Source organism: Indicator indicator, chromosome 17 (genome assembly GCF_027791375.1).
Source record: "Indicator indicator isolate 239-I01 chromosome 17, UM_Iind_1.1, whole genome shotgun sequence".
NCBI lineage: Eukaryota > Metazoa > Chordata > Aves > Piciformes > Indicatoridae > Indicator > Indicator indicator.
In genome coordinates, this window is record NC_072026.1 from 11,420,740 (window position 1) to 11,564,918 (window position 144,179).

At 40.3% G+C, this 144,179-nt stretch overlaps 2 protein-coding genes across 5 annotated transcripts; both read left to right on the plus strand.

Annotated features, from left to right (window-relative positions):
* The first annotated feature begins 1,527 nt into the window (after positions 1-1,527).
* Positions 1,528-75,810, plus strand: STAG2 (stromal antigen 2). 4 transcript variants are annotated; one of them, XM_054388468.1, is made up of 34 exons: positions 1,528-1,606; positions 37,662-37,806; positions 39,755-39,833; positions 40,972-41,133; positions 43,930-44,026; positions 45,282-45,358; positions 46,812-47,016; positions 48,226-48,377; positions 50,279-50,352; positions 50,461-50,584; positions 51,652-51,750; positions 51,848-51,927; positions 52,432-52,539; positions 53,334-53,445; positions 54,011-54,128; positions 55,118-55,221; positions 56,104-56,196; positions 56,363-56,452; positions 56,881-57,084; positions 58,598-58,668; positions 59,020-59,107; positions 59,214-59,294; positions 62,198-62,290; positions 64,042-64,216; positions 64,650-64,789; positions 65,810-65,911; positions 67,353-67,501; positions 68,042-68,170; positions 68,488-68,693; positions 69,128-69,317; positions 69,401-69,514; positions 71,487-71,613; positions 71,951-72,028; positions 74,958-75,810. In XM_054388468.1, exons 2-34 carry the CDS (start codon positions 37,763-37,765, stop codon positions 74,979-74,981), a joined length of 3,789 nt encoding a protein of 1,262 aa, XP_054244443.1. In that variant the 5' UTR covers positions 1,528-1,606; positions 37,662-37,762; the 3' UTR covers positions 74,982-75,810. The 4 variants fall into 4 exon arrangements, with proteins under 4 accessions (XP_054244443.1, XP_054244445.1, XP_054244444.1 ...); XM_054388470.1 differs by having other exon boundaries at positions 69,431-69,514; XM_054388469.1 differs by lacking the exon at positions 74,958-75,810 and adding an exon at positions 72,593-72,916.
* Positions 75,811-124,550: 48,740 nt separating this feature from the next.
* Positions 124,551-140,876, plus strand: SH2D1A (SH2 domain containing 1A). The gene is made up of 4 exons (XM_054388751.1): positions 124,551-124,687; positions 137,983-138,046; positions 140,342-140,477; positions 140,839-140,876. Exons 1-4 carry the CDS (start codon positions 124,551-124,553, stop codon positions 140,874-140,876), a joined length of 375 nt encoding a protein of 124 aa, XP_054244726.1.
* The last annotated feature ends 3,303 nt before the right edge of the window (positions 140,877-144,179 follow it).

Consider the following 144,179-nt stretch of genomic DNA (forward strand, 5'->3'; position numbering starts at 1 on the left):
TCCTTTTGAAGACTGGATGTTATGCGATGAACACATAAAGTATGTCCTGAAGTGTCCTGCCTGTGTTAGGCAGGTGGACAGAGTGCTTAGCTTGGTGCCTGCTTAGTTATGCTAACCCTCTCCTCAAAAGCAGACAAGCAGAAGAGGACAATTAGAGACTAATTACCAGGACAAAAGTATTCTTGTGATTACTGATGTAACCATAAGCTGTTGCCCGAGTACTTCGCTCAGCATTACACAATAGAGGGGAAAAAAGCCCCAAAACAACAAAACCCACTAAAAGAACAACAATAAAACAAACCACCAACCTAACCCTCCCACCCCCCCAAAAAATACACATGGAATCGAAGAATTTTGTGTTTCGAAAAATAAGCATCGCAAATATAATATCTGGTTACTTTCATGTGTAATATTGCTTATATGTAATCATTTCACATATAAGGGTCATATGAATCTTCATGAAAGGAGAAAAAAAGAATTGCACTGAGAGTTCAGCAGCAAATGCAAATTTAAACGGGGGTAGCAGTTTGTTATAAGCAGAAGCAGAACACATTTCAGAATGTTCCTAACCACCAGCAAACATCGTTTCTGCTCGTGTCGCCACGCAAGCCTGGCGTTCTCCAGATAAGGCACTCTGCATCCCCGCAGGCAGCTCTGAATTTATCTCCAAAACCGCTGTGTCCCCCGCACACGACTTTAATTCTTGAACGCAAAACGAGTAACATAAAAGAGATGAGCTGCGGTTGGCTCTAAAAAGACAGCGCTGGCTCGGCGCGGGCGAGGAGGCTGCCCAGGAGCCGGCAGCCCGGGCGCCCATGCCTTCCGCGCCTTCCAGCAACGGCAGCTCACGCACCCGGCTGGAGAGAAAAGGCGGCAAGCGGTGAACAGGTTACTGCTGGAAGACTGAACTGGGCCTCAGGAGAACAATTATTTCCTACTTCCTAGGGGAATGCAGTGCGAAATGCCACCAAGCCCCGCGTCCGTGTGTGCCGCTGCAAGGCCAGCCGCATCCCCCCGACTCCTCTCGGGCCGTGCCGAAGCTCGTATTTAGCCTGTCCCCGCATTTCGGTTACCCGATCCTGCCCCGGGAATGCAGCCGGTAGCTGGGCCTCCTCCGCCAGGCGGGCCCACATCGCCTGTCTCGTCCCCGGCAGCACCCGCCGCCGCCTCAGGCACTCCCCGTGCCCCGCCCCGGGCCGGGCCGCAGCAGACGAGCACCCGCGCTCGCGAGCCGACTTGGGAGAAGCCCAGCGACGTGTGCATGCGCGGCACCTTGTTTACCCGGCGCGGCGCGGCCCTGCCGCGACCGGACGGCAGGTGTCGCCCCACGCCCAGGAGAGCGGGCCTCGTTGGGTGGCCGCCAGGTGGCGCCTGCGTCCTCCATTCGCTAGCTAGCCGCCGAGCAGCGAACACCCCAAACAATCCCCAGCGCCGCCGCCAAATTAAATAACCTGCACGCGCCCCGCGCCCTCCCCAAAGTCCCCCCTCCGCCGCCAAGTCTCCGGGCCGGGCTGGGCCGGGCGCGCAACCGACAGCCGGGCCGGGGATATAGGAGCGGAGCTACGAGCCTTGGGCCTCCTCGCTGCCTACGCCGACACTAGGCAAGGTAAGTTAGAAAATGGCGGCGAAGCTTCTGGAAGTTTGGAGGGGGGACTCGGGATCGCGGTGCGTGGCTGCTGAGAGAAGCCGGGACAGGGACCGCGATCCCCAGGCCTGCGAAGAGGGCGCGGGTCGCTAGGCCGGTTGGCCACAGGGACTCCGTGCAGCCAAGATGGAGGACGGCGGGGCCGAGCCGCGAAAACACTCCAGCCCCCCGCTTCCCCACCCCCCTCTTCCAGCGCGCCTCCGCGGGGAGGGGGGACGCGAGCAGCAGTGCGAGTGAGGGAGCGAGAGGGCGCCGAAAGCAGACCCTGCTGCCCGTCCGGAGCCCAGTTCCTTCTCTTCACAGCCGGCCGCGGGCAGGCTGGGCCCAGTGCTCGGGCGAGCTAAAATGGAGAACCACCTTCTTCTCCTCCCCCCGTCTCCCGAGCCGAGCAGGGGCTGCTGGCAAGATGGAGGACTCGGGCATTGTGTGTGTGTGGGCAAACCGGGCCGGGTCGCTTAGGGGTGGGGAGAGAGGAGAAAGGGGGTCGGAGCCGCTGCGGACAGAGCGGGCCGCGCTCCGGGCGTCTGGGGGGGGAGGAGGGGGGGCGGCGCGGCGCGGAGAGCGCTGGGCCGCGCGGCGCGCAGGAGAAAATGGTGGGGCGGCTGTCGGTGCCCCGGGGTGGAGTGTCGGAGGAGCACGGGGAGAGGGGACTCCCACCCCTGACAGCGCTCCCTCTCCTTCCCGCCGCCCAGCAGCTGAGTTCTTACTGCCAGCCTGCTGCCGGCGGCTTCCCCGTGGAGGGAAGCGCCCAGGGATCGGGGTTTCTCTTCTGCGTCTTTCTCCACTGACTCGGCCGAGCTGGGGCAACTCTGGCCGCCTTTTCCTGAGTGACTGAGCTGGAGGACTGGCGAAAGCGAGGTCCCTCGGCCCAAGTGAGGATTGACCTGCGCCTTCTCTCCCCCCCACCCCCCCGCCACCATTCGCTGCCTCCTCCGAAAGAGCTGACGACCCCCTTTCCCCCCGCCCAGCTCGGGGAAGGCCTTTGTGGGGCGAGTTTTCCCCTCTGAGTGACTTTGGGCAAGCTCTTCGGCGGCTGCCCGCTAAGAGGAAGAGTTGTGTCAGTTTCCGTTCATCTTGCTTTCTTTTTTTTTTCTTTTTCCCCAAAAAAAGGGCGCTTGCCAACTTGTGCTGGGGCCGCCCGATGCCCGGAGCCGCGTGTTGCAGGAACCCCGCTGGGCTCTCGCAGGCACTGGTGGGGGAGGGGGGGAGGAGGAGGAGGAGGAAGAAGAATGCTTCTTACTGGGGGGTTTTGGCGCCACTTTTGTTTTAGATAGTGCTCTTCTGCCCCCTCCTCCTCGGCACGTACTGAACTGAGCTGAACCCTGCCCAGGTAGGAAGCAAGAGCTTTCCTGGTGTTTTCTCTTTTTTTTGAGTGCTTATTTTCTCGATATGGATTTTTACATATAGACAGATGCAGCTGTTGCCGTGGTTTGAGACTTGGAGGGGTGGGATAGGGGAGCGAGGAGTGAGCCGCAGAGGAGAGCAGATGGCTGGGCGGCCTTGTTTTTCGGGTGTTCCTCTCACCCTGCCCGTATTCTCGGTGCCGGGGTGAGCTGTTTTCGGGTGTCTGCAACCGATGTTCCTCTATGCCTTCCTCCATCGCAGTAGCGTTGTATAATCGGTCTGTCCTGTGCAAATCTGGGACCGACCGACCTCGATTAATTATTTTTTCCGCCCTCATCTGAGAACGGGCAGTGAAGGCCCTCGGCTCCGACTTTGGCCACTTTTATTTATTGTACAGCTCCGGCTCGACTCGTGCTCTTGTCTTCCCACAGGATGCGGTGCCCAGAGTTAACACAAACTTTCAATACGCGTGGAGGTCCGGTGCTGTTGTAGCTGTGGGTGTTGGGGGAGGGGAGGGGGCATGTTTGGCTGGTGGTGGTTCTATTTTGTATGTTTTTGTTTTTGAATTACTTTTTGGCAGTGCGGCTAACGCTGCCGCGTTTTCTCCAGCCGCGCTTGGTAAGTGCTCTCTTCCTGTGTACTCCACGGAGCCACACCCTGGCGTGTCCGGTCTCAGGCGCCTTACCCACCGGTGTGACCCCGGGTTCTCCCTCCCGTCGCCTCGCCTCCCCGGGAGGAGCGGGCGTCCTGGGCGGTTGCAGCGGGGAGCGTCCGGAGGTAACCCGGGGCGGCCGAGGCTCCGCTGCGGCCTGCTGCTGTCTCTTAGTGGGGCGAGGAGGGGCCATGTCAGCGCGGCGGTTCGTGCCGGGGGCGGAGAGTCGGGTTACCGAAGTGCGTCACACGCGGCCCCGCCGCGGCCTGCTCCGCTGCCGCTCCGGGCCGGCGCTGCCTCTCCCTCCCGCCTGCCTCTGCCTGTCGTCCATTGGCCAGCGCCCGGGCGGGAGGCGGTGGCTTCCTCCCGCACCGGGCCCCCGCCGCCGGACCCTGGCCGCTACGCTCTCGTCGAGGGGCGTGGGGTTGGGGACTCTAAATCTACCGCCAGAGAGCCGCTTCCGCGGCTGCCGCTGCCCGGGGTGTGTTCGGAGCGCAGTTGTTTCGGAAAGGTGGCGGCAGCGCAAAGGTCACCTCGTGTGAATCGCGTTAACGCCTGTTGAAGTTCTGTTAGGTTTAGTTGAAAGAGAAGGAAAAACGCTTTTTGGAGCGCTTTCCTCGAAGCCGTTGTACGGTCGTTTTTATGCTGCCTGGGAGTTTTGTTCAATCCTGGTTTAAATGACCAGAAACGATAGAGTTCACAGCGTTTTCTTCAGTGAGATATTCTCCAACTAGAGGTCTCACTGTTAACTCTTTGCAGTTCAGTCTTGATCAGTGATAGATCGCTTCTTAATAGTTTGTAATGCTTGGCCATTTAAACAACTTTTTCCCGTTTTCATGTTTCATTTCCCCTACATCCACTTATTTTTTCTTGTTCATATTATTATTATTATTGAAGTGTCTGTGTAGTATTGATCTCTGCAGGACTTACAAGGTGTGCCGGCTGGCTGGTTATCTGCTGATAAATAAATACCACGAGTGATGATGCAATTGCCATACACCAGTCTCTGTTTTGGTATTACCTGTTGTCCTCAACTCTTAATTTTGTGGTGGAATCTTAGTTGCGATCAATTGCAGAATCAGGATGCCACAGATCTTTCAGGGGCTTTCTGCCGGGTTACACTGTTTCTTTTCCCTTACGACCGTTCCATTCCATAATGAAACAGTCACCATGCTGTTAGCGTGAACCTTCATCTTGTGGCTGTCAGCACTAGAACGGAATGGGGTGGTGTTTAATTATACCCATACCATTTGGGTTAATGAAAACAAAATTAAGAAAGCCTCAAAATCGTGCAAAGAAAGAAAATGACTACTTTTTTTCCTACCTATAAGAGATAGATCTTCCTCCTTAACTTACAGGGATCTTATGAGTCGTTTGTGAAACCAATGATGTCTTATGGTGTCATCTTCAGGTGTGTTTTATGCATCTTGTGAGAGAAAAGTGAATTTCTGTTGTTACTGTTTGTATTAACTATGGTAAAATTAACGTTGGATGTTGTCTAAGCTTAAATGCAAGCAAAGAAAAGCCAAAGAAATACGGGCATGGAAACTGGGGGATGGGAGAAACTCTATACTTTCCCTTTGAAACTTCCTAGAGCTGTCTCCCAAGTGGTATACTTGGCCCAGAGTTATGCTTCTGGAGCTTTTAAATCTTTTTACACTTTTAGGAAGATAATACTGAATAAAGTCAATAAGCAATGTAGGGGCTTGTTAAACTTGCTCTTAAGAAGACAAAACTTTGTGAAGAGACACTTTTTTCCCCCTTCGTTTTTTAGATGCAAAGTCTTAATGTTTTGCCCCCAAAAGCTGAAATTCTTGATATGTTCAAATTAATGATGCTGTGATACTTTAATATATATCTTTTTAAAAAAATAATTCTATGAAATAACTAAAAGTGGTAGGTTCATAGTTTATTAAAATGTTTGGTTTAAAAAGGTGTTGCACTCCTTGAGCGTTCCATTTCAAAAAGAGAAGTATTCAGTTAGTTGGCTGTTAATCTGTCTCAAATTCCACAAACGTATCACATTCTAGCTTTACAAGTGTAAGTCTTTAAAGGCATAAATGTGTGGAATGGAATAATTTCCACTTGGAAGAAGTGTAAATAGAATCGTCAGTTAAATGTTGTCTTTAGTTTTATTTCAGTATAACATACCAACAGTAATTGAATGGTTTTCAAAAGACATAACATAGCTAGCTTCTCTTGAATATTTCATGCTGCTGCTGTCTCCTGTAGAAGATAGCTGAAGGCATCAAACCACTTGAAAGTGCATGCTCTTGGTGGTGGGAGCAACTTTGTTAGACCTAGATCATGAAATGATGTTGTCACACCCAGAGCATTATGAACTTTTTACAACTAGATTTTTCTTTGTCATTTGTGGTTCAAATTTAGAATGATTTGAGAGTCCTCATTTGTCACTTTCATTCGTGGTGCTCTCCTGTTTCCTGTTGTTTTGCTGCAACTACTGTCTCCAGTTGCTTTACTGCAAACAAACATCATAGGAAAGATTAAAGTGTTCTGTAACTTGTGTGCCAGCATAAACAAGTATGTTTTACAGAAACCTTAAATGTTTTGGATGCTTATTTTCACCAAATGAATCCCAAAAACTAAGGAAATGTTTCTGCTGGTTACTTAACGCTTCTTGGTTGTGTTACTGGAATGCTGTTTTGTCAAATGAGATGAAGTTTTGAACTCAGTGTGATCTCTGGCAATAGTGTGACCGTTTCTTCAATTCATTTGTAAATGTAGAGTTTTGTAGCTGTAAATTTCCCAAATCGTACTGTTGATTTTTGGTGCTAGGTTTCATTGTTTGGTTTGGGTTTTTTAATTTAGTTTTGTGTGAGTGAGGAATTAAGAAAACATACTGGAAAAGGAATGTGGTGTAGATTTTATCTCTGTAAGCTAGATGCTAGCATTTCCAAGAGCTTCATCTGCTTCAGTAATTGTCTTGTAATGGAAAGAAGTGATTGATAACAGCCATCAGTTTAATATTCTCAGATAAGCTCTGGTTGCTTTCTCAGTATCACTTAAAACATTCACATTCTGAAAACTTCAGCTTGTCTGTATGAGGATCATTGACAAAGAAGAGAGAATGAAGTGATAGCTTAGTCCTTGGGAAACTGGAGTGGGCTGGGAGTTGGAGTTTTATGTTGGAAAATAGGAAGTTTATGCCATGAATCTGTGGAGGGGTGGAACGAGCTCTTGTCCACATGCATCAAAAAACCTTACATGGTGACATGAAGGCTTACTGCAGTGGTTTAGATTCAATGCTGTGTAACTGTTTTAGATCACCACCACCGTTAAAGTGAAACAGTATGTAAAAATGGGAAATCTTTATGGTCCTGTAGCTCTTCTGTCACTGGCCCTGGCAGTCATGTGATTTCATCTGCTCTGGTCCTCTTTGTGCCTCCTGACCCTTCTGTCCTTTTGGGTGTGGACAGAGGTGCAAGCTAAATGGGACTACAGGCAGATCAAACATCCTTGTTCAAATACTGGGGAACTTCCTGACACAAAGGTGTTTACAGTATGATGAGTTGCTTGCTGCAGTGTGTTCAGGTTTGGGCTCATTCTGGAGCAAGATCTGGGACAACGCATTGGTGGCAGTATGACATGGCCTCAGATCATCCTGTGACATGGCCCTGGTCACTGTGCTGCAGTGGCTGTCCCTGCTCCCAAGGGGGCACTGCAGAATCTGGGGTGGGGGTGGTGTCTGGGGGAGAGCCAGGTCTGGGGTGGCTGTAAGTAACATAGGAGATCTTGGGGTTTTGTTTTGCTCAAGGAAGTTTGGGGTAAGGAGCCTTTTGTTAACCTGGACAGGAGTAAACTAGTTAAACTATTCCACCATTCTGTGAAAATTTCATATTTGAAGATTAGCCTGGTCATGTCAGTTAGCCTTTTATATTGGGGAAAAACAGAATTGATTTCAAAAGATTGTTAAAAGTCAGATGACATTTAAATGTTTTTCCTTAAACCACAAAAACACACAAAGTCAAGAGATTTACTAATGAGCGATACCGTGAAAACTTCTGTTTTGAGAGTTGGAGACTAAAAATGTACTTTTAATATGTTGTTTAATTAGAATTTTTGTTTACGTTTTCTCATGCTGCAGTTCATAGAAGTGATGAAGTCTTTTTGTGTGGTGGGTTTTGGTTTTTTTTTCCTCTCATTTGTTTGGGTTTTTTTTGACAGTAAATACGAAGTGATCACCACAGGGAAATGTAGGGCTAATGCTGCCTCATTCAAGTTGGGAGGCTTGAGGGGTTGTTGTCTGACTAGCTTGTGTCTTGAAGAAGATATTTCGCTGTCCAGGTATCAACCCCAAAACTGTTATTTTTCTTGAACCTCTCAATTTGGTAGCTGAGATCACTAAGACTAGACCCAGCGTCCTTAAATTTGATGGGTTATGCCATTGCAATAGTAGTGGACAGTGTAATGTATCCCTTTACAGTATCTCTGTGTCCAAGTGTTGCAGTAATAAAGTAACAGATTTCTGAGATCTTGAGTAAAGAAGAAAGGAAGGTGAGATGTTTCTTCCATCTTGCACACAATTTCTCTCAACTTGTCAGATCTGTGGAGAGATCTGGCACACAATTTTGGAGATAGGAATGTGAGAAAATTTGGCCCCTTAAGGTATCCCTTTGGCTTTCATGTGACAGCTTTTTCTAGCCTTTAATGGCCACAGAGTTGCATGGAAGAACATAGGCACAGTCTCTTTTTAAAAATTCTTTATCCTAATTTGAGTCAAGAAAGGACTTAATAGGGCTGCATTTGTATGCAATTACCTGGAGTGTTTGTGACTGGGGAGGGAAGTTAAGTTAGTTGTCAGGTACAGACTTTATGTCCAGGTGTGTACTTGATTGTGTATTTTCTGGGTTTTTTTGACTGTGTAAGCAACTGTAACTTACCCCTCCAGAGTGCTTCTTTTTGTAGAAGAGTGCAATCAGTAGGGTGAGTAGATATAAGAAGATTGGCATACAGTGGAGGGGAGATTGTGTTCTACAATTGAGAAATTAATCACAATATTCACCCAAACCCAGTTGTCTAGACATGAGTATGTTGGTTGTTGATTTTGCTGGGGTTTTGGGTGTTTTTGTTGGTTTTTTTTTTACGTAGATATGTTTTATTTTCTTACAGTTCTGAATATGAGGAGTTATTTGTCCTGCTCATACATGATCATTTGTGGAGTTTTATGTTTTTTAGGCTTTTAATTCAGTAGAGGTTGGTCATGGATTAGAGAGAGGGAATATGTGTGGCACTGGAAGTCAGTGGAAGAATATTTTTCTACAGCAATATTAGTGTGTGCTTCTGTGTGGCTCTTGGAGAAGAAAGTCGTCTTTATCTCTTCCCATTGTTTTAGTGTTGATTGGGAAAGCTAATGATTTTTGCTTGTATTTTGAAGAAGGTCTCAAATGTTGCCTGTTGCCATGTAATACAGATGTCTGCCGTGGTCTAGCTTGTTAAGAAGAAGTATCGTTGGAGTCTAAATTTCTCTCTCTTTTTTTTTTCCCTCAGCAAAATAATGAAAAGAAATAAAATATACTGACGTTTCAGAAAGTACAAATCATGTCCAAAACTACAGACTCCTTAAGAAACAACAAACCTTAGGAACGTGTGTTTTGTTTCCTTGGGATTGCGTTCCAAAATTGAGTTATTGCTAAGATTTGCTCAGCTTCTGGCCAGTGAGTGAGCTATGGGTGGGTGAGCTGCAGGAAGACTTACCTTTAGACTTCCCCAGAGTAGTACCCAAGTCCCACTGACTGACCGAATAATTCAGTGTATGTTTGTCAAGTGTATGCTTCCTGGGAAGATGTCATGATGTAGTACATGTAGCAAAGAGGACTTATGCAGATGTTTTGCTATCGCTTAGTACATGTGATCTGTCTAGAAGAGATGAACAATTTTGATTTGGAGGTAATGTTGCTATTCTTGGTTATGGCTGAGTTGCATTTTTTTTCTTAACACAGGATTGGATTTCAGCCTAAGTTTTATTAAATAATATGATGCTTGCAGCATCTCATCTGGGGAAAAAAGATGGCCTTTTACTTAGTTTGCAAATAAATATAAGCTGTTCAAGATAGCCTGTTATTTCTATAGATTAAGTCCCAGTTCATCCCTTAAGTATCTACTCGGGCAATTTGGACCATATCAAGTTTTAATAAGCAGATAATATACAAGTAATGTATTCAGCTCATAGGTAACTGAAGTTACTAAAAAACCCAGTGTAAGTAGTAAATGTCAGGAATGCAGTTTTGTAGTTCATGGAGTCTGCATTTGAAATGGCTTGCTTTTAATTTGAAGCTGATTTTATGTTACATGAATCCTGGAATAATTTTTAGTGGGTGGCCTTTTTTTGTTTTTGTAGTTAAGGGGTGTAATGGCTAACTAATGTAATTTGATTATTAATAAGGTGCATCGTAGCTGCTAGCAATATTTACAATTTCTGATCTTAACAGAGAACTGAATAATTAAACCCACCCACCATCCCCTGAAGAAAAAGGTATTTTTAAATTTTTTTGTTGTTGTTGTTTTCCACTGTGGGAACGACCACTGGCTGCAGTCTACATATGGCAGTGCTGTGCTTGTGGCAGACAAAGTAGAATTTAAATGGACTATTGTACATTGATTTAGGGTAAAGAACACAATTCAAATGTAATTGAAAAGTAAAGACTGCGTTGTTTGGTAACTTAAGATAAATGAATATTAAAAAAAAAAAGTTATTTTGTGCACTATTTTGGATTGGGAATTACATTCGTACATCCTTGGGTGTGCTGGCATACATTTCTATCGTTGTTTTACATACTTATTTGAAAACTATATCCAAAATACTTTTTTTTTTTTTTCCCACTCCACCTAAAATAAAACTTTGCATAGTGTCTGGGAAGTTGCTTCCTAGAACTGATGCCACAATGAAAAAAATGTGTTCTAGGTCACAGAATTGTGTGGGAGGCAAAGGCTGTCTGAAGGTCTAGTCTAACCTGCTTTTAAAACTTACTAGTTAGACCAAGTTGTTCCAGAATTTGTCTAGTCAGGTTTTGAATATTTCATGGCATTGGATGGCATTTCCACGATCACTGTGGCAGCCTATCATGCAGTTCTTACTGGAAGGTCCTTTTTTATTTTAGGTCTTAATGACTTTTTGGTGCTTTCTTTCCTATTCCTGCACTTAGTGCTTTTGTTCTTCTCTTGTTGTCCATGCTCAAACTTCACTACTGTGTCTATGACAATGTCCTGCAACTAATACTTTGTTTCCTAAGTATTTACCTGTTTGCCTGTCATTCATACACCAATCAAAAGAGTTCTTCCTGCAGTTTTCATATTTAAACAGTGATATTTTTATTCCTTCTCATAAGTATTAGTTCTAGAAATCTACAGTTCATTTGAAACTATGGTAACCGGAACGGGAAGCTGCAGAAATCTCTCTCTTCAATCTGTGTTGTGAGTCTGTCATTACTTGCCTAATAAATGATTGGCCAAAAAAAAAGAGGTGAAACTGGCTTTTGCATATTGGTTTCCCAAAATAAAAATGGTTTATTGAGGTAAATATTTCAAATGGAAAAATGTTTGTGCCTTTTTTTTTTTTTTTTTTTTTAAATTCACCCTTGTGTGCTGCTGGATTGTTTTTCTCTTCAATATTCCATGTTCAAGCTGCTCTTGTTTAATTAAGTGGGCTTCCATTCAACTTACTTTGATTAGCTGTATTTTTAAAACTGCTGTGTTTATGTTGGTATTTGTTTTATTTTTAAAATGTTTGAATTGCTGATGTAGCAATGTGTGTGTATGCCCTATTACTACTGTACTGTGAAATGGAGCAGATTTTTGTGAAATAGAAGACGTGTGGCTTGACAGTTGAAAAATAATCAGAAAAATCAGCCTTTAGGCATTTTATTTCTCTTGCTACATTGCATTTTCTTTCTGGTTATACTGCTCAATTTTTCTTCAGCAATGCAATGGTTTTATGAGAGTTGTGTGCTTAGAGGAGAATATTTGTACCTCAGAGCAGTAGCTGCTGCTGAGCAAAAATTTTCAAAGATGGCAAGACACAGGTTGTGTACATCAGTGTGATGTAAAAATGTCAAAAACATTTTCAGAAACTTTCAGTTCAATAACACTGTGGATATAAGAAAATAAAGCAAGTATCGTCTGCATCTACAGTAGGTCAGGCATTAGGATTCTCCATATGCACTCACAAATGCACTAACAATCTGTAAACCTGAATTCTTTTTTTTTTTTTTTTTTTCTTCTTTTTGTGCCAAGGGGATCTAAATTTTGAGGTGTACCTTGCATTCAAAACTGGTTAGGGATGCTCTGTTTACAGAGAGGATATATGCATTCTTGCATAATCCTACAAATGGTCTCCTGCTGTCATTGCTACTTTTTTACCTGATCTTACTCTTAAAAACCCTTTGGGGGCTATGCCAGTTCCAAAAGTAATCCTCGAATCTTTGCACTTTATCTGGTTGTGTTTTTTTTAAATGTTACATATCCTGTCATAGATCAATTAGAGCTCTGCAAGGAAATTCAGGCTACTGTTGATTTGCATTAATTTATATAGGCAGGAGAATCATGTACGTTTTATTGAGTTTCAGTCTATGCACTGGTTAGAAGTTGTGCAGGTGTTACTTTGAATGAGTCTGAAGGGGTAAGAGGAGATTTAGGAATGGTTATAGAAGAGTTTCCGCCCCTCAAGATTTTCTTGTAGCATTAACATGGTTAATCAGATGATGTTGTCAAAACCCTGCTAGACCTCCTCCTTAAGTTGGATGCTTACCAGCCAGTTGTGGTTAGATCTTATTATGAGCCCTTGCACTCTCAAGATTTCCATGGTTTATGGAAGCTGCAGTGCTAGTTGTATACGTGAAGTGTGTCTTCACCCTTTTAATGGCATGTGGACCATCATATGCAATGGTCTTGAGCCCCACCCCTCCCAACTTCCTCCTAGCTTCTGAGCTTTTTGGGGAATATTGAGGCTACAGGTCTCATCTGTGGGAGTATCTGATAATTAAACCAGGCATACCCTTTTTGAATCTTGTAAAATATTAATAGTGTTCTTCAGAGATACTGAGAAATCACCTAATAATGCCTGCACACATTGCCAGACCTCACTTCAGGCTCAGTTCATTTTGTTTTCTGCACTCTTTAAAGAAAACTTGCAGAGTGTTTTTTAAAACTTTTTTTTTTTTTTTTTTTTTTAAACTGGGCAAGAAGATGCCAACTTTAGGTGTTTGGGAAGAGCTTTATTGTTTATTGATGGAAACTCTTGCATAATAATTCTTTGCTCAATTTCTCACCATTTTAGAGTGGAGATCTAGGAAGAGTGGTCTGCTCTAGGCAGAAGCTATGACTTGTTGAAAATAAGCTTCTGTGTGAACTGACAGCTACACTGTAGGCTCTGATTTTGCTTTGTTAAATTGTAGTCTGGTGAGAAATATTAGACAACGGGAAAGCTACATGTACAGAATCTGGTGAGTTTTATAGATCTAGTTCTAGAGAGGATTGTAGAGATTCGGGTTGTTCAGTGTCAGTTTATATAACCGTTGTTGGAACAGGAGTTACTTTTTGGTGTTGAATTTGTAGAAGACAGTGAGCATGGGTAGTGGACATTGGTTCTCAGTTTTTCAGGTGCTCCTTAGAAGGACTGTTGTGAATGTAGCTGTAAGTGCCTGAGTGCTCTCAGTTTCTCTGTACCTCCTGTTGAAATGTTTCTGTGGGACTTCCCTGCTTGGAGGCATGCCAAAATGAGTGTGTGGGAAGACTTAATACTTGCTACTTACATAGCATTTTGTATGTTCAAATTCTTCTGCAAATATTAACTAATCGTTATTTAACATTCGAGCCCAATTTCTGTCAGTATAAATCAGTAACAGCCAGTTTTGACCCCTACTTTTTTTGATGTGAAAAGAAAGAAGTGCTGTAAACGAGTGTAGTTAAGAATAATCTTTGTCATCTTAGTAACATACCGTTTTTGTCACTCCACCCTTCAAGCTAAGTGTGATGTAGAAAGAAAGTTATGAATAGAGTATAGTACTGCTCTTCAGGAGGTCCGTGTGTTGTAGGATGCTGACTGCTGGAAAGAATAGCACTTTGTTCATTTTATGTGTGGTATTTCAAGCTTTTCTGTGCTTGCTAGTTTTTGTTTCTGCTATATTAAGGTTTATTTCTCTCCAGCCTGGGGAGCTGTAGCATATTCATAACAAATAATGCTGCAAAAATAACGTCCAGCTTCCTAAGAGCTGTCTGTCATTCTTAAGACACAGTCTTGAAAATTATTTTAATTGCTTACTATGTACCTGTACTAAAAGATTAGGAAGGTTTTCTTTCTGTGTTATGGCATTATAAATGGTAATTTTCAGTTAACTGTTATTTATCAAATAAAGCTGGGATGACTAATTTATTATGCTGTTAGCGTTTTGATTACAATTAAGTTCTCACAACACAAAACCAGAAGTAGCTGTGTATATTTTTACTAGGATCCCATACTCTACTTTGAAAGTTACTACCATGTCGGGTTTTGTCGGTGCTGGTGATCTGCTGCAAGTGACTAGTGTGTTGTATGGAAGTATTTTGCTGCCACAGTGTCTGAGAAATCAACGTGGATTTAAACCAAACATTTAAAATTTATAGGAATGTCCCTTTGGAGTAGCAGTTTTTACATGAAGTTACGTGGTTGTATGTTTTAGCATGTATTAACCAGATTTTCTACTGCTTGTTATTTCTTCTGAAGAGATTCTAAAGTATTCCTTTCTTCAGGTAATTGTAATACACATGAATTTATAAATGTCTTTGGAAGTTGGATTGGATGTGTTTTCATGGTAAGCATCCTTTTAAAGAGAAGCTACAGCAGTTCTGTCTTCAGATTTTGTCATTCCATTTTTTCTCAGTAGAGTTAACCATAAAAATTTTCAAGAACAGGCCTATACAGTAAATTACGTGCTGGAAATGGTGCAGACTAGTAGCAAGAAATATTGATAACAGGGCCATCTTAGTATAGGGTGGGGTACTGTGCTGAAGCAGCCCTCTTTGTTTTCTGCACCAGGATTGGCCTGGATACTTTTTGTGGCATTGCATCTTGGAGACACTTACAGAATACTAAGGAAAATGAAGTGTTAGATAAGGGTGTATTGGTCTTAAACTTGGAGCAGAGAGTTGAAATTTCCTAAATGAATGTAAAAAATTTGGTCTGACAGTAATGTGTATTCTCTGGCAATATAGTTTGCAGAGTTTTTCAGAACAAAATTCAATTAAGTCTGTAAGCATGTTTGATTTGTAATTTCTAATGCGTTAAAAGCTGAATGTAAATTTCAGAGAGAAAACATCTATAGAAGAAGGCCTAGTGTTTTACTTTCTGTTACGGTTTGTCTTTGGACAAACTATTCACTGGTTTTAAAATGGCTGATATGCATTAATTTGCTGTTTAGTTTCAGTAAAGGAGGGCTTTTTCTTTATGAAGTTCAGTAGCTTCAGGAATAAATGTCTCTGAGATGTCTTTCACTGTCTAAAATGTAGCTAGCTTTTAAAGAAAATTGGTGGTGTACAAAAATAAATAGCATGTATGAGTATCCTCTATGCAGGCCTGCTGCTGTTCTAATAAGTCTTCTGATCTTAGTTAAATGGCAGTCAAAACAAGAACACAGTAACACAAGTCATTTTTTGTTTGTTTTCTGGTAACAGCATGCTTTTTAGAAGCTACACGGATCAACGAAGAAAATCATTAGAAATAGAACTTGGTCTCATTACGTACTCTTACAGTATTAGACTGCTCAGTGGTGAGTGCTGTCTATGAGTAAAGCTAGTCTTGGTTTTAGAGAAAGTAGTGGCAGATTCTAATCATGTCTGATATACTGAAGAAACATAGTAATAGTAGTAGATTACAGAACCTAAATGTACTTGTAAAATGAGCTAGTGGTTCTTTGTTAGACAGCGGCTGAGGGAACTGAGGCCGTTTAATCTGAAGAAGAGTTGCTCTCTGCAACTACCTGAAAGGTTCTGTACTAAGAATCATAGAATGTTCTGGGTTAGAAGGGACCTCTGAAGGTCATCTAGTCCAATCCCCTGTGCAGTATGCAGGGGCATCCTCCATTAGATCAGGCTGCCTAGAGCCCTGTTGAGCCTCACTTTGAATATCTCCAGGGACGGGGCCCAAATCACCTTCCCAGACAACCTGTTCCAGTGTTCTACTGCCCTCACGGTAAAGAACTTGTTTCTGACATCCGATCTAAATCTGCTCTTCTGTAGTCTGTAGCCATTGCCCCTCATTCTACCGCTACAGGCCTTTGTTAACGGTCTCTCTCCATCTGTCTTGTAGGCCCCCTTTAGGTACTGGATGGCTGCTATTAGGTCTCCGCAGAGCTTCCTCTTTTCCAGGCTGAACAAACCCAACTCCCTCAGCCTGTTATTGTAGCAGAGGTGCTCCAACTCCCTAATCATTTTTGGGACCGTCCTCTGGACCCACTCCATCAGGTCCATGTCTTTCCTATGTTGAGGGCTCCAGACCTGGATGCAGTGCTCTAGGTGAGGTCTCACCAGAGCAAAGTGGGAGAACCATCCTCTCTGGATCTGCTGGCAACACATCTTTTGATGCAGCCCAGGATGTGTTTGGCCTTCAGGGCTGCAAGTGCACACTGTCTGCTCATGACCAGCTTCTTGTCGATCAGCACCCCCAAGTCCTTTTCCTCAGGGCTGCTTTCTATCCTCTCATCCCCTAGTCTATATTGATTAGTGAGGATTGTTCCACCCAGGTGCAGAACCCTGCAGTTGCTCTCGGTGAACCTCATGAGGTTCACCTCTTCAGCTTGTCCAGGTCCGTCTGGATGGCATTGCGTCCCTCTGGATGACATCGTGTCCCTCTGGCGTATTGACAGCACCATTAAGCCTGGTGTCATCTGCAGACTTGCTGATGGTGCATTCAACACTACACGTCCCAGTATAGACCCCTGAAGGACACCAGTTTCACTGCTCTGCCATCTGGACTTCAAGCCATTGAGCACTACCCTCTGGATGTGACTATCCTTGTCTACTGGACAGTCTACTCATCAAATCCATCTCTCTCCAACTTGATGAGTAGGATGTTATGGGGGACCAGGTCAAAGGCCTTGCAGAAGGCCAGATCACATCCATATGTCGTCCCTTATCCACTGAAATAGTCACTTTATCATGGAAAGCCACTAGTCAGGCAGGGTCCTTTTGCCCAACGTTATTTATCTTCAAGTCTTGAGAAAGCAATGCTAAATAGTATCTGTGTGGATATACTAAGGTAAAAAGGAGAGGAAAATAAGCTGTTTAGTATGAGAAAAATATGACAGTATATCAATATATAAATATAAATTCCCAGGAAAAATGGTAAGAAAATACTAGATAATTTATATGATACAATATAATGGCAAGTCAGCATTGGAGGATAAGCAAGCTTAAGGTAGTGAGGAGATTTTTTAAGGAAAATGCAGGATTTTGGTTAGTTTATATTGGTTTTACTGGACAAACAATATGTTTGTACTTACAGAGATACTCTGTTCTGCTATGTAAGTTAGGCTTTTTTTTTTTTTTAATAATGTTGGATTTTAACTAATATTTAGCTGCAAAGGTCACTGTTACACTATGTGCTTTGCACCTTATTTTGCATCTCTCTCCCTCCCCGTTTTTCCCCTTCTTGGTTTCCTCCTCCACTGTATAGGTGTTCTTTTAAAGACAATGCTAATTCAACCAGTGCTTGATAAACTAAGAGCTTTCGTTGTCTCTAATACTAGTACTTATAATTAACAAAACAATCTGATGGCGGCTCTCTTTAAGTGTCAGTGAATCAAAAATGGCACAGTTACATGTTAGGATGGTGCTAACTTACTCTGCCTATTTGTAAAACCAACCTATAATTCTCAGTGAGGTTTAATGATAGATCACACATCTTCTCCTTCTCTCCAGGACAGATCTGGCATTGCGTTCATGCAAAATTACCAGAGATGCAGTTGCATGCCTCCACCTAATATATGTTGAGTTGATGACCTGGTAATCTGGTACTGATTTGCTCAAGTGCTAAGAACTTTGGTGTTACTGTCAAAGGACTCTTGGAGTGTACTGCTATGTCCTGTTGGTGCAGAAGACAGAAGTTTGTGCGGAAACCTAAAAGATGTAGCAGCATGGTTACTTAGTATAGGCTGGGTTATTCTTCCCCTAAGCATTGTTCCTTGTGGATCGTGTATGATGACAGTATAGGTGAATGTTCCTGTTAGTTTGTGGTTTCTACCAGTGTAGCTTTATGGGGTACGAAATGAGATGCTGAAGTTTCTAAAAACTGTAAATTACTACCGGAATATTAAACTTTTCTTCATTGAGAGCCTAATTAAAATAAAGGCACAAGATAGTACAGAGAAATCAGTGCTGCTAATTTTGCTTAATAAAGACTAAATTATATGGTAGATAAATACTGTCCATTTCATTATGGCTGAATATCATTTCTCTTACTCTAATTTGGTAGCAGTTACTTTTCTAAAGTGATTCTTTATCCATGCCATTTTCATTTGTTTCCTCCTCCTTCATTCCTGCTCCCACGTATTTAGATTTATGATTAGCATCTGTCTTTTGACACTGGTAACGCTGTCTTTTGCAATTCTCTGAAAGACGTGGTAATGCTGCCCTATTTAATTACATTAAAAAGAAAATAAATCTTTTCATTGCATTGATGTTTGCTAATTCTTCTTGTGAGGTAAATGGTCTTCTGTGGAGCAAGTAGAGACAGGGGAGCCATCAGTAATGGAGATGGAGGCTAATGAACATTAACAACTACCCCTGACAAGGCATAGGAAACCATCAGGGCCTTTTAAAAAAGAACCTGCTAAGCTGGATAAAGGCCTGGGGGACACCGGGTTTTAGAGACCCATTCCTATCTGTGAGAGTGGTGTTGATCACTTGGTACCAGATAGGACAAAAGGCTGGAGGAAAGGGAGAAAGAACACGTTTTCCCTATTTTTTCTGTCACTCACTGTTACTTGGTTGGATATGCAATTTCCTGTGAAGCATTAGAAAGGTGGGCGGGGCGGTTTGTTTTTTTTTTTTTTTAAGTGTTAAAATATGTTGTTAGGCTTCTAAAGATTTCCCTGCCCATAGGAATGTGAAAGCCCAAAATCAGCTTCATGTTCATAAAGCAGTTAGCAATTCTTAGACTAAAATTCCATTTTGCTCTTGCATGTCTTGATGGAGAGTGTAAAAGCCATGCATGCGTTTGTCATCTTAGGACAGGTTTTTACATGAGACCCGTCAATTTTAAATGATCAATTACCTTTGACTAAGAAGTACAACGTGTTCTTGAGTAAATGTTTCTAAGAAAGTTTCTGTAATACAATTCTCCCTTTTTTAAAAATGTGCTTATAATCTAACTTTGACATGCAATAATGCACGCTTCAGAGTTGGTGCTATGAAAGCTCAGGCTTAGGAAAGTGATGGAAGGCCACAGACAAATTGGCGAGCAGGTGTGTTGCTGAGCCATTGAGGGAAGAGGGTTTTGTTAGGGTTAAGTTAGATGAGCACCGTCAGAGGAATTTTAAAAGAATGTGTTTGGTTTATGTAATTCTAGTGAGGGAAGCTTAAAACTGGGATGTGCTACAAAGTTTCAATTCTTTAGAGTAGCCAAAACCATCTTGGTCGGTTGACTAGTGGTTGATGAGTTACTGTGTAGATTTGTACTTTGACTGCCTGTACTCCATATGCTTGTAAGATTTTTAGTTATTATTGAAGAATTGCAGAAGCCTTCCAGTTCCAAGCAGTTGTCACAGGTTAAAGTGAGACTCAAAATGTTTAGTAAAAGTGCATGATTTCCTCCTGATCCTACTGTAAGGGATCACAGAAAATGCAGGGAGCCTGTGCTGACGGGGCAAATAGATGGATTTTTAGAGATGCAAATGAGTGCTGTCTGTATGGTAATATTCGAGAAGGTTTGGAGAACTAGGCATCATCTGTTACAATGCATTACCCTTTTTCTTTCTTCTCGGGTATGAAAGTCCAGGTGGCCTGGAGCAGACATAGCAGAAATTTTGCCTACAGTAAAATAGCTGGGGAAGCAAGGAACATAAAATGCTTTTTATTCCAGCTATGTAGTTTTCTTTGGGTTCTTGGGTGTTCATTATTCTTTTGGTTTCAGGCTGGGTTATTGGAAAACAGGTAACCTATACCCAATGCCAAAAACTTTCTCATGTATAAAAGTTTGCGAAAGGGTAAATTATTATATTAAATTACACTATTTTAAAGGTTTCTTAAAATAGCGCTCTTCATGAGTTATATTATGCTTGTATTACAAATACCCAAATAGCGGTATTTCCTGTGAAAAGGTGGAAATTCTGCTAATTGTGGCTGAATGAATGGTTTTATTAGTAAGTTCTCTTGAATCTTGACAAAATGCGTGTTCATCCCATGTTTCATGTGACTGAGGGGTCTAGAATACTGCAGTGTTGCTGATTGGAGTTTTGCTGGCTTTTAACTGCTAAGGTTAACACAAGTCATGAGGCCTTTGACTTTTTACCCCTCTGTCAGTAGTAGCGTGGGGCGATTGTTACCTGCTTGTGTGCGTAGCTAGATAGGTTATTGATGTTGCTTTAACCAACCATGAGCAGTTTCTACAGAGTATCTTGAAGACATAGTGTTTCCTTGGGGGTTTATTGCATTTGCAACATCATACCTCTGATCCTTCTGCTTATGGAATATGATTATCTGCCATTAGTATTGAATACTTAAATATGGTCACTACATGGTGTTCCCTTCTTCATGCTGCTTGTTATTATGGTGCTCTCTCTACTGTGTTTAGTTTTGCTGACCGTTTTCACACATAATTTTTTTCTTTATTTGTCATTACAGTAGAAGTTCTGTATAGTTGTTAGTCTTGCTGACAGAATTGTTGGTGGATTTTTGGACAATGAATGATTTGACAAAATGTGTTTTCTTCATTTCCTCAGGGAAGATAGAAGTTCTATCCTTACAACAATCAGTCCATTTTTAAAAAAAGTTACTTAATACAGGTGCTTTCTGTTGTTTGTTCCCCCTCTTGTCTTGTGTGCTCCTGAAAATGGAACAGAATTTTTGGGTTTCGCCTTCATATTTCTTACATGAGAACTATTAACAAGTAGCAGGTCATAGTGCCCATTACAGGCCATGTGATACAGGAGAACATTAAATGGTGTTTCATCCCCGGTGGTTTAAATCTTTAGTGTTGTCATGCTTATGACAATAATTATTGTCATACTCTACTACTGTGCTGGAGATGGACATTATATGAAACGAAGTTGTGATTTATTTTTACATCTTAATAAATAGTATTTTTTCAGTCTGCTATTTTAATATAAATTTTGGGAATCATATTTATTAACACTTAAAATTTGTTCTTTTTGTCGTGGGATAGGAAATCGTTGTTGTGTGTAGACTTTGTGTTAATCGATCAGAGATTTTGTCACTTCCCTTTTGTCCCTTGACAAACACTATCTTCCATTTTGAACAGGAATATTGTTTTGGTAAAGGAGAACCATTTAGTGGCATCGTTTTATGGTGGTGCTTGAGGGTTGTAAATATCAATCTGGCAAATACCTGGAGATTTCTTGAGCTGGAAATTGCTGCCTGTGTTGCTCCAAGAAGTCACCTCATATGTAAAGTGAATCGCTTGATGAGTACTTCACTTTCTTGAAGGTTATTGGAGGAAGTGAAAATATCATGGTGTGTACTTCTGGAAATAATGCTGGAGAATTGTATTTTTCCCTGCAAAATGATATTTTTTCCCCCCTCTATTTAAACTTAAGAAAATTGATTCTTGGGGAAGTAAAGTGAAGATACCTTCTTATCATTTCAAATTCTCAATTTATACTATTACAGGTTTTCAGCTATCATCATTTTCTCCCTGATCTGTTCTTTTGGGGTGTGCGAGGAGAGCAACTGTGATTGCAGTTCTGAAATATGTATACTCGATTGGGTTGTAGTACAGAATTAAATACAGAAATACTGTCATGTAAAAAATGATAAAACCTTTGTTGCTATAGAATGTAACTTGTAGTCGGTCATTATATGGTTTGCTAGAGAATGGCATACAACTATTTTGCTTGAGAAGACGAGATTATTTGTATAATGCTACAGAGAAATTTGATGACGTTCTGTTAGGCCTAAACTCCTAAGGTGTCCTTTGTGGATTGGTGTTTTTGTAGTCGGGTAAAATGACACAATAACTTCCTTAACTGTGTCCTAGGTGTTGAATTTTTTTCAGCTTTTCCGAGAAAGCTGTGTGAACAACAGTTTTGATGGAGTACTTTCTGCTTTCTTGTGTTACTGCTTACTAGGATTAAAAGGCTTCTTTAGAGCTTGTCACTGGTAGTAAGTGTTTACTGTGTGTAAATTTAGTGCTAAGGCTTGATGTCTAGTTTTTAATGCTAACTATGCTTTCTTTTTTTTTTATTGATACACATGGATCGTAATAGGAGTTAATTCAAAACTGCGGAGTTTTGTAAATTCAGTGATACCCTGGTCCTTGTTATTTATTTTGTAAATTTCTCTGATGTATTTCTCTGTTGCTGTTTGTGTGCTTTAGGCCTTCAAATGATCTGTGCTTTTAGACCTTACCCTACGATGTAAGTTAAGTTGGCAAGTAACTAATTACTACTTGTTCTGTGGTCCATCATCGGTCTTCTCTGACCTTTGTAAAGGTTTGTTTTTTTTTTTTCTTTTTGCTGTCTGGCTTCTTCTCTGCTGGTCTGCTGTTCTTACCTTTGTTCCTTCCCTGCAGCTGAGACTTGCACAATAGGAATTTTACTAATTTGTGGCCTAGCAAGTGTATCTTGCTATGATCACCTGCAAGAAGTGCTTACGTATCTTTCTGGTTTTCTTCCTTCTGCCTTGTTTATAGTGGTCTGTGTATTATTCTGTGGTTCTCCAGTAGTTTTTACACTTGGTATATAAAGTCTAAAGTTAATTCACACAGTAATAAACTGGCTGTTCTGCATTTATTTTTTTTGGCTGGCATCTGTTTCACAGTAATGAATTAGTAGCAGTTCCTAAAATATCTGTTGACTGTCTAGAGAATTGTAGAAAGTTGGCATTTAAAAATGTTCCTCATAATGAAAAGTGGGCAGTTTTAATTTAATCCATCATGTCTCAGAAGAACTGAACAAACTTCCAGATGAACTGAATGTACATAGATGTTAATATAAAATAAATTTTAAAAAAAATTGTTGACCTCTTGCCTTTGTGTAATCTCAAACCCACCCTCATATTATTTTTGTAATATTTTCCTATTACAAAATATTTTTGGGGTTTTTTTTGTAATATTTTCATATTACAAAAAAAAACCAAAAACACCAAAAAAATCCCCAAACCCCCACCTCTTCACGCCCTTCAAAAAAACCAATCACCACCACCCCAAGAAAAGCAAAGAAACCCACCCCACAAACAACACAAAGCAGCTAACCAGCAAAAAACACCATACAACAAAATAAACAAAAAAAAACCCTTACCTGCTATGGTGCTATCTGTTACTTCTATTGTCTCTTCAAGTCCTAACAGCGGTTGAAAAATGTGGCTCTGATTGCAGGTTCATTTTAAGTTGCTTGCAAGACTATTTAATGATCTAGGATTTTCATACCCTAGGGCAAGATTATAGTAAGTGGAGGTCAAGCTGAACAACCTCCAGACCTAATTTACACTGAGATAAAAATGTTCTTGTCTAATAATTAGATTGAATGTTATTACCTCTTTCCCTAACTTTTGCTAAAATTTGGTTAATAGTATTTCAAGACCAAGGCAGTCTTATACCAAAAAAGCATCCTCTGAACAGGAATATTGGCCTCACCGGTCAAGTATATGAAATAGCACAAGATCAAGTATACATAGTAATGGCCCCTGTCATGCTTGTGTGGAAGAAATAGGAGACTTACTCCAAATAGGCTATATTCTCAATACATAAACTTTTTAGTATTGTGTCCACAAGAAAGCAACAGTTGATGCTGAAACAGCAAAGGAAAGGATCTTGGAAAGATGTAACCCCTCTGTTTATTTACATATAGTCTTCCAAGACAGGTGTGTTAAGTGTTTCAGTAGGATTATTATAATTACTTCCTCAGATCAGTTCATTAATAACCTGTATTTTGCAACTACATTGTAGATCATATCCGAAATAGTGAGAGGTTTGTCGTGTAGGTTAGGTGAGGAATTAAACCTTACCCTGACATACTACAACAAACTACACTTAGTTGTATATGGGCAAACAAAAGTGGAGATGGTAAATACATTTCTGTCAAAGCATTATGTTATTGTAGCTGAATGTGTAGCTATTTTATCAGGTGATGTTAACTTCTAGTGGCATTCCTGTATAGGAATTCCATTAAAATTTTAGAAAATACTGACTACAAACTTACTCAAAAGCAGGTATTACCCTTGTAATTCTGATTAGCAGGGCAGCAGCATGAGAATTCTATACTGCTGATTTGTTATACAAGCAATTCTAAACATAAAGTGGCTATTTGAGTAAGAAGAACACAAAATTGGCAGTTTGCATAGTAATGTAAAGAGATTAATATAATATAGCTCATTACTGATCCACTGTTCTTATGAAATCAGTGTCTGGGGCATTAAAATCACAATTTGAAGACGTTTACTACTTGATGATACTGAAGCATACTAGGAATTTTTATTGTGTAAAGGTATTCTAAACATAAAAGTATCCAAACCCAGTTACGTAATTTTTCGTCTCTTCCCACAGACAGCCCTGTGATAACAAATGATCTGTAATAGTTTCTTTTTTTTAATCTGTTTTTTAACTAGACCTTCATTTCAAGAGCTGAACTCGATGTAAGTAGTAAATTAATATTCCAGAATCTTACCAGATGGATATCTTCTAATTTACCATTAGATGTTATGATCTGATGTTAAAATCTCAGTCATCTCAAACAATTGGTAAAAATAATTAGCTAACAAAATCTGTTGACCGTAAGAGCAGTCTGCTGAGTTCAACACAGGAGCAATAAATAATTATGTAATTGATGACTAACCAATTAAGTCAAAGAAACACTGTTCTTGAATAAGCAGCTGAGACAGCTCAGTAACTTAATATGGGATATTTGACTAGATATACCTTTTTTCCCAGAAATTTAGATGTGTTATAAAGAAAGTATATTGATTTATTTCAGCATTGCATCATTGTGCAATGTAAAATGGAGTAGAAAGATCAAAGCAATCTGAAAGTGGTATTGCCTGTTTGAAATAATCCCTTTTCTGTTCCATTTTAAAATAGGTGGAATTATTATTTACTAAGAAAACTTAGACAAACCTAAGTAGGACTGAAAAAGCTCTAAACACTTAGCAGTATGTTGTGTTCTCAACTGCTGAGTTACCCATTTCTGATTTGAGTGTGGGGAAATGCAGGATATTTGTTTGGTACAAAACAGAGGAAGGGAAGCCTGTGCTAGGAATGCAGTTAACTATGAAGCCACAGTAATTGTTGGGGAAGATGCAGTGGCAGATACAGCCCTTTTCAATCTCTGAATTCTCATTTTAGTAATTTGAGGTAATTTCAGTCTGATAAATCAAAGACAATCATGAACTGAAAACCACCAGATGACGACAGTTTACAGTATCACAGCATATCAGAGATTGGAAGGGACCTCAAGAGATCATTGGGTCCAACCCTCCCTGCTAAAGCACAATCACTTAGGGTAGTCTGCACAGGAATGCATCCAGGGTGGGTTTTGAAAGTCTCCAGAGAAGGAGACTCCACAACCTCTCTGGGCAGCCTGTTCCAGGGCTCATCACCTTCACTGTGAGGAAGTTTCTCCTCGTGTTGAGGTGAAGTCTTCTATGGTTAAGTTTGAACCTGTTGTTCCTTGTCTTACTACTGTGCACCACCGAAAAGAGCCTGGCCCCATCCACTTGACACCCACCCCTCAGATATTTATAGGCATTCATCAGATCCCCTCTCACGTCTTCTCTTCTCCAGACTAAATAGCCCCAGGGCTCTCAGTCTCTCTTACAGGGGAGATGCTTAAGTCCCCTAATCATCTTTGTGGTCTCTCTTGGATTCTCTCCAGCAGTTCTCTGTCTTTCTTGAATTGGGGAGGCCAAAACTGGACACAGTATTCCAGGTGTGGTCTCACCAGGGCAGAGTAAAAGAGGAGAAGAACCTCCCTAGACCTGCTGGACACACCCTTGTTGGTGCACCCCAGAATACCATTGGCTCTCTTGGCTTCAAGGGCACATTGTTGTTCCATGGAGAACGTGCTGTCCACCAGCACTCCAAGGTCTTTCTGTGTGGAGCTGCTTTCCAGCAGGGCAGCCCCTAACCTGTACTGGTGCCTGTTGTTATTTCTCCCCAGCTGCAGGACCCTGCCCTTACACTTCATGAGGTTGGTCTGCACCCAGCTCTCCAGCCTGTCCAGGTCCTGTTAGATGGCTGCACAGCCTGACCCCCCCAGTTTTGTATCATCAGCGAACTTGCTGAGAGTCCTCTCAATCTCCTCATCCAGGTTGTTGATAAAAATATTGAGCAAAACTGGACCCAGTACCGATCCCTGCGGTACACCACTGACCACAAGCCTCCAAATAGACTCTATGCCACTCATGATGACTCTCTGAACTCTGTTGTCCAGCCAATTTCCAATCTACCTCACTGACCAGCCATCTGTGCCACATCTCCTGAGCTTGTCCATGAGGATGTTATGGGAGACAGTATCAAAAGCTTTACTGAAGTCAAGATACATGACATCCACTGCTCTTCTCTCATCTACCCATTTGGTCATAATTTCATAGAGGGCTATCTGATTAGTCAGGCAGGATCTCCCCTCGGTAAAGTCATGTTGGCTACTCCTGATAACCTTCTTGTCTTCCATGTGGTTAGAGATGACCTGCAGGATGAGCTACTCTATCATCTTTCCAGGGATGGAAGTGAGGCTGACTGGTCTGTAGTTGACTAGTTCAGATAATTCATTAAAAGCTGAAAGTACAGTCAGCGACTGAAGCATTTTTCCACGTAATTTTTGGACACCTACAGGTTTTGGTAGTTGTCCTCTGGTGACTTCTGCTGTGTCAGCTGTTTTCCATTTCTGCGTTTGAGGTTACCACTCACTTAATGAAAGTCAGCAAAATTTGATTTGTCAGTTCTTGTAGTCCTCCGTATTTGCAGTTCAGAATGTTAACCTTAATTGCCTGTGGAGATGAGCTGTCATTAATAGATCTGACTGTGAACCAGAGCATATGAAATGTGAGAACTTCTCTGTTGGGAGTTTCTATTTTTTTGCTCAGTTGCTGTTGTTTTTTCTAATGGAATGATAATACTTGATCTAGTTATGTTCCCCCCGCCTTGTAACAGGTTCAAAGAAATGGTTGTTCAGCAGTGAATATGTCAGCCACACAAAATCACAAGTATTAAATTCCTGCTGTGTATAGTATAGCTGCTGTAAACATTCAGTGCTGCAGTGAAATGGTATTTAACATCTTACTTGCCAAGTAAATTTTAGCTGAGAAAAACATGGGGTTTTAGTACACTTTGTATTAAAGGAGATAATAAAATACAATTACAGAAAGGAGGTTCTTTCTGTGTTTAAGATGTGGTAAAAACAATAGCTTAAATTCTTCACATATACCCAAGATTGCATTTTTGTCTCAGCTCTCATTTAGCATGTGAGACTTGTTTCATCTGCTGGAGATGAGGGTTAGTAGTAAGCGATTGGTACCTTCAGGCTCTAGAAAGATGCTGTGTTTCATGTGATTCCACGAGAAGGGGGCAGTTCTCTGAATTCAGAGATGCTGATGCTATAGGGTACACCCTGTTCCAGAATGCCTCTCTTGGAGTGGGGGAAGGGGAAGGAATCATAGCACATGTAGCTTGTTTAAGAGACATCTGCCACTACTGCTGCCTTTTTTTTTTTCCTTCTTCGAAAAAGAAAATACAGGAAAAAGAGGGTGGAAGTAACTACCTATCTCCACAGCTTCTACTGTGTTGCTGAACTACTAAGTGTGATAGTTATAGAAATATTATTTTATGCGTTGAATGTTGCATTGAAAATTTACTACAAATTATGGTACTTGTATGATGCAACCAGTAAATTTTCAACAAAATACAAATTTAGCTGAAGGCTGTAATTGCTTATAAAGGAAGGAGGGATCTGCTAGCTTTATTTCATTATCAATTTGCTCAAGAATAGATGCATAACAGTTTTTTAATGTTCAATTTTATTTTGTTAGATTAAATGGAGAAACCAAAGGTTTCATTTTTCTTGACTTAACATTTTGTATTTTAGATGAGTGTGAAATAAATGTTCCTGTATCCCTATGGTGCCTAATGCACAGCATTTGAGAGACTTACAGAGAAAGATACTTTCAAAGGGACATATCTCACTAACCTTTGCTTCAGAATATTTTATACACATCAAGAGTTTCTCAGCCTACTTCATATGATGATTTTGGTCTCTAAAAAAGCGGGTTTCATACCTTATATTCATGTTAAATTTCATAAAAAAAAAAAAAAAAGCATAATGTGCTATAGCTCTCCCAGTTGACACAGTTTGTTGCCTGCCACAAGTATAAGCAATTAGAGTTGAAAGAACTTATTGATTTGAATAATGCCAATATTTTTGCAGTGTTCTCAGGATGTATACAAGTGACCACACTGGTTTCCTTTGCATGTTTAATGAACATCAATATCTAACTGGTAGCGTTCCATACATGGGTCTTCAGCACCAGTCATCTCTCCCACAAAATTCTTCTTTTAGGATGAATAGGGAGGATGATTTTTAGACCTGGTGCTGATAATTTTTTATTTTTCATCAGCTATTGAATTGTTAGCAGATTATTAGCATCCTGCATTGTGGATATATTTGGTTCTGTAAACTGTATGGAAGAAAGCCATGCACATCACAACTGCCATTTCATGTAAAATTTAGTATTCAGTGCTGCAAATCTCTCAACACACCAGTTGGGATTTTAGCCTAAATGTTATGAGGGAGAACAAGAACAAAATGTTGGGTATTAAAAATCTTTAAGTTGCGACTGAGGATGTATGGAGCACAGATGTTCCGAGGTTGGCAGAATTGCAGAGATTACTTTTTAATGAAAGATAACAACGTTTTTATCTTTATTTCTTCTGTTTTAGAGGTGAAGCCAACTTTTGCATGCATGAGTAGTTGTTTGAATTTTATTCTGTAAGGATGGTTATTTTGATTGATTGTTGAAAGAGCCATAATCCAATTATGAAAGGCTTACACTGCTTGGTTTGGATGTGGTACAGTATTTATTTCTTTTTACTGAAATGCTCATTTTTCTTTCTGATGGCACCGATTTTCATTTGAGACAGGGAAGAATGGTCAGCTGCTCTTTATTGTTTACACAGACAGCAAGGTAAGGCAGTTTTTGGAGCTTCACTACAAGAAGGCTTCTGCAACTGCTGTTGTGAGTTACCTCACTGAGGGTGACAGGAGAGGTCAGCGTGCTGGGGTGCAGAGCAGGTGCGTTCCTGAAGGTGGCCCTGAGGGAACTGGATAAAGCGATGAAGTGATGCCGTATCTGTAACCTTGGCCTGCCGAGAGCAAAGTTGGGATGGTGCCGGGGAAGAAGGCAGGATGGAATGGGGTCAGGAAGTACTGTCACACATCAGCCACCTCCCCGCTCCCCTTAAAAAAAAAAAAAAAATTCCGATTAAGACTAAGGCAGTTTGACTCGTGCTTATGTTCTTTTCTGTTTGTTTCTGTGTTGGTCTTGGTCTCTTTAGTTAATGTCTGGAAGCAATTCAACCGTTCTTACGTAGTGTGAAGCTTCAGCTACAACTCCGGTGGATCTCAGCTAATAACAGAACCGAATTGGTTATACCTTTTCTCATCCTGGAAAGCTTGAGACCACAGTGAGGAGGAGTACAGTGGGATCTTCAGAGGCCTATAAAAAGTGCACTATGCCCTGGGCTGATAGAAGCAGTCAGGGAGATGTGCTTGAGAGATTTTACTTTCCACTCTTCGATAGTTTTGTTATATGGAGATTTTCCTTATTTCAATCATCTAATAGTGATTGTGTCTTACACTAGTATCTGATGCTGTTGCAGTGTATATTGTGCAGTCCCACCTCCAGAATTTGCAGTTAAATTCAGCCGTTCTCAGAAATGCCCAAGCAAAGTTTTGGGCACAAAGCCCTAGTGATCTGGACTTTTCAAAGGGGAAAATCTCTTTGGTAGGAGGGGAAGCTGAGGCTCCTACATAGTGGGCAAACTCACCGGCTAACATTGATCAGTGAAAGAACAAAAGCCAGGACTTGACAGATGGGATACCTTGTCAGTTGGATAACCCTGCCTGTACTGTCTCTGATTTGTCACTGTTGGCTGTGATATGAACAGTGATAATTCTGTTCTGGGCTTCTACTGTGTAGCTGGTTACCTGCTTGCTGTGGGTAGTGCCTGTGCATCTTTGGACCTAACTTTTACAAGAACCAGCGTTTAGAGGAGATATGCAGAGGACTATGCTTTTGAAAATCCTTGTGTGAAGGGACATACTGATCTGTTCTGTAGATTAGCTTAGAAATTTAGGGCATTTAGGCAGCTAGGAGGTGTGCTTGCCTTGTATCTTAGGTGAACTAGTACCTCTCTTTTGTAATGTTGAAGTAGGCACGTGTGGCAGTGGTGTTTCTTTTTTCTTTTTTTTTTTTAAATCTTGGTTGTCATCTGACTTGGTTTCTATTCTTCCTAAGAGCCTCATTTTCTGTGCAGTCAGACTGTAACATCTGGAAACCATCCCTTCATTGGCAGGGAAAGATGTGACCGACACAATGAGGTGTAACTTCTACTTTTGCTATCTTACCTTTTGCTTTTTTAAAAAGCATCCAAAACTAAACCATTGAAAAGATGTACAGGAACTTCAGGTGCATTTTAGCAAAGCTTAAGAATGCTGTTGGGCAAAATCATTAGAGTAATACAGATATTTTTTTCCCCTTAACAAGGGTAGTAGTTGCATTTACTATATAGTTTATTAATTTTTTTCAGTGTTTTGAAATGCTTAGATCAAGTGTTTTAAAAGTACAGTATTGTTAAACAGTGTGAGTTACTAAATACCAATACAAAAATCTCGTGATTCAAACCGTAACAGTATATTTATTTTTCAAAATAGTATTTAACTTACTGCATTAAACATATTGATGTTACTAATGATACTTCAATGAATAATCTAATGACTATCACTGTAGTAGGATCATTTCCTTCCATAATAGCTGTTCCACATATTCATTGGATAAAACCAGCAACCCTCTCTTTTACTGCGAGAGGGACTATTGGATGGTAAGTTGAGGTTGGCAGACTTTCTTGTATGTTACTTGCTTTTCAAGTCTCTAAACTTGGAGTGAAGTCTAAACCACCACTTCAGGTTTTAACCTGATTTTTTTCATATGCGTTATCTTTGACCTGTGGTTTCTATGTACGTGGCTGTTCCTGGCTATTCTGGGGTTCTCCATTGAAGGTTGGTAAGAATCAACTGGTTCTGTCTGTATGTGTGCAATAAGTGATAGAATGAAAACACAGGAAATGCATGTGAAAAAGGAGTAAGGAGAATGTTCTGAGGAGGAGGGAGCCAAGACTGGGCAGGTGTCTGGTGAATGTATAGGTAGAACCTGTGTGGGTCACAGCTGTGGTACTTCCCTGCAGGATGACTCTCTCCTCAGCAGGTAGTCAGCCAGATGTGTGAGTGGGAGCCCAGTGTGGGATCTGGGCCTCGCTGCTGGCTTTGACCAACTGGAGCCACGGAAAAACAGTTTGGGCTGTGGCTCTTCCAGTGGGAAGGGCTGGAATATTAGTAGTAGCTACATGAGGGTTCCAGTTGGCCACTTCTCTCCAATGCACCTGGTCTTGCTTTACAGCAGGGCAGTCATTGGCAAAGCTCATTGTTGGATTCGTTGTAAAAGGGTTGAGTTCAGGTGCCTTGGATACTTCATCTAGTGACTGCAGGTGGGGTTGATTCAATTGGCTTATCCAGTGAAGAGCTAATCTTAAGAGGAGGAAATGGTTTTGTTTTCATAATTTGCTGCTTGTTCATCTCAATGCTAGAAGTGAGCAGAAACTTTCCTGTGTGTTTGAGTGTCAGAAAAGTGTGTATTCTGAGATAGCTCTTCTCACTTAATCAGAAGGCTTGCTGCATGCACTAGAGAGCAAATACTATAAAAATTGAATAGAGAGCAGACCAGGGAATTAAAATAGTAGTGTGGTGGTATAATATGAACAGCCTCTACAGCATTGCTTTTTCAGTTTTGAGAGATAAATAGAAAAATGTGTAGACAGAAGTGGTAAAGGGGGTGTGAGAGCTGGAAGTTTAGAAAAATAAAATTCTGAAGAAAGAGGCTTAAGAAACAATGCATGTATAAATTAGGGCATTTAGGTTCTCTGGAGTGCTAACTATTAAGTGACATTGGCACTGTGGACTGTTACTGTGTACAGAGACCATGTCTGTTGGAAAGCATGGAAGAGCGTAGATTGATGTCTAGTTCAGGTCTTGTTGTAAAGGAATTAAAAGACTGATTTATTAAGCAAAAAACACAAAAATAACCACCAGTCTAAAGGTATTGATTGCATTATTGTTCACTTTAGTCTTGATTATGCTATCCTAATATGATCAAAACTGCTGATACAGTTATAACTAAATCATGTTAAAGTACAGTTGTTACAAGACAGAATGCTACTTGAAGTATGTTTTCTGTATTTTATTCCAGTTACAGAATTGATTTAAAGCTGACTGGCAGTTGAAATATCAGGCTGTGTAGTATTAGTAGAAATAACAGGTGGAGAATTAACACTCTTTCAGAGCTGCAGGGAATATCCGCAGTTGCTCAAAATCTTGTTTAATGATTCCCTTATGAAGGATGAATGCAAGAATAATATGAAGAAAAACACAAACAACCAAACCTCATTTTATAAAACCAAAGTTTAGACATAGCCTGGTCACTTAGAAATGGAGTGAGGGATGTAATGTAGTTGATAACATCATTCTCTTTGAAAGTAGCTAAGGGAAGATACTGGATGTACTTCTGATCCTTTATTTAATTTTTTTTTCCACTTAGCATTTTAACTGTTGCTGAATAATCAGTTCTGAAGCATAAGCATCTCTCATTCTTGGATAAATAATTCAAGGATGAACTCTAGCCACACACTTCGTTACAATTTTAGAAGTTCTGATTTTCTGAATTATGAAAGTGAGGTACTTGATTTAACAGGTGATTAACTGAATTACAGAGAAAAAAAAAATCAATACAGATCCTAACAGCTATCCTGAATTTCCAAAACTTTTGTCCTGGCTCTGTAGCCATTTTTAAACTTTGCATCTGTGCCTTCTCAGAAAAAATAACAAACTTTACCGATTTTGCTTTATAAAACTTTCAGAGGATAGATGCCAAGAAACAGCAACAAAAAAGGAGCATGTGTAGGGAACACATTCCAAAACAAACCCCATGTACCTGAAAAATCTTTGCTGTGAGCTTGTTAAGTAATACTCTAATCACTGCCCTTACACAGGTGTATGAAATAGGAGCTTCTAGGACAGATCTTGTGTGATTCTTTGTCGGTTTTGTGTTTGTATGTGTATATATGTGCATATTCTTTTCACAAAGGCTACTCCTGAATTATATTCGTTTGTTCAGCCTCTTTTTATAGGTAATAGACATTGTGAGAGGACAGGTAGCACTCAGCAGCTGCTGAACATGTGTTATTGTGTGAATTTTGCTGTTGAATTTTGTCATTTTTTGCCAGATCCCATTATTTGGCCAGTACATTTCAGTTAATCACAGCGATACTTCAATTAATTCTTCACGTATTAGGGGAAAATAACCTTCTAAAATTCAGACTTGTTTTCTTGCAAAGACATATTCTGAGTTCTTTGTAGTGTTTCACGCTTAGCTTTTGCTTTTGTCAGACTATCAGACTTTTTTTTTTTTTTTTTTTTTTTTTTTTTTTTTTTTTTTTTTTTTTTTTTTTTGGGTGGGTATAAACTCGTCTTAGAGTGGGCAACGTTGTGTATGATTAGTGTTCCTGGACTACTTCTGTTGTTCCACTGGTTTTTTAGGTTAACATTTTGGTAGCACTTGTTTAAATGGCAAGATGCAATAAAGAGCTACATTATTTCTGCTACTAAAATGTATTTTAAAATTCTTTTGCTTGCTTTTCAAAACTAAATCCTGAGACTAGTCATAGTATGTCAACTACATGTATTTCTGTTTTTGCAAGTGTCATTGAATCAAACTTTCATATGCATTTATTTCAGAAAAGACACAGGCATCTTTTAGTGACTGTGTGCAATCTAAATATAAATCTAAGGAACTGCACTATAATATTATTGCAGTTTTAGCTATCTATTACAAAGTTTATTGCACAGAAATAACTAGGTCAACCTCTGGATGACCTGTCTTTTGGAGTTTCTTCAGTTAGCTTTAGGCTAGAGCTCCACCTTGTGATCTTTCAGCAGGATACATTTTCTTTTTATAGCTAATAATTTAATTGTGATCTCACAAAGTTGAATGACTTCAGAAAGTTTTCACAGACTTGAGAGATTTCAACATCTACTTGGGAAAATTTAAGTTGGAATTCTGTGAACATGCTAAAAAAATGAAGAGCTGCTTTTTATAATGCACTTCAGTTTAGACTGAACTTCATCTGTTTACTAGACCACTCTTCCCAGATAATGTAGGCTTTCAGTGTTTGGAATGGCACCTGCAAGAATTTCCGTTTCTTCTTTTCAGACTGCACTATGATGAAGTCAGTGTGTTTTAAAAGTTTTGACACCATGATTATTTGGACAGTTTCCCTTTCTCATTGACTTCCCAAATTGAGTGCTGTAAATGAGTCATCAAGCATGAAGACTATGTGATTAGCAGTAGACTTGAATTTCCAGAAGTTATTTACTGAGATTAAGGATAATGGGGAATGACCAATGCCAGTCTTTTCCCAAACCAAACAAGAGAACATCAAATAAAATTGGCAAGTCATAAATTCAGAACATGCCTCTTGGTAGCATGGGAGTTCTTGGCTATGGGAGTTCTTGTGTGGAATACTATCACTGTTGAATATTGGTTCAGTCAGTAACTGGAAGTATTAAAGAAAAATATATTGATAAAGGATTATAAAATAGTCTCTCTGTCTGAAAAAATCCAAGTTACTTCTGGATGCCAGGAAGGTATGCAGGGGAAACACTGCTAATAAGAACAAAGCAAGTATGTTTGTATTTGGGGAGCTTCTGTTGCTGAATGATTTTGATTCTCCTGGTTGAGTCGTACTCTGGATGCACTTAACTATTTTAAAAGGATGCTTTACTGGGACAAATGCAAGGACTTTCCTGGATCATTGCTGAAGTTTGAGCTTAACACTAGAGATCCTTACAGTCTTACCTAGTATATTCTTACAAGACATTACTTTGTAGCTACTGTTTTCCATAATAGCAATTGCACTCATGAGGACCAGGTTGCTTCTTCCTTCAAGAAAAACAGTTCTTGTAACATAAATCTTAGTAGCTTATGAGGTGATTCTGACCAAATGATGCCATGTTTTCTTTCATGTTTTGTTTGTACTAAGTGTTCTTACAAGAAGTATAAACTGCAGCCAGCTACTTTTGTCAAGTAATTTGACTTGGTGTAGAGAATATGTACATTAATATATATTTGTCCATTGTTTTTCATAGTTTTGTAATTATTTTTTCTTTAAAATACTTCTGTGTTTGTAAGAAATTTTATTGAGAATTTTTGTAGAATGTGATTGAGCAATAGATCTGCTTTTCGTAAAAGGAGCAAAAAACATATTAATTCTGTGAACAAGTGGTTAACTTGCCTTGTTTATCAGTACTCAAATTCTATGGAATAGGTGATTTTACAATTGTAAATAGGTAGTATTAATAAGCTATAACGCAAAGTTTTCATCTAAGCAACCTGATTGTCACTTCAGTACATGTTGCTGCTTTAACACTGAATAAAGTGAACTAGAAAAAGTCACATAGTGGCCTGTTGATGGACAGATTGAACTTGAAACTGAACAATGAGGTTTTTGAAGTTTGCTGCTTCACTTTGCACTGTGACTAAATCACTAGAAGGCTCCCAAAAAGACTTGTGTGGCTGGAAATTATGTCTTTTCTGTTTCTTGTTGCTACCCTTTGCTACCTCCCTCCTACCCCACCTTGCCTTTTACTGAGGTTCTCAGCAGCTGCGACCAAGGTACTGAAGCATGTAGTGGTGTTTTTCCAAATCCAAGTTGCTGATAGGAATTGGAGCAAATCTTAAAAATATATAAATATTTAAATATAATCCCAAGTATAGAACATTTTGTTATGTCACCAACTGAGCATGTATTTTTACAGGCTCCTTGACACCAACGAAGGGAGTTTTACTCTTCCCTCCCATGCTCATGACTGAACAGTCTTGGTGTTTCCTATGCATTGGCTCCTGATACCTGCTGTTGAACCAGTTTAACTCGATAATACAAGGAAAAAGAAAAATTCTTCAGATATGTTTTGCCTGTTTTATAGGAGATTTGAGCCAGGTGATACAGAATGGCAGAACCTACAAAGATAAATGGCTGGGGAGGGGATGTTGCCCTAACTGTGAATGGTTGGTTGCTGGAGTGTGTAAATGGAGCAGGAAAGGATGAACCACCCTGGTCATGTGCCTGCATGATTTTAGAGAAAGGAGAAGTGGGGTAACAAAGGTTACTGCCATTCTACTGTAGCAATGTTTTTGAAGGTTTTTATCTTCTACTCTTATGCTTTAATAGTTGCAGATTATCTTGAGAATGACCAGCCCATCTCAGATCTCTGCTCTTTTTGCCACTATTTCTTTCCACTCTCATTGTCTGCTTTTATATGATTGTTTGCAATGTGAAGGAAGAGAACATTTTAAGTTCAGGGTTTATGGTTTCTCACAGCTGTTTAAATTCTGGAAGCTACAGTGGCCCCTAGCATCCAAAATAAGCACTTGCAGGATAAAAATGTTCAGCCTCTTTATCTACATGCTCGATTGAAATGCAGTCTCTGAAGCATAGCTACCAGACATTAAGCAACGTGTGCTTAGCATGCCAAAATTAAATCTTTCCCTCAAATACATAATGACTCCAGCAAGCTGTAGTCTGCAGATGTTGACTCTGAAGGTTTTTATTCCTCCTTGCTATTGTATCTTCCAAATACTTTAACAACGTGTTTTCCTAATTTAACTGTATAAAAGTTAGCTTGGGGCAGACAAAACTTCAGCCTGCATAATTAAATGTTGCATTTGTATTATCTATTGAGGCTTTCCCCATGCCTTAAATACAAAAAAATGAGATGAATAAGAAAGTTTATAAAGAAATGGCAGTATTAAGTTGAAAAGGAAGTATTCTACAATCTGAGGTTTTCTTGATAAAATGCTATGCCGTTTCTAATTATTATTTTTTTTTTATAATGGGGATAGTATGATCTTAATTGATAGTCTTCTTAAATGCTTTAAATGTTACAATTGTTTTAAGCCTGGTTTATCAACTCTGGAAGACAGGGAGTTGTGAAATGGCTGGTTGTCACAACTTGGTATAAGAGCGTGTCTGTGCAAAATGTCATGGGAGTTTAGAAACCAGAGGTACAAAGTTTGTATACTTACTGTTCCTAAGTGTACACATACTGTGCTTTAAATTTAGCATCAAATCTGGGTTTGGTTTGGTTAGCTGGAAGTATCCTTGTGCTGTTAAGTCTGTCCTCTGCAGTGCTTGTCATTACAGTTCAAACTTAAAGCTACTATAGATTTAGAAATGAAAGCTGAAAGTTGTTCTTGCAAGATGTTAATGGAAACCATTACAGTTTGAGTTTGCTCATCCTACTCAGAAATAATTTTTTCCCCCTTCCCCTGAATTGTTTCTGTTTTATATTACTCTGATGCTTTTAACATTTGTTAAGGTACTTTGTAGTAAGATCATGGGAGGAACCAAAAATAGAAAGTCTTTAAACAGGAGAAAGCTTGGTTAGAAACAGGGAATGGTGTGATGTCAATTTTCTGTTTCCAAGTGTTGTACCTCTTCATATGTGGAAAATTTACATTGTATTTATTTTTATTTTCTTACAGAAGTTGTCCACTACAAAGGAAGAAAGAAAAGTAAGCTTGTACTTCAGACCATTTTTTAAATATCTTTCTAATACAGTGGTGTTCCAGAAGATGATAAAGAAATGATAGCAGCTCCAGAAATACCAACTGATTTTACTCTCCTTCAGTAAGTGTTTCATTTCTAAATATACTTGTTCTTCTTAGTGTTAATACACATAATTTTTTTTCTCTTGGCAACAAAATGAGGCAATAGGATTGTAGATTTCTTGTTATTTAGATTTTGGAAAGGTTTTGTTTGAATTCTTTATCAAGTATTGAGCACTAAATAAAATAAGTATTTTAGAAGTGCTTGATTATTTTAAACTTGTTTTTAAACTTTGTTAATAGGAAACTGTTGTGGCACGCTCTTCTGTTCATGTGATGTACTTCTCAGGACTTTTTTCCTGAAAATTAAATGTGTGATTAAGAAAGCCTTTCATTAGGAATACCACAATAAGATTCCTTTTATTAAAGCCTCTTTATATAGAGAGAGAAAGTAGTTGAGGTGTTTTCCCTGAATAACTGGAGCAGGTCACCATTTATTTAAAATATCTAATGCCAAATTCTTTGCTTGAAGCCAAAGTCTTCGCTTCCCCCCAGGATCAGCTACTTGATGTTTTAGACATAATTTTATGCACTATCTAGTCTTCCTGCAATTTATAAGGAACAAATATTAGAATTTCCAAGATTTAAGATCAGATATAAGTTAAATTTTAAATATGTTTATTGTAAGCAGAGCAGAAGAATACAGTTCCTCACCTTTTGAATTGTCAAGAAATGGGCAACCATTGCAAGAGTGTTGAAATGGATTAAATTAGTATAAAATCTCAAATGATACAAAGATGTAGTTTTATATCAATAAGTCTGTTTCCTTTTACTAGAAATAAAGGTACATTCATATGGTTTTGTATGAAGTACTGTTTTTACAGCTGCTCATGGGGGTTTTACTCTGTTGGTATAAGTTCATTGCCTAGTGAAATATTTGGAATTTGTGTTCTATTCTTTCCCGTGAAAATAAGAACACCAAAGTAGTTTTTGTAAGAAGGAATGTTTCTCTCGATTTTTTTCCCCTTTTGTTCTTTCAGTCTCTCTCCTCTCATAGTCAACAAATGCAGAAATAGCAAAATACAGTTAAAAGGCAAAGAGCTCTTTCCAGACCTTGAGAGACCTTGAGTTTCTGGGTTGGTTTAGAATCTTATAAATACATACGAATGGGTCTCCCATGCCCCCTGGTTATCTTTATGACTGCACTGCTAATTGAATCAGGAAATGTGTATCAGAAATGTGTGTCAGCAGCTGGGATTCATCATATTGCATGTATATGTTAAAACACAATCTAGTAGCATCGTTTAGTTCTATTCTACAGGAAGTGTAAAAATAGAGGATATATAAGCTAAGCATTCTCTACTAATAATACAGGTGGCTTTACGCCCCCCTATACCTTCAGTGTTGTTAAATAAATTTGATTATCGATGCAGCATATTTTAATCATGTAGGAGATTAAACAAATGAAAACTAATTGTACATTGTTTAACATTTTTTTACCTTAGAAGCCTCAAAAGAACTACAGGTGATCTTGTTGATGGAGAAATCTCACTTAAATTTTTTTTTGTTTTCAGCATAAATGCATACCTCTTTACTTAGTTTCTAGTAGCATGAAGAGAAATGCTGAGGCACTTCTGTTGTAAGGAGAGGTGATAGATTCTTTGTGCTGTTTGGTTTTTTCCCTTTTTTGTTGAAGTTTTTGTGGCAGATATTTGTAATGCTCTTTGCTTTTGAGATGATGTAATGTTTGTCACGTGCCGAAAGCAAGGTGCTGCTACTATGCACATTCACATCTTTTAACATTACTATATGGCTTTCTTCACAGGTAAATTGTTTTGAGGAGGCAGGGTACGATGTGACTGTGAAGAGATGCTCTGATTTGTCACTTGACAGTAGTTTTAAACAGAAGAAAAAAGCAGTTTCACTGTTGAGTTGACTTACTGGACTGAAAGCATAATGTGACTTTATGTAGTATATATGTGAGTATTTCTGATGAAGAGTGTAAATTGTTTGTCCCTTTATTTTTGCAGGGAGTCTGAAACACACTTCTCTTCCGATACAGACTTTGAGGATATTGAAGGAAAAAACCAAAAACAAGGCAAAGGAAAAGTATGTTCAGTTTATAGGGGTACTGAAATGCTTCTGCTATTATGAATTGAAGAGTTTGGCACTTGCAATGAAGCAGAATGAGCTAGGAATATTTTCTGAGAATGCAGCTGTTCTGTGAAAACAGTTCATATTTGTATGTGCATTGATATTTCCGTATTACTATGAAGGCATAAGGGATGTGGGGAAGAACAAGCTTTGATTTGATTAGACTTTCTTCAATTTTTCTATCCTACACTTGAAATTTGGTGCTAATACAAACAGTTTTGGATGTTGTCATTAATTTTGGCTGTCTTTTAATTAAAAAAATTGAACAGAAGCTAACAATTCAATCAAAAAATTATTTTGCTTCATTAGGTCTCAGACCTCTAACTGAGGGGGTTACACTACCTGAATGAGGAGGTCTAAACCTAGTTACAGCCCTTTGCTCCCTTCACTGGGCAGGCGTCAACCCACCTGGATGGCTTCTGCCCTCTTATTGGTGTGGCATCAGCCATATGTGTCTACTTCCCAGCCAGGGCACCAGCTGGCCTTCACTGTGGCTGCCTGTCAGGCACCTAATATACCATTACAGAGTACCCAGTTTTTAAGAGGTGGTGGTAAATAGTTTTATACAAGTCATTTAATTTATGTTTATTTTTTTTTCCTTTCTTGTTTCTGTATGTCATACTTGATTTGAGGAATCAAGTACAGACAGCTGTCTGCTCTTCCTCACCCCCATTTGCCAAAGTGTGCTCAAATGGAAAAAAAATAGGTTATGGAATTGCAGAGGAGACTGTGTGATGTGTAAAGGCAAGGCCTTAGCTGTTTTGAATAAAATCTGTATAATCTGTTTTACAGTTTAAACAGGAGAAAGATCTGTGCATCATATACTGTCACTAATAGCAGTTCAGTTGCTAGAAGATTTTAAATGAAGGAAGAAAGAAACGGAATCTGTAGAATTCTTCTTGGTCTTTGTATCACCCAGGAGCAGCTGTTATTGTCAACTCTGGATTTTAAATCTGGTTGCTGAAAACAAAAGGCCTTATGTGTAGTTGTCATGCTATGGATAGCGATTTTTTATATATATTGATTTTTTTTTTTTTTAATTAAACTGCTATATAATACCCAATTACAACTCCTTGTGTGTGTGTGATTACAGACCTGTAAAAAAGGGAAAAAAGGGCCAGCAGAGAAGGGGAAAAGTGGAAACGGAGGAGGGAAACCTGGTGGTCCGAATCGGATGAATGGACATCACCAACAGAATGGTGTGGAAAACATGATGTTGTTTGAGGTAGTTAAAATGGGCAAGAGTGCTATGCAGGTAAGACTTGAGATCTCTCTATGGGTTGGATGAATATACAATTTAAATATAACAATGTTTTCATACAAATTAATAAAAATAAGCCTAAAGTAATTATTTTTTTTCGTAAATTTTTAGTCACAAATTAAGATACTTTTTTTTTTTTAAAAGTAGTTTTGCATTGTTAAGGCTCGAATGTGAACAAACCGATTTTCATTCATAAATGTCAGGTATGAATAATCACATATATATAATGAAGAAAGTGAAGCTGTGATTCAAAGTGAATTTTCAGTATCCTGAATGAAGAAAGGTTGTTCTAAATTATATGATTTTGAAGTCCTTTTTGTGTGACTTTAAATCCAATTGTGGCTTATGTCTATAGGTGTCATAGAAGTCAACAAGAAATCTTTAATTTGCAAATGTTCTTAGAGCTCAGATAATCTTAAATAATTCTCTTGTCTTCCAAAGTATAATCACTAGCTACAACTTAGGGGAAATTTGGAATACTCCTTAAGTTGATATGGCTGATGTGTATTGCAACACTAACTGGGTGGAATTTGGGTCAGGAAATTTTAACCTGTATCTACGTTAGGCCCTGTCTCCAGTGCATTTACTAATAGGAATGAAATCAGTTTATGAAGAAATTTGGCACTTTTATTTATTTATTTCCCCCTCCCCCCTGCAAAAGAGAAAAAAAATCAGTTAAAACAGTAAAGTGTTATTTGCTTGACTGTGTATCTTTCAGTGGAGAGGGGGTTAAAGTCTAAGCCTGTCAGCCATGAAGCCTTCCTGCTGACTCACTCATGTGACTTCTTGGCAGCCTCGAGGAAAGACTATCTTTGGGATTGAAATCTAGAGTTTACAGCTTCTGTAGTAGGCATGCAGGAAGCTGGACCTATATGCAGTCCTCTCTAGATTTGTAGGCTCCTGCATTAGAAGCCTGAATGCCTTTGGAGAAATTTAGTTGAGACTTAAAAAAGAACAGACTATTTCACAGTATTTGTACAGAGAAATCTGGTATTTCTGTCATTTGTTTTGTTCTGCTAGATTTTGAAGTGGGTAGGAAAACTATACTTCTCTTAATTTGCTGTGTGTGCTACATTTTCAGCCCATTATCAGTGATGGTATCTAAATGACCACTTTTAGAAACTATATAGTCAAGAAATCTTCTACTTTTCAAGAGAGAAATAGATGTTTGCCAGGCCTGAGTACTTTGAGTTTGAAAAATCAATACTTTGGTAATAGCGAATCTTATTTAATATATTTTGTCAAACTCAGGAAGAAAAGAATTCTAAGATTATTTAAAAAATCCACTTTAACACTATGTGTGAAAAGTTCTCAGTGGCCCTCAGCACTTGCTTACCTGAGAAATCTTCAATAATTTGTATTTTATATTAAATTCTGTTTCATACTTTCTTCTGAGTTTAGTGTCTGTTCTCTGGCAAAAACAGATGTTTCATCCACTGAGAAAAAATGTTGGAGAAACTATTGTTTTGCTAGAGGTTATTTAAAATAAATTGTGGAGAAAAGGATGCCCAGCTGAAATACCTTCCGTGTTCCTAGCATTATCTTCTTGCACAGTGACCTTTTAGAAGTTTTCTAGATTATTTTCTCCTTCCCCACAGGTCAATCAAATGAGTACTACTTTGTGGGTTCTGTTCCTACTGGGAAGACTGACAGTATCAGTTTGAGTTTTTCATTCTTTTTGTCTTGCTGATGAAAGTTGTGTATTATGCCATAAAGAGTTTTAAATTTAAAGAGGAGGGATTTATATATATATCTCTGTTTAGCATTTTTTCTGTGTGGCACCACATTTGGTTTGTCCTTGCTTGTGAAAGTAAGCAGTTGAATATACAGACAAGAAGCAATAGAAATGCTACGTAGTCCAGTTGTCTTTTGGAAGTTCTGAACTATTCCATCATCTACCTCTATTTAGAATGACTCCAGATTTTAGAGCAGCCTGTTACCATAGTAAGAGCTCAATGCTAGAGTCTCTTGTGCCTGTGTTAATCAATTCTGTGATGTTCGTCTTTATGATGTTTGCAGTAGACAGTTTGTACTATACATGTGGATGTTTTAAACATAATTCCATGTAAATTCTGTGTTCTTGCAAGTGCTATCACAGGTCTTCTATTAATTTGCTTCCTTTTGAGGGTTTTAGTAAAATGCTCTTGTGGAAAGTGTCCCTGCCCCATGGAACGGGGTTGGAACTAGATGATCCTTGAAGTCACTTCCAACCCTGACAGTTCTATGATTCTGTGATTCTCTTGTTCCTGTTTGGTTTAGTGATACAGAGTAATAAATGTCCATGCAGTGTAGGGCAGTGCTGTTCGTTCTGTTATGGCCTGTGTAGCACAGCTCATCAAAAAGACAACATTTTGAAACAGTGTTGGAAGTTACAGCAGTTTGAACTGAACACCTAAATAGTATGTTTAGAGAAGTGAACTGCTTTGAAAAAGGAGAGAAAAAAAAAAGAGAATGCCTGTTGCCTGCTTCTGTAAAACATACCAAATATTTCTGCATTCTTCCTCAAAAAAAAGTTACTGTAGGACTGTGTGGTATTCCTGTGCTTTATTTAGGTGTCAGTTTTGTACTTGTATATATTTATGGAATAAACTTGACCTATTTTCTTAAAAACTGCTTTTATGGCAGTAAAGGATCATTCAAACTTTTTTTTTCCTGTATTAATCACACCCACAGAGTTAAAGTTTTTTATGGAAGGAACAAGAATCACTTACTGGAAAGCGGTTAAATAACACTGACCGTGTTCAATTTATGAAAACCTAAAAAAACGCTTTTATATTTGTTTCTTTTCAGTCTGTGGTGGATGACTGGATAGAGTCATACAAACATGACAGAGATATAGCACTTCTTGATCTCATTAACTTCTTTATTCAGTGTTCAGGCTGCAAAGGTAAGATACTGAAATGTTTGCTCATCTGTTTAAGTAATGTCACAATATAATTCTTCTGCTTTGCTTTTACACAACATATGCTATAGAACAGCTCCATCCCTGCAGCTGGTTTACATTGTAAAGTTCTGTAGTTGAGCTGGTATTTCTGAAGGTGACAGCAGAAGGTTTAGAAATATTATGCTATATGTAAAAAATACAGATTAAGCCTTTTGTATTTATACCAGAAACTGTAGTACTGGTATTTAACACTTCATCTTCCTCTGCTCCTGCTATTTCAGAAAACCATCTCTATCTTTTAAGCATTGATAGTTTGTTCAGTCTTGGAATTCTAGTTTGTATTTATCTGCTTCTTACCATTGAGTGTTTTAAGATTGTTTCATATTATTTATAGAGATGCTTCATTTAAAAATGAAGTACGGACAGCTTCTTAGTAGCCTGCCTACAAATAAGACAGTATTTCCAGATTTTATTTTCCTCGTTTCCATGTCCCTCCATTCTTTTTCCTCTCACTTCTTTATGAAGAGAAGGTAACTTGCCCTGCAGTGTCACTGTTTTTGGCAGAGTAGGATGGCATGTAAATTGTTGTCTTGAAGTGTTTCTCTGTCCCCATAAACTTATAATGTGCATAGATCTCCAGAAAATGAACAGCATTTCTCAGAGGAGGGTATCCATCCTTTCAAGAGCAGTGACCTTTTGATTGTTGTTACCAGATAAAACTAGAGGATCTTTAATGCTTTCTGAGCTGATCCTTATCATGAATTTTGCCAGCATAGTTGCAGTAAACTTCAGGCAATATGTTTGGTTTTTATATCACTGTTTCCATTCAAACAATTTCAGGCTAAGACAGAAAATATGTGCAATCACTGTGTTTATTACAGTGCAGAAGATAATAAATAGCAATAGAATTCTTCAAAATTGTTTTACATAATTTAGACTAGTGAGTCCTGAAAGGTCACTCTCCACTTACGAAAAAGGTCTGGCTAGATAATGAGTAAATTCTGGATGCATGTGTGCACCTTATAAACACACTTTTTTTAAAAAGGAATAATAATACAAAGTGTCAATGTATGCAGAAACTGTTGGTACTAAGCACTTGTTACAAGCTCAAATAAAAAAAAGTGTAGCTTCTGAAAAATACACGTCATCTGTAGGTTAGCTTAAAGTTAGTAATTCCTGCATTGTAGCAGGAAGTATTTAATCTGACATCTACCATTTTCATATTAAAAGTTCTAATATTCTAATATCTAAATTGTAGGAGTTGTTACAGCAGAGATGTTCCGACATATGCAGAATTCTGAAATAATCCGAAAAATGACTGAAGAGTTTGATGAGGTAATTTAACAAAGTGCTGATAATGTATTGATATTCCTCTTTTTTGATTGTACCAGTCCTAATCTTACTGGATCATGTTGCTACAGGTTCTTTCAAGGGTAAGGTCAGTTGCAAAAATGACAATGAAAATCTTGAACTCTTGAACTTGTAAGACTAGGAAGTAAAGCTCTGTATAACTTGTTTATTAATGGTTTAAGAAATCAATATGACATTCAGTTTGTGAATAGTGGGAACTCCTGCTACTGTGGGTTCTTGTGGGGTTCCTACTGGTTCCTGCTGTGCATCCTTTAAGAGGACTTTTAACTTTTAGAATGGTTGCTAAATTTATTTCTGTGCATTTGTTAATCTACAATCAAGGGGATTTGAATTTGATTATTCTCCAGTTGAAGAGCAATGGCTTGCTGTTAACAGGAATTGTAACTTTTTTGGATGCATTGGGATTTTTGGTGTAGGATTTTTGTGAGTTTATTTTTCAGTGGTATTCCTTTTACCCTATATTTCCAAGACTGTAAAAGTATCAAGAATGTAAAAGTATCTTTTTAATCTTCCCTCAAAAGTTATCTAATAGGGAAATAATTCCTCCCCCCTGAAGTAAAATTTGAAAAACATTGGCAGCTTAGAGAGGGAAAATGTAATTTGCTTTTATTTAAAAGGATCTCAGTATTCCTTAGAAATATCTCAATGCATACATTTGTTTATTATAAGGCAATATTGTATGAAATATGTAAAGCTTCAGCTGGGACTGTTTGTAAAGGGCTGGGGTTTTTTATTTTAAATGTTAGGTTTTGCTCATTTTCTCTTGTAATAGAATTCTAATGGATAACTTCAAGATTTCTAAGCCCTTTTCCACGGTTGTAATTTTCAGCTTGTAATGTTATCCTCTTAAAGAAGCTGATCACAGAAGCAGTGATACAAAGGATTTGTTTATATACCTACTTATTTAGTTGTTTTCTCTTCCACCCTCTCCGCTTTCACTTTACCATTACTTGTAAAGGTTCTTAGATCAGGAGAAGAACACGCATTTGTTATATCCAAGGTGTTGTAGTAGATCGTTTTATGACTTATGAATTTTCAGTCTGATGTGAATTTTATGTTCGAGTGTTCCTAAACATGTCAGCTAATTCTTCATGTCCTAGTTCTAGTGTAACCTGAAGCAGATTTGTAAGGAGTGTGAAATTTAAAATTAAAAAAAAAACAACTTTTTTTTTTAAGGTAGTAGGCAGAAAGAAATTAGTGGTTATTTCAATATATGCAATTACGCAGGTTTTGTAGTAGGACTTCTAGAATGTTGCCTCTGCCATAACAAGCCCAAGCTGCAAAGTAGATGCATACCGCAGATTTTTATTTCAAAGTTGTACTTCTCTCATTTTAATCTTTATTTAATAAAGTAACTTCTAAGATGTTTGAAAGTTTCCTGTTTGCCTTATTTATTTATTTATATTTTAAAAAATAGGACAGTGGGGATTATCCGCTAACTATGGCTGGTCCTCAGTGGAAAAAGTTCAAATCCAGTTTTTGTGAGTTCATTGGAGTACTCGTCCGACAATGTCAATATAGCATCATATATGATGAGTATATGATGGATACTGTCATTTCACTGCTTACGGGGCTGTCAGACTCTCAAGTCAGAGCATTTCGGCACACTAGCACACTGGCAGGTCAGTAAATTATGTTTTTTTCTGTATTGGTTCCATGCGCAGGGAAGAATTGTTCTGATTCAACTTCTTGATGCCAGACATTCCGATCGTTTCATTTTTCATTTGATAACACTTTTTGTCTAAAATGCCAAGGCATTCATTGCACAAAGAGAAACAAACCTTTTTATTTCAGGATAATATACCAGTTCTGCTGTATCATCAATTTGATTGTTGTACCACATGACTGACACAAATTTGAGTTCTTAAAAACCCAAGTTGTAACTCTTGCTTTTGAGTTGTGCCTGAGTGTAAGTTGCAAAAGTTGTGCTGTGGCATGTTAATTTCTATCAGACAAAATAATTAATACGTATGTGTTCATTTGTTCACATCAGAAATTGTTGATTTTTCAGTAATTTCTTTGACATTTCATACAAGATTATAGTTTGTATTCTTGAAGATTGTTTTATATGGGATAGAAGCAGCCTACAAAATAGTTGTATCCATAGTTACGATTATTTGCAGCAGTTTTGGCTTCTATAGCTGATCTTGGATATGATCTTCAGATGGCCCTTCCAACCCCTACCATTCTACGATTCTATGATTGGCTCAGACTTGTTCTATTCGTCTTGCTCTCCTTTGAGATCAGTCTGTGATGATATTTTGATTTATTTGCATGTCTTTATGCCTTACTCATGAACTTTATGCTAGTGATACATGCTTCGTAACATTCTGTGCTCTGCCAATGCAAGCCCTTTCATGTCTTGTTAGAAAAGTTCATAACAAAAGTAAGTATGCTGTTGACCACCTCCTGGTTTCTGGAATAGGCATATTTGTGCCCTTTTTATAAAAGGGTTGATTCAGAAATAAAGGCACACCAAAGCATCCAGCCAAGTATATCTTACATTTTGGTCAGTTCTGTGGCTTCTAATTGGCTACTATAATTTCTCTGCTTCTGTAAATAAAGGATATTGAAAGAAAATTACTTCTCAGTGAAACTAAATTGAGGAGAAAAGAGTGGTGCAATGTGGTGGCGTTGTCTAGGACATTTCTTTTGAAGAGAGAAACTTTTTCTATGTTTGACTTTGAATTAGTAGTATCAGTCTACTAGATGATTCTAATAAAGGAGTCCTTTTAATGTTTCCTGGGCTCTGTCTATAACTCCTTTGTTATTGTTTTCCTTAGGTCAGGTAACCTGTTAAATATTCTTTATTCTTCTCATATTCTTTGTAGCCATGAAGCTGATGACTGCTTTAGTGAATGTGGCATTAAATCTTAGTATTAACATGGACAATACACAACGGCAGTATGAAGCAGAACGAAATAAAATAATTGGGAAACGGGCTAACGACAGGCTGGAACTCTTACTACAGAAGAGGAAGGAGGTTAGTGCAACTGCTTGCAGCTGGTGTGAGCAGGATGAGTGTTGATAAGTGACAATTATTGATTGTGTGTAATTTGTTGTTTTGTAAATGCAGTTATTAGTCCCTCTGTTTCATTCTTTAAGTTGTTGATATTTAAGATTTGAAAAACTTTGAAAGGTGCTTCTTACCATGTACATTTCTGTAAAAAGAGGTAATCAAGAATTTTAAGATAGTGCCATCTTAGTAAAGGTAGCGAATGAGACTGCAATCAGCAATAGATAATTTCTGTGTTGTATTTCTTTAGTTTCCTAAACTAAGTTCAAATATGTAACAAAAATTACCATATGATCACTGAAACCCATGATCTTGGGGCAAAATAGTGCTTTTATGATGTCACTACTAATCTCAGCAGAAAGTGTCTTTAAAGGATGCAGATAAGTGTTTGTTTTGGTTTTTTTCTTCTACAGAAAACACTGTCAAAATTGAAAATGCAATTTGTTGATTCGTTGTTGATACTGCTGTCTTGTTGAAAATTCTAATTCAGTGAGGTTTAAGCTTCTGGATCTTTTTTTTTTGGGAATAGATGCTTTATTTTGAGGGTTTGGTTTTGGTTTGTTTTAGACATTAACAAATAACCTTATGATCAAATGCAGGATCTCACCTTTACTTTCAGCTTTTGTGCTGTTACCTGTTAACTTTTTGTACTTAACACATCCACATTAACAGCTTTTTCTTCTGTTCATCTCACAAAAATCTTACAGTTTGAGACTGATGAATTAAACACCCATTAAATGTAGATGTATAAGGTGCATGCAGGACCAGACCTAGTATAAGTAATATATTTACACTGAATAAGCATTGATGTAAGAATTGAGACTTTCCCAATCTCAAGTAGACTAAGCTATTGGCTTTTAAGATTTCTTAACAGCTGTTCTAGTTTAAGTTTTGATTTTCTGTTTTTCTTAATACTAAATGAAAGTACCCAGTACTAAAATTCACTTCACTGATTGACTATTTTTGCATGCCTTTTGATTTAGTGTTTTGATCTGTGCTTGTCTGCTAACAATATTTAATTACTATGAAATATTTTCACTGATTTTCTTGCACTTTCAAATCAAATAAAATTTCCTGTGTTTTGAAGCACTTTTTAGCACTTTTTCACTCATTTACATGTTGTGCTCTATTACTTTTCAGTTCCATATTCTTACAGTAATTTTTTTCTACAACACCTTACTCGTTTTCTGAATTTTTTTTTCTCTAAGTAATGGATGACGAGAGGTATTCAACATGGAGTATATGCTGCTCCTGTAGCCATTTATGAAGTTATTCATCTGTATCTTGTGTATTTAGATTCCTTAGCACACAGAAAGGAGTCCTTGTAAAGCAGGTCACACAATTTCGTTATTGTTTTAATAATAGATGTCCATTGGGTTAAAAGAATTGCTAGAAAATTAAGTCAAGTTTTCTTACAACTTAGAAGGAGCTTGCAGAAACCTATAATGTCTTCATGAAGAACAGTTTTCCAGTGGTCAGTACTATGTACTGTGAAGCAGATTTGTGAATATGTGCTTGAAAATGTTAACTTCTGTATCTTGTGTATTTAGATTCCTTAGCACACAGAAAGGAGTCCTTGTAAAGCAGGTCACACAATTTCGTTATTGTTTTAATAATAGATGTCCATTGGGTTAAAAGAATTGCTAGAAAATTAAGTCAAGTTTTCTTACAACTTAGAAGGAGCTTGCAGAAACCTATAATGTCTTCATGAAGAACAGTTTTCCAGGGGTCAGTACTATGTACTGTGAAGCAGATTTGTGAATATGTGCTTGAAAATGTTAACTTAATTCCCTTAATTCTGCAATCAGCACCATCCAGTCAGACTGTAAAAATGCTGCTCACTTTCTGTACTCTGCTCATTCTTCCAGCTTCAGGAAAACCAAGATGAAATAGAAAACATGATGAATGCAATATTTAAAGGTGTTTTTGTGCATAGATACCGGTAAGTTTATCCTAGTAAATAATTTGTAGCTTCATTAATTTATTTTAGAAGCTGGTGCAAGGTGTTTCTACTTATTCATCTGTTTGATCCTCTTGCCCCACTTCACAGAGATGCAATTGCTGAAATAAGAGCCATCTGTATTGAAGAGATTGGAATATGGATGAAGATGTACAGTGATGCCTTTCTCAATGACAGCTATTTAAAATATGTAGGGTGGACTATGCATGACAAGGTAAGTTACATTGAGGAAAAGGAAGAGAATCATGAAGCATAAAGCCAAGGTTTTGGGTTGATCTTGTTGGACTCTAGGTTCTGATCTCTTAATCAGGCACTGCATTACTTAAAATTAATTTCAACATGTATGTGTGTATGTATATATATGTATATATAAGCTTGTAATAAGTTATTTGTAAGGAAATAGCTTATTCTGTTTATTTATTGCTTATACAAACTTCTATAATAACTTCTATAACTTATAATACTTAACTACTTAAAATTAATGCCTTTCATATGGATTAATCCAGTCATATGGCTTCACATTTTCTGTTTTGTTAAGACACTTTTTAGCCTTCTCAGCTAGCTGTAAAAAGCACAGGAAAAGCCCCCTTTTGTGCTGATGAGTGCATCAAGCTGTTACTTTACCAGCTACCAGACAGAGATTATTCTCTGCTTGGTGTAGTCAAAAGATACAGTTTACAAATAATTCTTGATTCATTGTTGAGTCAGCACACAGTCTCAGTTTCTGCATTGGAGACCTGAAGCTATTGTATTTGACAAACGAGGGATGCTCACTCATGCTAAGCTGTTGTGGGTTTGGTATCAAAAAACAACCTCTGGTAGTGGGGTGATAAGAAACTGTGAACTCAATTGTCCTGGATTTTTGAAAAGTATTGCTGTATCTGTACTTTAAAAAACTTAAATCTTGTTCTTCAGGAGTCGTATTTCTCTTTGCAGATACTTGGTAATTCTGATCTAACAAGAGATGACTAATGTAGATGTTGCTGATTTTAAAAAGTTGTTCTTAGAAATATCTTGATCATTTAGATTACATTTGTAAAGAATGAAACAAGTGTACTTTCACTTAAAGATGCTGACTACAGTAAGACCTTGGGGGTTTTTTGTTGGTTTTGGTTTGTTTTTTTGGGTTGTTACAAGCAAGGACATATTCTTAAGTCATGAACATGATTATTGATAATATATTTGTCTTTGAATTAATTTAGACTGCAAAAGAAACTTGATTTGAAAATTGCATCTGTATCCTATATTTGACTTTTAATCCAGTACTTAATTTTATTTTAGCAAGGGGAAGTAAGACTCAAATGCCTAACTGCATTGCAAGGGCTTTACTACAATAAAGAGCTTAATTCCAAATTGGAACTCTTCACCAGCCGTTTCAAGGTTAGTGTAACTTCATATTTTTAAGTGCCTTTTCTTTTTTTTTTTTTGTGGTATCACACTTTTCCTCTCTCTGAAAATACTTTTTTTGTGTTCTTAGGATAGAATTGTGTCTATGACTCTTGACAAAGAATATGATGTTGCAGTCCAAGCAATAAAATTACTCACTCTTGTTTTACAGTAAGTACATGTGTATCTCCTTATCTCACCTGCAACAGATATTAAAAATTATTAAGTATTTCTCATCCCTGTGGGTGAGGAAAGCAGCTGGATAAAAATCAGGTAATTGAAAGTCTACAGAAATGTCTATGTATCTTACACTCAAATTGGGATTTCAACAGTAATCTGGCTAGCATAGTGCTGCTGCTTAACTACTGCAGTTAAGTAGGTGCGAAGTTTAGAAACTTAGATTTCACTCTCCCTAATTTGAACCTATTTTGGAGCATTACAAAGTGGTTGAAATTTAGAACTTAACACTATACTAAATGGTTATATCTTAACCAGCATTTTTATTTGGGAGTACTTTGTAACTAAACTATCTTGTTTTGGGTTTTATTATGATAAATGGAAGGAAAATACTCATATTTTCCTTCATTATTGTTTCCCTCCTTAGATTTCTTACTTTGAGTCCATTATAGCGATTTGGTGTGTTTTTTTTCCCCTTCTTCCCATCCCCACCCCTAGGAGTAGTGAAGAAGTTCTGACTGCAGAAGACTGTGAAAATGTCTACCATCTGGTTTATTCAGCTCATCGGCCAGTAGCAGTTGCCGCAGGGGAATTTCTTTATAAAAAGTAAGATAGAGGAATTGTTCCTAAAGATTTTAGTGTACATTAATACTATGATTCTCATTAGTTTTAATTGAGAAGGAAAATCTGAATGATGAAACGGCCTTAAGTAGTAACTTACAGAAAATGTAATACTTACTATAGTTTTTGTTGGTCATTTTTCTGAATGGGGAGTAGTAATTTTGAAGGCTGTGCTTTGAAAGCTTGTACCTATAGGGAATATAATGACATTTCTTTGTTCTTCTCCTTTTCTGTCCCTGCTGTGTTCTTTGAAATATCTTCAAGCATTCAGAGTTTCATACCTAAAACTTGTGCTTGCATCCTGCTGAGAATTCTAACATTTGCAGTTCATGTCCCTGCCCCCCAAGTTGGGTTATCTAACTATTCTGTTTAAAAAAAAAAAAAGAGAATTTCAAAACATATCAGGTGTTAAGAGGAACAAAATAGTTTCCATCAATACTTTTTAGGCCTTTTTCCAGTACTTCTTTGCTGCTTGAACATGGAATCTTAAGCACCAGCAATTATCATTGATGTTTGTAAAGTATTATATTTGCACATTCAACTAGAAACAGTCAGTGAACCGCTCAGCACAAAGGAAGTTATTCAAATTATGCTTGTCCCAAATTACTTCCTTTCAAAGCAAAATGTCGAGCCATGCAGCAAGGTATTGTGTATCTGTAAAAAAAAAAAACAAAAAACAGCCCCCCCCCCCCCCCCCCCAACCCAGTATCTTGATATTAATTTACTATAGCAAAGGTAGCAAAGAAGAAACTTATCCTGAAATAATTTTCCCTTTTTAGGCTTTTCAGCCGCAGAGATCCTGAAGATGATGGAATACTTAAAAGAAGGGGAAGACAAAGTCCGAATGCTAATCTTGTGAAGACATTAGTATTCTTCTTCTTGGAAAGTGAAGTAAGTTGAGTTTCAGGGATATCCTTGTGATTTTGTTTTGAATCTTTTTTGTTGGTGGTTTGTTTTTTTTTTTTATTTCATTGTTTATTTTCTTTTTCCCACTCATTGGTTTCATAACCATGAATCTCTCCTGGTTTTTCTTTCATTGGAGCAGCAAGGAGGTTGAAAGACTGTCGTGTTTTATTTGAAGGATCTGTCCAGTACACAGTGTTGAGACAGGCTGTTAGCTCTACTCTGGCAAATATTCTTCTGGCATTCCTCATACTAATATATAGGTGGAAAGAAATTGTGATTAAGTGATTTATAAGGGGGGAGGGGCAAAACCCCCAAAACTCCACAACTATCCCTCTGACAGCTGTCTCCCAAGTTCTGAAGATCTTGTGGCATATTCTTTGTAACTTGATTGGGGAAGAGAGGCTTCAGTTGAACTAAACAGTGCACAAAATTTTCTGTTTTAATTTACCGCAGACAAGAGCCAAGCAGGAAAAATAACGCTGTATTATAGCAAGGTCTGTAATGAATTTTGTTACCAATAAAAAAAATACTTAATCTGTTCTCATTTTAGTTGCATGAACATGCTGCTTATCTTGTGGACAGTATGTGGGACTGTGCAACAGACCTCTTGAAGGACTGGGAATGTATGAACAGTCTTCTGTTGGAGGAGCCTCTTAATGGAGAAGAACGTAAGAGATTTTCATAGATGTTTCTTTATACTGCTATGCAGTGTTTGTTAGCCTTAATTTATAAGGAAATAAGATGTTTACATTTATGAGTCCCCATACATTCTCTCTTTTTGCATGACTATAATAAATCACTGATACTACTTACAGAATGTGATGAACGGTAGCAAGAGATCACTTCTGGTCTGGAAGTGAGATACAGAACAATGGTGGGGAGAGGGAATAATTATGCAGTGTCCGGTTGCCCTATTTATTGTTTAACAAGTTCAGGTTGCACGGCTGGCATTAGAAACTTGAGTTTCTTGTGAAACTAGTTCATTTGTTGAGTGTTAAAACTACTCTATGGAAAAATACTGTGATTTCTGTAATGACAGTAAGACCAAAGCCCCTGGCATAATTCTGTAATCCATTGTTCTAGTAAATGGACCTCTGAAAAATGAAAAGGAGCTATAAAATGATTTTAAAGCTTGGTACATGTTTCATCCTGTCCTATGACTCATCCAGTGATATTAGCTTGTTTTAAAGTATCTTCTTGTCATACTTTATAAGGTTCTTATATTCTCTATTCCCTATGACACCTTCCTTCCCACCCCTCTAGATACGGGCTATTGCCCTAAATGCTTTTATAATTTTTTTCTTTCTTTAAAAAAAAAAACATGTTTTGATCTGTAGGTACTAATACAGTCTCAAGTTGTGCCAGGGGAGATACAGGCTGGATATTAGGAGGAAATTCTTCACAGAGAGGGTGATTGCCCATTGGAATGGGCTGCCCAGGGAGGTGGTGGAGTTGCCATCGCTGGAGACGTTCAAGAGAAGACTGGATGAGGCACTTAGTGCCATGGTCTAGTTGATTGGATAGGGCTGGGTGATCAGTTGGACTGGATGATCTTGGAGGTCTCTTCCAACCTGGTTGATTCTATGATTCTAATATGTGTGGAAAATGAAAGAAAAAGCAACAAGCTATATATTAACGTCTTTTTCTTACATTTCAGCTTTAACAGACAGGCAGGAAAGCGCACTGATTGAAATAATGCTTTGTACAATTCGGCAAGCAGCTGAATGTCATCCTCCTGTGGGAAGAGGAACAGGAAAAAGGGTAGGAAGCAAAAAATGACTTGTGTAGACATGTGTAGGAGTGGCTATGTGGGGGACAGTGTGGGAGGATGGAGAAGCTTGTAGGCTTTTTCTGCTGAAGGGACTGCATTTGGAAATTCAGTTTCAGCCCCTACAGCCTCCAGTACCTGACCACTCTGGTTCATTCACCTTCTCAACACTTTGACATGTGCTTAAAAGCATTTGAACTACTACATTTGTTTTCATTATAAAATGAAAATGGTTTTGAAAGAAGTATTGGCTGCAAAGGAGAACAAAAATCAATGTTTAGGAAAGCTAAGACTATTTTCAACTTGAAATAGCAAAGTGAGGGAGGGGAGTATACTTTGTAGTCTCTTTGGAAGGAGGATAGTCCCATCAATTGCTTTTTTCTGACTATGTAGAGGTTAGGCAGCTTTGTTTTACTGGGGCATGAAGCAGAGAAGAGAACTGCTTTCAAGAGTGATGCAGCTTTTGGGAAGAAGCCTATTTATTTAAGTATAGATTGAAATCTTTGTATGTAGATCAGATAGAAATATGAATTGAGTAAATAGCATTAAAAATTTGAAGTAAGCTGAAAGGTTTTCTGCTCTTCCATTGCCAAGAAAAGCATTCTGATCATGGTATTCTGGTGAAGGCAAGATAAACCTTTTGATCTAGATTGTCACTTCTGTTTTCAAGATAATGTTAGGTGTAACTTTTAATTGCATTTTTCAAGTGCTGGGGTTTTTTTTATTGGCTGCTTTTTTCTTTTTTTTTTCTTTTTTTTTGAACATCGATATTTTACAGGGATACTAGATGGTACCTAATTGTCATTTAATTATTTATAATGAAACTTTGCACCAGAATTTTAAGTTACAAAACCCTCACAATACCGATATTTCAGGTGCTGACAGCAAAAGAGAAGAAAACCCAGCTGGATGACAGGACAAAAATTACTGAACTTTTTGCAGTGGCACTTCCTCAGTTGCTAGCAAAGGTAGGCTTAATTCCATTGTTGAAATGTGAACTGGTTTCTCTAATTAACTGTTTGGCTTCTACCACTTTTCGTTTTTTATCTTGCTTATCTTTATTATTATTTGATAGCTGTATAACGAATTGTGTTGTACAATAACTCCTCATCTTCTTCCTTGTGAATTTTACAGTATTCTGTAGATGCAGAAAAAGTCACCAACTTACTGCAGTTGCCACAGTACTTTGATTTGGAAATTTACACAACAGGGCGATTAGAAAAGGTAAGGAAACATTTGGTAACACTTAACGCAAAAGGTGAAAACCCAGAATTTAGACTTAGTCACCAGAATTTCAGTCACCGTTGTAGGTGTGAGGTTTTTTGTGTGAGACTTTATTTATCATAACCCTTTATTATTCAGTTGACATTCCAAATTCAAGTGTTGGATAAAACCATTCTGACAGTTGCAAATTTTTAATGACTGCTAAAAAAATGCATTGAGTCTTTAGCCTTTCCGAAGTTGCTACTTAGCTTTTGCCGAACGGATTTTTAAATTACTCAGTAGCTTTCTAGAAGTGTTCTTTGTTGCATTTCATAGTTACCAAAGTAATATACAGAGTAAATATGTCACTGAAAATGTGTATGCGTGTATATATGTGCATATAAACGTAAAAATTTTTTTTTTCCATTCACGCTTTATCTTTCTTGTAGCATTTGGATGCATTACTGCGACAAATCCGGGATATTGTGGAGAAGCACACAGATATAGATGTTTTGGAAGCCTGTTCGAAAACATACCATGCTCTCTGTAATGAAGAATTCACAATCTTTAACAGGGTTGACATTGCAAGAAGTCAGTTAATAGATGAGTTGGCAGACAAGTTTAATCGACTTCTTGAAGACTTCCTGCAAGAGGTATTTTAATATACAAGATCAACTTTTCCTACTCATTTCCAGTATGTTTTTCTGCCTTCTTATGAAAGGCAGTGAGTTAGGGGTGGGAACTTCCCTTTTTACCTTCAAAACTGTTAAGTCAAGCACAATACTATAACCTTATCATTGCTGTGATTGTGTGAACTCAGATGATTCTTTCATGTTAGGACAATGAGTCTTTGATTTTAATCTTCTTTTGACAAGTGTCTTTAGGGAATTTGACGTAAGTTTCAGATAAACTATTAAATTACATAAACTTTTCACCTTAATTTCTGAGAATCCCCTAGGATTCTACTCAGATGTAGTAGTGTTGCTGGTCTTGCTTGTAATTGCATGTTACTGCTGTTAAATATCATAATCTCTAGAAAACATTTCCCCTCTCTTCCTGAATACACACAGGTGCAGTTAATAGCATAAAAAACACTTAGTTCCCACACCTTGCTAACCTGAAGAGTGAGAATTTTCTCATACACTATTTAACTTCACTGTGTGGGATCTCTGATACTCGGACTAAACTTTTCTCCTCCTCACCTCTGATATGGAGCATGGGAAGTTTTCTTTTGATGATTTCATTCTGCACACTTCTGAGATGCAGAGTTACCAAGCTTTACTCCTTCCTTACTGACGTGAACTAGGACTCTACTTTAGAAACCCTAGGCCCATGCGTGATTAAGAAATGAACCTGCTAATTCACTTACTTACCCCTTTGTAAGGAAAAGAAAGAATGAGAGGTAAAGCAAGGAAATCCAATGTCAGGCAGTTGGTTTGCAGGAAAATGGCAGTATTCTGGTAGAAGTGTTGAAATCCATAATGCTTTGATAAGATTGTGCAACTACTGAACATCAAACACGCTGGACTTGCAGTATCTTGGATAAACAGAGGAGGAGTTTCTCTGGCCTTAGACAGTTTATCCTATGTATTTAAATAGATAATTTTTGGACCCTTTTCTTAACTCCTTTCTCCAAAAGCATATATATGTCAGAATTTATGGGGAAAATTTGAAGAAAACACTTCCCTTACCTCTCTCAAAGACTTTTTTCTGTGATTAAAGCAAGATTGAGGTACTGACCTGTGGCCCATGTAGTTCAGTATCTATTGTCTGACAGTGGCCTCTGCTGGATTCTTCAGAGAAAATTGAAGCACCTGCGTAACACATTCTGTTCTGCTAGCCTAGACTTTCTTCTTTTTTTTTTTTTTTTTTTTTTTTTTTTCCATTTCATCTTCTCCTCCCCATCTCCCTCTCTGATTTCTCCTTGTGCTGCAGGCTATTTGTAAACATGAGCTGGTACCTTGTCTCTGAAACTCTTTAACTCTTCCAAAACCAAATATCATTAATAAATAATTTATATGCAGTTCTCTCTTGGTTGTTGGTTGGAGTGGGGGAGTTGTTTTGGAGTTCAGTGTTGGGTTTTATGTTTCATTTAAACCTTCTTAAGTTCCCTAGTTTGTTTGACATTTGTTGTTTGGGATATCTTACGATATGATTATTAAATAGGGGGAGGAACCTGATGAAGATGATGCATATCAAGTCTTGTCAACATTGAAGAGAATCACAGCTTTTCACAAGTAAGTAGGCTTCTGCAAACGTCTGTCAGGGTTTGTGGTACATGGGGGCTGTTTTTGTTTTCAATTCACTGCTTGGAGGGCTTTTTTGTTTAGTGTGAATGATTGATAGTTGTGCAGAACATGGCGTATTTTGACTCAGTCATGAAATCTTCTGTATCTTTCTAGCTTGGTATTTTTTTGGTGGTGTTGGGGAGGGGGTCTTTCTGCTGTATTTATTTTAAAGACAGGCTAAGTAGTTATTAGTATCAGTAGTACTAAGTAGTAAAGACAGGCTTTTAGTGGTTATTAGTATCAAAATGCAGAAAGCATGTTGGTTAAATTGCATCTTTTCTTAATTTCTAATACTTGCAGTGCTCATGATCTGTCACGATGGGACTTGTTTGGCTGCAACTACAAATTACTGAAAACTGGCATTGAAAATGGAGACATGCCAGAACAGGTCTGTAGTTAAACCAGGTTATTTAGGTACAACAATAAATAACTTCTGTTACTGTCTTTTGTTGGCCTTTGTCATCTAATGGATTTTTTTTGCCTTTTGATTTCAGATTGTAATTCATGCACTGCAGTGTACTCATTATGTAATCCTTTGGCAGCTAGCAAAAGTTACTGAAAGCAGTTCCACAAAGGTATGCCTTGTTCCACTTGTATTAGTAAATGCTTGCTATAGGCCTGCGGTGACATCAAGTGGGAACTGTGATGGAATTAAGACTAAAAATGTATTTATTTTCTTTTTAATATGCAAACACCTGCCTACATCTGCCCTTTTAGTGAGTTCTTAAGAATTCATAGTTTTAGTAGTGGAATGCATGAGTTTTAAACCTAATATATTTTCTAAATTGTAATATTTTTGTTATTTAAATGTCAATAGTATGTTGAATTTGTCTGAATTTTAAAGTAACTGTCATAAATAAATGCATACTTTTCAGCCTGCCATGGTAAGAATGCTGGAGAGGGGAAAATACCAATTAGAAAACACAGCATAGTCAATCTTACTACCACTTAAGTACTAGAATTGCTTTTTTTTAAACTGAAGTATCAGTGACAAGTCAGTGAGACAGAAGAATTTGCATGCTGTCATAGTACTGTTCAGTATATTGCCATCATATTTTGCTCTTCATCAGTATTTTAAATGTCTTTAAATAAAGACATGAAAAGATTAAGGTAAATTTCAGACTTTCCCAGGAAAGAAGAGGAGGGCCTGTCCTGGTTCTATGTATAGTAGACTTTGAAGGACAAAGCTCTGATGTCATCTTTCTAATTTCACTACTGGGAAACTCCTGGAGGAAGGATTAAGGTTTCTTGTATCCAGTGGTCATCACTGCTTTCAAGACGGTGATTAGGTAGTTAGCGGTGTGAAATAACAAAAGATGGTTTTAGAAAGGTCAGACAGTTTAGAATGGAGTCTGAAACATTTTCATGATTTCTTTAACTTAGAGTGGTTACAATCAAACTAATTTTTCTGGGCGCCTTCTACAGTCACATCATCATAGAACGATTTGGGTTGGAAGGGACTTTTAAAGGTCATCCTGCCCTGTAGGAAGGGTACATTTTGTGCTCTGGAAGTTTATTCTACAGTTGCACTTCATTTTTTGGGTTACTATTAACACATCCTTTATTTATGTCATTTTTTAAAAAATATTTTGACTGCCATTCTTATAATTAAGAAAAAAGAAGCTGTAGACATCTGTCATAATTTACTAGGGTGAAAACAGACAGAAGTCACAACGTCGTTAATTCATGCATAATCAATGCATTGTAATTTGTAACTAATCCAATTAGTCCAGTGAATAATTGCAGCCTTACTGACTCAGGAGTTATACTCTTGAAGAAGTGTTCTTCCACTCCGGCTGGCTAGCTAGTTTACTGTCTAGGTTTTAGCAGCTTTTAAGAGTTCCAAAACAAAAAAATACAAATATGAGGTGGATACAGATTGTTGAGAACCACTGATGTGAACAAAGGATTTGTAGGCTTTGATAGCTTATTCTTTAAAGTGTGTAGAGCAGTCTGAGGCTTTTATAATAGGGATGAAAGCTTTATCAAAAGCCTGATGGCAGAAGCCAAGCTAAATACTGAAAAGTTAGGTTAGAAATGAAGATTAACTTAGCTGTTTTGCAGTAAAATGTCATATGTAATACTTCCAGCAAGAATGAAAATAACTAATTTGAAAGAGGTCTTTTATTGGGACTGTTTTCTGCTCCTTGTAATAAAAACTGTTAAATTAACAGTTTTTTTCCTAGGTTTAACTTCTGAAAGCTATTTTATTACATTTAACTGCTGGACTGCTGTCAAATACCAAATACATACAGAAGTTCTATTGATTTCAGTTCAATGCCAATAGAACGTAGCAGCAAAGAAGTGGAAGCACAGAACTAGAAGTGACGGCAGTGTACTCTGCCTAAAGACTTTTGTTGTTTGTTTGCTTTTTGTTTGGTTGGCTTTTTTCTGTAATAAAATCAACTGCTAACTGCATGCTATTTGGAACAGATTGACTAAGTATGGGAATTAGCTTCATAATATAGGGTGCTAAGATAAAAGACTTTATAAATGGTTCAATTTTTATTAGAATTTAAATAACTGTATAAAGGAAATAAAATGTTAGAGAAAAAGTTCAAGGTAGTGAAGGTGTTTTAAAATTTTCCTATACTTCAACTCTTAGTCAAGAAGCAGCTGTTGCTTTTGTCATTTCTTTTGAGGCTAAATGATGCGTTGTACCAGTGTGTGACCTGCTTCCTTGGAGAGAATTGTTTTGGTTTAGATTGAGTGGAGAGGTTATCAACGTATCCAAGGGGTATTTTTTTTTCCTTTCCTGGACCAATGGTTATACAGTTGGCCTTTTGTAATACGACTTTCCCACTTCTACGTGGGCTGAAATCTTTACATGATTGAGTAGTACCAATGATGTCACAGGTGTGAATGCTTTATTAACTCAGTGCATTTTAACTCAATGCTTTATCTACTCGATAACCTACTTCTCTGGAAATTACAGCAATACTTAAAAAGGCACTATTTTATTTTTAATTTTATTTTCCAGGGGAAGGTGGGGAAGAAAACCCCACTTCTGATCTGACATTTTACTATATCCCCAATCAGTGAGCTGAAAAAAAAAGAAGAAAAAAAAAGAATAATTCTATGTAGCTGTGTCTGTCTGAGTTGTAAATAGCTACCTAAAATCTATCCTCTAGGTTGAGAATACAGATACTTTACAGAGAAAATGCTTTATGCTCTGGATTGTGGTGTTTTTGAGGGGGTGGAATGTTGTTGAAGGTTTTTTAGGTTTGGTTTTGTTACCAATTTTAAAAATAAACTTCACTATTTTCATCCCAACTTCCATTTCTATTTGTGATGCACAGGATGACAAAATTGAAGCAAGTGCTGCTTGCTATTTTTGTTTGTAATAGTGATTTTTAAATAATGCAGTGAATGTTACAACAACATACAGGGCTGTGGTGGATTGCTCTGTGAAAATACTCTAAATGTGGCTGTACAATTAAAAAAGCAAAACTCTTATGTGAAATCCTTCTCTTTAAAGGAGGATCTTCTGCGTCTAAAGAAGCAGATGAGAGTGTTTTGTCAAATCTGTCAACACTACCTGACCAATGTAAACACTGCTGTTAAGGAACAGGTTAGTGACTGTTGTTTATCCTTGTAGTCTTTAAAAAGTTCCTCTTGCTAACATTTTTAGTGCTTATGTGGTAATGTGGTGCGTCTGGGGTGTTTAGGTCAAATTCCCTTCGAGTGTGAACACATATTGTACTTGTATGCCTGCATCCCTTTAGGCAATTTAGGTAGGATTTCAGAATCAATGTAAAATTAATTCTTTGTAATAATTTTAGGTAGCATAAACTTTTATCCGAAGGATTTTAAGTATTTTTTTTTCTTTCTATTTAAAACTATGACTGGATAGGTGTCTTCTGGTTTGTAATTTAAGTGGGACAGTTCCTTTTCAAAGCTCTTGCTTATTACCATGTGATCTTGGCACGTCTTTAGTGGATCTGATTGTGGATTCATAGACTCAAAGCTGAAAGACCTAGGAGAGCTATATAGAAGAGAGAAAAATGAGTCATCCTATTGGGAAATACTTGTCTTGAGTTCTGAGGCTAACAAGGTCAAAGGAAAAGGCTAAACTGTAGGTGTTGAGTCCCTTTCAATTTGTGGTCAAATAGTTCTCTAGCCGGGACAGTTACAGGAATTTCGGGTTCCAGTGAAGAGCACAGGATACTGATAACAGAATTAATTGTAACTAAACAACAACTTTTAGAATGCTAAAATGAAACAAAGTATCTTCTGGGTATACCTTTTAATTACACAAATAGAATGCTGGGAGCCCTTTTGCTGCTAAACGTAGTAACAACTTGGTTGAGCTTAAAGTTGAGAATCTGGTCCACTGAGTTGCACAAGTGCAGCTTTTAAAACTCTTGCTGTAACAAGAATATTCCTGGAACTGGGTAGACATGTTCTATGTTGGAGAGTTATCTAGTGTCAAAATCACTAGTTGTAGGGTGTGAAGGTGGCAGTAAAAAAAAAAAAAATCACTGAAACTGTAGTAGATCTCTTTAAAAGGCTGTGTAATGCTCAGACTTGGGTGAATGAGCTTGGAACTAGAACTGTGTAAGTCACATGGAGTACAATAGCCATGGTTCTGCTTTCCTTCTGTAATGTTATGAAAGGGCGCAGAGGAGCATATATATTTTTGTGACCAGGAAATTAGTTATATATGCCTTGAGGAGTTAGAGAACAAATCTCTTTGTTAAAATGGAAGTATTTAAAAGATTAGTCAGAGATGAGGTGCAGCACTAAGCAGTGTGTTGCCTTGATTTGTTAGTTTCAAGAATGTCAGTCTAGGTGTTGATATATTGAATTTTCTGAGGAAGTGAAGTATAGGCACTTTAATGTAAGATGTACAAATTAGCCAGTGAATGAACAGGTGGTTGCTTTCTTTGGAAGCATGCTTCATTAGCATTTAAAGGAATTTCATGACCTCAGCTGTTTAGACGTTTGTTCTACAAACGTGATCTTAACAATTAACTGGAACAAAACCCCCCAAGTCTGTACTATGGCTGATGTCCACAAAGTTTTCTGGTGATCTAATTGTAGTATCAGACAGGCAGAACTGGGGAGTTTCAGGCTCCTCATGTTTTTAATCTCACATTTTGGTATTTTGTTGGCTTCTTCTGTGCAGTATTTTTGTTTGGAGATCCAGCCTTCATACAGCAACTTCCTGTAAGAAGCTCTACACATTTTGATTTCCAGTTGGCCTGTGTCATTGTTGAGGACTTAAGTGGACTGTGTACACTGTTGGGCTCTTAAGTGTTTTGTGAAGTGAAAATACATTACTCTAAAATGCAAATGTTTACTAAGGTTTCTTTTTAATAGGCTTTCACAATTTTGTGTGATGTGTTGATGATCTTCAGTCATCAGATTATGACAGGAGGACGTGACATGTTGGAGCCACTTGTTTACACTCCTGATTCTTCCTTGCAGTCTGAACTACTCAGTTTCATTTTAGATCATGTCTTCATTGATCAGGATGATGATAATAATAGTGCAGGTACAACATTTATATTTCCTTTGTATTATTTGCCTTCTAAGCAATATATTTGTGCTTGTGCTGCTTTTGTGGTGTGTGTTTGTTTGTTTGGCTTTTTATTTGTTTGTGGGGTTTTGTTGTTGTTTGTTACTTTTTGTTTTGATTTGTTTCCTGGCGTTAAGAGGTGTGCATGGGCACAGAGGTGGGTTTCTTTTCAATGTCAGCACCAAGTTAAAACATGTTATGTTTTGGGCATGTGTAGGATAATTGTGGTAAAGGTTTGGTTTAATTAACACCCATATATATGTCCCTGTATCAGGAAAAGAGGCTTATAAGTGGGCAGTGAATAAATATGCTGTCAGAATCCTGACCATTAGCCCATTTACTTTATATGTAAATGGATAAACATGAACCGTTTAGATCTGACACTTTTCATGTTCTGAACTCTTTCTAGATGGACAGCAGGATGATGAAGCTAGCAAAATTGAAGCATTGCACAAAAGAAGAAATCTACTTGCAGCTTTCTGTAAACTCATTGTATATACTGTGGTGGAAATGAATACAGCTGCAGACATTTTCAAGCAATATATGAAGGTAAATCTGAGGCCTAGCCATGATAGTTCATAATGAATTGCTAGAATACAGTGGATGTGGAATTTTATCTTACAAGATAACATTGAAAATGTGAAGAATTAAAAACTCCATAGTTGTAGTTTGTAGCCCTTCAAAAGTTCTTTTTTCATAAGAAGGGAAAAAATGACTGAGATTAGTTTTTGCAGTTCTAGTATGTGGGGAATGGAGAAGGAAACCTGATAGCTATTTCTATGTTGTTTTTAAGTAGGTGATGCCTAGTCACATCAAATAACTTCAGCTTAAATTTTCTATAAAGGAGAAAAAACAAAAAAAGTTTTGTGAGCCCCCTTTTTTGCCCCAGCCCCGATTTTTATATCTATCTTACTTAAAAACAAAACAAAACAGCTTCTTGGCCCCTGGGATTCACAGCCACACAATAATATGAGTTCTCATTTTGTGAACATGATAAAGCTTTATTCCTAGGTGATTGAAAAAATTTTAACATTCAGGCAGCCTGCTTTTGTCTGAGTGCCCTACATATATTTTGAATCTCTAAATAATTAATTGGGTCTTTATTAAACCTGAAATACTTAAATGAACAGGCAGCTGTCTTCACTGGAAAAGTCATGGCTATGACACTATCCGTAAGAGCTTCCTTTCAGCAATGAAAATAGAAGACTCCCCACCAGAGTTACAGGAGTTACTTAAAAGATTAGATTCTAATCTTGTACCCTGAAGGGGTAGACATGTGTCATTAACAAATGTGTCATGGCCATGAAGATAAATAGGTCATTCTGCCTCTAAAGTAATATGACAAGAATGAAATGGAGTGGGTATACCCTTTCTGATTTGAGTGTTTTTATCATTTGGGAAGTGTTTCAGGATATAATTTTGATTGATGTAATCATGAACATGTTAGTTTTTTTCCTTTTGTCAATATTCAATTATTTAAAAATCTAGATGTTTTCTGAAGGATTAAGTAGTGGTACTGTTTTCAACGAAAATTAAAATTTAATCTTTTTTAAAAATTATTTTTCCTAGTATTACAATGACTATGGTGATATTATTAAAGAAACGATGAGTAAAACAAGACAGATAGACAAAATCCAGTGTGCGAAAACGCTTATTCTTAGCTTGCAGCAGGTAAGAATGATTTACAATATTTTCATGCATGAAATTCCATACTGCAGATCATGTCTTGTTATTTAATAGCTAGTGTGCTATTAATGAAGAAATTCTTACAGAAGGTAGAGATAAGTAGGTCTAAAATGAAATACATTTTCTGAAACTATCTGAAAAACTGCCAGAAGTCGTTTCTGTACTTACGCCTTTTGTAGCACAGTGTTTGGTATGTGAGAGACTGACAAACACAAAACAAATGTGATACCTTCTTAACTCTAAAATGGCAGTCTGAATCACATAATTAGAATTGTGTTGTGAAAATTCTAGTTTTCTTATTCATGAACAGATAAACAAGGGAAAACACTTCCTGCCTATGTGGGTGGGTGGGTGTTGTGTGTTTGTTTTGACTTTTTTTTTTTTTTTGGTTGGTTGTTTTTGTTCATTTGTTTGTTTTAAATTTCTGAGAAGTAATGGGAAGCTTTAGTAATTGATTATTTGTTAATGTTTGGTAGGGGCTTCACCCATATTTGAAATTAAAACATGGTTCAATGCTCTCTTCAGTAAATGAGCTTGTTTGTGTGGAGACCTGATGATTTCAGTTGAGGTCAGAGTTGGATTCATCTGTTCACATGAACCATCTGTATGAATCATATTTACAAGATTAGAGCAATAAAGCCATATCTCTGCAAACAACTGTAATCCACCATGGATCTCTGCCATCATTGAAAAGAAAAATTGTACCCAAATTTACTCTCTCACCACACCATTCATTTTTGACTGGAGGTCATAGAGCCACATAGTGGATATGGATTTAGATACTGATCTTGGCTGAGAACTAACCAGAAAGAGTCCTTAATGAAGCCCTTAAGGTGGTTTATGTGTGTGGATATTGCCAGTTCAAGAGAGGATGAGGTCTTTCCTTCTGATTGTGAAGTTCAGTGTTCAGCTTTGCCACCTATTGATGAATAGTTAAAAGTCTGATCCTCAGTGGCAAAGTTTCTGATGTCTTTGGCAACTTCCCTGAAGATATGTTTCCATTTTAGAATTTCTTAGTTATACTTATATTTTGAAAAGATACCCAAAAAATTTACTTAGAAAGTGGACCAGGTGAGAATACACCCCATTTTATTTCTTCTCTTTCAGTGTACATTTCAGAGAATCCTACCAATTTTTAGTATTCTTAACTCTAGAACACCTCATTCAGGGAAGTGAAATCTGTCATGCAACATATTTACAGTTTGATGCATACTTGGACAGTGTGCATTTCAAGGATTAACTCTGAAGTGCATACTCTTCAAAAGTCGCCTTCATTTGACTTCACTAAACCTCCATGTTTAACTTTTGGGATCAAAAGGGTTATAAAACACTTTTTTTTAAAACCGAAACTTAACTTTTATGTTAATTGATCCAAAGTTTGGCATCATCTTTTAACAAATGAAATCTCTCTTTTCATTTCATACAGCTTTTCAATGAAATGATTCAAGAAAATGGTTACAATTTTGACAGATCATCACCGACATTCAGTGGCATAAAGGAACTTGCTCGACGTTTTGCTTTAACATTTGGACTGGATCAGCTGAAAACAAGAGAAGCCATTGCTATGTTACACAAGTAATTGTGTGCTTTGTATTACTTACACTTCTTGACTTAAAATATCTTTTCAGTCTTTCAAAATCAATTTTAACAGAACTGATTAGCACTACAGATGGTACAACCCATTTATAAATTAGGAAATGACTGTAGTTTTGTCCCTGAACTAAACCCAAATGTTAAATAATGTTGATGTTCTTCAGCATCATTGTGTAAGCCTGTAAGTGATAGAAGTGTTGATTCTATCATGGGTACTATTTGTAATGTCTTATCAGTGACAGTAAGAACTGATTTGCTTTGTTGTCAGTGGTGGTGATGTTGGCCTCATGCTGAAAAATTGAAATGCAAGTTAGAAACATGACACGGAAAGAGTGTGTCCATATTCAAATTGTGAATAATGTTGACTTTTTTTTTTTTTTTTTTTTTTTTAGTCAGAATATGGAAACATCCGACTATTACTTTCTTGACTTAGAGGAAAGGTGTTCAGTTTTGGTAGTTCCCAGTGCTTAAAATTATTTTTTTTGTTTGTACTTTATAATGTAATTTTAACCTTTTTCTTAGGGATGGCATAGAATTTGCTTTTAAGGAGCCTAATCCACAAGGTGAGAGCCATCCACCATTAAACTTGGCATTTCTTGATATTCTGAGTGAGTTCTCCTCCAAACTTCTCAGACAAGACAAAAGAACAGTGTAAGTATTTCCTTAATATTCTTAATATTTGTAATGATAACCATAGAAGACATAGAATCATATATTGCATTTTTCTAAGGTGAACTCCTCGGTACATCAACATTAATTTTACACTAATGCAGTCAAGTACGACCACAAAGGGTAAAATTGTGTTCTTGTTTTATGCTGGATAAAGAGAAATCATATTTGGGATTTACTACTGTCAGGCCTTTTTGTTAACAAGCATTGAGTGTTCATGTCAGTAGTTACTTATCTTGACATGTTAACATGTTGTTACAAGTCTTTTGCATCTTTGTAATTATTTTTTCCATTTAAAGGTATGTTTACTTGGAGAAGTTTATGACCTTTCAGATGTCTCTACGAAGAGAAGATGTGTGGCTGCCTCTCATGTCCTACAGAAACTCATTATTAGCTGGTGGGGATGATGATACTATGTCAGTGATTAGTGGAATTAGTAGTCGAGGATCTACAGTAAGAAATAAGAAAACAAAGCCAGCAACAGGGAAACGGAAAGTACCTGAAGGTAGAACCTTTCTCATCTTTAAAATTTACAAGAGTATATATTCATATAAACTAACATATAATCCCTATTTCTTAGTCTGACTGATTTTTTTTTTTTTTTTTTGCTTTATTGTATTTTCTACAACCAGTATAGTTTCTGTGCATGTGTATGTCTTAGCAGGAAAACCCTTCATTTGAAGAGTCTGAATAACATCACACTGATACACAAAAGGAAATAAAAGCATTACTCTGCATTAAGCCACAGAATATAAATGTATTTTAAATACCTTAGCCAGAGGTTATAAATCCAGGCCTTTTGGAGAATGTGTAAGAATTTGTGGCAAAAAGTTAAAGAAATTGATTCTCACTAAGTAGAAACTAAATGCAGTTAATTTTAAACATTAAAACTTTAGACAAGTTGGAAAAAATGTACTGATGTTCTGTGTTTTCTTTCAGCTGAAGAAAGCAGCAGTAGTGACAGTATGTGGCTGAACAGGGAGCAGACAATGCACACGCCAGTCATGATGCAGACACCTCAGCTTACTTCCACAATAATGAGGGAGCCCAAGAGATTGCGACCTGAAGAAAGTTACATGGGTGTCTATCCTATGCAGCCTGAACACCACCAAGCTCCACTCGATTACAAGTACGTAGATGAGTAGGTCTGCTTTGTTAGTGTTCATACACAAAACCAGTTCATGTTTAAAATAGAATGATGGTCTTTTTAAGCACGCAAGTAACGTGGATGTTGGCTCAAAGGCAACAGGAAGAAGCCGCGCGACAACAACAGGAGAGGGCAGCGATGAACTACGTGAAGCTGAGAACCAACTTGCAACATGCTATGTGAGTAAGAGTGAAGTTCAGTGGGTTGGGGAGGGGAGGGTTTATTAAATGCAGTGTCTCTTAAGAGCTATACATATTCTAGTTCTCCAGTCATGCTTTTCCATGTCTTAAAATGTTAAATTTTCTTAGAAAAGCAGGGGTAAAAGTGCATGGTGATGGGTTTAGCAGAATAGATCTGTTAGCTTTGTTGCTTATTTTTGAACTTAAATTTAAGAAAAGTTAAATAGTAGTTAGCTTTATAATAAAGGGAACTGGTTTGGAGTACTGTGTCCAGTTCTGGAACCCTTACTAATAAGAAAGATATGGACATGCTGCAACATGTCCAGAGAAGGGCCACAGGGATGATCAGAGGGCTGGAACACCTCTCCTGTGAGGACAGGCTGAGAGAGCTGGGATTGTTCAGTTTGGAGAAGAGAAGGCTCTGAGGAGACCTTATTGCAGCCCTCCAATATCTGAAGGGGGCCTACAAGAAAGCTGGTGAAGGACTTTTTAGGGTGTCAGTGATAGGACTAGGAGGAATGGATCCAGGCTAGAGGAGGGTAGATTTAGGTTAGACATGAGGAAGAGGTTCTTCACCATAAGGGTGGTGAGACACTGGAACAGGTTGCTCAGGAGGTGGTGGAAGCCCCGTGCCTGGATGTTTCTAAGGCCAGGCTGGATGTGGCTCTGGACAGCCTGATCTAGTGGAGGGTGTCCTTGCCCATGGCAGGGGGTTGGAACTAGATGATCCTTGAGGTCCCTTCCAACCCTGACAGTTCTGTGATTCTCTGGTAATCAAGACATGTGAAACATCTTCTTTATGTGTTTGTAACTGCAGAATAATTTTTAGAAATAGTACGTTCAAAATGAGTCTTAAACAGGTGTTCACTGTGTGAAGCAGAAAGTCTCTGCTCGGTTTAATTGTATTGTCTTCTCCTTTGACTTCTGAGTTGTAAGTTTAGAGCTCAGCAGCTTTTTTTATTTAAAAAAATTCTTTTTAAAGAAACTACTGTCTTCAGCATTTCTGTGATCGATACAGATTTTGTCTGACCTAAACTGACCCTAAAGTTGAGAAGAATCTTGTACTAGTTTTTGTAGAACTTCCCAACCCAAACACATGAAGACCTTGTGAAGTTCTCTGTTTTGTGAATGAAGATGAAGACAGTCTGTTGTTTCTTAAACGAATGTTGTGCTTCAGAGGTCATACATTCTTACTGTAATGTCTTCATTGTGATTCCTTGTGCATGCCTTTTGATGTGCATGTTAGTGAAATGATGTTGCAGAGCTAATTTAGCTGAGGAGGTGAAAGCTAGTTTTAGAAGTTCTCCACTTAAGACCATGGTTCTGCAGAAGAAAAGTACAAGTTGTAACTATAACTATGGACCATATGTACTGAGAAGCTTTACATTTTTTCCCTTGATATTCTTAATTCTGTAATAGGAGTACTTCATATAACATAGTTTAAGTGTGGATTTTTTTTTTGTTTAAATATAGTGACACATTAGAATGAGTCCTTACTTCTAAAGCCTGTTGTTGCATGTAGAAGTTGCAAGGAAAGAGGACTCTGGGATTTTATGAAAATGGATCTATACATCCACTTTATTGCAAAGATGTTGGTCCTGGCCTTGTTATAAGGCAGGAACAGGTCAGGTTTAGGTAGCAATAGAATCATCAGTACTTAGGTTCTTTCTCACTTGAGTATAATACCTGCATGGAAATTCCCATAGCCCCTCAGAATATCCGTTGGAGATGTGCCACAAAGTTCTGTAAGCTGGTCTTCGTTAGTCACTTTCCCTCACTCTCTTAGTATTTCCCGTCTGGTTAAATACCAGCTTTCTTTAATAATAGTTAGGCATTTATTTAATAATTTATTTTCTATCTAATGGAATTGTTATTTGTTGGCAGTTCTTTACCAAACATTTAGCTTTTTCAATATTCAGATAATACATCACTAGATTTAGTGTTAAACAGTATGCTTTGCTTCTCATTTCAGTCGACGTGGTACAAGTCTAATGGAAGATGATGAAGAGCCAATTGTTGAAGATGTGATGATGTCATCGGAAGGGCGGATTGAAGATCTCAATGAAGGCATGGATTTTGACACCATGGACATAGACCTAGTAAGAAATCTGCTTGTCTTTTTTCTGGATTTGGGGTTGGTATTTCTCCTTTTCAAGTAGCATATTTGAACTAAATTTTCCTTCTGGTGAAAGAGAAAACCCATTATTTATCTCTGTATTCTTACACGGCTGTGCACTATCTGAATGCAAGCACCTCTTCAAATTGCTGTACAGAAAGCACCAGTACTGACTGTACTAATCATGTGAGAGAAATGAACATTTATGCCCTATAAATTCTTACCTCCTGCGAGATTAGTTTCATTTATTACCGTTTAAAAACTCTTGTGTTGTTTTCCTACCATTGCAATTAACATGTTTATTTGCTTACTTTCTAAAGCCCCCATCGAAGAACAGGAGAGAAAGAACGGAACTAAAACCAGATTTCTTTGACCCTGCTTCAATCATGGATGAATCGGTAGGTTGACTTACGTAAGAGGGAAGTAATATAAAAACAGTCTTAAGGCTACAGTACTCTTTTACTTCACATTTTAAATGGAAAGAATGCAATCTTTAGGTTGTCTGCATTACTTTATTTTGGCAGACTGCTAAAGTCAGTAAAATACTTAATGCTGTAATTCAGCTTCATAAATTCCAAGGCAGTCAATGTTCTTTGCAAGTTTATGGAATTTTTGTTCTGTATATATAGCTATATAAATACTGAAAAGCCTTTGAAAATGAGGAAAAAAAACCGTATTTGATATGAGAAGGACCCTTCTAGAGGTCAGTAGCAAAGAACATTTAAAAATAAATAAATTGTGCATACACAATATTAAAGTCAAGCTTTCTGTTGTGATATGTTGAGCTTAGTTGAGTGACTGATTTCATTGTCAGTTGTCAGCATTGGATGGTTTGCATTTTTTCTTTTATTTTTTTAATTGGCATATTAACTTTTGTGCTTAAGTAAGATAATGAAGAAAATACAAATAATACAGATAATCTGTTTATAGAGATGAGAGGTATTTTTTCTTTCCATATAAAGTTTTAGGTCCAAAACATCCGAAGTCTGTAGTTTCCGCTTGCAGTTTCCCTTTTTTCCGACTTGATAAATCTGCAGTCTCTATTCTCTTTTAAAAATCTGCATGAGGGATTCCTTCTGTCTTGAACCACTTGTAATGTATGCAGCCAATTTTGACCTTGTGTAGCTGGTACAAATTTACACTGGAAATAACAAGCTGCAGCAAGCCAGCAGAGGACAGTACAACAAGGCTTCCTGGGAACCTTGGACAGCTTGTGGAATTTGGAAGACGATTATGTATTTTTTTACAGTATTGTTGCAGTGTGAACCTGGCCTTGTTATGGGAGAAAGAAGTCTTAAATGCTGTTTCAAATACAGATCCATATATTTTGTACCAGTAAGCCTTTGCTTTACTAGTAATGAATCAAATTAGGTTGTGCATCTAGCTGTTGTGTGTTCTGTTCTTGAAGTAACACCAGGAAACAATATCACCTGTTTTCTGACCTTCTGTTTTAAAACAGTTCTTCCTCTCTCCTTGATTTTTAGTTGATTGATCTGTGAAATACCAGTCAATTTTTATTCTGACAATGCTAAAGATTTTGTCCTATGCAAGTGTAGTTCATTGATTTCAGAAACCTTTCAATTTTTCAGTTTCTAAAACTAACTAAGAATAGTCTCAATAGGTTTACTGTTAGATTTCTTCCAGTTAGTGTATTTCTCGTTCACCATCCCACGGGCGCTCGGGATTTGCTGGGCTCTCCTTAGTTGCACTGTGGGACTGTCACCACATGATGGCAGCCGGTGTCAATCACATTGCTCTGCAAGCTGCTGAGCCCAGCGGTGGTCCCGCTCAGTGTGCCAGCAGAACAACCTGTGCCCTGTTCCTCTGCAAGGAGGGAGCAGAGGTGCACTGGAATGAGCTGGTACGGCCAAGAGGGCACCAGCTAGCAAACTTTTCTCCCAGTCAGGACGCAGCAAGGGTAGCAATCCTGGAGGCAGGACTGCAGAAAACAGCTGCATCGCAGCATACAACTGCTCTTTAGCATATATCCCACCTAAATGAATTTAACTGCCTAAATGAAGAGCTCTGATAATTGCATATGAGACAACATGAATTTGTATTAAATCAGAGCTGAATTTATCAGTCAGTAGCTTAAATGTAAAACCCCAATTTCATAAATGCAAAAAACCCTTATCTGAATAAAGTTAATTTGCTTTATTAATATAATTTATTTCAGAGGTCCATTATTCTTGGAATTGCTTCACTTGTTTTTAATAGACCTATACATAATAAAGCTGTTTAATTTATTCAGATGTGTGATTTATGATCATAATTTTAGTCTATCTTTTAATTTTTTGATGTGTCCAGTTATTGGCACCAAAGGCAGTTGTCTTTTAGTGTGCTATGTTGTTTGATTCATCTAAAGTGAATTTTATACCAATAGCAGTAAAAACTGGCTTCTAAACAGATAAATGTGAACAGCAGTGTTAAAATTCAGGAACATTAAGTCTCATGGTTCGTTCTTATTTATAAAACCCTAAAAAAGCTAGGACAGTCATAAGATCTGGATCTTCTGGGTGCTTGGTGTGGTTTGGTTGTTGTTGGTTTTGTTTCATGGGCGGGGTTATTTTGTTGGGCTTTTTTGGTTGGTTGGTTGGTTTTCGTTTTGTTTGGGTTGGGTTTGGTTTTTTGGCCGTATCAGTGGTGATACCTACTTTCATTGGTATAGAAAACCATATGGCTTGTTCCCACATGGGAAGTAGAATCTGATTTTTTTTGTTTGTTTCAGGAAACCTTTTTCTTCACTTAATCACAAAGTCTCCTGAAAGATAGTTTTTCATTTTTACCTGATTATTGTTTGAGTTTTCACTGTCTTCCTGTCAGAGTTGTTGTTATTTAATAGGATGTACTAAGTTTGTGTCCTGGCCAGCTGCTGTGAGATGATCTGTTTTTATGAACACAGGCACACAGCAGCAGCCAGTGTATAGAGTGTTTTGTCCCGGGCTTAGTTGCTGGAAACTAGACATTTGATTTCAAGTTAAGGACTATAGAATGCTATTACCAGAGAAGCCTGGTAACTAACTAAACTAACTAAAAATTATTTGACAATTACTAACTAAAATAATTAAAGCACATTTTTATCACATTCCTACTGGATCTAGTTAATTTCAAGTATGGGAAAGCTATTTTCTGATGAATGAGGTTGGGTTTTTTTCATATTATTACATAAATCAGAAGTGTGGTCAATCTGGTTTGGAAGAAAAATAAACTCATAATGCCTTAACATATCTTGGGAGTGTCTTAATCTTAAATCATATACTAATTGCTTTGTTTTTCTTAAATGTGTGGTAGACTACAAATTGACACCATTTCTAACTTTTTTTTTAGGTTCTTGGGGTGTCAATGTTTTAATACCAGAACAGCAAATAAATCAGTGGTGAAGTCATTTTCTAAGTGGAAGAGGAAGTTTTTCAATACAAAATTGTGGTAGATACAGTGAAATTCTGAACAGATTTTTCTCTAAGGAGAATGACATGCTTTCAAGATCAAGTGCATTGAAGGGGCAGTTTTGTTTGCCTGAAAAAAAAGAAATGTAAAGGACAAGTAAACAATTTGAGGATAAGCTACACTTTTTATTGAGGAAAAATAATCAATATTTTATTTATGTGCTATCAGTTTATTTCTGGATCATAAGAATTATTCCCTCTGAGTTTTAATCTAACAGTCTGAGAGGTGTTTGGTACAGATTTGAGCCCCTCTCTATATATGTTTGCTGGCTATACTAAATAATCACAAGCTCTGCTGGATTGCTGTTTACATCCATGATTTGAAATAATAAATGAATTGGTTTTCCTACAGTGATAGAACCAGAAGAGTGTCAGTATTTTAAATTACATGCAAACTTCAGCAACAGAAGGTTTGTGTTAATTAATCATGGAAAAAGTACATAAAGCAGAATTTTAACAGCTTTTTAATCTAAACCACACTTTTATTCCAAAAGCTTCATGCTAGTGTTTTCAGAAAGGTCCATAAACTACGAACAACCAGAAGGTAACAGATCTCAGTCATGCTTGCCCATTACCAACCCTGAAAGTTTGCTTGTCCTTTAAGAAAAATGTAATGTTGTGAAATTCCTTCCAGTAGTGCCACTGTATTTTGTCTCCAAATAAAAGAAGCTTATTGTAGTATGTTTGCAGAAAAATTCTAAACAAAAATTATACAGCTTATTAGAGTGTGGGAATAGGGATCTAAATTTTAAATAAAAATATATATATATATAAATTGGTGCTGATTTTATAATTGCGCAGTTTGTTTAGTTTTTTCTTACTTTTAAATTCCAACTTAAAATTATGAGGTTTCAGAAATATATTGAAAGTTTAACAATGTTTAAAAATAGAAGAGCATGAGAATTCATGCTTTAAAAATGATTTTTAAATTTGTATTTTATATTGTTTTATCTATCTGTCTTTGCAAGCAGTCTTCAGGTTAAAGATACTTCTAACAGGTTACAGTACATTTCCTCTGTATGTAAATTAGATTGGATAATAGAAATTCACAAACAACCCATAATATTCTTTGAAAGCTAAGCTTTAAACTTCATTTTGTGTCCATTCACAAATAAATTAAATTTGGTCTAAAACAGAAAGTGGATTTATGCCATTTTGACATCGACTCATTTTGCAAGGCTTAGGCAGCTAGACATCATTTTAAAGGAAATATTAACTTATATTACATATGTATATTTTTTGTCAGTTTTCTCTCAGTTCTTGAGGTATGTTATTTTAATCATTCCATGCCTTAATATGCTTGCAATACAAGAATCTCCCCACATGGGTGAATACAAAAAGGCTTCCTGTTTTTAGACTCAGAAATAAAACATTCGGCTGTGGTAGCCAAAAACCATAGATTATCTAAAGGATCATGATAAAATATCATTATTTTACTAAGTCATGGGGTAACAACAAACTCAAAACTAGATCTGCCTAACTCATTTTGCATAAATAAATACTCATGTCTAAAAGTACTGCCTATATTGTTTTTCACACCACTGCATTTAATAGAACTGCTGAGAGGACTGTATATATGATTTTAAACTTAAGTTGATTTTTCTTACTCTTGAAGGAGTGTTTCTTTGTGAAAGCAGTTCTTACAGCTTTGTTTTCAACCAGCTAAAAATGTTTTATATATTTACCTTAACCTGTTGTCCTCCACATTCTATTGTCCTAATTGTACTGTTTTCTGATTTGTATTTATGTCTTGAGACAGTAACTTTTTGAATAAAAATAAACCTACAGTATGTTGTATGTTTGATCTTTTTAAAACGGGGTTAGGGGAGGACAGTGAAGAAAGGGGTATGAGTAATGCAAATGTTATGTTTATAGAAATCAAAATCTTTTTCCATGTCTTTTAAGTGTTTGTCTCAGAGTTGGGATAATGTATGAAAAACTGCACTGTTTTATATTTGTAATAAAATGTACAAGTTTTTAAAATGTGAATAAAGCACTAATTGGGTAATAATTTAAAGTAGAAAAGTTAATGCAATCATGATTGTTTTAAATATGCTTTAATTTGAGATAAACTTGTTAAAAGAATTAGTGTAAATACAGAGTGAGCTTTTCAAGAGGTTAGTACCTGCAAATAAAATTTTTAAAATTTGTATAGAACTTTTACATGCCAAGAAATCAATGGTTAATTATTTGCGTGTTACGTTTTTTAAAGGTGTACCAAGAGCCTTTCTGTTGGTTTCTTTTTCTTACTAACTTTTATCTGACGCTGTTAAAAATGCTTTTGATTCAGATGTTGAGATATTGTACATAGTCCAGTTGAAACACCACTAAAAGCATATGTTACTCCCAATTTCTTGTATTTATCATATACCTGATAAACATTCTAAGCTTAAGTGGCAAAGACAGCAAGGAAATCAGGGGAGAACCATAAACATCTCTGCCCTTCACCTCAGCTGCTGAGCAGCTCTGGCTGTGTTGAAATCTTTCTGTCAGAAGGCTTTTTAAAGGAGTCACTAAAAAATCTTAGATATAATACTTCTAATCCATGGTAATGTGACTTTGGTTGTTAGGGTTTTTTAAAATATTATTATTATTACAAATGTTTATTCCTGTCTAAATCCTGCTGTAAATTCAATAGTATATTGTGGAAAATGGTTTTAGTAAGTTCTAAGTTTATAACACAAGAAACATACATTCGTTATACAATGTAAAGTCTGTTCTAGTTACACACTTTGGTACAAAAACCTGTAAATGAAAGAAATTTGAGATTTGAAGAGATATGTAAAAATACTGTAGAAAACAAAAAAAAATTCAGAGAAAGTAAAAGTTTGTCCTCTAGTTTACTGAAGAGGCCACAGGGGGTTTTAACACAGAATGAAATGCCAAGGAATAGTCTTCACATTCTGTAAAAAGTATTTCTTGATATTAAACAACCAAAGACAATATGTAAGATGTTAGTGATGCTGTTGTTTGTTTTTTTCCTTTGGATGGTGTGGTGCTGATTTGCTGCAGCTTGCTCAAGCTAGTAAATCCCCATCCTCTCAGTATGTCTAAATAATTGCCTCTTTAAAATTGACTCTTGTGCTTCCCTGATAGTTGACACACACACTTGTCCTAAGATGGAGTTTAAGGATACCAATACTATTATCTTCTTACCCATAAAAGGTCCACTGAGTTTTTTGAGATGCTTTGATTCACAATGTTTTGCTGCTTTGCAACCAAGAGCTACCTTACTATCTTATGGGTTTTTTTAATATCCTGATGAATATAACAGGCTTATTCCCTCTTCTGAAGCATTTGTCAAAATTGTCAATATCTGCTTCAGAATTCTTTGAAAAAAACCACAAAATGGTTCATTTAAAAGTATACTAATTTCTTCTTAACTACTTTATAATTTAATCAATTCGTGATACTGATATGCAGCTGATGCCATTTGCTTATTTTTTTAATAATCCTAAGAAATCTCTAGTACTGAGATTGTGATTAATTTCTGATATTTGTTGACATCCAAAAAGGATCATATCTTTGATGGAGGTGAGTGGTGACACATACTTGGAAAACAGGTAACATAGGACAGTGCTATTCTATTAAAAAGAAAACAGTTCAATGTCAGTTGTGCCTGTCACTTTCCCCAGCTGCATTTGTCTCCTTCTTCATGTCACTGAGCTTTCTTGAATATGTTTCCTTGATTAAATCTTAATCGTCATTTTTTTAAAAGTTCGTAACAGCTAGATTTCAAGTGATTATAAATTCTGTAACTGAATGCCTTCCAAGTACAGATTCAGTTTGCTTTTGTTTGTTGTGTTTTGGTAGCTACTCTCAGATTTTGTAGATGTAAATGATAGTGAGAGGCTATAACGATGCCCAGAAAAATGCTCCAAATCATGTTAAAATGATGGAATGGGTGGTTGACATAACCCCATGTGAAAACTTCCCTGCTCTTCTACAGAATATATGTAGTTCTTTGTAATGTAATGCTTCCCAAAACTGGCTGGGGAATTTCTGCTCATCTGTTCTGTCTGTTGGTGGTTTTGAAAGTGAAATTGTGTTAAGCTGATAACAACTTGAATTCTGCACTTTGAGAAAAGATAGTTAAAAAAAAACAAACACAAAACAAAACAAACGAAACCCCAGTAAACTGTAAGGCAGGAAGATAAAACCTATAGGAGTCTTAGAACATCGCAAAATAGGAGTGGGATGTGAATTTGGTAGTTCATGAAAGCATTCAAATGATGCAACAAGATTTTGGAAAAGCTGAATAATTTGACAGTTTCCTGATAAGTTGAAGTGGGTAACAACAGGTCAGTCCAATGCAGACAGCAGCAATTTTTCAGATTTTGTGGGCCGTGGACACACCTAGAATGCTTTAGGGTAAGGGACCAACATCTTCTGTGGCCCCCTCACACTTTTTTTTTTTTCCCATGGATACCAATATTGTTATGATTTGGTTCTCAGAATTCTAGCAGGAATGCTGTCCTTGAACTTATTATTTAGCCTTTCTCTAGACTCATTCAATATATTTGACCTTAAATTAAATCTTTTTCTGTGTACCTTTCTCTCAAAATGGCCTGTAACATCTGTCAGCAGCCATTGTAAAACAGAGGCTCCTTGGGAATTGATAGGGGCACTGTGCCATAGCTAATACCCATAGTTAATAGCTGGGTTGGGTAGGCTCAAAGCTGTGGTTTGTATGACAGGGCTTCGTCTCAACCTTCTAATCTTGTGCTGTTCAGCCAGAGTATTTATCTCATAGAGTGCTTCAGCTTTTGAGTACTGTGTTGGCAGCTCCATGTGAAACTTGGTGTTTACCACACCATATGGCCATTCCAGGAAGCCATGCAATTTGCCTAAATAGCAGTTAAACCACAGTCCTTGAGTGACAAACACACACATCTCTAATTATTTCAACAGGCTCTCTTCACAGGTTTTTGTTCTGTTTTCTTCATTTTAAACTGCTAAACTCTACCAAAAGCAAAAAAGCAAACCACAACCACTTGTTTTTCATATCATGCACAAAAGCACTTAAAGATGTGGTATATCTTATATTTAGCCTGCTCTCTCTATTTTTCATCCTAAAATACTGAGCTGTCTTTTGCCCAGCTCTTCTTGCGTATCAACTGACAAAACCTGTCTTTTCGTTATTTCTGTTCCTGGCTTATAATCTTTTGAATCTTGAAGAGCACGTTTTTTGAGGCATTTTTTAACTCAAGTCTTCCGTTACGGCTGAGAATTGAAGTGCTCTTTGAAACCTAGCATGGATTAGGGAAGTGGCTTTGTCAGTGAAATCACTATCTTGTCATTTCCATCCTGTTTGAGGGTACTGATGGTGTTGCAGCTTAAAGGCATATTGTAATAGGTAGCCTACATATTGGACTATCAGTAGTTTTCCTTGTTTTAGGAACTGTTGTTTTTGTTCTTGTTCATATCAATACCTTGTACTTGGTGAAAGCAGCTTGGTTGTAGTGCCACAAAGCTAAAAGGAACAGATGTTCTATTTAAAGTTGCTTTCATTACAAATTCCCTTTTTTTTTTTTTTTTCCTTTCTTTAACCTTGCAACATTTCATCTTCTACTTCAGAATGACTTTTAACTTGCATGGTTCTTTAGCTCACCTGGGTGGATTTGTAGATCTGACAGGAAGACTTGACACCCTGTGAACAGAGAGACTGCCAAGGACATGATTTCAGCTGCAATTTCCTTTCCTTTTCCTTGTGTTTAGTTAACCCAAGAGAACTTGCAAGGAAAGTCAGATTATCTTACTTTTAGGTTTGGTTTGCTCTTTATTTGTTATTCATTTACCAGAAATGAGGAACGTGTAGAATGGTCCATAGGGCCAAACCACACCACTCAGTGGTGTATAATCAAAAATGTAGTAACTTGGTAGGATGGGTCTCGTGGGTCCACGAGAACTCCTGTTCTACGGAATACACAGGCATGCACAAATCACAGCATCCGATCTGCTTTGCACCAGTATGACAAGGATCTGGAGAGCAAGATGCTCTCACAAGTCAGCATGTTGGGCTGACAGCTTGGGCACAACGTGATTCCTTCTTGGGCTCTGTCTTCTAGGTGGTGTCACACGTGCAGTGTCCATCTCCTGTTTGAGGGGCAACTAATTATTCCTACACTAGATTGTTGCCAAGCTGCCAGTGGCATTGCCAGTCCTCTAACCCTGGGTCAGCTACTTTCTAACTTGCCAAAAAAAGTTACCCTTGCCATCCAGTTAATTTAAAATTGATTAGTCTGTGATCAGCTTGAGCCAGGCAAATGCAGTCAGGTCTCACCTGCCTGTGGAATGAGAGAATTCATTTTTATCAGAAAAATGCTAGAGAAATTAAGCAGCTTGGGTTTGGACCAAGGCTTTCAGACTCTTATATTCTAGGAATAAAATCACAGATTTGATTCATCATCACGATGAAGTGGGAGGATGAAGTCCCTTATAGGACCTGCTGGGAAGAGGAGTGGGGACATTTTTTACTGCTAATGTCTTAACATGTTTTCCAAAAAACCTCAGAAGATTAGAGGTAGTCCTAACTCATTTTTGCTTAGTTCTTGAAGAAGTCAGTCTGAAATGATGACCGAAAATGTTACTTCTCTTATTCTTCTCTCTCAGCCCGAATTGAAAAGACCTGTCTTACTCCACTTTAACAGGTCAAGAGAGCGATTCAAGTCTGTCATTGTCTGCATCCTCAGATGCTGCTATGGGTAGTGGAAAGTGGGCATCAGGGATTGCAATGGCAGATGCTGAGATACTCTCCTTCACTTGCATACACTGACGGGGTGATTATTTTCAGAGCAGTGATTCTTTCAAGGCAGATACATATCATTAAGTAAGCTGATGTTCATGGTACAGCTGATTACAAAGAATTCTGCTTTCAAAGGATGATGCCAGCAATTACACAAAGGAAAGCTCAGCTTAGTAATACCATGCAGCTCAGTGGAATTTTCCAAGTGATGCCTTGCCGCTTTTGCAGCAGTCAGATTAAAGTATTAATTCTGTTTTCATCCTAGGGCCATAGCATATAGAGGTGAGATTTCCCTGAATTTGTATAAGAACCAGATCTGGAGAGATAGTTTCTGGTAACTTACTCATTGAATTTGACTTCTGATTTGTTCAAACATTGGATGTTTTTTTCAGTTATTTCTGATTCATTGTCCCTGGCTGAGATTCACCTATTTTTTCCTCACCCTTCTGAAATACAGAGAGTGCTTCCAGTTATCTTTAAGTCCTTATTGTCTTTAAAACAAAAAAAAAAAAAAGTACTTGAAGAACCAAGGCTTTTTAAAGCTGTTTCTGTGTAGCTCTTCATACTTAACACACCACTGCATGAGGATAACCTTCATATTAACAGCCAATTTGAAACTTCTGTTGACAACCAGATTGATGAAAAGTTGCCAGTATTTGTGACATTCAAAATGTTGTTAAAGCAAGAAAATACTTGTTACAGCATCCAACCTGCTTATAATTTTTAATAAGATGGTAGCATCATAGAAATACTGATTGGAAAGTATCTGTAGAGATCATTTAACCCAGCATTCCTCTCAAAATTTGTCAGCCAACTGAAAACAGCCTAAACATTTTTTTTTTCATAGCTGAGTCTTAAACGTTCTGAAGGATGCACGGATGCACTAGTCTGCTGCAGTGCTGCACTACCCTCCTGGCTTAGAAGTGTTGTGCATGTCCCAGCTGAGCACCTCAAGCTCTTGCCGTGTCTGTGTCACTTGCCCCTACCAGGAGAAACTTGGCCCCATAGTGTTGGTGACTGCTGGGTACTGGCCCCATTTGCCAGCCCTCACAGCTTGATTCTTTACCCTCTCCAAAGCAGGTTGTGTGCCCTTTGCCATGACCCTCTCATAGCCTCTGCTGGGCTTTGCCAGTTTCTCACACTCCTCTTGAACTGGAGGCCCAGCAGCTGACACACTATTCCAGTTGTGGCCTTGCCAGAGTAGAGGACCATAACCTCTGAATCTGCTGGCCAGACAGACTACTGTGAACACATGGAAGATAATCTTCAATCTGCTGGAGCCTGGATCAACTTCTGTGTTCAGCTGTCAGCAGGCATTTCCAGAATTGCAAGGTAAATAATTTAACTGTATGTTGTATTGACATATCGTTACTTGAGGCGGTATTTAACATTCCATGATGCCTCTTCGGTTGCTCAATCTGCATGGGCAGAGATTTATTCCTACCAGAGAGGTGCTAGTCCTCCCCAGCCCAGCAGCCTGCCTGCTCCAGCCAGCACATTGCTTTCCATCAGACTTCAATGATTAAAATTATTTCTTTTCTTTCAAATATGTCCAGTTAGTGCTGATACCTCACCTCACAATAACAGTGTCAAAGGTGTGGTGTGATATGACCCCTTCTGCAGGGCCCGTCCATCCTCATAGACACAGCCTGGATGTATCCTTGGGCTAAAAGTGATCTTGTTCCCCTGGGATAAGGTCTCTAGGTTGGTTTGAGTTTCTTTCCTAATCACACCCCCCCCCCCCCCCTTTTTTTTTCTTTTTTTTTTTCCCCCACCCCTTTTCCTGTCACTTTGTACCTGCAGACCTTCACAAAACTGTAAATCTCTTCAGGGTTTGTGTTGAGGTGTCTCCCCCATCTCTTAACAAACTCTGTGTTGGGGACTTTGCCCTGTGTCACTTGAGCCCTGGGAGCTGTTGGAGGGCACTGGAAGTGGAGGGGCTGAGTGTGGTTTTGGTACAAAGCAACTTGGTGTTCTGCTCTCCCAAGAGCAGTTCTGCTTCATGTTCCAGCAGTCTTCACCTTTGCAGAGGCTTTCACCTTTCAGCAGACAGAGGATTACATCTGTCTTAATGGCAAGTACTTCTGGACCTGAAAGGAATTAATTGCTAGATTAAAATGATCTGAGTTCTCTGTCTTAGGAAAATATTAATATGTTAAGAAAATATTAAATTACAGGTGCCTCTAATAGAAATAAAGGAGCTAGCCGAGTAGAATGGTAGAACAGGAGATGTTTACATGGTTTTAGTAGCTGAGAAATTTGAGAACAGATTGTACTTTTCACTCCTGTCAGGATGTGATTTACAGATATTTGAGCTTAGGTGTGTAATGGAAAATACATTTTAAGTGCTGGAGCATCACTGCGGAGAAGACTGCTGTACTTCCCACTGGAGAAAAGGTCAGGTAAGTGTGTTTGGCTCCTGGGGAGAGGACTTCACTGTGCTTTCATCTGACCAGAAATCTGGGGAGAAGAATACCCTTTGTTCAGGATTAAGTGCAATGTAAATATAGCTGAATTTATTCCAGGACCCAAAATAGCCCAGAAGCATAAGTGGTGGTGCATTACGCTGTGCAGATACTCTTCATCTCCCCTTATAGATCCTCCAGTCACCTGATAGATGCCTGCACTTCCACAGCATAAAATTATCTGGTTCAGTCAGGTGGTCATCTTGCTGGTTTTCAAGAGATGTATGGACATCAGAAGGGCCACTCCACTGTAATGGAGTGGTCTCTAGTTGAGGCTTTGGGAAAAGATTCTGAATTGTGACGGGGGGAAAAAAAGGAGATGCGCATCAGTCTCTCTTGGACTCTGTTTCCTCTACTAGCATCTCTTACTGCCCTCTCAGTGGCTTTCTGCCTAGAAAGAAAAATAAATTTAAAGGTCTGAGCATGTCCAGCAGGAATTTGGGATGTGAGTTCCACAGAAGCCAGTTATCCATCTTCTCATATTTTCTGAAAATTTCCTTTTTCTATGACTCTCTAGTCTGAATGAACTTGTCATGACTCTGAAACCTTTCAGCCTTGAAAATACTGATTTTTAAAGTTTTGGGTTGTTTTGTTTTGTTTTGTTTTTCCTTCCCTTCCCCTTGTGTGGTTGCCTGACTCATCTGTGGGTATTTTCCTTGCAATGGGGTGTTGGAAAGCACCCACCCTTGCTGCCAGCACCCATTTCCTTGGCCCCAGCAGTGGCGCCTCAAAGCAGCAGGCACCGTGAGGTGGATACCAGTAAAGCATAAAAGGAGTAACATGAGAAACTATATGGCTGCTGCCACACATTAGATGGTGATGTAAGAAATGCAGGTATTTAATTAATAGCAGTTAACCTAATAAGCTCTTTTCAGCCTTGAGTATGAGCTTGTCAGCCTGCCTGAAGTGCTGTCCTTGACTCTTTTACTGCCATACTTCAACCTTTCTTCTCCCAAAACTGTTAGTTTCTTAACTCATTAGACATTTGCACAATTAGTTGTCAAACATATTGGCATAGTGAAAGGGGGAGGAAAAAAAAAAGATATAAACCTCATCATTTTTATTTTAAAATTCAATAGTTTTAAACTGGAATTTATTTGATTCCACATTTGGCTCCTGAGCTGGTGTCAGAACCTGGATAATGCCAGTTCCTGCACCAATTAGAACTAATCAGTGTCATTTAAAAAGCAATTTAGAATCTATCAAATTTTATACAATTTCCACTAAATAATGAATGTTTCTGTCTCCACCCTCTCAGCTGAAGTCTCCTTGGTGCAGTAGATGGATTTGTTTTAAGCAAGGCTAAAACTCTGCAGGTTTTTCTTCTGATCAGCCAAGCATTGCTGCAGCAGTAAAAAGAAGTGTTAGAGAAAGTAGGACTAAAGCCCTCTTCTTTCTTGAGGAATCATCTTAAAACCGTGGGGTTTTTGCCTCCATTTTATACTTCATGTAGTTGTAGCTATCTCCATAAGCCCCATTTATGTTCTACAGCATCTCTCCAGTGCTGCTGGCGAGTGGAGCACTGTGGACATAGAAGCTGAGCTAGTGGCTCAGCATCTGTGTGCTCCCTGGGACCAGTGCTGAGAAGGAGGGTCTGGGCTGGAGAGTCATGGAGGAGTGACAAGCGGTTTACTGGAGATGAACCAGGTATGGCTGGTGGCAGTGGCAGCACAGACATGGGTATCCTCTTCATCTGTGAGGGAACTGGGCCCCAGAGCGCCTCTGCTATGCTGCAGAGAAGACAGCTCTGCGAGTGGGTCCTCCCTCTGGGGGTGGTTGGAGGATTTCCAAACTACTCCTCGTTGCCCTCTTTGAAAGGATGCGCAAGACAAGTGGTAGTGCTCTAGGAAGGGCTTGTGTGCGAAGCTTTCTGTATAGATGAATTCTCACCACCTCATTACATGAAATTCAGAGGTGGAGAGGCTTCTGTTTGTTTGACGAGATGCCATATGTTAGGCTGGGCAGTTTCCCACAGCAGGACATTAAAAGTTCTGCAGTGCTCAGGTACAGCAGAGATGGAATGATGAGAGGTGAGGGTCTGAACTTCTCCAGAGAGTGATTTCACAGGCTGTCTTGGTGGGAACACAGGTCTGGTGCTGCCCTGTCTTACATCTGGGTAGTGTGTTTCTGCATGGGAACTGCTAATTTGGATGATCAGAGACTCCTAAGAAGAGAGGGTTGAGCACTTGCTCAGCAGGTGATGTCAGCTGCTCAATATGCTCCAAAGTGGAATTTTAGCAAAAATGGGATCCTCTGTCACTGCAACTGCCCAACAGAAGGCTGAACTGCAGGAACCACTGAGCAGGTGTCTGACTTACAGACATCTTCTCCAGTGCCAGAACAATGTCTAAGCCATGGAACAAATGTGCTGGAATTGTTACTCTATCTTGCAGTAGTGGTGAAGTTGGCGATTCTCTGCAAGGCTGATAGAAGCCACACAGAGCCTCTCACCTGAATGCTCATATCCTGAAAATCTCTTCCAGTGTATCATAAAAGATTGCCTTCTGAGACTTTTAAAAGTTGATGTGCAAATTAAACCCACCATTTCTCTTCAGCAAGTGCTGCACATCTAAACAGCACATCTCACAGCTGAGCAGAGCACAGACCTTCTAAATCTGGGGTTTATTTCCCAACATCCAGGCACATCCACTAAAGCAGCATCACACCATGGTACTGAGTGTTCTGCATGGAGAGGAGGAGATGCTACAGCCCCCTGCTCGTGCCTTCCTGACCTCTGGGAGCACACCCAGCCCAGAGACAGTAATGTGCCATAACTGCACAATCTTAGGACAGGTGCACAAGAAATAAAGGATGAGAGAAGAAGGACAGCAGCAGATTCACCTGATTCATTTAAGAGTCTTTGGGCTTTATTTTGATGGTTTTCTGCAGCATATTGAAGCTCTGTTTTTGTCTCACATCCATAAATTAAGATAGGGGAACTCTATAGGTTGCACAGAGCATCCACCTAAACAGCCAGTGCGATAGGAGAGTGAGACCAGTGAGGTGAGCTGTGAACTAGGATGTGCAGTTGCAGTGAGCTGGAGTCTCTTGTGTCTGTGGGATGGATGTGGGAGTGGAGAAAGGAGGGATGGGAACCATATGTGATAAAGGTTAGGAAAAAAATACTGCATTGCAAGGGGTGAGGGAAATGAGGGACATTTGTTGATACCAGTTGAGCTGGTAATCTGGCAATTAGGTGGATTTGTATGTGTGTCCCAGGAGAAGCAGCCATTAAGGAAAATGGACCTGCTAGTAAGTGACTAAGAAGGAAACTGCTGGTACTGCTCTATAAAATCTGGACTTTGAAGGAAACTTTAGTGTTGGGTGGAAAATCTGAAGTCACTAAAATGGAAAGGAAAAGGAAGTTGCAGAGCGACACAGAAGACAAAAAGCTACGCAGAAACGCTATCAGTGCTGCTGAGACAGAAGGAGTCCTGCTCAGGTAGGTAAAGGCAGGAAAGGTAGCTCCTGCCTGCATGGGAATGGGTCCCTTTGACTGGGAAGACAGTGCATCTCATCACAGTTGGTCTCTTGCAGCTTTTGGAAGCTCTTCCATCACAAAATCCTATGTGTTTTAGATGGATGAGAGGGCAAATAGTATTCCAGACACCACTGGGCAAAAAGAAAATCTTGTCCACTGATCACTCTGGGCTTTGACTCCACTCCAGGCTTGCAACTCTAGAGTGCTTTGTGATCCCACAGATGAATGCTCAGCCCTTCTCCAAGCATGAAATACATTCAGTGGTGTTGCAGGGTCCATGGGCACAGCCCCTCCTGCAAGCAAACACAGCTGATTTCATAGAATCATAACATCAACAAGGTTAGAAAAGACCTCAGAGATCATCAAGTCCAACCTATCACTCAGCACCTCATGACTAACTAAACCATGGCACCAAGTGCCACGTCCAATCCTTTTTTGAACACCTCCAGGGACAGTGACTCTACCACATCCCTGGGCAGCACATTCCAGTGGCAGGTCACTCTTTCTGTGAAGAACTTTCTCCTCACCTCAAGCCTAAACTTCCCCTGGCGCAGCTTGAGACTGTGTCCTCTTGTTCTGGTGCTGGTTGCCTGGGAGAAGAGACCAACCCCCTCCTGGCTACAACCTCCCCTCAGGTAGTTGTAGACAGCAATGAGGTCTCCCCTGAGCCTCCTCTTCTCCAGGCTAAACAGTCCCAGCTCCCTCAGCCTCTCCTCATAGGGCTTGTGCTCAAGGCCTCTCCCCAGCCTCGTTGCCCTTCTCTGGACATGTTCAAGTATCTCAGTATCCTTAAATTGAGGAGCCCAGAACCGCACACAGTACTCAAGCTGTGACTTAACCAGAGCTGAATACAGGGGCAGAATGACTTCCCTGCTGCTGGCCACACTATTTCTGATACAGGCCAGGATGCCATTGGTCTTCTTGGCTACCTGGGCACACTGCTGGCTCATGTTCAGGGGGCTGTCAACCAGAGCCTGCCCACACGATTCTGGGAAGTCCCTGGACACTGGTGTGGTGGGACTGCGGGTGGTGGCTGTAGATGGCCCCAGTCCCAGAACCAGGCAACTGTGGACAGGCAGCTGAGACCTGGGTGGAAACCAGAGCTCACAGATTTCCAGTGTTCAGGGCTTGCAGCAGGAGGGGCTGTGATGCTGCTTTGTCAGGTCTCTTGGCTCCTGCTCATTTTCTTTGCTCTTCCATGCAGGCACAGACAGTCCCTGTGCTGCCCTGAGAGCTGTAATGAGCTCTGCAGACTGCCAGGAGCCTTTCTTTAGAAGAAAATGAGGTGATTTAAAACCTGGCTTAGTGGACCACCTCCATTTCAGCAGTTAGGTCTCTTTCTGGAGGAGGGGAGCAGTGTTTCTTCTCCCTGACAGTATCCCATTGTGCCTGTAGGCTGTGCTGTGTTTCCCACAGTGCTGAGGGCTGTCCCGAATGGGTGAGTGCCTGGGAACACCATCACAGTCACCCCAGGACTGTGTACTGGGGTGCACAGAATCATATAATCATAGAATGGTTTTGGCTGGAAAAGGCCTAAGACCATTGATTCCAACCATCAACCCATCACCACCACAGCCATTTAACCATGTCCTGAAGTGCCAGGTTTGCACAGTGTTTGAACACCTCCAGAAATGGTGACTCCTCTACCTCCCTAAGCAGCCTGTTTCAAAGCCTGGCCACTCTTCCATAAAGAAATTTTTCATAATATCCAATCTAAACCTTCCCTAGTGTTAGTTCCTTTCTCTTCTATCACTCGATACTAGTTATCAAGCACCTTTCAAGTAGTTGCAAAGAGCAAGAAGGTCTCCCTTCAGCCTCCTCCTCTCCAGCCTCAGTTTCCTCAGATGCTCCTCATAGGATTTGTTCTCCAAACCCTTCAACAGCTTTGTTGCCCTTCTCTGGACACACTCCAGCAACTTGATGTCCTTCTTGTGGTGAAAGGCCCAACATTCAGCACAGTATTTCAGCATGGTGAATGGAACTCAGCCAGTAGCTCTCTATTTCCAGCATGCCCCATGAAAGTCCAGATAAAGGATTTGAGTCTGTCCTGAGAAACAGGCTTCAGGCTGGTGGAAGAAATGCTTCTGCTAGGGAGGGCTGGAAGGCACTGTCCCTGGGGCTCAGTATTTAGTGGGGATGGCAGATCGGTCTCCATCACCTGCCTCCTGTGACTGCCAGGCTGAGCTCTGTCCTATAGGTGTCCATCTGTCCATCCCATGTGGTCCACTGCAGACATCTCTCCTGCTTTTTGTGCCCTGGAGCCTAGGTGTGAATGCTCCCACCATCGCAGTACAGGACGCTGTCAGCTGTGTTCTGAGTGTGTGAGAGAAGTCTGTAGAAAGGCTTCATGGCCTTTCCTGAAAGTTCTGGGAGGGGGAGGAAAAAATTTTATTTATTCATTTTTAAAATTTCTTTCTTGCTATGGGATTCTGCAGCCTTTCAGGCACCTGAGTAAATGTTTATTCTGGTGGACTGCTCATCCTGCATCTCTGTGATCAAGCTGAAGTGGTTTGAGCAGAGTCACTAAGAAAAAAAAGTACATATTTGCATTTCTGCTTCAAACTGTTCAAAGCAGCAGGCGGTGAGCGATTGCTGCATTTCATCACTTGGCATGTGGCTCAGGTCTGTCTGAGGCTTTTGTGCCAGATCTCCAAAAAAGGCCCACAACTAGCCTGGGGATGGGTTTTTGAAAGTGCATCATCTAATTCAACTACAAAGCAGCTGAGTAGCCTTATAAATGGGATCATTTGTGTGCTTAAGTCAAAGCATTATCTCTTTGAAAATCCGAATACCTGTTCTTCTTCAATCAGAGCTGCTAGCTCCTGTTTTTTTTCCCAGTTTATTTATTTTTAATATCTGGCTGCTGGTATAGCTGCACTCCACCCTTAAATGCCAGCAGACAAAACATGTGCAATCTTGCTGGTGGGAATGTCTTGGGAAAGCAATGTGATTTGTGTCTGTGTGTGAGCAGTGACAAAATTGAGATGTAAATAGAAGTTCAGGACGTATAAATCTGACACTGTGTGAGGTGCTGCTTGGTGGTAAATCCATGTGTCCTGTGTCGCAGAGGGAGGAGATGGCAGGAGGCTGTCTGGGCTCTGGCTTGCTACAGAGCCTGTGGGCATAGAAGGAATTGGCAAACTGAAAAATCACCCCAGCCAAGGGCTTTGACCTTTTGCAGTTGCAGCGTCCGTGCTGCGGCGAGGTTGAGCCCGTGGTGAACCCATTGCCGTGTGCTGCAGGGCGTGCTGCCTGCTGAGCTGCCTTCAGGTAGGTTGTATGGAGGAGGAGAAGACACAAAACCTGCTGCCTGCTCCTCTGCTATGCCTTACCTTGTCTGTTTGGCACTTAGGGGTGTTTCAATGTGTCAGGGATTAGCAAGCAGGGCCCATGCAGGACTTGAGCAACAATCCTGAAGCAAGGTGGGTAACGGTGCTGGGACAGTCCTGCCATCCTCCCAAAAAGGGCCTTGTTTCTCTGCTGGGACTGGGAGAGGTACTAAAATTGCCCCAAGAGACCTGAGATAGGGGCCTGTCTTCCTGGGAAAAACACCTGAGCCTCGTTTCAGCTCAGGTACCAGAGGCCCAATGCTGGGGTTCACTGGTGGAAAGAAAGACTCCTGCCCCGGCTGCCCTCATCTCCTTCAATAGCTGTATTGGGGGAGAACCAGCTTTTAATCCAGGAAGGGATTTTCTAGGGAATTAGGGAGGCCAAAAGGGAGAGGTCAAGTACTGGGAAGAAGCTTGACCACATTGCTGCTGCTGAGGGCTGTTTCCAAAGAAAAAGTATTTTTATAGAATGTCTCGGAACTAGTGATGTGATATAGCTGCAGTGCTGCAAGCCCCTTGTACCTTGCCAAGGCATGGGAGGTGGCTGGGCCATTTGAAATATTTGAGGCATAATGCAACATCAGCTGCCATCAGAGCTTGCACAGAAGAGCAAAAAATGTCTGGGCATGACAGCAGCATCCCTGAGCCCTCTACCCAGAACAGCACATCAGTGATGCTATCCTTCCCCCACACTGTTTACTTTCTGAAGGTTCTTGCAAGCATTGAAGTCTATTATTAGCATCTTTAACTTATTTATGTTTGGAGAGCAAGTATGACGGAGTGAAAAAAACAACTCAACTCTTCTTAATCTCTCTAGTTATTTATTTCTGTGCCTCCAGCCTGGCCTTTCCATGGGAGCTGGAGCTCAGTCCTTTTGTATTCCCCCATCAAGGAGCTGCAGAAAGTATTGGGGAAATCAAGTTCCTACATTGTTGCCCTCAGTTGAGAAGAAATAAAGTCAGAGACTTTGCAGCAGCTGTATAAATACATGGAAAAGGCGGAAGAAACATGCGGGCAGAGAAAGCAGCTCTGCTACTGCTCTTGGAGGCTCAATCAGGGCTAAAACCCATGTGCATTAAGATGAGGTTTGTTTCCTGTAGCCATGCATTGATTTGTCCTGTACTGGCAGAGGAGTGGGATGTCCCCCTCATGGGGCCACTTGGAAGATCAGCTCTATCCTATATGCAGCTGGGGAGTAACTTGTCTGTGGAATCAGGTGCCTAAAGGAGAGCTGGCTTTGCCACTACATTTCCTGGCTGTATGTTCTTTCCTGATAAAAAGACATATCTTCATCCACCCTTCCCTGGCTAATGGAAATTTAACTTGATATATGGAATTTGAGGACTGGGAGACAGCGTTAAGACCAGAGCCTAGATGCTTTTGGGAGCTGTTAGATAACTGTGCTTAACAGTGATTAAAAGATCACTCTGTTTCTTTTCTGACAGTGAGGGTTGGACCTCTCCTTCCAACCCCAAGCACTGCTGGGGCTTGTGGGCAGATGGAGGAGGGCACCAATCCCTGTGGCTGCAAAGGGATGATAAACTGAAATGGAAAGTGGGGGTTCCTCAATAAGAGAGGAGGGGAGGGTCAGCTTTGCCTTCCTGCAGGAAAGGGGAATTTGAGCTGGGGGTGGAAAAGGCCACCAAATCCTCACTTGTCGGATCCAGGTGGAAACAAGTTGTGTTTATTTCCCATGGTATGGGCAAGCAGGACTAAGGGCCAGCTATTGTCTGTGGCTGCCCACACTTAGCTGACCCCGTGGTGAACCCTCAGTGATTTACTCCTGTGAGCTTGGATTGTACAGGCAGATACAGCATAACCCTTTAACGTGAAGCAGCAGTGAGAGACATTGCTCATCTTAAGGCAAGTTGTTCCCACTGCTTAAACTAAACAACTAAACCACAGCAAAGGTAAAACCTTCTAGCTGGGGGTTTGCGTTAGAAAGTATGCCAGTCACATCCTTTTTATGGTCTGTTTTATTTATTTGTTGATACTTCATGTATGAAATAGGAGTCCTTGCATCATCCATGCTCCTCTCCCTGATTTAACTAGCTCTTCTTCACAGTAATGCCTACTGCTGCTGTTCTAGAGGGAGTGGAGATGTTGATCTTTGTGTTAACATGACAAAACTAGCCATCTTACAATGGTCTGATGTTACAAGGGCCAGAGATTTTGTCCCACTGCATTCGTTGTGGTGTTTCATGCTTTTCACATGCTCTTAGGAGAGACGAATGCTAGAAGTCAAAACTAAACTCTAAAGTTAATTTTTAAAACAACATGAAGAGTAAATAATCCTGACCCAAAAGCAAGCTGCATGACATATTACCCTAGCCACATCCCTATTGGTTTGGAGCCAGACAAACCAGGGACAGCTGGGCTACGTTCCAGGCCAACCTGAACCCTCCACATCTAACCAAGAAGCAAGTCACTCTTGGCACTCACAGGATGTTCCAGCAAGGCAAGTGACCAAGGAGGGTGTAGTGAGAGTGGCCACGTGAGCAGGTGTAGAGCTCTGCCATTGTGGTAAGAGCAGGAGATGGTGGGGCGTGAGGTATGTGATAACACGATGGGGTTGTACTTCAGACAGCAACGTCACTGTGTTTCCATCTCTGTGCCTCTCACCACTGTGAGCTACTGGTGCTCTGGGCTGCTCGTGGTCCTGATCTGCTTGTGCCAGGGAGTGACACGGCCAGTGGCAGTGACAATGAGGAAAGGGGTGGTTCATGGTTCATAGATAAAACAGTAGGTCAGATTGATCTAGGATCAAAGAGCTGATGGTGGAAAAACCTTTGGTGTGAGATGAGGAGGAGCCTGGGCTCATGGGATGTGCTGCTCTGTACTGCTGTCCCTGGGTCTACACATGGTGGTGATGGAACAGTCTGTTTCTCTCTCACACTCCCTGATACTCCTCAACCTTTTCAATTTCTCTTCCAGCTCTGCCACCCAACTGAGCAGATCACTGATCTGCTCACACTACATACGGGTGTCCTCTCTGCTGCCCTCTGGTACCAGTGCCAGGTTCAGACACTCTCTGCAACCAGGCACTTGGACAGCTACGTATTTGTGGGGGAATCCTGTTTGAGTCCCCACATTCTTCCTGACAATGTCACCACACTGGGTCTTCTGCTGGGAAGGGACCAGTTACAATCAACTGAGTTCACCTCTGTGCTCCCTGAGGCTTCTTATCAGTTGTGGTTGTTTGTCTCATTTAGATGTGCCACTGGGGATGCTGGCTCTGCCCATGTCACCTGAGCAGCCCACCCACTAGCTGCCAGCTCTTATCACAGGTGTGCTGCTTTCCTGGCTTCAACAAGCTCACCAAAGAGCCCCTTCTTGGCTCTTTTTGCTGTGATTCCCTCTCCCAGTGCAGATTTACCTACACTGGAGCTGGTCTCCTTGTTGAGGAAGAGAGTGACTGTGCCTGAGCCTGTGTCTGGAAAGAGAAATATGGACATGGGTGTTAGTGTGTCCCAGCTCCTTTTGTCACTTTTTGGCCTGGGTCAATCAAGGTCACTGGGCTGGGGCTGGCTTTCCAGCTGGACTCAAGGCTGGGCTAGGGTTCCATTGTAAAGCCTGTGTTCCCTCATGTCCTCTCTAATATTTACGTCCAGACTGCAGAGGTCAGAAATACTTCCAGTCCATAAAATAGTTCGACAAAACCAATCAATAAAACATTACAAAAAGCAGTGAAAGACGGAGGAGAGATCCACTGGCTGTAAAGCACCACTGCTGTGTGCAGCTGCTCTAGACAATGAACATGAATTGCTGCTGGCTTCCAAACCTGCCTGTTCCCATGGGGTGAGGAATAGCTGTTGAACATCTCCAGCTTCTGGCATGGGGTGTGTGGAGCTGTAATGGCATCACTGGAGTATCTGGGCTCTCCTTTAAGAACCAAAACTATTGGCAAAAACTCTTGGTTGTGGACCCAGAATGATAGTAGAACATGTACAAAGGCTCATGATCTCCAAAGCATCTGTGTGGGCCTCAGCACCCTCCTGCCTGCATGGGCTGTGGATGGGGAGAGCAGTGCAGATCTGGTCTGAATGTTGGTGTTGCTGGGATGAGGTGCCAGGGAGGGGATGAGGGTGTTGCCAGTGCAGCTGGGTTATTGTACCTGGGTATGGGCAGCAAAGCCAGCCTGCTGCTGTGTTGAGAGCTGCAGATAACCCAGGTGGTGCTTTGTGGCAAAAGCAGAAAGCCATTCCTCAGGGTCTGGCTGACCTTTCTGTCCATACAATATGGAGAAAGCAGGAAACAAAACTGGGAAGCCCCGAAGCAGGGAATGTCAGAGCACTCAGCAGAGCCTGCGGTATTGCTGCAGCCACCCACCTAATTTTTCCTTTGTTTAATTAAAACCCAGGAAGTGTAAACTGTGACAGTTCTGCAAAGAGGAAGCGACAGCTCACTTCCTCAACAGAGGCTGTATTGTCTGTTGTAGTCTCAGCTGTAGGCGTGGAACTGAGTGGCACTGGCTGCCCAGGCTGCATCGTTCTTGGTGCCCTGTGCCACTCAGACGCTAGCAAAGAACCTAGAGAAGGTTGAACCAAACCAGCCTTTTCCTGGGAATCACTAAAGTCTTCAGGTAGTGGGAGTGCCTTGCCTGGCTTGGGGATCCCTCTGGATTAGAGCTCTCGGTGTTAAATATATGTATGTATCTTTCTGCTGCAGAGCTAACAGTGCAGGGCTCTCCAGGAGCCCTGTAAATACCAGCCTTTCCCTGTCATCTCCACTTGTCTTGATTTTAGAGCACTCACTGCTACCTGGAGTATTTAACAGCACTCCAGCTCTGACTGATGGTTACAGATGCACAGAAGATGGAAAGATTAGAAGCTCAGCTGTCTGATTAATATGTAAATGTATCCAGTTATGTGTGAGTGCTCTTAATGAAGTAACTCACACTTCTGCTTCCATATATCAAAGGTGATTGATGGAAAAAAAACACTTTAGGTGCTTGTTGGAAGGTGTAAAAGTTGGTTTTGTCTATATCTTTCATTTTAAAAGAATCTGTAGACCTGGGGCTGAGATTTCCAAAGGGAGAAAAAACAACCCAGTCTGAGTTTAATCTAAACTAATCCAAATTGTTGGCCTTGCTCCTGCAGTATCTGTAAATTCTCAGATAGGAACAATCCATCAGGATCCTGTATAACAATTCACACAGTATCTTAAATAAATATTCCTGTTGGTTATAGCTTGCAGCTGACATCTACTGTAAATTATTTGATGATACATTTTATGAAGGACTGTAGGCTGAATGGAATGTTATGGTGAAGGCAGGAGGTGCCAGCCCAGTGGAGGATGTGCCTGAATTGCTGCTCTCACCCTGCTTCCTAGCCTGCTGATGGAGCTGTGCTGCATGGGGCAGCTCCTAAGAGTCACACAAAATCCTGATGGATTTGTGCAATGCAAAGTGCTTCCCACGTGGGAAAGAAATACTCCTGCAGAGCTCATCCCTGCAATGCAGGGTGATAATGGCTATTCCTTTGACAGGGCTTCTCACTTTCTGTGTGTGCTTTGTCCCCTGGCTGAGCAGCCCTGTGCCTCCAGCAGGTGAAGCTGGGAGCTCCTGGAGCAGTGGGGCATGTGTGCCTCCAGCCAGCACCCCTGTGCTGTGCCTTTTCCTGGTGGGGAGGACAGCCCTGGCAACACCTCCTGAGAACACCACTGTGAGTCACATCAGGCTTTCATCTTGTCCCTCAAAACCACTGTAACTGTTTCAAGATCACTCTCTGGCAAACAAAGACCATTATGTGGAAACTGGGTGGGGGTGCAGGTGGGGGTGGGGAAGTTTTACAGTAGTAGTAAAATTTAGCACGATGCTGCAAGCTAAGCACTGTGTAATGTCAGTTCCCCAGGCCAGGAGCTGTAAAGTGCTTGGTTGCTGGAAGATTTCACACAGATAAAACGCATAACAGTGCCTGCTGTCAAAGGAGTTTAAAACAGTCAAATCCTGTTGTAGCTTTCCTTTGCTTCATCCTTCTTGGTCCCACAGGAATTCCTGGGGCTCAGAGCATATATCATTTTCACCTCCTCTCCAGGCTGCTGGGACTTGCAGCCTCTTCCTCCCTGACAAAGTCCTGTTCAGCAACCTTGGCCCATCAGCTCTCCCTGTAATACATCTTGTGTTTCTGCCTCCTTGTCCTTTAAGCCTGCTGTGACTAGAATCACTTTATCCAAAGTTTTTCACCTCTCTCACTAGGTTTCCTTAGTGCTGGCTTTAAACAGCCAGACCTTTTTTATGAGCTGGGGTTAGAGTGGTGTGAAGTTTCCTTGTTTAACATATTTGCTGATGTTCTCTATGTAAGCAGAAATGTCATCTTGGTTGGTGTGTGAGGGAAGGGGAGTGAGGAAGAAGAAAGGTGACCACTTTTGATGCTGCCAGCGTCCAACACAAACCACCACCACACCCCCATCCTACTCAGGGCTGATTTTATCTCTGCAGAGGACGATTTGGGGCACAAGTCCCCTTGTGTTGACCTGCAGGAAAGCCCTGTGGTGGATGTGAGGGCAGCAGGGTGATGTGCAGCTCCAGGCAGGGTAGGTTGGCACTGGTGGGTGCCAGACCCTGGCCACTGCTTGGACGTTTCTGTGTAAACAAGTGTCATTGCTGGCTCTGAAGTGTTTTTCTACCTTTGTCTTTATTGGCAATTGTTGTCACATTTTTTTTGCCCCTAAAAGCAGCAATGTGGGTGCACACTCTGGCATTTTACATGTTTCTTTCTATTTTCTTCCCACTGCTCTGATGCAGGAGAATCAGCAGCTTGTAAGCACTGACATAGTTAATGGTTTATTGTATTTTGGATGACAAATTGGTTGAAGATAATTATTAGGCTGATGTTTAAAGCTTTCAATGCAAATCAATGCAATTAAACATGAAATAATACTTCATAATTCACACAGAGAAAGATCTTTGTCTGCGGCCAATGTTTCAAGAAGAAAATGTTATATGAGAGCCATTCAGTCTCTGCCAGACCAGTGTCCATCTAATAGGTGCTGAACTGGAAATGTGATGCTGGGTTTTTTCCCTCCCTTCAAGCCTCATGCGTTTTCCTGGTCATTCTGTTTTGCTCTCAGTATCTGTAGTAACATACACTTATCCCTGCAGGGCTCTTCAAGGCCTCTGGCAGGAATTCAGAGGATGTAGGATGTGGTTTACAGCAGTAGGTGTGTGCTAAGGCACCTGCTGTGCAAGGAGGAATGTCCCTGGCCAGCCTGGATTGGGGAAAGCTGGTGGCACGGCTACAGGTGGGAGGGTCTCTAGCACTTATCTGAAATGCTGAGGGGCTGAGACCTGTCTCCTGTTTACTCATGACAGCAGAAAGAGACAGTGGCTTCAGCACCTAGTTCTAGACTTAATCGTCCTGCTCTAAGTTCTTTGCGCTGCCTTCTCTTCCCACCCTTTCATGAAAGGTAGGTAGGAGAGCAAATCAATGGTCACTTGGGTCGTGTTCCCTGCAAGCTGGCCTGTTCTTCAGCTGGAAGATGTTTAAGGATTCACAAAATACAAAGTAGTCAAAGTGTTGATCTCTCAGACTGGCTAAACACATAGTGAAGGATTCAGCTCTCCTTTGAAATACTGAGGAGATGAGACTGGTCCATCACCTCCCCACACAATAACCCACTATTTGCAGCTGTGACACCCAGAGTTGATTATTTATTCCTGCTCAAGATGGTTCAGCTTCACATCTCTGATTTTTGGAGATATCCCTCTCTGACAGGTTCTGGCCTTCCCTGGGCCCTGCTCCCATCTAGCAGTCAATGGCAGAAAGATGTTCACTGGGCTCACCATGGGTGGGGGGCTCAGGCTGTCATGGAAGAACAGCAGCCTGGGTTCTCACTTCTATGTCAAAATTATTTATAGGTTTTTACCCAATAACTGTTTGGTGGTCTTGAAACAGAAATATTTTTGTTGCAGACTGAACTGGAGGTGCTTCAGAAAAGCTGATCCCTCCTATACTAAATGTTGTTGTAGCTCGCAGAACCCATATATATGCTTTAAAAAAATTTAAAACATATAATTATGGCTGCGATATATTCGCTTTACTGTCAGTTTGGAGGTTACTCATGTATTAGTAATTACTAACAACACAGACCTGCACAGAGTGCAGAGTGACCAAAATTTCTGCAGTTTGATCCTGTATCAAGACTTCAAGTTCTTTGATCCTATATTACAAACATTAATTGTACATTAAAATTGTACAAGAAACATACATCCAGTATTTCAAAGCCACATTGCTTAAGCTGACAATGCTTTAGACCTTGGCTGCAAAGCAGAGTGAGTCCATGTCCCTTGCTAAGGGCTGCTGTTGTGGGTGTACTTCACAAAGTCCTAAAGAAAATTCATGTTGGAATCAACTTCACTCTGGTGTTTGCACTCAGCCCCTATGTAGATCTTTTATGGTAATTTTTTGGTTTTTTTTTTCTCCCTTCTTTTTCAATCTTAAACCAATTTAAAGCCTTTTAATGGCAGTAAGTCTACACCTGATTTGCCATTTTTAAGCTGCAATTTCTGTTGTCTCACAGCAGCATCAGTCCCAGCACCCAAGGCAGGAGAAGGGCTTACTGCCAGCGGGCTGCTGAGCAGGAATGGATCCCTGCTATTTAATTAGGAGCAGCAGCTGCTCCCCAAAGAACCACTCACAGATTACCCAGAGGCAGCCTGAGCATCAGCCACCCAGCAAGGCATGGGCCAGCCCTGGTCCCCACCTTGCACCCACCCACAGTGGATGGAAATCCTTCTGAGTGGGGACTGCAGCGGGCACAGGGCTCCTGGCCCCTCGCCAAGACTCCTCTCATGCCTTGCTAGGTACAAATTCACCAAATCAGCCTCTAAGACACGAGAAACACCATGGATTTTGAACTCAGGTTCAGCCGAAGGTGGTTTTGTTCTGGGACCCTAAAGATAGAATCTAGCACTGTAGAATGAGAAAACCTCACCCATATTTTCCTTCCCATAGGAGAGCATTGCTTGTTTTCATGCTGTGCATCACTCTGGGTTTGAGGAAGGATTTTTGGCAGTCCCAATGAATGCTTCTAGCTACAAACAACCTGGTACAGCAACTTTGTCACTGTAAGAGGGACACTGGCTGACTATGAACTCTCCGTATTTTGCAAAACCAGTGAAGAATTGTCAAGGAAGAATGTGTACTGGTGGTGGTCTTTGATCTATTTTTAAAAGGCAGAAATGAAACTCCATGTCTCGTGACACAGACATAAATCATCAGGAAACTTGTCGGAAGAGGTAGAGTGTAGCATACTTTCCTTTTCCACTCTCTTCATCCCTTGCCTTGTATGCAGGACAAACATGCTCCCAGTTTCTGGGAGAGTTCCAGGGGAAGAGAAAGAAAAGAACAGGAAAAAGGCAGATAAAAGGAGAAACAGCAAGATGTGATGGGTATATTTACATAAAATTTTGCATTTGTAAGAACAATCATAACTCACTTATAGAAGGATGACATCAAGGTCTACCCTGTCAGCAAATCAGTTTTAAGACCCTTCAGGATTTTTACAGAATAAGTTCTCTGCAGATATTTTCCTTTCTAATCAAGACCCATCCAATCTGCTACTGGGATTTGTGGACTGAAATTTAGCATAGCTTTGTTTCACCTGTAATACCAAAAGCTTTATTAAGTGGGGCTGGAAACTATGGGGCTAAGGGGTAGCGATGAGGAATGAGTGTGTCTGAGATGGAGATGCAAGTAGTGGTGGTGGGTGGGGTGGGTCCAGTATTTAATCAAATGCTTTAACTGCACCAATTGCCAGTGAGCTCCAGCCATGGGGAGAAGCCAGTTCTCAACCCCTTCTCTTGAAACATTTCCTATTCTAATTCTGGCTACAGATCTCTTCTATATTCAAGAAAATGGATTTTCCTTTCGTATGGGAAGGCAAATGATACAGCAGAGCTCAGTAATTTTCAGAATATATTGGGAAGAAAAGGCATTTTTTTTTGATCAGGTACCAGCTGAAGTGCAGAAAGCCATTGGTAGTGTAGAAAAGGCACTCGATGTATGCAGAAATGTGTTGTGTTTTGCAAAAACAAGTTTCAGCTGTGGTCATACTGCAAGATGGAAAGTCCCATGGTGACTCTGTGCGTGTGGCACACCAGGGACCACCACTCTGCGCCACCGGTTCCAGGGGACTGATCACTGGTACTGGCCTTGTGGCTCTCTGAACTGGTGGTACTGATTTTCAGTGGTGCTTGGGTCATCATGGCTGGGAAGCAATGAGAGTAAGCTGCTGCTGTGCAAGGATTTGAAAACCAGCTGGGGACAGCCCAGCCTGACACCAGTCTTAGACAAACATGTAATACTGCATGCAAGGGTGTGACTAATGAAGGATGGAGAGTTATTCCATCACTGTAGAGTTACCAAAAAGAACCTGATATCTTTTTAATGAGATTGCAAATTAGGCTGCTAAAGGTAATAATGTTATTGCAATTTACAGAGAAATTTGATTCTTCAAAGCTATTGATTAAGGAATTAGAATTATATAAAATTAATATGGTACAGACTGCGTGGATTTCAAACCAGCAGATTTGCAAGTCTCACAACAGAGCTGCAAACAGGGGAAGCAAGCATACAAGCAAATTTGTGTCTGCTCAGCTCTGGTGGGGCTCAGGTCTTGCTCTTTCATGATTTAACATGTTTGTCTGTGGTTTTAGGGGGAAAACAGAACACTCATAGGTGGTATTAAAGCAGAAGAAAGGTGAAGAATGAGGTAGTAAGTTGCCAAGGCTGAGCATTTGGGCTTTGTAGCTTGGTACAAAGCCAAGCTTTGTAGTGTTTGTTTTTTAATAAGGTCAAACATCAAGCCCTGCATCCTGGAAGCCAGGAGCCAGTCTGTGTTTGCAGGGCAGGGATTTCTGCCCAGATGAGCAGGGAGCCAGGGAATAGCTGAGAGATTATTGTGAATTAAAGCTCCTTGTCCAGCACTGTAGCCTAAAGGCAAAGGAGTAAATTCAATGGGATAAAGAGGGTAATTGCAGCACTGGGAAGGACATGCTCTTGTTTCTATGCTGGATGATATGTTGAGATTTCTCAAACATGAGTCCACTTCTGGTCCTCTTTAAGCAAACCACTGCTGCTGAAGGCCCTGTGAGAGGGTGGGAGAGCAGAGTGGTCTGTGGTTTCTGCCTGGCAGAGGGAAGGAGCTGTGCTTCCCTTATGTCTGGCTGGCTGGGTGATGCGTGAGGTGTGAGATACAGCAGATGTCCTGGACCTCTCTTGGCATGACCTACCATGATGGGGCACCTTGTGCTGATGCCCTGCTGCCTTTTGGAGCTGCTCTGAAGTGACACATGGAAATGCACCTTTGGTGAATGCTGTCGGAACTAGAGGAAGATCCTGTTGCAGGCAGCTGAAAGTGGGCAGATGCAGAGCAAAGAATCATAGAATACATCAGGTTGGAAGGGACCATCAATGGTCATCTAGTCCAACCCCTGTGCACTGAGCAGGGACATCTTTAATTAGATCAGGTCACTCAAGGCCCCATCAAGTCTGGCCTTGAGTGTCTCCATGGAGAGCAGAGGCTGGCCCTGTGCAGGGAGATTTGCTGCTGGAGGGCTCAGAGAGAGGAGTGGCCTGTCTGGGGTGTGCTACAGGAGCTGACTACAAGGGCTCTGTCTAACCTTATAATCTATGAATTATACTGCATGTTTCAAATAATCCCTAGTGCTGGTGTATCAAGCATGTGACAGCTCAGCCCAGGTGAGTCTTGTCTGTCTAAACTTTCACGCTGGACTGAGATGCTCGCTCCCACGTCCTCACGGTGGCTTTGTATGCTCTAGACACACAGATGAGTACAAAACCAGGCGAAAACAGAGGGGTCAGTGTGGTAAGTTTTGCGTTTCCCCTTTGCCATTGCCTTTTGCTCCTCTGTAGTTACTTAGTGAGAGCCAGCTGCAGCCTTCAAGCATTGGAAATATTTAAAAATCATCCCCTTTGCCCAGGGGAAAGGTAGCATAGCAAACAACTGCCACAAACCCTGAGAGATCAATAACACCCTGTAGGAAGCTAAATCGTCCTTTATTAATCTGATGAATTAGCCTGATACTGGGAGGAAGAGATCAACAGCATGGAAAATAAATGCATGCCCTGAAGCAAAGCTTGTCAGCTATGGAAATAGAAGTGCCTTTCCTTTTATCCATAACAAATAATCTTGAAAGTTGGACTAGGAGACCAAAGTGACTTCTGAGGTTTATCAGTGGTACGTGGATAGAGAAACTTGATTCTTTCCCTTGGAAAGCAATTACACAATCACACAGAGACAAGCAGTTTCCCTGCTGTGCTGCTCAATTGAAACCTTGAATATCTTCCTCCTTATACTTTAAGAGGGTCTGATTCAACAAGGCACTTATGTATATGTTTGGGCATCAGAGCCATTCAAGGCAGCTCAGCTTTTAGCCTTGCAGAATCAGGATCCTGGAAAAAGGCAAAATGGAACAGTATCAGATTTCCATCTCGTATTGAAGAGGGGAAAAATTAATTTTCACAATAAGGAACAAAAAGCATCACCTCTGAACAGCTGCACTGGAGAGGGGAGAGGCAGGCCCAGCTCTGGGTTTTTCCCCTGCCTTCATGGGACGAGTTGCACACCATCAAGAGTTGTGGCTTCCTCTCAGAAAATGGCAGGATGAGGCCATTCTCTATAAAATGTGGTCAGCTTTTCGCAAGTCTCTACACTACCTTTAGTTACATTGATTTGACCAAATTGGGACTGACTATTTTATGATTTTTTGAAGGAAAACATTCACTTTGCCAGTGTGGAGAGACTCCTGCTGTGACTTGTGCCTCAATATTCTTTTTCTTTTGGGAGCATACCCCAACCATGTTCTGGCTGGGTTGGAGCAGCCCAAACCCAGCAGCTCTGCAGAAAGGAGCTGCAGCAGGTTCTTGTGGCTGAAGGAGAGTTTTGCTTCCTGCAGCTGCATCAGCTCTTACAGCACTTGCAGGAGCTTTTGCACACCTGTTAATTTCCTAGTAAAACAAGAAAGAAATCCTATGCCAGAGCCAGGACCACTGACATGTCAACTCTTGCATCATTTAGGATTGTCATAATAATATGAATTTCAGTTTTTATTTAAAGAGTCAAAATTTCTAGGCTAAACTGTCACAAAAATGCCCGACAAAAAAAAAAAAAAATTAAGTCAGATTTAGGGTTTGAGAGCATGTCAGAACTTGAAAATGATTGAACATGGTGACATGCATTGGTAGCTATGGCTTTAAAACTACCATTCTGAGGGATTTCTGAAGGTGTGCTAGAGTTGCTCTGGAAGATCTTCAGGTGCTTTGGAGTGTATGGGTCTCGGTGTATTTGTCTAAAAGAGTTAAGGGCTACATTTTCCCCACTGAACTACCAAGCTTGAGTTAGACTGTAATGTTGGAGTCTCTTAATTAGCCTTCCCATATTACTTTTGGTTTTTATTGACAGAAGATACAAAGACAGAAATAGGCCCTTGCAGTCATTTAGTCTGTGCACAAGGTGTTACCAGAGAGAAAGGGGAATTCTGCAGGCACAAAAGCCAGTTCAAATGATGAACTACCTCCAGTGTCAACGCTTTGCTAGTTTCCCGTCTCTATGGGCAAATAAGATTTTTTTTGTACCTTTAATCTACAGCTCTGAATAAAGTTATGTAAATCTGGTGCAATGAAGAAGGCTTTTAAGCTATGATAGGTCTATCATGGTCCTCTCCCATTCTGTGAAATTACTTTACAGCCAGACCATAATTGCAATGACAGACATGCTTGATTGAGTTTTGTCTCCCTGTTAATCTATGGAGTCATTTGCAGATGGAAATAAAGAGCTGTGTGTATCTGTGAAACTGGGGGTGCAATGAAAAATAATCCTTTTGATACTGGGTGTGGAGATTCCCTGGTGTTATTACAGGAGTGCATTTTAGGATTAGACACTTTGGAAGCTTCTCATTATAACTGTGATTTAGTTTTTAGTGGTTTTTCTCCATAAAGTAATATTAGAGATTAAGGAGCATATATTTCAGGTGATAGTGAAAACCTGAAAATTAAGGCAAGGTACTGGAGAATGTAAGTGCACGAGTGTCTCAATCTGGTTTTTTTGCAGAAGGGATGGTTCCTTTATGGATCCCCTGAATGAAACCGAGAAGGAACTGAGTAGCTGGTTTGGGAAAAAAAAACACTTGAATTTATTTTGCTTACATATGCAGGAGGAAAAGTCAGAAATACAGAAAAGGAGGAAGAAATATGTAAGGGTTAGCAAAGCAAAAAGCTAATTACCACCATCTATCTAGGTGATGTTTTGCTGATCCCTGAAGGTCTTGATTGGTGGGGAAGCTTATGGCAGCAAAGGCTGAGATGTAGGAACATATGCGACCTCACTGCTTGATCACTGTGGAAGCTTCAAACTCTCCCCATTGCCTCTTGGGGTTTTTTTTACCTTTCCCAGTCCCATAGGTAGTCATACTGTCCCATTCAGTTGAACACATTCTACTGGTGTCAGCACTGGTCCCATGGTTGGTTACCTGTGCCAGTTCCTGTCTCAAAGTAACATTCCTGAGAGTGTAACATGTGGCCTTGTCTGGTTATCAGCTGCTATTGTCACAGAGCTTGTGGTAATGGTGTGAAAAAACTTGGGATACTGCTGTGTCTGTCATCTTTTGAGAGTCCTGTCCATGAGAAGGTCCACGAATACTTGTCCCAGTGAGTCCCAGCGAGTCCCAGCATCCATTGGCTATCAGCGTGGAGTTTGTGCTCTTGTAGGTAAGAAGAGATTCCTCTTGAGACAATAGTGTGAAGGCAAACATGAGGATGTGAGTCCTGTTTACAGTGGGATCCAGTGTCAGCACAGAGCTTGTGATCCTCTGGGACAATGGTGTGAAATATTTTGGGAAGGTAAACAATGCTAAGGCAATTAGAGGGACACAAACTTAATTCCTTACAATGAGAGATGGTAAAGATGAGTCATCTTTCTAATGCGCAGGGTGAAAGCTTAACTGAAAAGTTGAGCAGATGTGAGGCAGAGCAGAGCAATGTTTTATTGTCAAATCCTGAAAAATGTAATTTCAGACTCTTAGGGGGAAGTCTGTGAGGGCTGTCCCATTATGAGCACAATTTGTTGCACGTGAAAGAAACAAACGACAAGAGAATGGGTGGCCTTTCACAGCAGGATGAGGAGGAAAGCAACACTTTCCAGGCAGGGTTTGACTTGCAACAGCATGTACCAAAGAAACCAGGAAGGCTGGCTGTGTCCTTTGCTGGTGAGGATGAGCCAAGGAGAGGTATGACAAAGAGTGAAAAGGTTATCCTGAGGCTACAGTAGTGGAAGGGCTTAGTGGGACTCACCAGGACCTGGAGTGGTGTGTGAGCTTAAATTCACCCCTTGAAGCTCTGGAAGGGGCTTTTCTCCTCCTGATTTTGCACAGTAAGCTTTAAGCATGCTGCTGCAAGAGGCTTCTGCAGCTGCCGTCATCCTCTGCAGTCCTGGAGGGTTCACATTGCTTCTGTGAAATGGAGATAACAGCCCTTCTTATCATAAGGCTCCTTGCAGATATCAAGAAGATTAAGCACACGCATTTGTAGAATGTGCCCCAGCACCTCTTATTATTGATGACAAGGATGACTAGAGGCAATGAGTCAAAGTGAAAAATCAAAATACAAGGTGAAGCAATGGTGAGATAGCAGCTCCCCAGTCACCAAGTTCTCTGCCGCAGTTCTTGTTGCCAGGGCTTGTTTCCAACCCTGCCATAAACCCGGTAGCCCCAGCTTCAGATAACATTGTGGGTGCTCCTTGTCTAATTGTGACCATATGAGTCGACCCCTTCAGCTGTTGTGTGCAGGGCTGAGCAGTGACAGAAGGAGAAGGCAGGAGGTTGAGGTGGGGAGAGGGTTGTTGGTGACAGCTCTGCCCTCACTGTGTGAACCCAGCCTGATTTTCCACTCTTGTTTTGAGAAGGAAGTGGAAGAGAAGACAAAGTGAGACAAAGAGCATCCTGACATATTGACTCATCTTTATGCCCAAAGTCCTTGTCCTCCCCACCAGTTTGACTCCTCACTAGCTCTCCTCATCTGCACCTAGTTGTGCAGCCAGCAAGACAGTGACTAAGGGAGCATCTGATCGTATTTCTGTGAAAATCAGTCTGGCCTTCCCTGATGCAGGATCAAGCTTCTATGAGGAAAATGTTTCTTGTGAACTAGCAGAGCCATTGGGAGAAAAGAAAAAAACAAAAACAAACCCGAAACTTTTGTGGTGATCAGCTTTTAATTCAGCCATTCAGAGATGTTTGATCCAATCTAAAGGGAAAATTGTAACCACTGCTGAAGAGTGTGACTCTCTTCAGTGGGAGGTGGCAGGGTGCTTCAGATATGATAGTGTTGAACCCAGAGGGAGGTTTAGTTTTAGGTCTCATGTTGACTAAGTTCTCCTCTCTCATTTAAAGAGGGTAGCATTACTGTAAGGGAGGATATTCAGATGATCCTTGCCTTGGGCCTCTCAGAAAAATTGCCACATTTTACATTAAGGGCAACCTTCCGCACACAGCACATCACTGCAATTAATTGTCTTGACACATGATTAGTGCCTGGGGGCAAGGACAGATCGTTCTGTTGATTGGGCAGGGATGTGTTATTAATTGCATAAACTGGCTCATAGTCAAAGGACAAAAACCAGCAGCTACACTATTTGAAAGAGTGCAGGAGATTTGTGGTGGGGCAGTGCTCCTTTGCCAACACAACATTATTAAGAACTCTCTCACTGCAACATGTCAGAAAGGAGCCTGTAAACCCGATCCCCAGGCCACACTTGGTGTTTCTGGTACTGTGCTACACCTTCCCACCTGCTCCTGTTTATTTCCCCTCTTTGCATGGATGTAGCATCTGGCTGACTGCACAGCACAGGTAGCTTCTCTCTGAGAACAGGGAGCAGTTAGGAGTTTTGTACTTGAAAAATGAGCTGGCTGATCTTGACTCATTCTGAAATGATGTGATGTCCCATTTAGAGATTTAGTTCCATTTTCTGCCAAAAAGTCATTTTGGAAGGAAGTTAAGGTCATGAAGGATGTTACAAGATATAGAAGAAGCCAAAAAAAAAAAAGAAAAAAAAGAACAAAACCAATAATAATGATCATATCAGGTCATTAATTCTCTCTGCATCTCATGTAGTTGAAGCAATGTTGTTACTCTGCTCAGGATCTCTCAGTATTAATTACCAGACAATGCAATACAATTCAAGCCTTAAGTCCTTCACCGAAGAGAATCCTACAAGTATTTCACTGCTGATTGCAGGCTGTACATAGCAATGCAGATGGTTCAGAGAGCACAGCCAAGGATGAAGGAGGCAGTCACCAATGGGGAAGAACAGTGACACCTCAGAGGTGATCACAGCAGCCACAGGGTCCGAGATTTGTACAGGGAAAGCTGCCAGCTGGAGGCCTCGCCTGGTTTGAGCTAGAACGGAACTAATTCTGTTCAGCAATTTTACTTTTCAGTTACATTTCTTCTAAGTGACTGCAATTTCTGAAGTTAATGGTGTATTTTTGCAGACAGTGTCTGCTCCTAGTAGTGATGATGCTTGCTGTTCATGGTTACCACCAAAGTGACCCTAAACTGATCATCGAGGTATTCCCTTCTGTATGCATCATTTTCTGTGTAAACCTGAGGATCACAAGGGTGAAGCTGGCATCTGAGGAGGACTCTGTCTGTTCTGCCTTTAATCCCAATTGGTGTGTTTCTGAATCTAGTTCCAGAATCCAGCTCCTATATCTGGTTCCTATCTACTTCTGAGTCCAGCTTGGGACTTCCCCAGTGCCTGCCTCCATCATCAGTAGTGATGGTGGTGTAGTTGCCATCAGGGTGTGTTGGGTTTCATTTTGGTTTTGTATATAGTTGTATGTATTACATTTGATTTTTAATTTTTTAATTACAGCTGGTTTTGTTTTCTTTTCCAACCCATCAGTCTCTTTTCCTTATTCCTTTTCTCTTCCCCTTCCAGGAAGGGAGAGGGGTTAAGACAGAGCATCTGTCGTTCACCTAGTGGCTGGCCCAGCCCTAACCCTTGACAAGGCTGAAGAAAAGTCAAAAGTCCCAGGGCAGAAGGAATATGTGAGTTGTGATATATCCTGAAGATGGGACAAAGTATTAAGGGTTTTTTTCAGGTTAGTTGTGGTGTGCAGCACCTGAATCATTTCCATAACCAGGAGACATTTCCACAGACTCTATTTTATTTATTTTATTACCGTTCATTCCTTTCCCCACAACCCAGCCCCACCTAAAATCTACAGGCTCTGATGGTGGCAGCTGGCACTTGCATGCTTTCAGTTATGTTTTGTGTGAGCAGCTCACATTCTCATTTCTGAACTCCCCTGACATGTCTTCAGCTGGTGGTGGTGGTGGCTCTCTGGCAGTGCCCATATTGGGGAGGACAATCCTGCCCTCACTGCTGGGCTTGCAGCCTTGGGATGCCCGTACTGTCCCCAGTACTGTGTTGGGACAGCCTGCTCAGTCATCTAACAAACTGGCTGCCTGTGTGCAGCTTCACACAGTGCTGCCAAAATCTCTCATCTTGACAGCATCCTCCTCTGCTCTCATTACATTAGAACCAGAAATTGTACATACCAACTCTTTAGAGTGACAGCTAAAGGGAAATGCATGTTATGTTACCTGCCATTATTAAGTGCCTCAGGCTCCAGCAATCTTTTTTCCTGCCTGCATTGATTCATTAAGCAGCACAGGAAAGTATAATAGGGGCTGGTATTAGGTTATATCCCCCCTTGCTAGCCAGACTAATTTTTCTTCTTCATTTTTATTTCCAGTGTTTTGCATTGTTGTAATGAAGAACAAATTGCACAGGACAAAAAGCATCTACTGAATTCTAGCTTTTTGGCTCGTGCATTTTCACAAGACCCATGTGTTTCACTTATAGGGCTTTTATATATCTGAAATTTAAAACCCCAGACTTTCTGATCTGAAAATGATCTAGATTTACATGGGATTGTCAGACTGAGAATGAACTTCTCAAGTTCATGCACATTCAAAAGTAGCAGGCCGTTGTACCCGAAGATGTACAAAGTTGTCCAGGGCAGGAAAAACAGGAAGATAAGCCAGACAGAGAAAGAAAACATCCCAAAAGAGGCATCATAACAAATATATAACATTATACTCCCTCCCCACTGGAGAAATCCCTGTTTCAAACAACAAAAACACACCTGTTTTGGTTTAGCTGAAAGCAAGGCACAGAGTGTTCAGAGGTGGTCTCGTGACATCGTCTGCAGAAGGCGCTAAAAGGTTGTGCTACCCTGGTTTTCACAGGGCCTAGGTTCTGCACCCCCCATCATGTGGACATGAAACACTTTGCTTTTCCGGTTGATCATCTTTGCACTTGTGTCAAACCTCATAACAACAGAATTAAAAATAAGCTAACCTAACCCAACCATGTACAAAACAAGTATGAGGGCTGCTTCCGGGGACTTCTTAGAGCACACGATGGGGAATGGACAGGCAGTTTGAGTGCACAGCTGAAATGCTGCCTGTCCCTCTAGTTAGGTGGGGTTCAACATCTTGCTGAATTGTGTTCTCAGCCAGTTGAGCAGAATTCCCTTGGTTTCTGCTCTCTGTGACACCTGTGGTAATGGTTCAAGGGGAGAAGTGACAACAAAGCTTGCCCTATGAAGAAGCCCCAGCACGTCTCACTCCTATGCAGCTCCCACAGTATCAACACTATTACTAAAGCATTTTTTTTCCCTAATCCAGGGCTTAGAGAGCTCTGCATAGGTGACATGTTGCTAGTCTCTGCTTGCAGGTTAGTCTCCAGTTGCTCAAGGTGCTGCAGGTACGTGGTGTTGCCCCAGGTGCCTCTTGGTGCCTCATATGAAGGACTGCTTGGCTGGCAGCGATGGTCCTTCTGCTTTTGGGGCTTGCAGGAGGGCTGCCTTCATGCAGCCATCCTTGTGCTTTACGCAGGTGGATGCTGAAGCAGTCAGATCTACCTGGGACCCTAATGCCTCAGCCACCCATAGTGGGGTAGGTGGCTTGAAGATACAGTACTCAGTAGGGAGTAAGGACAAAAATGCTAGAAAAATGGATGGTGTTTCCCTAGCCACATTGACTATGATCTTTCTTTTAGCAGAAGACTTGTTCCTAGAGCAATCACAGATGACTTCTTCCTTCAGCTGAGGCCCTGCATCAGACCCCATGGTGCCTCTTGATGCAGTGGTCAGCAGCTTGGCTTACACAGCTCACAGCAGAGTCTCACAAGTGAAATCCAACAGTTTCAGGGCTGCCACTAGTGCAGGGGAACCTGAGCTGGCTGTGGACTCTCCCCATAACATTGCTTTCCCTGCCTGGTAGAGATGAGCCCCCTGCCCTGCTTATACTCACATCCTGAATTTTAAAACATCCACAAGTACTTCAGAGCTGCTCCTGGAAAAAAACCCTGAGAAGAATAAAACTGCAATAATAGCCATATACTCATCTGTAGTAAAAGTCAAGTGCCCTGTTAACCAAATACTTCATTTCTTAATTCGATTTAAACCCTGCTAGGAGAAATTTGTGCTTTTTTTTCCAACAGATGATGCCTATTTTAAATTCATTCTTAAAATTCTTATCTTAAGATACCCTAAGGACAAAGAAATGATGCATGTGTGGGGGCACTAGGGCAGCTGTTCTTCAGTGTGAATTTATTGCTGTTTTCACCTGCTATGTTATCACTCATCATGTATTTTATTATTGTTAATAGCTCATTTGTGTATTAATATTTATTATTGCTTTGGCCTTCAAAGGTTTCCAGGGCAGTGGAGAGTGAAGGGAGCACCGACAGACTCCTCACACTCCAGCTGTAACTTGAAGATGCTCAGCCAGCAGCAGTGGAGAGCTTTGCTGTGTGATCCTATCACTCTGTGGAGGCAGAGGTGAGCTTTGTGTGTAGATTTAAAACCCCACTGCAATTGAAATGGAAAGGCAGCCCTGAGGACTGGTGTGTTTCCCCATGTCAGAATTTCGTGTGGTGTCTCTGGTGCTCTGGGTGTGGATGACCACTTCTTTTATTATTTTTTTCCGGTAGGCAGTAATTTGTGAATAATTTTCTAGGTAAACCAAAGGTTGAACTTTTGAAGCAAATGTACACAGTATGACCTTTATATCTCTTAGTCACTGTCAGGCTTCGCTGAGTGCTCTGCACCTTGACATTCAGTAAAGCAATAAAGAAATGAAATGCACTAATGTAACCTTTATAAAAATAGTTAAAATAATAGTTTAGTTTTTAATCTCCAACTATGATGTTAAATAGGCCAAATAAACTTTGGCAGTAAATTATATTCAGCAGGAACATGATTTAAATAACATTATGGTTCTGGTTGTCAGCAAATTATATCCTGAACTACTGTTTCAAGAAAAAAAAACCAAAATGTTTAGGGTGGGACTGTTGACCTTTCCAATTTTTTGGATAACAATTGGACTACTATTCAATTTTTGGTAATTGATCTGGAACCTTAGGTCCTTTCTTCTCTCATATTCTCCCCTGACAATCAAGAGGCTGATGTAGATGAAACATCTCAGCAGCCAGAGCAGATGAGAGCAGATGAACCACAGCACTGTGTTTTATTTCATCCTTATAAAAGACCTGCACAAAACCAGGACCAAAAGACTGTTTAAGGGGAAGATAAAGAAATGAAACAAAAGAATGGTTTAAGCAAGAATAGAAAGTTGGTATTAAAAATCTTTCCTTGGTCTTCATATAAAATGACATTGTTTGCTGGGTGATCATTACAGATCAGGTTGTAAAACTGGGCTGAGTTTGTGACTCTGGAGTACTTGTTGCAAACTGAAAATGCCCTGTATAAAAATGCATGCTGAAAATGAGTTCTGTGTCATGGTGGACACCTGTGTATCAGACACAAGTTATTTGGAAATGTATATACAAGACTGTGCTGCATTTTATGCGGGAGGATCTCGAACTATTTCACAAACACATATTCCTCAGAACTGTTTTACCCAGTGTGCATTCCTTTTGTAGTCTGTGGTGACAACGCAGTCTTCATCCATTGACCCTGATGTGTTTTTCATCTCTGTTTTGTCTAAGTGGACAAAACGTACTCAGGAATGTAAGGGACATGTGCCTGGTATTGGCTTGACTGTTTGTTTTAATCTATGAGAGGTATTGACATTCTACTTATTCTCTTGCAAAATTAAATCTTTCTCCTGTAGAGCAGCCTCTAATTGCCTGTAGTGCTTAGACAGAGCTTGGACAGGGACCATAAAAGTACTTTGACAAATAGGTAGAACTAGAGAAAACAACGGTGCCTCAGCACCACTGATCCTCTCTTGCATCTGTGCCTGCGAAGCCTGGCTGCAGTATATCACGGTGGAAGGGGACACGCTGCCTGTCACGGGGAAGAACCAGGGAAGCTAAACACAGTGAGAAAACAGAGCAAGGCCACCATCTCAGCTAGACCAGGAGCTGTTACTGGAGGACTGACTTTATTTCTTATAGCTGTCTGGAGGTTTCTCTTTCTTTGAAGCTGAGGAGAGTACAGCAGAGGGAGGGGAAGAGAGACAGAGGAGAAGCAGAGTTTGTACTAAGAGGGAAAATAAGCTGAAGGGAGGAAACAAATCTTACCTCTGGGCGGTAAAAAGGTGGATGCACATCATATACTAGTGGGTGCTATTTTCTGGAGAAATGGTGATATCTGCTAGCAGGTGATCTGGATTGCAGTGCTAAAGGCTTATTATGTTGTTCTCAATGCTTCTCTAGGCTTAGGTAATTTCACATTTTCTCTATAAAGAAATAATCTTCTGAATGAGTTTTACTGTATAATTTTCAGTGAATGTAATTTAAAAAAGCTTCTGTAAAACAACTCTTTACTCCTTGAAGGAAAGAGGTCAAAAATTAGTGATCTTGTTTCACATTATTAGATTTCCCCTAATCAAGGCAGCAGTGAATATACTACAATAATAGAGCACCAACTGTCTAGAACAAATGGATTATAATACCTTTTTTTTTTTCCCTCTCTTTTATGGTAGTACTATAAATACTTTGTCCCTGCATACCTTTGCCATTAGAAGTGAAGAATGACATTTAAACACATGTAAAGAAAGCACATAATCTTATCTCCATAAAAGTTACTTTCACCTTCTTATGACTAATTAGGAACATGGGGACATTTTAAAAGTCCTTTCTTCCTGAAATTAAGGCAGACAAATGCGTTACAGATGCTGAATCAGAAGAGGTTTCACACCTACAATCTACTTTGACCGTAGTCAGACTGAGGGCATTTGTACACTCTTGCAGAAATCAAGACTTGTTCAAGGGGGCACAAATGGTAAGACAGAAGCGGGCTAAAAATGTGATGCTCCATGAAATTATCTGACCCCAAAGGCCTGGAAGTTAAGAGGAACATTTCTACCAGCTTGTAAGCTGGACATGGCTCAGTCAAGGGAGCACATGTTTTGTCTCTTTTTTTTTTTTGGTGTCTGTCCCCTTTTTCTGTGCAATGAAACGTTACCTAGAATGATCTAATTTCTTGGACTTTTATTTGTTTTCCCTTTCCTCAGTTGTTTTCAGTTAAAAGTATGTAAGTGCTATCATAGAGGTGTGAGGTTTGCATCTCTAAAAGTTTTGTAAAATCTGAGCAAATCTTGGAAAATAATGAAAAATATTATGATGCCCTAAAATGTGCCAGGATTATTCTTCTGTCAATTTGAATTGATGAGCAAAAATATTGCAGGAAGAACATTAAAGAAGGACTTTCAACAACACAAAAAGGCAAGTATTTTAGGAAATATTCATGTAGAAAGTAATTAAATGAAAATAGAATAATATTTTGCTTTAAAATGTGCACTACAATGTCTTGGTGGGGAAAACCCCCCATATTTGTGAATAGCTGTCTGAGAGAGGGAAAAAAATCAGACAGGAGACTTCTGCCTGGTTTAGCTGTCATAAGTGCAGGAAATGGAAGTCAGGCACCTACATTTAGCAGTAAAAGAATAATGTGCCTGTTTCAGTCTGAGTGGCAAAAAGCTGGGACTGTTTCCTCACTGGGCATGAGTGTAGTCCCTGACTGTCCCATTGCCACTGCTCCTGCCCAGAGGGCTGGGGACTTTCTGCCAGGTAGGTCACTGCACCCTGGAGCCTGAAAATGTTCCTGAGCACATTCCTCTGTAAGCAAAACTCTAATGTGTTTTTTGGACAACCCTGAGCATGCTTATGAATAGTTCATAGTAAAAGCTTTCTCAGATGATATAAAAAGCAATTAAATCTTAATGGCCCAATGTTTACATTTTTCGAACTACAGGTTGGAAAGCCTGAGTGCAAATTGTTCAGACACAGCTAATGTTTTTGTTGTAAGGGGATTTGTGATAAACACTGGGCAAAAAATCTAACTGATCTAGTCTTTCATTTTTTTTCGTATACATATTCTTTGTACCACTAAAAATAAGGGATTTCAGTTATATTTTAGAGGACAGTTCCCTCAGATAAAGGGCTGTTGGTACCTACAGAGGAGGTCCCAGGGAGAGGAGAGCCTGATCTTGCCCAGGCAAGGAAGTCAGAAGGAATATGATGTCCCCAAACACCTCCAAGGTGTTTAGATACTATCCCCATGGAGTCGTTATGACTACAAGCAAATAAAGCAGACTCAAGTGTGAAGTACTTTATAGTTGGGTTTTAGGAACCCAGTCTCACAGGGGCAGCAGTCTTGTGGCAGGCAGATGAGGCATGGCCAGGACCTGGGTCCCACCTCATGTAGACCTGCTAGCAACCTTTCATGTGTGTTATGCCAAATCTACCAAATAAAACTCTGACACTAGGGAGGATAACACTTTTGGTGTCTTAAGCTTTTTTCTGCTTTCCACTAGCCATTGCCCCCTCAACTTGTGTGTAACCCATGGGCCAAGAGACTCATCAAGGAAGGTAAAGGCAATGGCTTTCTATTCAGCCTTGCAGACTTTGTGTCTTCATACCTGAGGCATTTTTATTAATCTTAAAGTAGTGAGCCACCATCCTGTCCTTCTGGCTTGCCTTGACCCTGACACAGAAAGTTCAGCAATGCTTGGGACACAGCTTCCAAAACAATGGGGCTGCTGATGTACGCCAGCCAAAGGGGAAATATTTCTCTGCAGACACTTGTGTGGGAGTGCTGGCTCTCAGAGGGTGCCCATCTGGTATGGACTGAAAGCAGTGACCTAGAGTTATGTGCATTCTCTGCATCACACAAGCCTCATCTGCTTAGCTTCTAACCTTTGAAAAACCCACATCTGCCTCAGGGAATGGCCTTAAATGCACAGAACCGTGACAGCGATACGAGGATTAAGAGCTTCTCATGGCATGTAAAAGTTGTTGTCTTGGCCAACTCAGTTTCATTTGGGTTTTATCTCTCACTGTACTTGATTTAGTCTGTGATCAATAGTGGAATGAAAAGGACGTGGGTTTAGTCCACCCACAAACTTTCGCTGTCTGCTTGGAGATGCCAGATCTGCACGGTTCTGCTAATCTATGCTGCATGGCGTGCAGCACATCTAACCAGAACTCAGATAGTCTTTGCCTGGAGATTGCTGCTCTCCAAAAACTTGTGCTTCCTGTTGTCTGCCCAGAGAAGTTTCACTTGCTTTCTCTCTTGCTCCAAGTACGACAGCTCTGCTTTCAGTCAGAAGAGGATTAGGACTACTACTCATTTTACTATCAGAGTAGCATATGATGTGGTAGTCCATTGACATTGAGTCCAATGCAGGTTTTCTTTCCAGGGCTGAAGCAAAGTGTCTCTATTGCAGGCTTTCATCTGTGGGAAAAGATAAAGCTCAATGAGGGTGTTTTTCAGGACCTGTCAGAAAACAAAAAAATAAAACAGAGACTCAATATGCATGTGTATTTTAAAGTACATAAGCACCAGACATACATGTGTGTGTGTATACACACACACACACATCTTCAATTTGGTTTTTGTTTTTTTTTTTCAGGACAGAAATATAATTTTTCTTGTTGCTGAAGATGTAGGCCAGAAAAGCAATTTGTGCTCAAAATCTTAAGGCAAACTTTCAAAGAACTGTTAGTATAATCAGAGTAAGTTCTTTCACATTTGTTTTGCTGGCAGCCTGACTTGTGAAATGAACGTGGAGTGAAGGCCACTGACAGTGTGCTGTCTTTACAAAATACCCAGAGTGGAAGTGTGTGTGGGTGTATTTCTCTGTACTGAGACCAATGTTGCATCACCTCTAACATCACCACAACACATTTTGAACAATTTATGAAATGAAAAATTTCTTCTTAGTGCAACGAGAGAATAACTGCAGGGCTGTACAGAGCTATTTTTTTCCCTAACATTTAGTTTAAATCTGCATAATAAACCACCTGAAACCTAAAAATTAAAAGAAAAAAAATTATCTATCTGTATATTTTTCCTTTGTGCTGTTATAGGTACATATAGACTGATGATTGGAGTCTCAAAATAGTAGAAACTCAAGCTGGAGACAGGAATGTGCACACAGAGCATTTTTATTTTGCCATGAACCGTGTTTGGTTTCAGGAGAAGCAGTTTGCGCATCACCTCAAATTGATAGTATAGGCTGATGAGGTGAGTGCCGTCATAAAGAAACCTGCATTATAAAATAAACTGTTCCCACTGGGATCAAATGATACATACAAAATTCTGTATTTATGAAACTTCAGCACAGTGTAGTTTTCTTCACCCTATAGTTGTGTACTGGGAGGGAGAGATTTCATTATAGACCAGAGGTTCATAAACAGGAAAGAAATTCAGTGTGTGCTTCCAGGGCAGCAGAAAACTCTTCACTCCTTGTGTGCATGGCTGGCATGACAAGCACTGCTGAAATAGGTACCAGGTAAAATAAAAATACAGAATCAAGAAGCACCAGGGAGAACACTTTACCCTGTGATTTTCAGAGTTCAGTGAAAGCTTATTAGAAAAAAACAAAACAAAATGCTTGAGAGGTGACTTCACTCTAGAGAATAAGCACTTACATAGGGAAAAAGTAATGGGTGTCAAAGGGCTTTTTAACTTAACTCTGAAATGTGTAATGATATCCTGTGGATAGAATCTGGAGCCAGACAAATTCAAATTGGAAACATGACCTACATTTTTAATAGTGAGTGCGATTAGCCATTGGAACAAAGTACCCACCAAGTAGTGGATTCTCTCCTCTTGTTGGCTTCGAATCAAGACTAGATGCCTTTCTGGAAGATAAGCTTTAGTCAAAAATAGTTATGCTTTAGTCAGAAATAGTTATGCTTTAGTCAAACACATGTTACAGGGCTCAATATAGAGGTAATTGGGGAAATCTAATGGCCTGTGTTATCCAGGAGGTCAGGCCAGATGGTATAATGATCCCTTCTGGCCTCAAACGCAGTGACTCTCAGAATGAATATAAATGCTATCATCTGGATATGCCTTTGAAATAATTGTAGGCAGAGATTAGACACGCAATGGCATACGGTTCAGAACTGATAAACTTTCCTCCCCTCCAGAACAAAAGCCCTTACTGATGTCTAATTACATGATGCTGTTGTAATTCAGATAAATATCTGTTAGGAACTCCGATGGGATGTCAGCAAATCAGTTTTAACTACTCTGTGTGTGTGTTGTTTGGAAATCCAGCTTCTAAAGGTTATATTCAACTCCAGCCTTGCTTGCACAGGAATGCATGCAGTAAGAGCTCTAATATGGACAGTTACTCCACCCTGAGAGTGTGATCATATGATTTAATCCTGTTGAGTCTAAAGCTGATTCAGTTAATCATAAAGACATGGATGTCCTGCCCTCCAAAGCATCTGGGTACTTAATGTTTATGATTACCTGTGCATTGCTGCATTTTACAGGAAAGGGTTGTTGAAAGAGTAATAGCAGAAAACAAAAAAGGTGCAAGTTTCTCTGACTAGCTTTGCTTCTGCTGACCTTATCGCAAATGGCATCTCCACTTGGTAATGCACATGCCTCTGCAAAATAGCCAGCTGCTGCAGTGCTTCTAGAGAAAGGCACAAAATATTAACTGGTAAAAGGAACCACATTAGAGCATAGATAACTTTTAATATGAATGTCACCATAGGATGTAGCTTTCAATTTTAGTGTTATCTCACAAAGCATTCAAACCAACTTGCACAGGTAAGCAGTGAGACACAGAGGAAATAACATTGTTAAAGTTCAGTGAAATGTCATCATTTACGGTATATCTGTATTACCTGTGCTCAGAAGACAGTTGTTGATTAGTATAAAGAGTTTCATTCATAAAGATCCATAACCTTTCATGCTCTCAGTCTTCCCCCAGAATCAGCTCTGATCGATGGCACCAAGCACCGAATTGCCAGGTAACGAGAGAATTTATTTTTTGAGTCCTGAGCACTGCACAGAAATCCTCCCAGTGGCTAATCTGCCTCTTGAGGATGTAAAATTCTGAGGTAAGGAGATTTTCCCTGAGCTACACATTAAATTTGAAGAGGGCAAAAGCTTAAATCTGCAACTGCCCTCAGAAACACCCAGACATTTGAGCATTTCTGTGACAGCCCAGTTTTACAAGTTGATCTTTCTCAGAGAAAATGAGATCTGAACAATAGGTATATCCCGAAGTATCAAGCTGGAATCTGCACCTGCATCCAAACTTCATTTATTATAACCACATGCCATTTTGGGGGGGGGGGGGGTTTCCCCCTTAAGCGACGTACATAGAATATCATCACAAGCACAGAGTTGTAGAAATATGGGCTAATCTGTCAGCTTTAAGCCAAAATATTTTAGGATTCTTCTATATTGATGCTCAGAACCTCACCACTAATTGCATATTTGCTAATTGTAGACTGCTTTTTTTCTAATTTCTTTCATTTCAGCTCAGAGAGAAAACATGATAGTGTCACCCACTCTGCAGGTACCCTGTAAACAGCCAACATTTTACTGAATCATAGCATTAGTTTCCTATGTCAACAACAAGTCTCTCTCTGCAGATTCATTGTACTGAATTGTTAAGGATGAAAGTGACATGAAATAATGAAATAATATTTAAAGTCATCTGTGGTTTAATGTGGCATTTTGTCAGGTTCTCCCCCCCCAACATTATAATAGCTGCTGATTTTGAAGCTGTTTTTATTTCTTCTACAGGGATGGCATTTATGATAATACTGCTGTATCAGCAAAACTACCAATACAGGTATTTTGCTTTTTAGCTTGCTTTATGGCCCTTTATACAAGACCTTCCTATGACAGTTCCACAGTAGCATTAACTTCATAAAGGTTCTGAAGGTCATTCTTATTTTCACTCAAATAATAACATCTGAGAATTTGAGTGATGTTCTTGTGTTAGCATTACAGTATTCCGAGTTGTTATAAAATTCAACAACGTATGAAAATGTCATCGCTAGGGATGAATGAATTGGCTCAACTGAAAATGAAAATTAGCCCAAATCTCTGCAAGTGTTTGGAAAACTTGAGGTAATTTCTTTTTGTCTCCCCTACCTCCACTTCTCAGCTACTTCTACGAGTTCTGGTGCCTGAAAAATCATCATAATTGATTTTTCTAGAAAAAGAAGTGCTTAAAGCTGATTATCTAAACTTAAGCACAGCATTTGGTACAGTGCCATGTGGGAAATTCTTAGCTAAAATGGGAGATTGGTGCAGAAACTGAAAAGTGAATAAGAATGTGAGTAGCAGTAGTAGGAGATCAGCACTGAGAGAATGTAGTAGAGCTTCCCAGGCATCAGTCTTAGGCCTGATACTATTTAACATTTTATTAATAACGATGCCATAAAAAATAAGCATGTGCTAATGGAATTTACCAGTGGCATAAGGGAGGGAGGTACTGTCACCACAGAGATGAATAAAATTCTCATTAGGAAGAACTAAGTGACCTTGAGGACCAGGATGAGGTAAATTGGATGAAATTTGAAGGGATCAAGTGCAAGTTTATGCTTCTGGGTCTTGTTAACCAGGTTTCCAACATACCTGCATGTTCATAGGTGAGAAAAGAATAAGGAGGGAAAGACACAGAACATACAAATCAAGGTATTGTCACCAGGGTAATGAAGTGCTGGTAAAGGTGTATAAGACACATGTTAAAAATCAACCAGGATAGTGCATGTTATTTACAAAAGAGTCGTTTCACTTTTGGGAAGATACCAAAAAAGAATGGTTAGAATGACTAGGGGAAGGAAGAGACTTAAGTGAGAGGAGTTTGGTGAAATGAAGGCTGAGGGAGGCCACTAAATATAGCATGGGCATAAGCTTTGGGAAGAGAAAACATCTATTTAAACTAAAGGACAACATTGGCATGAGAACAGATGAGTATAAATTGGTCATGAATAAATTTAGGATGGAAATTGGAAGCAGGTTTCCAAACAACAGAATAGCAATGTTCTGCAATTGCTTTCCAACATGGAATCAACAACAAAAACCCCCAAGCTACTTTTAAGACAGAGTATAATGAGTTTATGAAAGGGATTATATGATGTGTTTGGCTAAGATAGCAGGAAAATAGGCTTGATGACCCAAGACGTCTGTGCCTGTTTTTCATGACCAAATATTTCAGAGCACTTTAAAGTTCTTCCTTTCCTTCATGTATTTTTTAGATAATTCTTTATAGTATACTGCAGGGACTGCAGGCTGGACTCTTTTAGGGAAGGCACAAAACTGTAGTGTCCATCACATGCTGAATAGTCTCCAAGCAAAACAAGAGAAGTGCCCAGCATCCTACAGGGCAAGGTTCAGAGTGCTTAAAGAAATCACCATTTTTCAGCAGAAGGCAATGAGGACTAGGTCCAAGCAGGAGCAGCATCTCTTTGAGGCTTGGTTCTTTGTTGTTTCTCCTACTCTCCCAACCCTTCTGCTCTATTAGGTAGTTTCTCAACCCCACTGTGCACATGCAGCAGTATGCAGTAGGATGACAAACAACACTATAGATGCATAAGATTAAACAGATAAAAAATGGAATAGTTGGTGTCAGCTTAACTAGGTGACAGCAGTGCAAAGATCCAGTGAAGATATTTGTTTAGGAGAAAGGAGGATTTCTCCAGCCTTGGTGGTGTGGTACAGAGCTGTGCTAGCAAGGTCGTGGTTCCTTTCTACTCAGCGAAGGATGCACCTGTGTCCTTTGGTTTGGCTTTTCCTGCTAGGTGCCTTGATGCTTCCTTACTGCCCTTGTTCCAAAATCTAGCATCTCTATTACTTCTCAAAAGCTGTGTATTCTCTAGTCAGTGTGGTCATAAAAGGATTTGTATGGAAGTCCAGGCTTCAAGGTTTGGTAGCTGGAGTTTTATGGGTTCCTTATCCACAAAAGCAAAACTGGGTGTTTCCAGCTCTTTTACTGTAATAGATATTGTTTTGTCAAAGTGCTGGGACTGTGCAGGCTGGCCTGGTAATGTGATGACTCCCTTATGAAGAGGGCATCTCTTAGTCAAAAGTTCTGTGATTTCCCACCTATACTTTGGTTGAAATCTGATGAGTGGGGCAATGAGACCTGCAGAACTGGATGATTCTGGTTGCTTTTCCTCTAGAGCTATCTGCACACTGAGATCAGTTAGTACTACTGAGAAATGGGAAAGTTAGATAAAAATCCCTAAGAGTACAGGTAGTTTGGAAAAGGAAAAGAAATAGGCAGCAGCTTTACGAGGCAACAGTGCTTTGCTTACACCTTGTCACCATCCACATTAGTCACATTTGCAATAGGCACCAGCTCTACCTTTTTGTGCAAATACTTTAACAACTGGTTTAAACGAGCAGGATGGCTGAGTCCCCAGGTTCATGTAAATGGGGTAATGCACACATGGGTAACAAGATAGAAAAGCCGTAAACACAGTGGTGGAAGGTTTCAGTCCCTCTTCAGCTGAGGTTTTCTGCAGTTTTTTCAGCCCCTCAGGTGCTGTGCAGAGAAGAAACTGCTCACTGGGGTTTGCCTGTGGGCAAGAGGCTCCTGGTGCTTCCAAAAGTTGCAGCTTTGCTGCTGGTGACTTTGGTGCAGTGCCCCAAGTGTGAGCTGACTTGTGACTCACTGGTCAGAAATGCACATCCCTCAAAAGGAAAAGCTAAAGCTAGGATGAAAAAAATATTTTCAAAGAAAAGCTGTACTAAAGGTCAGAATTGAAAGATACGTGTTGTGAAAGGATCAAGGGAAAACATTTTGATTGATTGAAACTTCAAAAGAGCAGCCATTACTTTTGGTGGGTTTTAATTTCATTTTTCTTCCTGAAATATGTGCATCTAGAAAGTGTTTCTTTCACCCTTCCTTAACTACAACCAGGACACAGCATTCTGTGGACACCTGGGCGTCATGTTTTCCTTCTGTCTTGTCCTGCTAGCAAACTCAGTTGACACAGGATCGGTCACAAGCATGACCTGTACTTATGGCTGGTTTGGGGTGAGTTATTACTCATACACCCAGGTGTGGGAACGTGTCCCACCAGGGAAGCACAAAAGCCTCGCACCAGGGATGAATCCAGCCCTGAGCTTGCTGCAGCCCAAAGGGGCTGGCCCAGTGGCTATGGTTGCAAGGACAGCACCACCTTGTCACTGCTGTATGTGACAGTGCCAGGAAACAGTTTTTCCATGGAAATATCTCTGGGCTATGAAAGCACGTTTTCAGCTTATTCTTGTTTGCAAACAGGCTCACTTGCATATGGCAGCTCTCAAGAGATGAATGTCTGTGACCATAGCAGATGAGAGAAATGGCTTCTTCAGACATGTCTCTGGATTTTGGCTGTCCACTTGTGTGTCACACAAAGAGGCCAGTGGCACTGATGAAGCTGGGAAGAATGTGAGGAGGCTGTTGCCTTCCTCCAAGCAGAATTAATAAGCAACCCTGATATTATCAGTGATTAAACATTACCAAAGCCCACGAATATAACCACTCATGAGGTAAATCGGGGGGTACTGTCTCTGTGGGTACTGGACCAGCCACCATAGAGCAGGGGCCATACTCTGTGCCTGGGTCTGAAGCCAGTGGCCTGGTGGGGCAGGGACAGTGAGACCACCTTACTTCTAGTCTCTCTTTAAAAATAAGAGGTTAATAGATAATTCATTCTTGCAGAGGACCTTTGGGGTCCTGCTTTGCCCTTCTTTGTCCCCGTTTGGGTTAACACCAGAAGAGAAAAGTGCCTGGCAGCAGCTGCTGATGGTGGTACCACAGTCCTGGCCTCCATGGTCCAACACATGGTGGCCATCAACCTCACAGTCATTGTGCACTTCATGATGTCACCTCCTTGCTGAGTGGGGACCAACATGGGTGAGGGTGGGATGAGAAATGACACCTCCCTGCATGAGCTGTGATGTTGTGACGATGTTACAGCCTTGCGAAAAAGGAAACTGAAAAGGGGTAAAGGAAAAAAAAAAAACAACACAAAGAAGCTGTGCTTGTTCCTCAGTCCTCTCTCATCACTGTCTCACCTTGTGCAGAGGCTTCTGAGGTGTGAACACATCCTGTTTACAGCTGCCACCGAGACAGAGATGTTGAGGAGAGCACAAGACTGAGGAGCTCAGGGAGAGCTGCCCACTCTGGGAGACGGTCCCAGCATGGACGCGCTGCCCATCTACCATGGGGGCATCACCCGTGAGGCTGGCGAGAAACTGCTGCTGGCAGCAGGCACTGATGGCAGCTACCTGCTGCGGGACAGTGAGAGCATCCCGGGAGTCTACTGCCTGTGTGTGCTGTGAGTGCTTCTGGCCCTGCATGGCTACCATCACCTTGATGGGGTGTGGGACAGCTGAGGGCAGCAGGGCTGGGAACATGGGAGCGGGTTGCTGGGAAGGGCTGGTCAGGTGGTAGCTGATTTTCAGCTTTCACATCCACAGTATGAGATGTTCCCAAATAACAGTGACAAAATACATCTTAATATTAGCATTTGCAGACATGAGTGAGACTTTTTGCTTCTTCCTCTTGATTTAAGGCAAAATGGTGCATAACGGGTGTGGAGACTTTTGCAGAGCACAGAAGACCAGGTTTTGCCTTGCACAGCCCACACTCCCTATGGGCATAAAATAAGAAGAGAAAGCAGGTGAGGAGCATGTAGGAAGGTTGAGATACATGCCATGGAGAAGAGCCAGGCAACTTGACTGTAGAAGGTGTGCACTGCCTTCTAGTGCTGGATAATCTTGCTTTCTACCTGCTTTCTTCCACTTCTCTAATGCACTCTTGAATGTCCTTAGCATGAGTGTCCTTAGAAACATCCCTGGTGACCTCAGTCATTGGGAAGGGTAGCACGGATTGCTGTCATCCAGAATGTGCATTTGTTTTGGGACACTCAGTCAGGCTGTGTGTCCCATGAGGTGCTTGGGCTTGGAGTAAACTACCTGTAAAGTTCATGAGATATTGATGGCTAACACACCAAATGGCAATGTTTCATCAGATGGGGTGAAATGGGAAAAATCTGATGGGTTGGTCTGTCAGAGAGAGGGCAAAGAGGTTTCTGAGAAAGAGCTGTGGGACTTCATAATCATAGGACCTAATTTTAATCAGGTGATTTAATTACCCTACTTTTGGCAAGAGCAGAAGTCTTGGAAGTCCTGGGAGAGAACTCTGCAATGAAACACCATTGCATCCAATGAACAAAGGTGTGTCTGCCAAGGCTTTAGCCTTGGACACTTGTACCTTCAGTAGGAGAAGGAATACAAGAGAAAAGTAATTTAGGGACAGCAAGAAATTAGCTAACAGAGGTCTCTTAGGTACCTGGCAACAGAGGTCTCTTAGGTACCTGGCAAAAAGAAGGAAGATGAGGAGGAACCCTAAGGCACAGATTTTCCCCCACTGTCTTGAACACACTTTCAATGATATCTGATTAAGCCCTGAGTGAGCATTATTATTCCTCTGCTGTAGACTAGTAAACAGAGACATGTAAGAAGGTTATAGGCAATCTAGAAATACACAGCCTTCTTTTGGGGAAGATCTTGGTGGTACAAGATGTATTTTTTCTTCTCTCATGAAATCAGAAGGTGAACCAAGATAGGCACTACTGCTAACAAACACCTTAACAGCTAGCTGAAAAATGAGAAATGAGAAGCATGTTGAGTTAAAATGAAAATGGAATAGACATAGTGAGAGGTAAGGAGTGCTATGATTCCTGTGATGGGAATAGGTAATAAAAGCATAATCTCTTTTAAATAACCATCAGAGGAAATGGTGATATATCTCCTTAAATCTCAGAAGTCTTACAGTGCAGGTGAAATACTAAGGCATTAGAGAAAGGGTCAGGAAGAATGCTGAATAAAACAGAGACTTCTAAAATTAGTCAACCATTAGTCTAGATCAGGGTGTAGATACATACCAAGGCTTTCATCTGCACACAATCAGTTGGGATTTTTTGCTGTATTAGTGGTGATTTACATCCTTTGAAAGAAATGTCATGAATGAAGTAAAACATATAAAGTGAGAATAGGAAGAACAGAAAGCATTGCTAACTATAAAGCTCTGCAGTCTCTGAGGGAAAAGAGCCTTCCGTAAGAAATAGAACCCTGTGAAATTGTTTCTGGAAATTATGGACCACACCTCTCTTTGTGTTATGTTGCATTCAAATATATATATGATAAGCAAAGGGGTAAAAGCAAAAAGCATTACTGGTGAATGCTAGGTGGGCTTGTTACAGAATATAGATCCACAATTAAAAAAAAATTATAAGGGAAATTTTCAACAGCAACTTGGCTAAATCTAGATGAAAAAATAAATGCAAAATGTTATGGTCAGTATGATCTGATATAGACAGAAGGGTAGCCAAAAAATACTGGTGCTAATCATTGGTTCCAATACTTCTTAACATTTCAATTCATAGCATTATGTAAGAAGTAGCAGATACAGTAAACAACATATCACACAATAACTTTTGGAGGCAGTTATCATAAAGATGTCAGGAAATAGTCTTGCACTCAGGATGGCAATGGAAGTTTAAAGAAATGTGGGCCATAGAAAAGCACTAGAAAAAGTGCTTTGACAGGAAAAAGTTTACCAAAACAGAGCACTTTACTGGAGAGATTGGGGGAGCAAGTAGGAAAGGCATGAGAGATGTAGATGTGTAGTCCATGGAGGATGCTAAGTCTGACTTTGGCAAAATAAACCAATGGACATAGCCCAACACATTCCAGTCTGAACATCATGCACAGAGACAAAACAGATGGCAAGCATGTACGTGCATGAGAGCTTTGGCAAAAACTGGGGGAAACATGCAGTTGCTCTACACACAGTTTAAGAAAAGGAAAATAAAAGAAAGAGTAAGTGCTTCTCTGCTATTTTTAGACTTCCTTCTAAATAAATAATGGAAATTATTAGAAATACCAAAGTTATTTAGAAATCTACATTTTGGTTCAGCCTTTGTGTTGAAGATCACTCTAGGAGTACCTAGATATATCAGGATTAGGAAAAAAAGGTGTTTACTGGAAGTACTGAAGTAATCCTTGAAACACGAGAAACAAAGCTGGTCAGATGTTAGCTATATCACAGCAAGTATCAAAGCTAAACAAAAAATTTTACATCTTTCCAATGACAGTTTCTAACAGAAATGCCACTGTTTCATGCTGTCAGTGATGTTTCTATTGCTCTTACAAAAGAAAAAGAGAAAAGATAGCCCAGCTTTCCAATATCAAAGCATGTTCAGTCTGTCTTCTTTCCTCTCTCCATTTCCCTGGAGAAGTAAAACAAAACAAATCTAAACCCACCCCCCCCCGCCACCCCTCCCTCCAGCTTTCCAGCTCCAAGCCTTCTTAGGTTCATTTCTTTTTACCATAGAAGAAGGAATTGTTAAAATTTAAAGGCCTAGTTCTGATGAAGAGTTTTAAAAGAAATATTTATTAAAAAAAAATCATTAGACAAATATTTGAATGGCAAGATTGTCATCAGTTTGAACTCACATAGGTGGCTGCTCTGCACTTCCAGCAGCAGGTGCAGTAAGTCCTGTGATTGCCACTGCATCACTTAGGCTCTATCAGTGCCTCCTTTTTCCAAGAAAATGCATAAATTTGTAATGTCACCCTCTTTCCCAAGCACCCCCAAAAAGCTATAACATGTTTTGGCAGTCTTTAAGTCTCTTAAGGCGGGTAGTCAGGGCAGCAGCATTCACAGTCAGGCTGATTCACCGTTTGCTTTTCCAATTAAAAAGTGGAGCCCTGACCTTTGAAAAGGAGAGGAGTCAAAGACTTCATGAATCCTTCGCTACTGACACCGATTTTACAGGGCACGCATAAAAGAGACAGGTAGCAGCATAAAATCTGACCTACAGAGATGGGTAACTGCACCAGGCAGGACCCTGTTGTTGGGGTGTTTGGTTACAAAACTCTGCTTTCTGCCTTTATTTCTTTTAGACTATTGCTTTATCTTCCTTGAAAGCTGCTCTCCGTTGTCCAGAGTCATGGTGTACACATGGCATGACTGCAAACCTTCAAAGAGAGACTGGTTTCTGGTGTAAGTGTGGCAAAACACAAAAAACACTCTTTCATAAATATCTTAAGGCCACAATTAAGCTATGCATGGAGGAGTAGAAAGGTTCTGATTTGTCCCCTGGGACTCTTACAGACAGAGGCACTACCTGAAGATTTTGGTAAATCTTTTTAATACCAGATGCTCCCTAAGGTCTTTATTGCATGAATACTATTATTAAAATGATCATATACTTTAAGGTTGTGGTTCATGTTCCGTTGTTCATGTGTCAACAGAGAAGCACACTCTTTCCATGGAATTTTTTTTTTTTTTTTTGGATTGCATTGAAAAGCAAGAAGCCTCTTGCTGTTTGTGAAAACTGGGCTAGAATAAATGAATATACTTTAAAAAATGTTACCTGTAAACCTGTCAGACACTGCACCATGGCACACCACAGTTTTAGTATCAAAACCTGATTGTTCCTGGGAGTTTTCTTTACTGGTTTGCTTTCCTCTTTGCTCAATATCCCATTTGATGTTTTTAGCACCCTCAGAAATCCTCTGTGCACACTGCTTCTAATGAATTCAGTGGGGGACACGGCCACGGCAACAGTGCCTGGTTTGAGAAGCAGCCTCTTAAACTCTGCCTGCAGAATGCTTAAATAAAATGCCTGAGAGTGCCAAAATCACCACTTTCTTTCACAGATATATGAGCACACGTGCAACAACGAGCAGCTCATGCCTGAATTGGCAAAGATAAAACACTGGTAGTTTGGGTCTTAAAATTTAGATACTTGAAAATACTTGGAATGTTAGTAGTTGATTCAGACCCTTAAGTAAGCTAAACATGACATACTCGTCAAACTCTGTGTTCAGATTATTTGTTTGAAACCAGTCATTCATGTACTGTGTTGCATTCAATTTCTGGAGACTAATCAAAAGCTGGAATAGAAACCTGTTTAGAGCTCTTGTACAGTAAGTAATGGCAACAGGGATAGGCTGCAGCCCTATCAGATTTTACCTGTGCTATTTTTATTGTCCCTGTAACCACAGTGCACAAGTTCAGGCAGCGTGCTGAACCTTTCTGATGCAGCAGATGTATCAGCTGTACCGCGTGAAGGTGCAGCGCAGGATCACGAGCCAGCTTCACTTTAGCATTTCTTTTGTTTGCCATGCAATATTTTTGATAGAAATGACAGATTAATTGCATTTATTATAACACCACACATAATAATCATCATCATTTGAAATGTAATTTGGAACAAAAGCCTCTCTCTGAGGAGGAGCCCCTCAAGCCAAGGTTGTAAATATCACGCCCTATTTTCAGCTTTGAAAAAAGCCTTCTACAGCACAACAGTAAATTCTAATGAGGGGAGTATTTCAGCTACCTGCTAATCAGCATGAGCTGAGAATATCTTGGCTAATGACCTTCAGTTATTCTGATGGCTTTTCTTGGAAAAATATTAGAAAGGTGAATGGTGGGTAGCCACTACACCAACAAATCTGTAAATGGGTACTATAATTAGATAACAGACCCTAGATTAGCTCCACTCTGGGTTTTTAGGCTTGAGTTTGGAGGATTTATTTGAATTTAGGATTTCAGGGTCAAGGATTTTATGCTCAGACTCTGCCTATCCTTATCTGAGAGAAAGAGTAACACTTTCAGAGATATTGACAGTGCTTTATCTACTGTAGTTCTTGCAAGTTTTGCCTAAAGTGATGAAAGAAATTTCACCAGATAACCTCATTTCATGAATTTTTGCCTACTGTGAGGTGCTGTTCTGGAGGACATAGTTATCCATGAAGCTTAGTTACTGGCCTGTTAGAAAAATACTCAGATTTGAATAAATTCTCATTTTATTTCCAGATTTTAAGGGATTAGTCTCTGAGGCATTGCTTTTGACTGAGATCACCTTGTGCCAAACCAACAGAAACGCTGCTCAGAAGGGCTCCAGACTTGCTCTTTATGGAAATTAGTGGCATTTCTACTGATGGTTGGGAGTGTTCAAGCAGTGAGGATGCCGACAATCTTTCACAGAAATCTGTGCATGAATTCAGAGACACTTCACTCTTCCAAGCCTCTGTTAATTTCAGAAGAGAAAAATCAAGATAATGTATTTGCTTCATAATGTTGCATTCAGTAGATTCAGATTGGATGTTAGGAAGAAGTTGTTCATCATGAGGGTGGTGAGACACTGGAACAGGTTGCCCAGGGAACTGGTGGAAGCCTCATCCCTGGAGGTTTTTAAGGCCAGGCTGGATGTGGCTCTGAGCAACCTGATCTAGAGTGAGGTGTCCCTGCCCATGGCAGGGGGGGTTGGAACTAGGTGAGCCTTGACATCCCTTCCAACCCTAACAGTTCTATGGTTTTATGATTCTATGATTATGGCAAGCTAATACTAGGTACTGATTCAGTATCATGGGCAAATTTTTGCCACAAGAAGTGCTGGTAAGGAAATCAGTGACAGAAAAGTAAACTCAAGTGGGTGTGTATAGAATGATGCTATGAATTAAGATACAGTAATTCTGTTGGGCTTTTTAGATGTTGTGAACACTGATTTAAACTATTTTATTCACCCTTGCTGAAATACAGCTTGTGTCTTGCACATCCGCACAATGTGAATTCTATTTCTTCAGCTTGGGTTAGCTGATGGGTGGTAATTGCTAAGCTGCTGTACCTTGATTGTGTGCCTGAGACCTAAACACACAAGAACCTGGCTCCTTGTCAACCAGAAAATGCAAATTCTAGGGCAGAGTGAGAAGCTGTAAGATTAAATAGGATTTTCTCCTACATTAAATAACAAAACTTTTGGCCTCTCCATGATTCATAAATAAAGCATAAATTTAACATTTAAAAAGGAGAAAGAAAGAAGGAGAGAAAGAAAAGGAGACAAGTTAAAGTGGACAGCTTGGTTGACCACCTCATCATTTTGGCAGCTGTCACTTCTGTTTCCTTGGGGGTGGGGACAGGGGGGAGGACCATGCAGCTCAGAGGTTCCCTGAGCAGAAGAGACTTTGGTGAGTACTCATGTGGGATGTGCAGGCTCCCAGGCACAGGTGTGGATTCCCTTGACCTCCCAGTCTTTGGCTCTGTGGTAGCCATCTCCCACCACTGTAGTCACTGTGGTGTCCATGCAATCACCCATGTTCCCAGTCCAGAGCTGCCCAATGAGATGCTGCTTGAGGCTGGTTTCTCTGACTGTGCATTCAGGAATTGATTTGCAACTTGGACAAACACATCCAAATAAGGCAGAAGTGATTGCAATCTGACCTCTTGTACTTACTATTGTTACCTACTCCATGCCACTGACCCTTCACTCTGAAAGTGCTGAGCTCCCCAGGAGCTCTCCTGTAGCACTCATCTCCATGGAGTTATACATCTCTAAGCATTGCCTCAGTTTGTGAGATGAAGAGTTTATTAACCTCTTTCACACAAGGGAAACTGTGACGCAGGAAGCTCCTAGTGTTATTAGAATAGAATCATAGAATCATAGAATCAAGAAGGTTGGAAGAGACCTCAAGGATCATCGAGTCCAACCTGTCACCCTACACCTCATGACTATCTAAACCATGGCACCAAGTGCCACGTCCAATCCCCTCTTGAACACCTCCAGGGATGGTGACTCCACCACCTCCCTGGGCAGCCCATTCCAATGGCCAACCACTCTCTCTGTGAAGAACTTTCTCCTCACCTCCAGCCTAAACCTCCCCTGGCGCAGCTTGAGACTGTGTCCTCTTGTTCTGGTGCTGGTTGCCTGGGAGAAGAGCCCAACCCCCTCCTGGCTACAACCTCCCTTCAGGTAGTTGTAGACAGCAATGAGGTCTCCCCTGAGCCTCCTCTTCTCCAGGCTAAACAGTCCCAGCTCCCTCAGCCTCTCCTCATAGGGCTTGTGCTCAAGGCCTCTCACCAGCCTCGTTGCCCTTCTCTGGACATGCTCCAGCAATTCAACATCTTTCCTAAACTGAGGGGCCCAGAACTGGACACAGTACTCAAGGTGTGGCCTAACCAGTGCTGTGTACAGGGGTACAATGACCTCCCTGCTCCTGCTGGCCACACTATGCCTGATGCAGGCCAGGATGCCATTGGCTCTCTTGGCCACCTGGGCACACTGCTGGCTCATGTTCAGTTGCTGTCAATCAGTACCCCCAGGTCCCTTTCCACCTGGCTGCCCTCCAGCCACTCCGACCCCAGCCTGTAGCTCTGCATGGGGTTGTTGTGGCCAAAGTGCAGCACTCAGCACTTGGACTTGTTGAATGCCATCCTGTTGGACTCTGCCCATCTGTCCAGCCTGTCAAGGTCCCTCTGCAGAGCTCTTCTACCTTCTAACAGATCAACACCTGCTCCCAGCTTGGTGTCATCTGCAAATTTACTGTATAGCCTGCTGATTTGCTTGCATTGTTGAGGGCTGGTTCCTTGTTTCATACATTTTCTGTGTCCAAACCACCCATCCTCTGTTTCGGGCTTTTTTAACCCTCCAGCATTTTGTGCTGCTCTCAGTTCCGCCCCCCTCATGCTTCACCTCCCTATATCCCCTTCCTTACTTGGTGAGTCATTAGACACAGATCCCCTTTTCTTTCCTTCCTTCCACATCCACCCTACCTAGTCCCAGGCTTCCTTTCCAAAATACTCAGTCTAAATTACCTTCATTTTTTTGACCCCTGCTAATCCAGGCCAGGCAGCATCCACAGAACACTTTTGACTTGAGATTGTGGACGCTGCTTATCTGAGTGCCCATTGTACAGCTGGACAAGGCATGGTACAGCTACAAGTGCTAACAATCTTTAGAGAGCCTTTCTCTTGCAGCCTAGACAACCACCACTGCTTTCTCAGGGGCTGCAAGAAATACACCTTCCTTCCAACAAATTGATGTCTTATTCTAAAAGACCCAGCAAATGGAAGATTTTTTTTTCAAGGGGAAAAAGATTGTTTTGCCTAACACATCTCCTTTCCTGACACTTCTACATTCTCCATCCCTAAGTAAGGTTGAGGTGAACACTTAAGAAAAAGAAAAATCGGTCTGAAAGGCTGAGATGTGGCAAAGTTACAAGAAACTGAGCACTTTTGTAGCCCACCATTTGGTTCTTAAGTGATATTGTAAAGTGAAATTCCAAGGTAAGATCAGGATGCAAATATACCAGGTAAGAAGAGCTGGTTGATATAGTGTGAAGACAGCAGGAAAGAAAGCTATAGGGGAAGTGGAAGAAATTGATGGCATTTATTGCTGGCATGTCTTTCCCCTCTTTCTCCATTTTTCTCCCTTTGTTCCACATTGGACCCAGAAAAGAATACAAATTAGTTTAATAAAATCTCCCAGCTGAGATAACCAAACATTTGGAAATGATTTTAAAATATACTGTGCAGCTGCAATGTCATGGTTAATTTTAATCATCTGCAGCATGCAGCTGATATCCTCTGGCTATTTCAATGGTGCAGAAGATTGTAATTATTCACCTGTTAAAGCAAACGTGGCTTTAACAAGTCTGATCTCAGTTGCAAAGGAGGAGTGGAGGGGATGGGTAGACAGATGCTGTCCCAGTATGTCATCTGTGAAGGAAGCCTTTGTAGCTCTTCAGGAGGAATTATCTAGCTGTAAAGAAAAAAGCCTATAATACGAAGTAGACCAATTCCTGTAGTAGCAACTTCTTCTAGATTTTCCTTTAACAAAGTTTTCCCAGCTTTGTGGCACTGGCACAGAGACAATGGTAGTGCAGTTCCCAGCTGATATAACATACCCTTTGTAATGGAGATGAAAAGAACAGTGAGATGACATGAAAATATCATCAGTGGTGACCAAATCCTCCTTTGTAAATGCTGCCCAATATTGTTCTTACAGCAAAGGCTGTTTTCTACTTCTCCTCATCAGCATTTTGACATCTTTTGCCTTTGATCAAACATTTATAGGGCCTCATTCATCAAGCTGTTAATTCACAATTGCTTCTGTCCCTTGAGCTTCACTGCATGAAAGATGAGCTTTGCAACTGTGAGTGAGTCTTGTGCCTGTCCTTGGGCCAGATGAAGTGATGGGGGAGTCCTTCACTGGGTCTTTGCCTGGGTGTCAAGATCTGGTCCTCCTCCAAGATACATTGCTACTCCACTGTCACCACAAGCATGCTCTGGGAAATCCTCTCCGTGACATGTGTCCATCTCCTGTTCATTTTGTCCAGCACAGAACAGGAGTTCAGGGCACTGAGAAGTGGACCTGGCCTGAATCTCACCAGGCAATGAGTTCAAAGCATAAGCTGTGAGAGAGGTCTCAAGTGGCTAAGGCCACATCGTGTTTGGGTTTTGGCTTTAGCTGTGTGACCATGCCACATGTAGGAACAGACATTTTTCTGCCATGAATCGAGTAAAATATAGAAAACTGAGCTGTGCTGTCATGGCGGCCTGGGTATTTCTTATCTCTTGAGACCAAAGCTCAAGTGAAATCACTTTTCCACTTGCTTTTACCAAGTGCTGTGTTTTCCTCTCTGGAAGCTAATGTTCTACACAATCTCAGTGTTCATTTTTGCTTAAGAGAAACACCTTGATCTTCCTTCAGTCCACACTGATCTCAGCTGGGAAGTTTAAATCATAAAAACCTCTCTCACGGGAGGCTGTGCCCATACAGCAGTAAAAAGAACTTTTCTCATCAAAATCATGTCACTGGAACATGGAAGGTAAAATCACTTTGAAGTGGTAATGAAGTAAGTTCCTGCTGCTTAACAGCTAGCTTTGATAAGATCTTATTTGTTGGGTGAGTACTTATCAGAAGAGCTGCAATTCGTTTTGTGGAAACAAAGGTCCCAGTGGAAAGTAGATGGGAAGACTTAGCTGTTCACCTTCTTAATGAAATATATTCCTCCTTCCTTTGTGAATTTCCTTTGAAGAAGACGTGGTGGTCCTGGGTCATCTTCCATCTACATGTGGCTGTGTTTACTGATGGCTTCAGAACCAACAGCAGATGATAACATTGGGTTCTTCAGCTTAAACACAGGGAACCCCCTCAGGCTTTACAATCTTTCTTCCTCAGGGAAAAAAAAAACTTCTGTTTACTATGGGAGGGGAGAGATCTCACTTGTGCCTTGCAGGGCTGTAATAGCAGTCACACTCCTCCCATTCTCCATGCTGTGCTCAAAACATCCAAATTCCCAAATTCCTGTTCCTTTTGTTCTGTATCTCATGGGTTTATAATCTGAGCTATCCCTTGCACTTTTCTCTGGGCTTGGAAGAAATATTTTACAGAGGAATGTTTTTGAAAAATGTAAGACAGGTATTTGATAGTTCACCCTGCTTCGACCCTGAATACTGCTTTATCTGACCTCTATTTTTCAATTAGTTCAGCTTAGTAAGCCCTTCTGGCAGAGTGCTGAAAGCCATCAGACATTCCAGAGTCAGGGCAGCACCCCAGCCCCTCAACAACTTCTAGCCCTGCAATCTCTTCAATACAGAAAATGAAAGAAACAACAGATGGCAGCTTCCAGACAACTGAGTCATTTGTGGAAAAATCAGATTTTAAAGAGACTGAAGTGGTCAGAATGCTTTGGGACAACCAAGAACAATCATGGGTAATGTGCACAGTGTATTATTAAGGACAGGAAGCAAGAAAGTGAGTTTTAGATTTTTACATACCCATTTTGTTGGTTTTGAGGCTTGAAAGAAAAAACACTCTGGAGATATTCAAATACCCACTTCAAAGAGAGGAGAGAAAATGCCAGAACCTCTCTGATGTTTCCCAGTACACTATGGCACATAAAATCCTGGTTTCTGTAACCATGGCTGATATGCTACATACGTAAATGCAGGAAAGTCCCTTGTGACAGCCCAAAAAGAAATGATAATGTGAACATCAGTTACTCATGACAAGCTGACAACACAGGCACAGCTCTCAGAGGTTTTAAGAAAGGATGAGATTGTCTAGCAGCCCTAATGGGAGACACTGGATTCCCTGAACATGAACATATCTAGTGGCTTAGAGGAATGTTCTTCTAAGCAAACGGGCTTGAGCTGTGGCCTCCAACACCAGTGATCACAGTGCTGTGGCATGGGCAGGAGAACAATGCTGTCCTTCCCTTGTCCTGCAGCCACAGCAAGCTGCTGATACCTTTCCCCTAAAGTTCTTTCTGGACCTATCCAAATCCCTGATGGACTGCAAGAAGCGGAGTTTGCTGGGAGAAGTAGGGGTAGTGGTGGCTAATCTCCTCCTTTGGTTCCATGAAGTGAGTATGGCCACTTTTCATGCCCATCTGGTGCAAGGCAGAAAGTCATGTTTGGGGGGGAAACACTCTTTGGTTAACACCAAGATGTGGATGAAGTTGAGGTGGAATAGTGGGGTTGTGTCAGCCATAGTCCCATACCTGAGGAGGAAGAAGGCAGCATCTCATCTGCTGCTTGGGAGTTCATCCCTGCAGTATCCCTGGTGGGAGGGAACAGTTTTGTGTCTTCCACCTCTATATTTAATCATAGTGGGAGTTGAGTGCTGCGGAGAGAGCTTTCAAATCACAGCAGGCATTGCTGCTCCCACATTGCAGGGTTGTAGCAGTGTGACAGCTGTTAACAACTTCCTGCTTGGGTAAATTATACCAGACACTGCTTTGCAAAGGTTGCTGTAGTGACTTTTTAACAAGAATTTATCCAGGAACCATGACAGGGAGTGTAAGTGATTGCAACCATATGGTATCTGTGTCATTGATGGTTTCTGCTATCTGTAGAGTATCTACTACAATACCACATATAATTGGGAAGGAATACAGTATTTGTCTGCTTTCATAAGAATTGATACTGAAATAGGGAAAGGTCCTTAGACTCCTGCTGTGTATTTATGTAAATCTGTGCAGTGCAAAATGCAATCTTTCTTATCTGATATCATCTAAACTGATGTCACACTCACAAAACTACTATCAATTTTCTCTGCATCTGAGTTAAAATTTTGAATATTGCTATAATAATCTACCATGTAAATAGTGCAATGTGTTGGGTTCTAAGAGAAGCAAGACTGACCCTAGATGTAAGTATGTTTTGTGTAATTAGTCTATGATTCCCCTTTCTCAAAAGACTCAGATTTAAAGGGAAGGAATTCCACACTCTTGTAAGTGTCCTTTATCATCATTTGAGAATTAGAAATGTATGGGCAAGGCATAGATGGGACACATCTATGGGTCTAGCTTTCCAAATAAATTACACTCCTGTTATTGCTTTTGAAAACATCTGTATTGAAATCCATCACAACACAGCAATGTTATCTGTCAATAATACACCTTCTCTTTTCCCAGGGATAGTATGTCTGGTGTGTGTCAGTAAAAGGAGGTCACTGAAAAAAATAATAAAATAAAATGCTGAGGCAGGAATGAAAGCAATGTCACTTAATGTAGAATAACTGAATACTGCTAAAGTAGGTCTGAGTCAGACCAATTTCTTTAATCCAAAAGGAACCCAGTGTGTTAAACACTGCTTCTGACCTGCTTCTCAGGTTTTTTTATATACCAAGAGCCCTCATGGGTGAATTTATTTTTAAGGAAAGATTCGCAGTAGAAGTAGAGTCACTACTGACTTCCCCATAATAGAATGTACCCCTTGTGAAACCAGACAGTAGAAATGAGTAATAAATATCTGTTGATTTATTTTTCACAGGCATCAGGGTTATGTTTATACCTACAGAGTGTCCAGGACAGAAACTGGATCCTGGAGTGCTGAGGTGTGTAGTTCTCTTTTCTGTTCTGAAAATTTCTACATCTTTTTTGATGGTTGTATTGATTTAATGAAATACATTCAAGTTATTCATGTTTCTTGCACAGTTTGATTTTCATGGAAGGTAATCAGTCCTGAGTGTGCCCATCACTAAGGTGTCTCAGTGCCACTTCTGACAGTCTTGAACTCGTAAATTAATTCTCTGTGCCACTCTATCTGTTGCATAATGCAAAAGTGCATTATTTTACATCATTTAAAATGGCAAAAATATTGTGTTTTTATAATTTGACAAGCACAATCGGTTCCCTTCTATCTCATGTACCATTAATGTCAGATTAGTAAGGAAATTATTTTCAATCTACAGTGTTTTAATTTATCTCCAGATTAATTCATCACTGGTACGAAACATATGTAGGGTAGCCAAAGCCTGATACAAAATACATTTGCACTCATCTGATAAAAAACTGGTAAGTCAAATGTAGAATAACATCATCTGCAATACAAATGATGCAATTGGGATGACAACCTGTATTTCTTTTATGAAGGTCTCTTCCTTTGGACGTACTTGGTGTGCTAATTCATAATTAGCTTTCTGTTTGCACATAATGAACGCTGATTACAAACATTAAATAATTTCTAGATGCAAGCATAATTACTTGGCCACTATTATGACAGAAGTGGCTGCAGTGGTCTGGAAGGCAAGACTGATTCTTGTAGTCACTCAGAAGCAGATTGAGGAGTGAAAGTGACTCATATTACTGTGAAGGATATAATTATCTGTGTCACCTTTGGTAATGGTGCCAGGGAGAATTTGCTCACTGGTTCCTGTAAGGCAACAGGAGCACCTGTATGTTTGCAGTGCCCACACAGGAGGGATTTTGGGATGGGGTGAGGGTGGTAGTTCATCCAGCATGCTAAGGCAACCACTGGTGTCTCAGAAAGAATGCTGGGACTCCCAGGGACCTCCACTTGTGGAGGAAAATTACCTGAGTGAGGCTGCAGCCTACTTTGGCCTCAGGCAAGTATGTCTGCAGAAAGATTATTATGGTGTTACACAGATCTGCTACTATTCCTCCACCATGATGTCCACTGGCTTCCTAAGATGGGTCTTAGGCTTTCCCTTGCTGTAGTTTAGGCAAACCTTATTTGAGTTTCACAGTTTAAAAGTCCTGGGGGCCCAGAGCTCTCAATACATTCTCTACAAGGAAGGGTGCTAGCTACAGAGTCGTGATACCAGCCCTTCCTTTAAGTAAACAGAAGCCTTTAAGTAAGTGTTACTGAGAGCATGCTGGACTCAGCTGTTAGAAACAGCAGCCTAAATCCAACTTATCCCCACAAAATGTGCCTCTGAGCTGCAGCTGGTGCTTTCCTGACTCTTCTTCCTTCCCTGTGGCTGGTCAGTCTCTGAGCAAGCTCACATTGCACTCATCTTTCAAGGAAGATGCAGGGAAACAACAACAGTGCTGGCAAAATCCCAGCCAGTGTGAAGCCTCCTGCTCGTGCCAGTGGGGCAGGATTGAACCCATGAATGCTGTGCGAGAGCAGCATCCCTTGGATGAGCCTATGCTGTGCTTGCCCTCCCATGTCTTTGATGGGGAGGATTTATTATGAAAATGCTCTGAAGGATTTAACAGAAACTGGATTTTTTTTTTTATTAAAAGCAGACAGTTTCGTTTCACAGTGTTCAAAAAGATGCTAAAGTAGAAAGAGAGAAAAATTCCCACTTTTAATAAATAGGTAACATTTTGCTGCTGCCTTTGTACAAGACAGACAGGAATACTCAATGAACACATAAGCCAGCACTGAATGCTCAGAGAACAGCTTGCAAAGAGCCTGTGTCCATGTCTGAGTTTAGTGGCGTAAGGACTCCCCCTCCCCAGCGAGTGCCAGGTAACTCTAGATTGTCTTCCAGGATGGAAGCATCTTATTGATAACCCCCAGGCTGGAGGTTAAATCATGGGGTGCAACAAATCAGGATCAGAAATAGTGACAGATGCCTGAGGAATTTGCCTAACAAATGTAATGGTTAAGAAATTGTGCCTCTTCTGGTCTTGTATCACCATACTGCTGGAGACCACTCCAAGTGCAGGGAGGCTGTGATGTGCTGGGGGAAGGAGAAGAGAAGCAGGGCTCACTGAGGCATTCATACTTGGCACATAAGGGGGTTCAGGAGAGGCTTGGCTCCTGCCCAGGGGTGTGTGTGCATTTCTGAGAGCAAGCGTTCTGAATCAGTGCCCCAAAACCCAGCGCAGATGTTGGGTACTCAGCATCCCCTCTCACCTTTCACCCTTCGGCTTTGCAGACAGCACCTGGGGTCCACCGGAGGCTCTTTCGAAAAGTTCACAACCTCATTTCAGCTTTCCAGAAACCTGATCAAGGCATCATAACACCCCTGCAGCACCCAGTCATCAACCATGCCAAAGCCAAATACTCCCCAGGTATGCGTGGGGTGAAGGGAGCCTCAGCTGTGGCTGAGCAGAGCAGAGCCCTCGCTGGTGGTGGGGATAGGGGTCTTAGAATATTTTCATCTTTGATCTGAACTAGTTATGAGGGTGGCATTGCCAAAAAAAGGTGCCTAACTTTGCTACTGTGGAAATGCTGGCACTCAGGTGCTCATTAGGGGTATGTCTGTCCATGTGATGAGAAAATGGATTTTGATCATCATGGATTCTTGAATACTATATCAGCAGTGGGTACCTTCCCACACCAGCACCCTTGCTCTTGTAGGTATGAACCTTCTAATCTATCCATTTTCTTGCAGCATTCATCCTTTCATATCTTTGTGCTTATTTTTCTTAGGCAGAAATGAAGGCCGTGACTTCTACATGCAGCCATAATGATGACATTTCCTGAAGTGAAACATAACCATGTCTTCCAGTGTCTCCTTTAGTTCATGCTCTAGACCAGAATAACTTTTATGATAGTTAAAACAACTCCATGAGTTCTCTTGTAACATTTGCAGAAATGTTTATTTCATAGAATTTCTAGCTCAAAATTTAGAAGCTTTAAGTTTCAGAATGTTTTGCATTAGGAGTGTCTTTTGTTTGTTTGTTTAGTCTGAGAAGATAAAAAATACTAACTATTAAATAGTGCAATGCCTTTTCTCCCCTCTCTTTACACTCTCAAGTACAATTTATTTTTCACTTAAATATTAGATAATAATTGATAATTAATTATTAATTTTGCATTACTTAAATTTGGACTCTCTGCTTTTTTCTGGATGGCATTTATACAGAACTGAGCAAGACCCCTTGTAGAGCATTAGGAAAATTGCTTACATTAAAGTGTACCTTGCCTTGGGTGGGCTCTGTGTGTGTGTGTGTGTGTGTGTGTCATTCATACAGGTCCTAAAGATATTCCAGAAGTGGCATCGTGAGGCTCCTCGCCAACTGCTTTTCCAGTCACATCAGGCTCTCCACCTTGTAACTCAGCAGAGCTGGCTACCACTGCCTGGATGCACAAAACTTGTAGTTTCCACAAACAATCAAAAACTTAAGCAATGCACTAAGAAACTGAGAACGTTGTTCTCTGCTCTTAGATATTCTCTGTCCTTGAAACAAAGCATTTCTGCATACAGTTTAAAAAAGTAAATTATTTCTGCATGAGTTAATTTGCTTTTCTTTACACATCTCTTTTTATCTGTTTGTGTCTCTGTGCTGCTGCTGGGCTCTGGAGGAGAGGTTTTGAATCCACAGGACTCAGCTGTGCAAGATTAGCGTGTGGCTACCAGAGAACTCAGAGTATGTGCCTTTTTCACCCAGGGTTTAACATGCATGATGACACTGTCCTGCCTGAGCTGGCAAGCTTCTTTTGAACAGAGTGGAAGTCCTACAGCCCACTTGTTTCAGGAGACAGTACTGTGTCTGCAATGCACTCAAAGTATGGTAGTCATGGTTTGGGCTCCCCCTGTGTAGGTTTCTGCCAGGCCTCGTTTTTATATGCTCAGCCTGTGATGGAGGTGTGTCTGGTGTGGTTGGAAGGTTTGTGCCACTCTTAAGTCACTCTTCAATTTATACAAAGGGTCATGAAGATCAATAGAATGTTCTTCTTACATGCTCCACTCCAGAGCACAAGACTAATGGTAACTGCAAATGGACTACAAAATAATGTATCTTTAAAAAAACTGTACAGGGCTTAAACAGCCAGCTTTGGGCTGCTCTGGTTAAATGTCTCGTGCTTATACTTCTGACTTCTGCACAGATTGGAAGGCTGGAAACATTACTTAAGAGGAAAAGAGGCCTGTTCCAGAAACAGGCTCAGGAGAGCAAAACTGATCAAATTCCACCATACATGGCCATCTGTGGCTCCTGGGCACAGGGAGAGGCTCCACAGTCGCTTGGGGCTGGTGATGGGTCCTGAGGGAGCAGCCCCAGTGAGTATATTTCTATTTACATATAGCATATGTACAGGGGGAAGCCTCTTCTACCAGTACGTGAAAAATCCCTCCAGTCATACTAACTGTTGTATGCTGGATCCTGCCTTGTATTCACCTCATCAAAGACACAGTGGATGTGAGCAGTGACAGAACTACATGGGCAGCAAGTGCAGGATTCAGCAAGGTTGGGATGTTCCTAGCAGCATTTGATAAGGCTGGAAGATCTACTGTTTTTTTACTCTGTGTGTCTGTGTGTGTGTGTGTGTGTGTGTGTGTGTGTGTGTGTGTGATGGTGCAAGCAATAAAACATTTTCTGTGAAGCACAAGTTCTTTGTAAACCAGCAGTAGGAATAAATGCAACAAATAAATGGGCTCATGGTAACAGAGACTAGTAGGCAATGCTGTTGGAAAGTTGTGAGAATTCAAGTTCATTACTCAGTTTCTCTGTATTTGAAGGCCACTTTTCGTTTGTGGTGAAATCTCCCACCCCCTCCCCCTGACTAGTCACATATTTCACACGGTGTTGTGTTGCTTTGCACTTTCCTACTACGTATGCTTGCTGGTTGAAACAGGGAGCTTAAGACAGGTCCATGCACTGCTAGATCCAGCATGATTTACGCTTTCATAAAATATTTACAAGCTATTTTTTTAATCCTCACATAATTCAGCAAACTTCAGCCATGGAGGTACTGACTTACCCACCACCAGCAAAGAGCACAGCCTCTGTATCCACACGCTGCTTTGCTGTCACTCATGCCCTTGTCCCTTTTGCTCCTCTTTGCCTTAAAGGTTCCCTGTCTTGCCAAGTGACTGTGATGGCTGGTCCCTGGCCATTCCTCTATGTCTTTGTGCTCCTGAAAGACGTCCTTCTCTGAAACCAACCTGTTGGGTGCTGGCAGTGTGTGCGTCCCCCACCCATCAGGCTTCTAGCGGGAGCCCTTTTACGGTCTAAACTCCTAATTTACCTGGCCTCTCCTGGGAGCAGGAAAGAGAGTGTTTGGAAATGGTCCATGGCAGATGATTGCAGCACAGCGGGGATAAATGTAGTAGGAAGCACTTTGCCCAAGGGCTGTTTCCTATAGAAAGGTCCTTCTTGCAAAGCAAGGTCCTTCAAGCAAAGGCTGAGGCTGTCAGTGCTGCATGTGCAAATCCTGGAGCACAAGAACAGCAGCTGTGTGTCCGCTCTGTGGTGCAATGAGCTGAGGATAACTGGTTTGACAGTGGATGACTCCAGCAGAGCATTGTTCTTCTAAAAAAAAAAAACACCACAAAAAATAGGCCAGAAGATGCGATTTTTGTTTATGAGAATGTTGTTTCAGTTTTTGATGTAAATTATTAAGACACAGCCTTGTTTGTATTGTTTCTTCTGGGTACCCAAGGGTCTAGAATTGCTGTAGACTTAAACAAGTGGAAACGGAAAGAGAAGCTCAGCGTACCTGTGGGACAAGGAGTCAATGTTTGGTTATGGGAACAGTAATATTCATGCATTAATTTAGGTGTGAAGAGCTACAGATCCTGTTAGAGAGCAGCACTAGCTGGATTTGTAGGCATGACCTGCTTCTTTCTACCCACGATCCCTGCCAGAATGCAGCCCCTCGTGGTCACTCTGCCCTACCTGTCCCAGCACTCCTGCCTTCCCATCCCTCGGCTGCCACAACCCCAGCTGTCAAAGCTTGTTCTGCAGCTCAGCACAGGAATCTTGTGTCTCCTTCCCCACCCCCCTGCTCTGCCTTCTCCCCAGCAAAGGTGATGCTGCTCCTCTGTA

What these genes read in the sequence shown, in the direction of transcription:
- STAG2 (XM_054388468.1), top strand. Translation starts at nt 37,763, where the DNA reads ATGATAGCAGCTCCAGAAATACCAACTGATTTTACTCTCCTTCA. An exon ending in GCACACTAGCACACTGGCAG is followed by an intron (nt 47,017 to 48,225) that starts GTCAGTAAATTA and finishes TATTCTTTGTAG; the next exon opens with CCATGAAGCTGATGACTGCT. An exon ending in ACACTGCTGTTAAGGAACAG is followed by an intron (nt 62,291 to 64,041) that starts GTTAGTGACTGT and finishes TCTTTTTAATAG; the next exon opens with GCTTTCACAATTTTGTGTGA.
- SH2D1A (XM_054388751.1), top strand. Translation starts at nt 124,551, where the DNA reads ATGGACGCGCTGCCCATCTACCATGGGGGCATCACCCGTGAGGCTGGC. An exon ending in GTCTACTGCCTGTGTGTGCT is followed by an intron (nt 124,688 to 137,982) that starts GTGAGTGCTTCT and finishes TATTTTTCACAG; the next exon opens with GCATCAGGGTTATGTTTATA. An exon ending in CTGGATCCTGGAGTGCTGAG is followed by an intron (nt 138,047 to 140,341) that starts GTGTGTAGTTCT and finishes TCGGCTTTGCAG; the next exon opens with ACAGCACCTGGGGTCCACCG.